General features: G+C 41.3%; 2 protein-coding genes, 1 long non-coding RNA gene and 1 pseudogene across 4 annotated transcripts; 1 reads left to right on the forward strand and 3 right to left on the reverse strand.

Annotated features, from left to right (window-relative positions):
• Positions 1 to 3,076: 3,076 nt before the first annotated feature.
• Positions 3,077 to 13,917, reverse strand: LOC311625142 (utrophin-like; the record flags this gene model as incomplete). The annotated part of the gene is made up of 6 exons (XM_084889075.1): positions 3,077 to 3,256; positions 4,889 to 5,027; positions 8,462 to 8,634; positions 10,112 to 10,303; positions 12,766 to 12,894; positions 13,906 to 13,917. The coding sequence occupies 6 exons, from the start codon at positions 13,915 to 13,917 to the stop codon at positions 3,077 to 3,079; spliced, it is 825 nt and encodes a 274-aa protein (XP_084745201.1).
• Positions 13,918 to 18,327: 4,410 nt separating this feature from the next.
• LOC311625143 (utrophin-like) lies at positions 18,328 to 35,209 on the reverse strand (the record flags this gene model as incomplete). The annotated part of the gene is made up of 8 exons (XM_084889076.1): positions 18,328 to 18,899; positions 20,153 to 20,288; positions 24,455 to 24,630; positions 26,260 to 26,398; positions 29,841 to 30,013; positions 31,491 to 31,682; positions 34,152 to 34,280; positions 35,204 to 35,209. 8 exons carry the CDS (start codon positions 35,207 to 35,209, stop codon positions 18,711 to 18,713), a joined length of 1,140 nt encoding a protein of 379 aa, XP_084745202.1. The 3' UTR covers positions 18,328 to 18,710.
• A 9,372-nt stretch (positions 35,210 to 44,581) lies between these two features.
• LOC311625125 lies at positions 44,582 to 64,704 on the reverse strand. The gene is made up of 3 exons (XR_014795444.1): positions 64,667 to 64,704; positions 63,295 to 63,507; positions 44,582 to 44,690 (listed from the first exon to the last, which is right to left on the reverse strand). It is a non-coding gene; the product is annotated as an uncharacterized lncRNA (long non-coding RNA).
• Positions 48,561 to 51,237, forward strand: LOC311624735 (CDK2-associated and cullin domain-containing protein 1-like; annotated as a pseudogene). Its single transcript has one exon. The product of its transcript is annotated as a CDK2-associated and cullin domain-containing protein 1-like (transcript).
• Positions 64,705 to 105,636: the final 40,932 nt, after the last annotated feature.

The following is a 105,636-nucleotide window of genomic DNA, read 5'->3' on the forward strand; positions in this document are numbered from 1 at the left end:
ACCAAAACAGGTAATTTACCCTCTGTATCAAAGAGTATTTCACTAAAATAACTACTTTGGAAACACCTAAAATACTATTATAGACTTGCATTTAAAAAAGAAAAAAAAAAAGCTGGCATTTAAATGTTTCATGTTTCATAATCATGACTAATTTAGTATTTTGAAAATATACCTATGAAGGAAAATAGCAAGTTATTTCAATACTGCTTATTTGAGTCACAAAATTTTCATCTGTAGACTAGCTAAATATAATCTACATTTTAAACGTTATCCTTATGAATAAAAACAAGCTTTAAATTCATGTTCTAACAGTAGACAACAATTGCTCATTAAGAAATAACACTGTGAGCTGTTGACCTGTGCAGTTATTTAACTACAGGCACTCAATACAAAACAGATTGAAACGTGCGCTTTTTCGATGACTATGATAACAGTACACATCTAAGCTCTTAAAGTGCCAACGTGGCTCTGAGTTAAGATAAATGACTAACTGAAGTGATGTTAAACCACGAATTTATAAAAACAAGCACTTTAGTTAAAATATCAGATGTTGGAGAAGAGGTACGTTATTCTTTTCTTTAAAAAAAAAAGATTAAAATAAGTAGTGGCTTCAATGTGTTAGTTCTGGAAGCTATAATTAGCACATCTCACAGAGATCCATTTGAAAAAAGCTTTAGAATTTCTGTATTGTTGCTAATATCTACTATGCCAGTGGGTACATCCTTTTCTTTAGAAGACCTGGCAAATAGATAATTTTCAAGCTGGAAAGATTCCCCATGTAAACTCATGGGCATGGCATAGAAGATCCTAAGAACCTCAGCTTCCAATCGTGGCCCTGGTCCCTGAACCTTCGTCTCCCTCTAACCTTGGCAGGTCTCTCCCCTGCCATACTGTTTCATGCCTCCCTCCCACCTTTGCCTGTTCTACTTATTTTCCCTAGAAGGCCCTCCCCAGGCGGAATGTATGGGAAATGGTATAAATACTTCAAAGCTCTGTTTCAGGATCTTTCCCCTGAGAGGCCTAAATGCCATGGCTCATCACCCCACCTGGCGACAACACTGCATCTTCATCAGAACATAGCATTTTTTCCTTAAAATCTTTTCTTCTTCCCCTAGTCAGTTTGGCTCAGTAGACAGAGCTTCAGCCTGAGGACTGAAGGGTCCTAGGTTCCATTCCAGTCAAGGGCACATGCCCAGGTTGCAGGCTCGAGCCCCAGTAGGGGGCATTGCAGGAAAGATGCTTTTCACAAACACTCTAATTTAATTCTTATGACACTCCTCTACGAAAATATCCCAGTTCTTATTTACAGAGAGAAAACTCAGCTAGAGGTCTGTGGCCTTCCCAAGTTTGTACAGAACTGCACTTGAGAGCATAAGTTAGCATCATCAATAACTTTGTGTGAGACCTTGGACCGCCCCTCTCTGAGCCTCAGTTTGTAAAGCTGTACGAATGGGCCTGCTGGTGGCCTAGAGCAGGCCTGAGGAACTCCCAGCCTCTGGGCACTGTAAGGCCCGAGAAATCATTTTGTCTGGCCCTGCCAAGGCATTAGGGGTGAGTTAATTAAACATTTGACCAAATATAGCAGGCTAATTTTTAAGTTGTTAATTTTGCATGGCCTGTAAATGATGGTATAAATATCCCAATGGCCCTTGGCAGAGGAAAGGCTCCTCAACCCTGTACTAGCAGAGAGTTCGATGGAGTTAAATGGGGCCTGTGTACAAGGTGCCAAACGCTGTCTCCGCTCTGTGGCAAACTCTCAACCAAGACACCCAAACTGCTATTGCTTCTTACCAAAACACACAAAATGATAGATGTTGTTATTCTATAAAAAACAACCAAAGGCCAAACAGTCATACTTGAATATTTTATGTTATAATATAGGCATACCTCACTTTATTGTGTTTCATTTTACTGTGTTTGACAGGAATTGCATTTTCTTACAAATTGAAGGTAAGTCCCTCAAGCCAGCAAAAAGATATGACTCATTGAAGGCTCAGATAATGGTCAGCATTTTTTAGCAATAAAGTATTTTTTAATTAAGGTACATAATGGATTGTTTAGACAAAATGCTATTGCACACTAAATAGGCTACAGTATAGTTTAAATGTAACTTTTATATGTAGTGGGAAACCCAAAAATATGTGTGGCTTGCTTTATTGTGATGATGGATTTATTATAGTGGTCTGGACCCGAACCCACAATATCTCCAAAGTATGCCTGTATTGGACTTAAGAAGATATTAGGTTGGCCGTTCACAAAATATTAGCATTGTTCTAAAATAATACATCATCTACAGAGTTAAGATTAGCAGGAAAAAGTACCTGGAAACTTTTAGCCTACAATTACCATTAACCCACCCCAAAAAGCTCATTCATAAGACAGAATGTATTAAGCAAATTAGAAATTATCCATTAGTTATTAACCATCTCAGGAAAATAACTTCAAAATAATTTTAAAGCAATATATAGCACATGTATAATGTTGAACTTTATAGTCACTGGAAAAGTGTTTACAACCAGAAGGTACCCTAATAAAATCTGGGACACTGTAACATAATTTAGCGTAAGAACAAACAACAATACATCATATGTATCCTGTTACCTGGAAGAGTTGAGGTATTTATTATTTGCCAAGCACTGACACATATATGAGCACAGCACACCCTGTGACTAAGAACGACCTAGCAAGAGGATTACTAATGAAGATCCCAAGGTCCAGTCAGGAAATGAGCAAGTGAGAAGCCTGACCCTGAACCCCGATCTTCAGACCAGAAGTCCAGAGTGTTCTTTCAACTACTTCCAGTTCCTGCCACATGGTCACCGTATCACAATCAACAGTCAGAAATAAAAAGAGCAAGGCAAGTTTCACGTGTATCCTACTGCACAAAAAGTGGGACTTCATGGACAGCCTGAACATTCAGTTAGGAGGAGGGTTCTAAAATGCATAACATGGACAGTGCAGGTCTTAACTGTCAGTAATATCAGGCAACACGAGAACTCTGGACTTCTCTGATTGTATCTTTAAAAGGCCCTGCCCTAAATGTCTATCCTTGTGCCCTTAGCTTAGTGAGGCTCAGTCACCTTGGATGCCGATCCTTCACCTCTGCGATGATCGCAGCCCAACGTTGATTTAGGCGGTCCAGCTTGTCTTTTAAGGCGCTCCCATCCGTGGGGCCGAGTCTCTGGACAACCCCGTCCCAGGAGGCGTTGAGGGCTGAAACACCGGGCTGGTGACTGCTGATGCTTTCCTCAAGTGCCTACAACAGAGGACAGCCCAAGATGAATTCTGACACTAAGTTAAGATTTCCTGATGCAAGGAATCCCCCAGGTTCCCAGGCATTAATTTACATGCTAGACTCTAGCAGCTAGAGGAACAAAGTCATGGGATACATTATGTTCATGAAAAAGGCACTTAAAAAGATTTTCATTAAATTTCAGTAAGCGCACTACACAAAATCCATTTTGAAATCTCACCCACGCTTGTGGATGTCATAGGGTGAAACAGGGTAATAAATAATATAGAGAAAATAGCAGCTGTTTACAACTGAAGCATAAGCATCAATCAGGTTTGATTAAATTAGATTGCTTAACTTTTCCCAAATATGTGCTTGAAAGCATATATCAAAAGGAAAAATAAATCCATATGCCCTTATGTCCTACCACAGATAGGTAAACTGCATTTTCTTGAGACATTGCTTCACTGGTCTCTAAATTTATAAGCAACAGATTTAAAGAGAATATTTTAAAGTTAAATTTAGTCACTCATCTATATTTCTAAAAATAACATGTATATGAGAAAAAATAAATGTATTTGTTAATGCCTCATGAATCTTCTCCATGAAATACATTTTTAAAATATAATAAAAGAGAAAATATTTTAACAATGGTAAATTGAAATTTTGTTTGCTTTTCGACCATTATGTTTAAAGCCCTATTTTATTAGCAGAACTGATTTTGCTACTGTTATATTTTCCAAGACTGAATTAGACTTACATGAGCAGCTGCCCTGACATAGCTCACGAATAATTTACTTTTATAATAATTATCAAAAATACGAAGTGGCAATAAGTGCTAAGTACAGAAAACAGGGGTGAGGTATGCTGATATCTTTCTGCCTTAGTCTTGGGTACAAAATTTTACGTGTGTCATTATAAATATATATATATATATATATATATATATATATATATATATATATATATATATATATTAACTTTTTAAATGTACTTTTATTGATTTCAGAGAGGGAGGGAAAAGGAGAGAGAGAAAGAAGTACCAATGATGAGAGAGAATCATGGGTTGGCTGCCTCCTGCATGCCCCACACTGGGGACCCAGCCTGCAATCCAGACATGTGCCTTGATTGGGAATCGAACCATGACCTCCTGGTTCATAGATCAACTGAACCACACTGGCTGGGCATAAATATAATTTTTTTAATATTTTTTTTTTCATATTAGCCACTAAAGAGTATTTTTAATTAAATTTCACGAAAATTTAATTAAAAATGTAAATAATGTTTCCTAAGCCTTTATGACTGAAAAATAGATTTGGAATAAAATTTGCAGGTTGTAATGCATCTAAAAATTCATATATTTAGCTCTAACTTTTGAAATATATCTTAAATGCCACATACTAAAAGAATATGGCCCAGCCAGTGTGGCTCAGTGGTTCAGCATCGATCTATGAACCAGGAGATCATAGTTCGATTCCTGAACAGGGCACAACCCCAGTGGAGGGCATGGAGGAGGCAGCTGATCAATGATTTTTCTCTCATCAATGATGTTTCTATCTCTCCCTCTCCTCTCCTCTCTGAAATAAAAGAAAAAAGAAGAAGAAAGGAATATGGCAGTTAGTAGCAGATCTGCATCCTGTGATGGAGAGCACTCACCTTCTGGTGGGCCCTGGCTTTCTCACCATCTGGAGCCAAGGCATCAGCCAGTAACTCCTCAGCTTCCGTTGTCCACAAACCAAAGTCATTTATATCACAATGGAACTTTATCCATTCTTCCATAGACCTGTCAACATAACTAGAGGACAAAAATGAACATAAAATAGGTTTCCAAACTTTCCAGGACTGCTTTGAAACATTTTTTTCTAAATAAATTCAAATCTAATTTAAACTGAAAGCTTCAAAAATCAGTGAATTCACAACTCACTGCTCTAAGATCAGTTTTCGTAATGGATTACAGTTAATGATTCCTTTTAGAGAAAGGTGTCGTACCAAGAAACTGGCTCAAGCACCATCCTACCCCCCTTTCTTTCACATACATGCCTGCACACATACTAGGCAGCTTATTACCTGGAAAGACAGCCTTCTTCAGTTTGGAAAATCAAGATGGATTAGCTACAGGCAGTTAACCCACCCAACTTTCAGCAATTAACATTTCTAATACCATGAAATGTCAAATATGATTACTCTATTCTTTTAGGGAAAAAATTATGGTGTTTTACTTCTCAGGTAGAACAAAACCCAAAATGCCAAAATACTTCAAAATTTCCTTTCCCTCCCTTATTCTCTGTGTGATGGACTGAATAGTGATCCCAAAACTCATGTGTTGAAGCCCTAACCCCTATAGTGACTATTTGGAGATAGGGCCTTCAGGGAGGTAATTTTTTTAAATGAGGTCTTAAGGGTGGGGCCGTAACCCCACACAACTGGTATCCTAATAAGTCAAGGAAGAGACACCAGAGATATCGTTCACTGTGTCCGAAAAAAGCAGAGAGAAAAAGACATGAAGGACACAGGGAGAAGGTGGCCAACCGCAAGCCAGTAAGAAAGGCCTCAATACAAACTAACCCTGCTGGAGCCTTGATCTTGGAGTTCCAGCCTCCAGAACTGGAAACAATAAATGTATGTTGAGTAAGCCGCCCAGCCTGTGGTGTCTTATTAAGGTAACTCTAGCAAACTAACACCCTCTGTGCAATGACTAATCCATAGTACAGTATGGAAGTGCCTGCAAAGCCCAGGTTAGGCAATGAGACAAAGGACTACTGAGTTGCCCATTTAATCCTCTCTCCTTTAGAAATAAGATAAAGTCAAAGCCCAGTGCTAGTCATATTTAGAATGTATAAAATAAGTATAAAAAAGGATAAGTTTTACTGCAGTCAGATCCTAAACACTTTCCTTCTGCCTTTTCATTTTGTTAAGTGGTGCTGGGAAAGGCTTGGAAGATACCCCTGAGATTTTAGTATTAATAAAATTTTTACTCTATATAATAAAAAGATATTACTATTTTAAAAAATAATAAAATAATCCCTGACAACTCTAACTCTAAAATAATGTTTATTTTTCCTTCTCCCATGAACATAATTTTGAAAATGTAGTTAATATTTGTTAAGTGCCCATAGCAAGCAACATTCTATTGGGCATGACAAAATTAAGAGCACTTCAAACAGAATACTATGAAAAAAACATTAAAACAATATTTATCGTCTTCGGTAAAAATGTGCAGTAACTAAATAACAGCCACAATTTCAGCTTTGGGGATGCTGCAATAATAAAGAAAAGATGTTGCTAGAAAGGCACTCCAAAGACACTGAGAATATAAACAGTAAACCAAATAAATCTAAGCAGTATATCCGTATATTAGAGAAAGAGAGAGAGAGAGAGAGACAGGAGAGAGAGAGAGAGAGAGAGAGAGAGAGAGAGAGAGAGAGAGAGAGAGAGAGAGAGAGAGAGAGAGAGAGAGAGAGAGAGAGAGAAAGAGAAATGTTCAACTAGGAGGCACTAAGTCATCACCTCCTTTCTGATCACGGTCAGTTCATATGGGAGGCAGTATGGAATTGTGAAGGTCTATGGACTTCCAGAGAGTCAAAGGACTCAAAATCCAAGCCTTAATCTAGAAACATACAAATTTGCTTTCTCAAATATTGCAACTGGCATTGATATCTTTCCCCAAAAACATTCACCACCTCAGTTCCTGGTTTCTGATGACGTTACCATTGCCTACCTGGGTCCCTAGGCTTGATACTGAACAGTCAGTATATAGAACCACCCACCTGGAGCCTTAATACAAAACATATTTAAAAATAAAATTCAGGTGGCTTAGCTATTAAATGATCATTTTAAATCAAAAAAAAATTGTTTTTAAAGGATACATAAATATTTAACTAATATCACACAAAAAGTAATTTGTAAGCATGAAACAAACCAATATCAGGAAGGAAAAAGACTCATAAAGTATAATTATGTAAAATTAAACCCATACATCAAAAAATACCGTTAACAAAATTAGACAGCATATGAAAAGCTGGGACTAAGCAATAAACAAGAAACATGAATAGGTAATATCCTTAATGTAGAAAAAAAAAACTCTTACAAATTAATCAGTAAATAGTAATACCATAATAGAAAACTGAGCAAAGATATGACCTAACAACTGACAGAAGAAATAACACTGGGGCCATTAAACATATGTAAGAATATTGAAATGTCGCTGACAAAGAATTGAAAATCCATTGAGATGCAATCTTCACTATACAATTGGCAGAGGTCTGAAAGAAACAACAAACAACCTTTCCTTGTTAACAAGTGTTCGGTTAACTTTCACATATACTGTTGGCAAGAGTATAATAACCAATCTCATAATGCAGTGCAGAGCCTTAAGATGTTATTACTTTTAACAATTTAATCTTTATCTAATAAACAAGTCTAATTAGATAGAAGTATGCATAAAGGTATACTTAAAACAATATTCTCTAAATGCATACAGATGAATTTAAAAATCCATACAAATAAATATACCAAAAGGCCACTGAAAGATATCTTTTCAAAGATTATATAATCACACATAGGTGATTATAGGCTAAAACAAAACAAAACAAAACAAAAAAGATGAAGACCATGATGCCTAATTTTTGTGTATATGTCTCTAAAGTTTTCCGATGTACTTTTCTGTGTTAACTTTCTCTTACATGGTACTTTATATTGGGCTATTATTTCACATCTTATTTGCCTTTCTACTATATACCCAGTTACTGCCAAAAATCTCCTCGTGTTTTTTTTTTTTTAATTCCACCTATTAATAGGCTTGGTCAAAATCTAGAAAGACGGAGGCTCAAAATCATTTTACTTAACAAGTTAATTTTAAAGAGTTTGTGGTTATATATGGATTCCAATTATCTGTTCCTGTCTCTCACATTAATCATCAACATGTTGGGAAAGTGAACATTAATGAAAACCCTTAAGTTATTTTAAAGAAAATGGAGACTATTTAGATATTTAAAATTAAAGGTGCTTCCTTTAATTATTAAGATATTATGTTGCAAATGATCACCTACCTATATGTAATCTCTTTCCTCTTTCTTTAAGGAACTACACTCAACACAATTTATTAAACAGAGCCTCTTCCAAGGATGTGAAACATACTCTCATTAATCTTAATGTACATGTGACCTTTGTCATGGCTCATGAGCTTATAGTTATTTTTTTAAATTAAAATTTAACTTAATTTACACATACCCTTTACGATCATTATACATCCTGTTGATTCCATTCCAGTTGGAATCCAAATGACAGAGTGTCTCTTGGATCTGAATAGCTTCAGGTCCAGAAGCTTGTGTAGTAACATCTGGTTGTTTCTCGTGAATGACTGTGATCTGCTCTCCGAGCTTGTCCAGTTGGACTTTGATATTCTACAAATATATTGCCAAACATTAACAAGATCCAGCAAAAAGGTAAAAAAGAATGAAATCACAGATGAAAAATGTATATGGTATAATACTTACTTAATAGATAATGAAATATAATAATATTTACTAATCAAAACTGGAAACTTAAAAAAAATAATAATAATAATACCCGGTATTGACCAAAGCGTAAAGAACACTACATGATATCCCAATGGTGAGAGAAAAAAAGATCCTAGCACATGTCCCATGTGGCATTTGTCCAGAAATAAAAAAATTCTATAACATTCTGTACAGGTAATGAAGTGCTTAAGCTAAAATCATTTATGTTTTCATATATTTAAAATGCTAGTTTAAATGACAGAAATGAGCTGTCAATCAAAGCCATCAACTCTATCAGCAATTTTATTGTGACCTCATATCCTAGATAATAAAAGGCTAATATGCAAATTGACCAAACAGTAGAATGACCAGTCGCTATGATGTGCACTGACCACCAAGGGGCAGACCCTCAATGCAGGAACTGCCCTCTGGTGGTCACTGTGCTCCCACAGGGGAAGTGCTGCTAAGCCAGAGCCCTGAGCCAGGCTCATGGCTGGAAGTGCAGCAGCAGTGGCGGGTGGCAGGAGCCTAAGGATGTCCGAGGGCTCCCACACTGTGAGGGGGCGCAGGCTGGCTGAGGTACCACCTCTAAGTGCACAATTTAATGCACTAGGCCTCTAGCATAAGTATAATCAGATTATATGAACAAGCCTTAATGATACTTAATAGTTTTGTGAATTAACTGAAAACTTCTAGATCCCTAATTAACTTACAATCAATATCCCATCCCAGACCCCAACCATTGGCCAATATCAAATCATGATAGGTGACAAGATTAATGCTGACATTTCATATCCAACTGGCAGTCCAGTTTATAAGAAGGCAATATGTTTTGTGCAGGTGTTTGATTCACATAGGGGAAATAATGAACAACATAAACTGAGGAACAAAAACAGACCCTGAGACAGGGAAGCATCGATCACACTGTCAAACCTCAGAGGGAAGGTAGGAGAGGGTTGGGGTAAGGGGAAGAGATCAACCAAAAGACTTGTGTGCATGCATGTAAGCCTAACCAGTGGTCACGGACAACAGGGTGGGTGGGGGCATAGTTGGGAAGGGGTTTGGGATGGAAATGGGGAATGAGGACAAATATGTGATACTTTAATCAATATAGAAATTTTTTAGAAGTTTTTAAATCAAAAAAAAGTCTCTGAGGATGGAAAAAGTAACTGCATACTAAAAATCCACATCTACTTTTAAAAATTAAATTTTTATAATATTTCTTTGGTAAATACAGGAAAGGTTTATTGTTCATACACATTATTAAATCTTTGGTCCAAGATTTAAAAGCTACAGATCATCTAGGTAGGCACAATGACAAATTCCTTGCATTATTTCTACATTAACTGCAGCGATTCAAAGGCCCTGCCTGGAGATTTACCTTCAGAACATTTTCCTGAACAGATAAGTCTGTATACAGGTGACTGGTTAGCTCGGGAGCATTAAGTGATAACTCAGCATCGTCCATAGAACGGAAAAGCTTGGTAATCTCAACCAAATACTCTTGAGAAATAAGTGAGGCTTTAATTCCAGAAGCTAGTTGGCCTCTTCTCCTCTGTTGAATGGGAATTTCCTGTAAAATCATTAAAAATAACAATGTATATCTCTTAAAATATCCCCACAATTAACCGGAAAAAAAGCACAAGATTATTTTGTGGAAAAGTACAATACTTGGAACCAAATTTTTTAAAACTGTATTTTGATTTTTTATATTTTTGCCCTGCTTTGCTATGCAAACCCTTATCAATCTCTATTCTAATTTTCGTCTGCAGCCTAATCTTAAACAGATATGTTTCGCTTTAGGACCAATGCCACCGAAACTCATTTAGCAAACAGGAAAGCATAACAGGTTCTTTCCTGAGTTACTGAGGACAGGAAAACATGCTGCAAATCATAAACTTCCATATGAAATGAAACATTTTAATATCATTATTATTTCACCATTTTTTAAATCTCACAATTATATTTAAGACCTCAGGGCCTCACTGTTAAAAAATGTAACTAAGTTAAATAAGTATTGATAACATAACAAGAAATTTAATTGGGTTTTGATTAAAATAACATACAGTAATTCAATATACAATCTTGACGCTGGAGAACAATATTATAGAACATGAATATCCTACATAAAACAATAAAAGGCCCTAAGACCCTAACTTCAGAGAAAACTAAGCTAAACTGAGTGGACTACTTATCTGCCCTAATAATTCTATTTTCTGTGTCCTCTAATCAGAACTTTCAAAATAACAAAGGTGATGGGCCACACACTTGTCCTTAAGGAGTTGAATTCTTTTACTTGTAGATGGCTACAATTTAATAAATGCTGGCTACTATTTGCAAATAACCACAGTTCATCTACTCGTGAATTGAGGTAGCTTCTTTCATAGTTTCACTGTCTCTACATTGAGCTTCTGAAAAATGATATTCCCCTGTAAGTTCAAAAGTATAGTAAAATGATCACAAATACATGTTCATTGAGTTAGTGACTCTGAAAATGGTTACAATTCCTAAATGAACCCAAAACTCAAGACCAAAATCATCGTGTTAATAACAAGATGTTTAATCTAGAGTTCTGCATTTATGTGTTACAAGAACAGACCTCGGGGGAACACCAGCACATTTATAATGTGGCTGGGATTATGGCCATTGAAAAGGGAGCTTTTCTAAAATATAATTCATAGTTTATCCACTTCCCAAATTTGGTTATTTGTAAACTAGACATTTTTTTTGACATGGTCAGGCCTCTCCATATAAACTAAAGATCCGAAGGAGGATGGTGAAGCCTGAAGAGGGGAAGACCATGACCCAGGTGACACAGCCACTGGATTGAGCCTGGTCTGAGCCATTCCCATGCATATATTGCCCAGTCAATAAATAAATATAACATTTCAAAAAGAACTTCCGCAGTGTAATGCCAAAATGATGCGCTGAGAAATGTGATCCAGTGGTATAGCGCCTCAAAATGAATCAAAATCAACAACCCAATCTTGCAGAAGTGAGGAAAACAGTCAGGAAATGTAGGGACTGCCCATTTTCACTGGTTTGAAAGTGATAACATTTTAGCTGGTTTTCTCTGGGCTCTTATAGAAACTCAGTTACTATTTAATAATGCAAGAAGGATCTAAAATGTAATCTAACACAGCTTTCTAATACTGCCAAGTTTTCAGTTCCACACTTTTTTTTTTTTTTTTTACTTCGCTGGTTTCAAGACTGAGATTCTCAGTGAGAGAAGACACTCAGCCTGTTGGATCCAGTCAGTAAATGGCGCACCATTCCTGGCCGATTCACTAAAATGTCCAAATGATAGCTGTTTCCTGAAAGGATTTTAAATCCTGCTATACCAATGTGACCTTCTTGTGACATAAGATTTATTAGAACCTGATGTTTGAACACGGCTCAGTAGCCTATTCAATTGAAATATCAATCTAAATTTAATTTATATTGGTATAAGCCAATAACTTGAGTTTAAACAGGGACTATTATTTTTTAAGTTTACTTTTGAAATGTCAATAGTCATTGAAAATATAAAGTGAATCTGGATTAAATATTAAAAATAAGTTTCAATACAATTTGTACTCATTGGAATATTAGCACATTTAAAAATTAATAAACATTATTGGAATCACTGAACACATTATTAATACTATAAAATTTAAACACAGTTTCTCCCAGAAGTTAAATTTTAAAATGCACAAGAGAGCCAAAACCGGTTTGGCTCAGAGGATAGAGCGTCGGCCTGCGGACTGAGGGGTCCCGGGTTCGATTCCGGTCAAGGGCATGTACCTTGGTTGCGGGCACATCCCCCGTGGGGGGTGTGCAAGAGGCAGCTGGCCGATGTTTCTCTCTCATCGACGTTTCTAACTCTCTATCCCTCTCAATTCCTCTCTGTGTAAAATCAATAAAATATATATTTAGATAAATAAATAAAATAAAATGCACAAGAGAGAGACACAGAGAGAGAGAGAGAGACAGAGAGAGAGAGAAGTGGCGGGGCGGGGCTGTCCTCGCCTGAGCATCCAGGTTGTTATAAAATACCTTCACAGAAGTCAGCTGCTCGTCCAGCACTTTGGGGCTGTCGGTCTGCTGCTTCTGATCAATTTGTCTGCCAGTTTTGATTACAGTTTCCAATTCAAGTTTGATTTCACATTCAGTTCTTTCGAGTTCCTTAGAAAGAAAACATGACAAATCGCACACATCACAGTGAAAACCCGGTAACTGGAATCATTTCAGAACAAGGCTTATCCAGACTGACAGCTATGGTTTAACTACGGAGATCAAAGGGCTTTCTCTTTGCCCAATTTGGATTCAAGGGATGAGTAAAATAGCATCAAGTTTGCAATAACTTTTTTAAATCAGAGAAGAAAATAAACAAATGGCATTTATATTTGTTTCAAAAAAAACACTCAGATACATATTTTAAGTTTATGAAAGTTTATGAACATTTTCCAAATGTAAAACGTGAAAATATCAGGACTAAAACCTGGAATGTCTATCATTTTTAAAATCATGACTTTAAAAATCCTAAATGCTATTATTAGAAAAAAAAATCTAACTCTGGCTATATTTCTGGCTATTGGAAATTGGAAATACAAAATAATATTTAACTCCAAGGTTATAAAACTGTTGTAAAGTCCAATTCCAATATCATTCACTAGGATTAAGGTTAAGCATGCATAACACTATATGTTCTGTTTATAGAATTTTAATTTCTCAAATATGTAACCTCCTGTATTTTACATTACATAATATATTAATATTAAAGAGTGAGGTTTTGAGTTGTAGTTTTCTTATTAACTAGTCTTATTAACTAGTTTCATAAACAGTACTGAATAAAATGAAGTTCATCTATAATTTCTGTTCATTGTCATATTTTAGGTCAATGAGATACAGTCAAATTCATTTCCATTATGTCCTAGCAATCAAATGCCTTCAACTTAAAATGTTAAGACATGAAAAAACTATCACAAGAATATATTCCATATTAACTTTCCAATAGTTGCTGAACTACAGTACCACTAAAACAGGGTTACAACTTAATTTTTTTTTCTTTTCATTCACAAAAGCAAACACAAGAAGATAAAGGGAGATCCAAAATGAGCATAAAAAGCTATATGAAATCCTCAAAATAATATCTTCAGCTTAATTTCTAAATAGCCTAGATATCCGGAAACTTACCTTAACCTCCATTTATACCAAAGAATATGAAAATTAAGATTATACTTCATACTTAGTATTAAGTTCAGTTGCAAGGTATAAAAGATGAAAGGTAAAAAAAAAATATGTGCACACACTAAAGTTAAAGAATTCTGAGATTAGTTGCAAGAAACAGGGCTATAGCCTTTCAAAGTAGAGGCGACACAATAAATAGAATATCGATTCATTTCTATGTAATTTTCTACAAGTAATTAATAGCTTATCTCTTGCCAAGCTAACGATAAGAAAAAAAAGTTATTCAGTGACAATGAAAGAGTGAGAACAGATCTGGAACTGGAGTTCAACAAAGAAACTGCAAGGGAAGTTCTATCATCAAAGCCCTGCCTTGCAAACTCATCTTCTACCCTAATTCATTTCATCAAATATATTTCTGTATCTTATGTACCAATGTTAAATATCAAGGTAGTGATTTTCAGTGTACAGCAAACCTTTGACAGATGTGCTACAGAACTTTGATGCATGGAAAATCTATTTTCATTAAAAATGTTGTACCTTGTGTCAGAAATAAGTGATGAACTGAGCTGGTCGTATAAGTTGGTACAAAGGCAATACAATCAGGTCTAAGAACTAAGAGGTATATCAAACAAGAACCAAGAGGTATATCAAACCAGCACCAAAGAGAGGTTCGTTGCTGGGAACTTGAAGAATTTTCCAGGATGGCAGAATTTTACTCAATAGCAACACAGCTGTGGGGAGCCCAATGATGTGTGGGTCCTTCCGTGATCATTATGAGAGATTAGTCTCAGTTAAAATATTTTAGACTTTAGTGATTTTATTTTTTGTCTTTTAAAGCTTTCAAACAGGCTACCAAACTGTAATATTTTAATTGGAGTGGCAATTACAAAATGTCCCACCCATTATACTAAGGAGACCCATAATGGAAAATGGTAAGTTCTCATAACATAAAGACCTTACCTTTGGGGGGAGGGGAGTGGGGGGGAGTCACTTGTCATACTGTATGATCTCACTGATATGTAGAGCCTACAAACACCAAACTCACAGAAACAGAGTGGAACTAAGGTTGCCAGGGGTTGAGGAGTGGGTAAAATTGGAAGATGTTGGTTACCAAGAGTACAAACTTCCAGGTGTAAGATGATAAGTTCCAGGGACCGAATGTACAGCGGGGCGACTATAGGTAACAACACTATTATACACCTGAAAGCTGCTAAACTTACCTAATGTTTTGTGTCAGTTATAGCTAGAGTTCAGCCTACAATGTTATGAAGTGTTCAAATGATGTTCATTTTTAAAATTACTTAAACTCTTAAAAACCATGTCATTGATTTCTTAAGAGCATTGATATTTGGGTAGAAGTTTTTCCTACTCTTCTTTTTCTCTCATAATACTGTCTGGTCTTGCTGAAGACTACTAAGGTAGGAATGACTACAGCATTTATGGGTTACTTTCATTAAATGAAACACTACACTGCTCTGCACAATGCTTTAAGCATTGAATGAGGTTTCTCTCAGACTGCAATGAATATTTGTTAATTTTTATTTAATTTAAAGAGCATGGAGGGTAATTAAGAGCAATTAATCAAGAGTATAAGCAATATGTTGTAAATAAAGAAATACATTTTTAAATCTCCCAACAACTCTTTCAGTTTTTATAGTCTCAGGACTATGCCATTCCAGTTCATTCTTAGAAAACTGCATACAATGTATTCCATACAACTTTCAATAAATAAGGAATAAATCTAAGTTTCAAATACTACAATTTCCATCATTCTTTCACCAGATGAAAAATTTCAGTTCATCTTGCAATGTGAAAAGTGTTACATATATCCCATATAATAAAACCCTAATATACAAATCAATCAAACAGCCGAACAATCGGTTACTATAATGCGCATTGACCACCAGGGGGCAGACTCTCAATGCAGGAGCTGCCCCCTGGTGGTCAGAGCACTTCCACAGAGGGAGCACCACAGAGCGGATACCTATAGCATCCGGCCAAGTGGAAAGAGAAGAGTACCATATAAATAAAGGTGATCTTGTTTCCTAAAGAGAAAGTGTTACCCTACGTGATAGCTCTGCTACCACTGCAGTCTTGCTTAAGACCCTACTCCACCAACATTACTATCAAGAATGCCATCCAGCCTAGCCGTGTGGCTCAGTGGTTGAGCATCATCCTATGAACCAGATCATGGTTCCTTTCCCAGCCAGGGCACATTCCCTGGTCTCAGGGGGCATGCAGGAGTCAGTCATCCAATCAATGATTCTCTCTCATTACTGATGCCTCTCTCTCCCTCCCTCTCCCATCGCCTCTGAAATAAAAAAAATAAAAATAAAATAAAATAAAAATAATTATAATTAAAAAAAAAGAACGCCATTCAGTCCTTAGCTGTCTTGGCCCTTTGTAACATTTAATGCTGTCACACACCCTCCCTTGAACTCTGAACAGTCTGTATTCCTGACTTTCCTCCCACTCTCTCTGACCTTCTAAGTGTCCTTTATAAGCTCATTCTCATCTGCCCATCCATCAAATGCTAACATTCTAAAGGGTAGGAGTTTTGGTTTCTACCATTGACTCAGGCTTCTCTCCCTGGGTCCTGGTTTCTAATGGTTACATCTACCACACAGAGTTTAAAGATGCCAAGGACTCTCAAAAATATACTTTCAGTCTGGCAATTAGATATTCAGACATGTCCAAATCTAAGTCATCATCTGTCTCCTGAAACCTCCTTTACAGAGTTAATAACTATTGGGTCGGCAGCTAAGTAATTGCGGGTTTCACACATATATGGCTTCAGTTGAATTTTTAGGTTTGCAGACGTAGTACAAATGTAAAACACATTTTGTTATTTGATAGTTGGCTATTCAGCTGTTAATCAGTAAAAAAAGTTTTTTGATCTGTTTTGTAGTTTTCGTTTGGCGTTCGTTGAAAAATGGAAAATCAAAAGGAACATTTTCGTCATATTTTGCTTTTTTATTTCCGCAAAGGGAAAAACGCATCGCAAGCTCATAAAAAGTTATGTGCTGTTTATGGTGACGAAGCCTTAAAAGAACGGCAGTGTCAAAATTGGTTTGCCAAATTTCGTTCTGGTGATTTTTCACTCAAAGATGAAAAACGCTCTGGTCGTCCAGTTGAAGTTGATGACGCCCTAATCAAAGCAATAATCAATTCGGACTGTCACAGTACAACACGTGAGATTGCAGAGAAGCTTCATGTATCACATACATGCATTGAAAATCACTTAAAACAACTTGGCTATGTTCAAAAACTCGATACATGGGTTCCTCACGAACTGAAAGAATCACAGTTAACGCAACGCATTAGCAGCTGCGATTTGCTAAAGAAACGTAATGAAAATGATCCATTTTTAAAACGACTGATAACTGGCGATGAAAAATGGGTTGTTTACAACAATATCAAGCGGAAAAGATCGTGGAGCAGGCCAGGTGAACCAACTCAAACAACATCAAAAGCTGATATTCATCAAAAGAAGGTTTTGTTATCAGTTTGGTGGGATTACAAAGGAATTGTCTTCTTTGAACTCTTACCACCCAACCGAACGATCAATTCTGATGTCTACATTGAACAACTAACGAAATTAAACAATGCAGTTGAAGAAAAGCGGCCCGAATTGACAAATCGAAAAGGTGTTGTATTCCATCATGACAATGCAAGGCCACACACATCTTTGGTCACTCGGCAAAAATTAATGGAGCTTGCGTGGGATGTTTTGCCACATCCACCACATAGTCCTGACCTTGCACCATCTGATTACTTTTTGTTTCGATCTTTACAAAACTCCTTGAATGGTAAAAATTTCAATAATGATGATGATGTCAAATCGTACCTGATTCAGTTTTTTGCTAATAAAAACCAGAAGTTTTTTGAACGTGGGATTATGATGCTGCCTGAAAGATGGCAAAAGGTCATTGATCAAAATGGGCAATACATTACAGAATAAAGTTATTTAGTTCCATGAAAAAATTGTCTTTGATTTTCTTTAAAAAATCCGCAATTACTTAGTTGCCGACCCTATAATTGATCTTTCCAGATCAGCTATCCTGATCTGATAGTGGGTTTTGCTAAGAGGAGTTACTTGACTTCCTGATATCCTAAGAACATCCATCCTAGGATCACTCCATCCATCTCTATAGTTCAGCTATAGTCAGCTTACAAAAGGTAACTTTCTCCTGCTTTACAACCTTTGACAGCTGCCCACTGCTCTCAAAGCGATGAACTGTTCTCAAGACACAGCTTAAATTCCTTGTGATGCATGGTGCGGCCTCCAGGATCTGATGTTTGCCAGCATCACTCATTTGTTACTTCATGCTGAGTCACTTCCAGGACCCAAGTGCATTGTGCTCATTCTCTGTCTCTTCCAGACCATTTCACTTGCTGCTGTTCTCTCTGCAGTGCCCTTTCCCCCACTGTTCATCTTTCCAATTCTTATTCATGCTTTACAAACTAGCTTGGAAATGATCTCCTCTGAAAAGCCATCCAGTTACCCCCTAAGGCCAGGTATATGCCCTACTTTTATATCTCTATGGATCCCTCTATGTTATAATTGCTTAGCTACTTGTCTCCCCACAATAAACTCTTTGGATTAGAAGGAGTGACATACTCTTTGCTGTATTAAAATGGTGACTGGCGTAAAGTGAAAGTTCGATTAAACCCTATTCAGGGAATGAATGACTGCATGGATGAATTAAATATCCCAGAATAGTATTTCCCAAAGTGCTTTTGTTGGAATTCTCTGCACAGTCAGCATTGGTTCTTCTTGGACATTCATAATTCGCCTACGTACAGTAAAATCAGTGACATTCTACCATAAAGAAATTCTTAATACACACCTTATTCCAAGTGGAATTCACAGTTCTTAAGCTTTCTGACATTTTTTCTCTTTCATGTAAACTCAGACTTTCATCTGAGAGCATTTCCAGTTCAGTTCTATTCAGCCATCTGAGTTTCTCAGCTTGCACGTCCATTTCCTGGTTTAAGTCCTAAAGGTGTCAGAAGAGAGGTATGATTAGAAGTGTGTCATACTAGAGAAAGTTCAAGAACTATATTAGAAACTAACATACTTTGGGTATTTTACAAATGTAAATTTTTAACTTCTTAAGTAGACAATAAACTTCTAAGAAGCCTGAACATATCTCAACAAATTGTAATTGACACGGGAACGACCAACCTCCTGCAATGTGCACTCGGGTGCTCCCTGTCTCATAATAGAGTCATATCCTCTCCTATCTACATTGATAATTTAACATTCTGTTCTTAGATGATGCAAATGATGTCCGTTCCAATGAAAGGCCAAAACAACATAAAAAGGGTTGGATGCATCTCTCTCTACCTCATCTCTACAGATCCTATTGTACTGTCCTGCCCTTTGCAATGGCCCACAAATATTCCAAGAAAATGAATGAAATTTGTAGTTAAAACAGGAACAAGTTTGTTGGCTATTTGATGTCACATTTTGAAAAGAAAACTTAGTAATTGTTTCCCACATAGTATTTTTTTGTTGTTACTAATCGTTTCCAAAATGCCTCAATCTTACTTCTTTAGACAAAATCTCTAGTAGGCATCCTTTTAGGCAAACTTTGATGCATGCCTTTGTGTTCATTCACATACTCACCCAATTTCTTCTTTTATAAAATAAAAATATGGACACAGTATGTTTATGTTCTGCAATAAGTCTTTCAATTCTTAACACAAAAAGATATAAAATTTATGGCTATTTGATTATATTTATTTATATATCCTTACGTATTTTATATGTAGCATAAATAAACAGTTATAAACAACCCTTGTAGGTTGTAGATAAACAGAAAAGATTGTATTAATACAACCATGACCCTGGGTCTCAAGTCACTTAAGAGTTTTCTTGTTTCTACAAAACTCAACTTTATAGCTAGTAATTAGCAATTATCTTCTAAATCCAAAAGCAAAAACTTTACTTCAAAGCAATAATTTATTCTACAATGATGATGTCTACTTAAAGTATCCTAAAAACCTTAGGTCTAATACTGAGACCACACGATTTCTCATTTCTATCAGGGAAGCCTTACCTCTGCAAGAACAAAAGACAGCTGCTCTTTAGAGGGAAAGTCCAAGGTATCCCTCTTTAAAGTTCACGACATACACCACAAAGCACAAAGTTTCTTACCTTTTTCTCCTTGTAATATTTTATCTTATTTTTAGTGTAACTGTGCGTGCATCAAAAAACAATTGGCAAATGTAGAGACAAACCACTTACCGTTAATTCTTTGAAATTTTCTTCCAGCTCGGTGGTGGATCTCTTTTGCACAGCATTCTCGGCCTTTGTTAACCAACAGGTAATCTCATCTGTTCTACTCTTATATTCCATTATTTGCTCATTTTTCCCATATATTCTAAAAGAAGATATTATTGAAAAATATTGGGACAAATTATCCAATTAAGCAGAAAAGCACACATTTGCCTTGCATATCCGTACTAAGTAAGCCGCAAATGAAATGACTCCTGATAATTATTTCAATACGTTTTAATGTGTCAATAATAATGTATACATTCTGCAATGCCAATTATTTGATAATGTAAGAATTCTTCCTTTATTAAATCCAAAAACATTGAAACTAAAGACTGTCATTTTCTCTCATCATGAATATTATATTGAAATTTAATAATAAGAATTTTTTAAGCTAGATCCCACTGTTCAACATAATAGACTTTTTAAGAACCATGAAAAGTGTTTTGATCTAAAAGTATAAGAAAAGGCACATAATTACTCCATAGAGAGAGAAAAACTTCATTACATGAGATATTATTAACATTAGGTGGCAACTATTATTCCACTTTATTCACAGGAAAGAAAGAAAGGATACTGAAAATGGAATTTTTTTACAAGTATTAGAAAATGGAAATCTAGTTGGTTCATTAAAATAAAACTGATATTTAAATATAGCCTACTCATAAAAAGAAATCTAGAAAATAAAGAAAAGTTTTAAAGGACATAAGGACACAAATAGTTATTATAAATATAAAAAAGAAACTGTCTTAATTAGATCATTTAAATGTTATAAGAATAACATTTATAAGTATATAATCCATGTGTCAGAAGATGAGAGTATGATTAGAACTCATATGACAAAGAAGATTATTTATTTTTAAGAAAGGGTTTGAAAGCTATTTAGAGCTTGGGGTGGTATCATTAATTTTATAGCTAATAATGTAAATTATTATGCAATTTTTTAATAAATTACATTGTATCACCATATTTTTATGGCTATAATTTTGTCTTTTCAACCACAAAAAAATATATATTCTAAATAAATATATATTTAGTAGAGAATCAGTAATATTTAAAAGAGGGTATTTTAATATTTAAAAAACTAATGAAAGTCACAAGTTTTTAAATTTAAGTATCCATTAGGAGGAAATACTGCTTCAAAATTAAAAACAAAAAAATCAAGAACAGTACTATTGTTAAGACTAAAAATACCAAAACAGGTAATTTACCCTCTGTATCAAAGAGTATTTCACTAAAATAACTACTTTGGAAACACCTAAAATACTATTATAGACTTGCATTTAAAAAAGAAAAAAAAAAAGCTGGCATTTAAATGTTTCATGTTTCATAATCATGACTAATTTAGTATTTTGAAAATATACCTATGAAGGAAAATAGCAAGTTATTTCAATACTGCTTATTTGAGTCACAAAATTTTCATCTGTAGACTAGCTAAATATAATCTACATTTTAAACGTTATCCTTATGAATAAAAACAAGCTTTAAATTCATGTTCTAACAGTAGACAACAATTGCTCATTAAGAAATAACACTGTGAGCTGTTGACCTGTGCAGTTATTTAACTACAGGCACTCAATACAAAACAGATTGAAACGTGCGCTTTTTCGATGACTATGATAACAGTACACATCTAAGCTCTTAAAGTGCCAACGTGGCTCTGAGTTAAGATAAATGACTAACTGAAGTGATGTTAAACCACGAATTTATAAAAACAAGCACTTTAGTTAAAATATCAGATGTTGGAGAAGAGGTACGTTATTCTTTTCTTTAAAAAAAAAAGATTAAAATAAGTAGTGGCTTCAATGTGTTAGTTCTGGAAGCTATAATTAGCACATCTCACAGAGATCCATTTGAAAAAAGCTTTAGAATTTCTGTATTGTTGCTAATATCTACTATGCCAGTGGGTACATCCTTTTCTTTAGAAGACCTGGCAAATAGATAATTTTCAAGCTGGAAAGATTCCCCATGTAAACTCATGGGCATGGCATAGAAGATCCTAAGAACCTCAGCTTCCAATCGTGGCCCTGGTCCCTGAACCTTCGTCTCCCTCTAACCTTGGCAGGTCTCTCCCCTGCCATACTGTTTCATGCCTCCCTCCCACCTTTGCCTGTTCTACTTATTTTCCCTAGAAGGCCCTCCCCAGGCGGAATGTATGGGAAATGGTATAAATACTTCAAAGCTCTGTTTCAGGATCTTTCCCCTGAGAGGCCTAAATGCCATGGCTCATCACCCCACCTGGCGACAACACTGCATCTTCATCAGAACATAGCATTTTTTCCTTAAAATCTTTTCTTCTTCCCCTAGTCAGTTTGGCTCAGTAGACAGAGCTTCAGCCTGAGGACTGAAGGGTCCTAGGTTCCATTCCAGTCAAGGGCACATGCCCAGGTTGCAGGCTCGAGCCCCAGTAGGGGGCATTGCAGGAAAGATGCTTTTCACAAACACTCTAATTTAATTCTTATGACACTCCTCTACGAAAATATCCCAGTTCTTATTTACAGAGAGAAAACTCAGCTAGAGGTCTGTGGCCTTCCCAAGTTTGTACAGAACTGCACTTGAGAGCATAAGTTAGCATCATCAATAACTTTGTGTGAGACCTTGGACCGCCCCTCTCTGAGCCTCAGTTTGTAAAGCTGTACGAATGGGCCTGCTGGTGGCCTAGAGCAGGCCTGAGGAACTCCCAGCCTCTGGGCACTGTAAGGCCCGAGAAATCATTTTGTCTGGCCCTGCCAAGGCATTAGGGGTGAGTTAATTAAACATTTGACCAAATATAGCAGGCTAATTTTTAAGTTGTTAATTTTGCATGGCCTGTAAATGATGGTATAAATATCCCAATGGCCCTTGGCAGAGGAAAGGCTCCTCAACCCTGTACTAGCAGAGAGTTCGATGGAGTTAAATGGGGCCTGTGTACAAGGTGCCAAACGCTGTCTCCGCTCTGTGGCAAACTCTCAACCAAGACACCCAAACTGCTATTGCTTCTTACCAAAACACACAAAATGATAGATGTTGTTATTCTATAAAAAACAACCAAAGGCCAAACAGTCATACTTGAATATTTTATGTTATAATATAGGCATACCTCACTTTATTGTGTTTCATTTTACTGTGTTTGACAGGAATTGCATTTTCTTACAAATTGAAGGTAAGTCCCTCAAGCCAGCAAAAAGATATGACTCATTGAAGGCTCAGATAATGGTCAGCATTTTTTAGCAACAAAGTATTTTTTAATTAAGGTACATAATGGATTGTTTAGACAAAATGCTATTGCACACTAAATAGGCTACAGTATAGTTTAAATGTAACTTTTATATGTAGTGGGAAACCCAAAAATATGTGTGGCTTGCTTTATTGTGATGATGGATTTATTATAGTGGTCTGGACCCGAACCCACAATATCTCCAAAGTATGCCTGTATTGGACTTAAGAAGATATTAGGTTGGCCGTTCACAAAATATTAGCATTGTTCTAAAATAATACATCATCTACAGAGTTAAGATTAGCAGGAAAAAGTACCTGGAAACTTTTAGCCTACAATTACCATTAACCCACCCCAAAAAGCTCATTCATAAGACAGAATGTATTAAGCAAATTAGAAATTATCCATTAGTTATTAACCATCTCAGGAAAATAACTTCAAAATAATTTTAAAGCAATATATAGCACATGTATAATGTTGAACTTTATAGTCACTGGAAAAGTGTTTACAACCAGAAGGTACCCTAATAAAATCTGGGACACTGTAACATAATTTAGCGTAAGAACAAACAACAATACATCATATGTATCCTGTTACCTGGAAGAGTTGAGGTATTTATTATTTGCCAAGCACTGACACATATATGAGCACAGCACACCCTGTGACTAAGAACGACCTAGCAAGAGGATTACTAATGAAGATCCCAAGGTCCAGTCAGGAAATGAGCAAGTGAGAAGCCTGACCCTGAACCCCGATCTTCAGACCAGAAGTCCAGAGTGTTCTTTCAACTACTTCCAGTTCCTGCCACATGGTCACCGTATCACAATCAACAGTCAGAAATAAAAAGAGCAAGGCAAGTTTCACGTGTATCCTACTGCACAAAAAGTGGGACTTCATGGACAGCCTGAACATTCAGTTAGGAGGAGGGTTCTAAAATGCATAACATGGACAGTGCAGGTCTTAACTGTCAGTAATATCAGGCAACACGAGAACTCTGGACTTCTCTGATTGTATCTTTAAAAGGCCCTGCCCTAAATGTCTATCCTTGTGCCCTTAGCTTAGTGAGGCTCAGTCACCTTGGATGCCGATCCTTCACCTCTGCGATGATCGCAGCCCAACGTTGATTTAGGCGGTCCAGCTTGTCTTTTAAGGCGCTCCCATCCGTGGGGCCGAGTCTCTGGACAACCCCGTCCCAGGAGGCATTGAGGGCTGAAACACCGGGCTGGTGACTGCTGATGCTTTCCTCAAGTGCCTACAACAGAGGACAGCCCAAGATGAATTCTGACACTAAGTTAAGATTTCCTGATGCAAGGAATCCCCCAGGTTCCCAGGCATTAATTTACATGCTAGACTCTAGCAGCTAGAGGAACAAAGTCATGGGATACATTATGTTCATGAAAAAGGCACTTAAAAAGATTTTCATTAAATTTCAGTAAGCGCACTACACAAAATCCATTTTGAAATCTCACCCACGCTTGTGGATGTCATAGGGTGAAACAGGGTAATAAATAATATAGAGAAAATAGCAGCTGTTTACAACTGAAGCATAAGCATCAATCAGGTTTGATTAAATTAGATTGCTTAACTTTTCCCAAATATGTGCTTGAAAGCATATATCAAAAGGAAAAATAAATCCATATGCCCTTATGTCCTACCACAGATAGGTAAACTGCATTTTCTTGAGACATTGCTTCACTGGTCTCTAAATTTATAAGCAACAGATTTAAAGAGAATATTTTAAAGTTAAATTTAGTCACTCATCTATATTTCTAAAAATAACATGTATATGAGAAAAAATAAATGTATTTGTTAATGCCTCATGAATCTTCTCCATGAAATACATTTTTAAAATATAATAAAAGAGAAAATATTTTAACAATGGTAAATTGAAATTTTGTTTGCTTTTCGACCATTATGTTTAAAGCCCTATTTTATTAGCAGAACTGATTTTGCTACTGTTATATTTTCCAAGACTGAATTAGACTTACATGAGCAGCTGCCCTGACATAGCTCACGAATAATTTACTTTTATAATAATTATCAAAAATACGAAGTGGCAATAAGTGCTAAGTACAGAAAACAGGGGTGAGGTATGCTGATATCTTTCTGCCTTAGTCTTGGGTACAAAATTTTACGTGTGTCATTATAAATATATATATATATATATATATATATATATATATATATATATATATATATATTTAACTTTTTAAATGTACTTTTATTGATTTCAGAGAGGGAGGGAAAAGGAGAGAGAGAAAGAAGTACCAATGATGAGAGAGAATCATGGGTTGGCTGCCTCCTGCATGCCCCACACTGGGGACCCAGCCTGCAATCCAGACATGTGCCTTGATTGGGAATCGAACCATGACCTCCTGGTTCATAGATCAACTGAACCACACTGGCTGGGCATAAATATAATTTTTTTAATATTTTTTTTTTCATATTAGCCACTAAAGAGTATTTTTAATTAAATTTCACGAAAATTTAATTAAAAATGTAAATAATGTTTCCTAAGCCTTTATGACTGAAAAATAGATTTGGAATAAAATTTGCAGGTTGTAATGCATCTAAAAATTCATATATTTAGCTCTAACTTTTGAAATATATCTTAAATGCCACATACTAAAAGAATATGGCCCAGCCAGTGTGGCTCAGTGGTTCAGCATCGATCTATGAACCAGGAGATCATAGTTCGATTCCTGAACAGGGCACAACCCCAGTGGAGGGCATGGAGGAGGCAGCTGATCAATGATTTTTCTCTCATCAATGATGTTTCTATCTCTCCCTCTCCTCTCCTCTCTGAAATAAAAGAAAAAAGAAGAAGAAAGGAATATGGCAGTTAGTAGCAGATCTGCATCCTGTGATGGAGAGCACTCACCTTCTGGTGGGCCCTGGCTTTCTCACCATCTGGAGCCAAGGCATCAGCCAGTAACTCCTCAGCTTCCGTTGTCCACAAACCAAAGTCATTTATATCACAATGGAACTTTATCCATTCTTCCATAGACCTGTCAACATAACTAGAGGACAAAAATGAACATAAAATAGGTTTCCAAACTTTCCAGGACTGCTTTGAAACATTTTTTTCTAAATAAATTCAAATCTAATTTAAACTGAAAGCTTCAAAAATCAGTGAATTCACAACTCACTGCTCTAAGATCAGTTTTCGTAATGGATTACAGTTAATGATTCCTTTTAGAGAAAGGTGTCGTACCAAGAAACTGGCTCAAGCACCATCCTACCCCCCTTTCTTTCACATACATGCCTGCACACATACGCACACATACTAGGCAGCTTATTACCTGGAAAGACAGCCTTCTTCAGTTTGGAAAATCAAGATGGATTAGCTACAGGCAGTTAACCCACCCAACTTTCAGCAATTAACATTTCTAATACCATGAAATGTCAAATATGATTACTCTATTCTTTTAGGGAAAAAATTATGGTGTTTTACTTCTCAGGTAGAACAAAACCCAAAATGCCAAAATACTTCAAAATTTCCTTTCCCTCCCTTATTCTCTGTGTGATGGACTGAATAGTGATCCCAAAACTCATGTGTTGAAGCCCTAACCCCTATACTGACTATTTGGAGATAGGGCCTTCAGGGAGGTAATTTTTTTAAATGAGGTCTTAAGGGTGGGGCCGTAACCCCACACAACTGGTATCCTAATAAGTCAAGGAAGAGACACCAGAGATATCGTTCACTGTGTCCGAAAAAAGCAGAGAGAAAAAGACATGAAGGACACAGGGAGAAGGTGGCCAACCGCAAGCCAGTAAGAAAGGCCTCAATACAAACTAACCCTGCTGGAGCCTTGATCTTGGAGTTCCAGCCTCCAGAACTGGAAACAATAAATGTATGTTGAGTAAGCCGCCCAGCCTGTGGTGTCTTATTAAGGTAACTCTAGCAAACTAACACCCTCTGTGCAATGACTAATCCATAGTACAGTATGGAAGTGCCTGCAAAGCCCAGGTTAGGCAATGAGACAAAGGACTACTGAGTTGCCCATTTAATCCTCTCTCCTTTAGAAATAAGATAAAGTCAAAGCCCAGTGCTAGTCATATTTAGAATGTATAAAATAAGTATAAAAAAGGATAAGTTTTACTGCAGTCAGATCCTAAACACTTTCCTTCTGCCTTTTCATTTTGTTAAGTGGTGCTGGGAAAGGCTTGGAAGATACCCCTGAGATTTTAGTATTAATAAAATTTTTACTCTATATAATAAAAAGATATTACTATTTTAAAAAATAATAAAATAATCCCTGACAACTCTAACTCTAAAATAATGTTTATTTTTCCTTCTCCCATGAACATAATTTTGAAAATGTAGTTAATATTTGTTAAGTGCCCATAGCAAGCAACATTCTATTGGGCATGACAAAATTAAGAGCACTTCAAACAGAATACTATGAAAAAAACATTAAAACAATATTTATCGTCTTCGGTAAAAATGTGCAGTAACTAAATAACAGCCACAATTTCAGCTTTGGGGATGCTGCAATAATAAAGAAAAGATGTTGCTAGAAAGGCACTCCAAAGACACTGAGAATATAAACAGTAAACCAAATAAATCTAAGCAGTATATCCGTATATTAGAGAAAGAGAGAGAGAGAGAGAGACAGGAGAGAGAGAGAGAGAGAGAGAGAGAGAGAGAGAGAGAGAGAGAGAGAGAGAGAGAGAGAGAGAGAGAGAGAGAGAGAGAGAGAAAGAGAAATGTTCAACTAGGAGGCACTAAGTCATCACCTCCTTTCTGATCACGGTCAGTTCATATGGGAGGCAGTATGGAATTGTGAAGGTCTATGGACTTCCAGAGAGTCAAAGGACTCAAAATCCAAGCCTTAATCTAGAAACATACAAATTTGCTTTCTCAAATATTGCAACTGGCATTGATATCTTTCCCCAAAAACATTCACCACCTCAGTTCCTGGTTTCTGATGACGTTACCATTGCCTACCTGGGTCCCTAGGCTTGATACTGAACAGTCAGTATATAGAACCACCCACCTGGAGCCTTAATACAAAACATATTTAAAAATAAAATTCAGGTGGCTTAGCTATTAAATGATCATTTTAAATCAAAAAAAAATTGTTTTTAAAGGATACATAAATATTTAACTAATATCACACAAAAAGTAATTTGTAAGCATGAAACAAACCAATATCAGGAAGGAAAAAGACTCATAAAGTATAATTATGTAAAATTAAACCCATACATCAAAAAATACCGTTAACAAAATTAGACAGCATATGAAAAGCTGGGACTAAGCAATAAACAAGAAACATGAATAGGTAATATCCTTAATGTAGAAAAAAAAAACTCTTACAAATTAATCAGTAAATAGTAATACCATAATAGAAAACTGAGCAAAGATATGACCTAACAACTGACAGAAGAAATAACACTGGGGCCATTAAACATATGTAAGAATATTGAAATGTCGCTGACAAAGAATTGAAAATCCATTGAGATGCAATCTTCACTATACAATTGGCAGAGGTCTGAAAGAAACAACAAACAACCTTTCCTTGTTAACAAGTGTTCGGTTAACTTTCACATATACTGTTGGCAAGAGTATAATAACCAATCTCATAATGCAGTGCAGAGCCTTAAGATGTTATTACTTTTAACAATTTAATCTTTATCTAATAAACAAGTCTAATTAGATAGAAGTATGCATAAAGGTATACTTAAAACAATATTCTCTAAATGCATACAGATGAATTTAAAAATCCATACAAATAAATATACCAAAAGGCCACTGAAAGATATCTTTTCAAAGATTATATAATCACACATAGGTGATTATAGGCTAAAACAAAACAAAACAAAACAAAAAAGATGAAGACCATGATGCCTAATTTTTGTGTATATGTCTCTAAAGTTTTCCGATGTACTTTTCTGTGTTAACTTTCTCTTACATGGTACTTTATATTGGGCTATTATTTCACATCTTATTTGCCTTTCTACTATATACCCAGTTACTGCCAAAAATCTCCTCGTGTTTTTTTTTTTTTAATTCCACCTATTAATAGGCTTGGTCAAAATCTAGAAAGACGGAGGCTCAAAATCATTTTACTTAACAAGTTAATTTTAAAGAGTTTGTGGTTATATATGGATTCCAATTATCTGTTCCTGTCTCTCACATTAATCATCAACATGTTGGGAAAGTGAACATTAATGAAAACCCTTAAGTTATTTTAAAGAAAATGGAGACTATTTAGATATTTAAAATTAAAGGTGCTTCCTTTAATTATTAAGATATTATGTTGCAAATGATCACCTACCTATATGTAATCTCTTTCCTCTTTCTTTAAGGAACTACACTCAACACAATTTATTAAACAGAGCCTCTTCCAAGGATGTGAAACATACTCTCATTAATCTTAATGTACATGTGACCTTTGTCATGGCTCATGAGCTTATAGTTATTTTTTTAAATTAAAATTTAACTTAATTTACACATACCCTTTACGATCATTATACATCCTGTTGATTCCATTCCAGTTGGAATCCAAATGACAGAGTGTCTCTTGGATCTGAATAGCTTCAGGTCCAGAAGCTTGTGTAGTAACATCTGGTTGTTTCTCGTGAATGACTGTGATCTGCTCTCCGAGCTTGTCCAGTTGGACTTTGATATTCTACAAATATATTGCCAAACATTAACAAGATCCAGCAAAAAGGTAAAAAAGAATGAAATCACAGATGAAAAATGTATATGGTATAATACTTACTTAATAGATAATGAAATATAATAATATTTACTAATCAAAACTGGAAACTTAAAAAAAATAATAATAATAATACCCGGTATTGACCAAAGCGTAAAGAACACTACATGATATCCCAATGGTGAGAGAAAAAAAGATCCTAGCACATGTCCCATGTGGCATTTGTCCAGAAATAAAAAAATTCTATAACATTCTGTACAGGTAATGAAGTGCTTAAGCTAAAATCATTTATGTTTTCATATATTTAAAATGCTAGTTTAAATGACAGAAATGAGCTGTCAATCAAAGCCATCAACTCTATCAGCAATTTTATTGTGACCTCATATCCTAGATAATAAAAGGCTAATATGCAAATTGACCAAACAGTAGAATGACCAGTCGCTATGATGTGCACTGACCACCAAGGGGCAGACCCTCAATGCAGGAACTGCCCTCTGGTGGTCACTGTGCTCCCACAGGGGAAGTGCTGCTAAGCCAGAGCCCTGAGCCAGGCTCATGGCTGGAAGTGCAGCAGCAGTGGCGGGTGGCAGGAGCCTAAGGATGTCCGAGGGCTCCCACACTGTGAGGGGGCGCAGGCTGGCTGAGGTACCACCTCTAAGTGCACAATTTAATGCACTAGGCCTCTAGCATAAGTATAATCAGATTATATGAACAAGCCTTAATGATACTTAATAGTTTTGTGAATTAACTGAAAACTTCTAGATCCCTAATTAACTTACAATCAATATCCCATCCCAGACCCCAACCATTGGCCAATATCAAATCATGATAGGTGACAAGATTAATGCTGACATTTCATATCCAACTGGCAGTCCAGTTTATAAGAAGGCAATATGTTTTGTGCAGGTGTTTGATTCACATAGGGGAAATAATGAACAACATAAACTGAGGAACAAAAACAGACCCTGAGACAGGGAAGCATCGATCACACTGTCAAACCTCAGAGGGAAGGTAGGAGAGGGTTGGGGTAAGGGGAAGAGATCAACCAAAAGACTTGTGTGCATGCATGTAAGCCTAACCAGTGGTCACGGACAACAGGGTGGGTGGGGGCATAGTTGGGAAGGGGTTTGGGATGGAAATGGGGAATGAGGACAAATATGTGATACTTTAATCAATATAGAAATTTTTTAGAAGTTTTTAAATCAAAAAAAAGTCTCTGAGGATGGAAAAAGTAACTGCATACTAAAAATCCACATCTACTTTTAAAAATTAAATTTTTATAATATTTCTTTGGTAAATACAGGAAAGGTTTATTGTTCATACACATTATTAAATCTTTGGTCCAAGATTTAAAAGCTACAGATCATCTAGGTAGGCACAATGACAAATTCCTTGCATTATTTCTACATTAACTGCAGCGATTCAAAGGCCCTGCCTGGAGATTTACCTTCAGAACATTTTCCTGAACAGATAAGTCTGTATACAGGTGACTGGTTAGCTCGGGAGCATTAAGTGATAACTCAGCATCGTCCATAGAACGGAAAAGCTTGGTAATCTCAACCAAATACTCTTGAGAAATAAGTGAGGCTTTAATTCCAGAAGCTAGTTGGCCTCTTCTCCTCTGTTGAATGGGAATTTCCTGTAAAATCATTAAAAATAACAATGTATATCTCTTAAAATATCCCCACAATTAACCGGAAAAAAAGCACAAGATTATTTTGTGGAAAAGTACAATACTTGGAACCAAATTTTTTAAAACTGTATTTTGATTTTTTATATTTTTGCCCTGCTTTGCTATGCAAACCCTTATCAATCTCTATTCTAATTTTCGTCTGCAGCCGAATCTTAAACAGATATGTTTCGCTTTAGGACCAATGCCACCGAAACTCATTTAGCAAACAGGAAAGCATAACAGGTTCTTTCCTGAGTTACTGAGGACAGGAAAACATGCTGCAAATCATAAACTTCCATATGAAATGAAACATTTTAATATCATTATTATTTCACCATTTTTTAAATCTCACAATTATATTTAAGACCTCAGGGCCTCACTGTTAAAAAATGTAACTAAGTTAAATAAGTATTGATAACATAACAAGAAATTTAATTGGGTTTTGATTAAAATAACATACAGTAATTCAATATACAATCTTGACGCTGGAGAACAATATTATAGAACATGAATATCCTACATAAAACAATAAAAGGCCCTAAGACCCTAACTTCAGAGAAAACTAAGCTAAACTGAGTGGACTACTTATCTGCCCTAATAATTCTATTTTCTGTGTCCTCTAATCAGAACTTTCAAAATAACAAAGGTGATGGGCCACACACTTGTCCTTAAGGAGTTGAATTCTTTTACTTGTAGATGGCTACAATTTAATAAATGCTGGCTACTATTTGCAAATAACCACAGTTCATCTACTCGTGAATTGAGGTAGCTTCTTTCATAGTTTCACTGTCTCTACATTGAGCTTCTGAAAAATGATATTCCCCTGTAAGTTCAAAAGTATAGTAAAATGATCACAAATACATGTTCATTGAGTTAGTGACTCTGAAAATGGTTACAATTCCTAAATGAACCCAAAACTCAAGACCAAAATCATCGTGTTAATAACAAGATGTTTAATCTAGAGTTCTGCATTTATGTGTTACAAGAACAGACCTCGGGGGAACACCAGCACATTTATAATGTGGCTGGGATTATGGCCATTGAAAAGGGAGCTTTTCTAAAATATAATTCATAGTTTATCCACTTCCCAAATTTGGTTATTTGTAAACTAGACATTTTTTTTGACATGGTCAGGCCTCTCCATATAAACTAAAGATCCGAAGGAGGATGGTGAAGCCTGAAGAGGGGAAGACCATGACCCAGGTGACACAGCCACTGGATTGAGCCTGGTCTGAGCCATTCCCATGCATATATTGCCCAGTCAATAAATAAATATAACATTTCAAAAAGAACTTCCGCAGTGTAATGCCAAAATGATGCGCTGAGAAATGTGATCCAGTGGTATAGCGCCTCAAAATGAATCAAAATCAACAACCCAATCTTGCAGAAGTGAGGAAAACAGTCAGGAAATGTAGGGACTGCCCATTTTCACTGGTTTGAAAGTGATAACATTTTAGCTGGTTTTCTCTGGGCTCTTATAGAAACTCAGTTACTATTTAATAATGCAAGAAGGATCTAAAATGTAATCTAACACAGCTTTCTAATACTGCCAAGTTTTCAGTTCCACACTTTTTTTTTTTTTTTTACTTCGCTGGTTTCAAGACTGAGATTCTCAGTGAGAGAAGACACTCAGCCTGTTGGATCCAGTCAGTAAATGGCGCACCATTCCTGGCCGATTCACTAAAATGTCCAAATGATAGCTGTTTCCTGAAAGGATTTTAAATCCTGCTATACCAATGTGACCTTCTTGTGACATAAGATTTATTAGAACCTGATGTTTGAACACGGCTCAGTAGCCTATTCAATTGAAATATCAATCTAAATTTAATTTATATTGGTATAAGCCAATAACTTGAGTTTAAACAGGGACTATTATTTTTTAAGTTTACTTTTGAAATGTCAATAGTCATTGAAAATATAAAGTGAATCTGGATTAAATATTAAAAATAAGTTTCAATACAATTTGTACTCATTGGAATATTAGCACATTTAAAAATTAATAAACATTATTGGAATCACTGAACACATTATTAATACTATAAAATTTAAACACAGTTTCTCCCAGAAGTTAAATTTTAAAATGCACAAGAGAGCCAAAACCGGTTTGGCTCAGAGGGGTCCCGGGTTCGATTCCGGTCAAGGGCATGTACCTTGGTTGCGGGCACATCCCCCGTGGGGGGTGTGCAAGAGGCAGCTGGCCGATGTTTCTCTCTCATCGACGTTTCTAACTCTCTATCCCTCTCAATTCCTCTCTGTGTAAAATCAATAAAATATATATTTAGATAAATAAATAAAATAAAATGCACAAGAGAGAGACACACACACACACAGACAGAGAGAGAGAGAGAGAGAGAGAGAGAGAGAGAGAGAGAGAGAGAGAGGGAAGTGGCGGGGCGGGGCTGTCCTCGCCTGAACATCCAGGTTGTTATAAAATACCTTCACAGAAGTCAGCTGCTCGTCCAGCACCTTGGGGTTGTCGGTCTGCTGCTTCTGATCAATTTGTCTGCCAGTTTTGATTACAGTTTCTACTTCAAGTTTGATTTCACATTCAGTTCTTTGGAGTTCCTTAGAAAGAAAACATGACAAATCGCACACATCACAGTGAAAACCCGGTAACTGGAATCATTTCAGAACAAGGCTTATCCAGACTGACAGCTATGGTTTAACTATGGAGATCAAAGGGCTTTCTCTTTGCCCAATATGGATTCAAGGGATGAGTAAAATAGCATCAAGTTTGCAATAACTTTTTTAAATCAGAGAAGAAAATAAACAAATGGCATTTATATTTGTTTCAAAAAAAACACTCAGATACATATTTTAAGTTTATGAAAGTTTATGAACATTTTCCAAACGTAAAACGTGAAAATATCAGGACTAAAAACTGGAATGTCTATCATTTTTAAAATCATGACTTTAAAAATCCTAAATGCTATTATTAGAAAAAAATCTAACTCTGGCTATATTTCTGGCTATTGGAAATTGGAAATACAAAATAATATTTAACTCCAAGGTTATAAAACTGTAGTAAAGTCCAATTCCAATATCATTCACTAGGACTTAAGGTTAAGCATGCATAACACTATATATTCTGTTTATAGAATTTTAATATCTCAAATAAGTAACCTCCTGTATTTTACATTAAATAATATATTAATATTAAAGAGTGAGGTTTTGAGTTGTAGTTTTCTTATTAACTAGTCTTAATTATCCATGATTATATTTACCACAAAATATTGATAGTTTTAGAACAAACAAGTAATGGTAGAGTTCAGTTTAAATATTATAGTCGCGCTGTTTACCATTTTAGGATATACTTCAACATGGTCATTTATTTGAGGTTGAGCTGAATTTAAATTGAAGTGCTCCTAAACTATTTTAATGACATAAAAGTCACACTAATATAGAAACAAATAAGAACTCAATTTTATTTTAAATAAAAAAAAAACTCAGAATCATCTGCATCTTAAACCCAATGCCCAGTCAATTACCAGCATATTCAAGTTCTACTTCCTCTACTGCCTTTCAGGTGATTCTAACTGTAGATGCCACTCTAAATAAAACATTTTAAAAATCTCCATTTCTGTCTGTGCACTAACCAGGAAAAACAAAAGAGATGTTCACAGTACACTGTTCTAGAATCTATAGAATCTGCCTATAGATCACCTGTGATATAAAAACCTTGATTTCAAATATTAAAAATGTAAAGTCGAAAGATGTTAAATGACTTTCCCATGAACCTTAACTGAGGGCAGATCTTGATCCCCTATATTTTGTTATCCCTGCTTCATTTTATTAATCTATTAGCCAAGAAATATTTTCCTTTATGATGCAGTGTTTGGGGGGAAAAATCAAGTTTTTTTCCAAGAAATGGAAATTGTCAGTACATTACAAAGTTTTAATCTCAGAAACACATCACTGAAAAAAAAAATAGCATACCTCAAGTGCTTGGCATTTTTCTTGAATTCTTTTGCACAGAAGTTGGTAATTCTCAAGCTCAACATTCAATTTAGAAGTCAATTCCTGGCCACTAGAGGGCACCTTTTTAGCTATTAACTTGATGTTGTTCGTCAATATATTTACTCGGACTTCCTTTTGCAGCACATCCTCTTTTGCTCTCTGTTCCAGGGAAGGATAGAAATGAAAATTGTCCCCCTTTCTCACTAACCAATGTCTTTCTTTTTCCTAAAATAGCTAAACCAAAATTAAAGCCTCTATGTGATTTCAACTACCTAATTTAGAACACTATTTAGGTAATCACTAGAGAGACTTATTTTGAAAAAATTATATAATAAAGTTAAATTAAATTAAATACTAGCTATAAATCCTCACTCATTATATGCCCCAATGAAAACAGTCCCACATAAACATTTTCATTTAATAATAGGCAGGCAACTTTAACACCTAAGTCATCCTTAACTTATGTTTACTGACATTAAATATTTTCAAAGTCTGGGCCCATGATAAAAATATCAGCATCTTAATGTAGTAGGCTACCTTTAAAATACCTTATATACTGAATAATTTTAAAGCAAAAAAAAAAAATCTACCCTAGCCCAGCTGGCATGGCTCAGTGGATTCAGTGCTGACCAATGAACCAGGAGATCAAGGTTCGATTCTCAGTCAAGTCACATGCCTGGGTTGTGGGCTCAATCCTCAGTGTGGGGCCTGCATGAGGTAGCCCACAAATGGTTCTCTCTCATCACTGATGTTTCTTTCTCTCTTTCCCTCTCCCTTCCTCTCTGAAATCAATATATATATGTGTATGTATATATATACATACATATATATACACATACATATATGTATATATATATACATACATACATATATTTAAAAGCTACACTAAAAATTATTCTTCTGTGAAAATATAAGAATAATAAAAGTCCTTTGTCATATATAGTAATGCATGGATTACATCTAATCCATTTAAAAATATATTTTTATTGATTTCAGAGAGGGAGAGAGGGAGAGAAATATCAATAATGACAGAGAATTGCCGAAACCGGTTTGGCTCAGTGGATAGAGCGTCAGCCTGTGGACTGAAAGGTCCCAGGTTGGATTCCGGTCAAGGGCATGTACCTTGGTTGCGGGCACATCCGCAGTGGGGGGCGTGCAGGAGGCAGCTGATCGATGTTTCTCTCTCATCGATGTTTCTAATTCTCTATCCCTCTCTCTTCCTCTCTGTAGAAAATCAATAAAAATATATTTGAAAAATAAATAAATAATGAGAGAGAATTATTGATTCACTGCCTCCTGCAAGCCCTCTACGGGGGAGCAAGCCTGCAATCCGGGTATGTGCTCTGACCTGGAACTGAACTGTGACCTCCTGGTTCACAGGTTGACACTCAGCCACTGAGTCACACAAACTGGGCAAAATCTAATACTTTTTAAAGAACATCTGCAGAGAGATTTTTGCTTTAGTTACACTTTTAGGCAAGTTAACTTTGGCTTAAAACATTCAATGTGTTGCTTAATCTAATTTTTTAAAATAGCCTTTAGTCACTATCTCTTTTGGTTTGGACACTGAAGGAGACTTGAAGTAAGGTTAGAAATTTGGGAATGATGCCCAGTTCTTTTCTCATATTTAAAAAAAAAAAAAAAGAGAGAGTGTTCAAGACTATTGCCATAGGAATATAAGTTCACGGGAAGTATATCCTGTGGCCCAACTGATATTAAATCCCTTGACAATGGATTACTGCAACTCTACCTGTTCTAACAAACCACTTATATACATGCGGCATATGCCCCATGTAGTAACTGGCAGAACACATCTGATGAAATAAGAATAAACCCCAAGCAAACTGGAAAGTCTTTCTTGGTCCTAATGAGAAAAAAAAATTATTCCTGAAAACTTTTGGAAATAGTTGTGATGATTGCACAACATTGTGAATGTGATTGATGTTACTGAATTTTTTTAATTCGGTCTCTGTGGTTCCCCAGGTTCTAAAATAAAGAAAGTCACAGGGCCTTACATGGATTCAACTCATGAGCCATGTTGAACTTCCTTCCTTATTAGAATCACAGCAGTTCCCCTTCCTTTTTTTTTTTTTTTTAATTTGAAATCCTCCTATGAAGGATTATGTACCATTGACCTTTGAACAACACAATGGATCAAAATTCATAAATAGCTTTTGACTCCCCCAAAACTAACTACCAATAACTTAAACAGCCTTATGAATAACATAAACAGTCAATTAACACATATTTTGTATGTTATATGTAAGTTAGAGAGGGGAAAAGTTACGAAGAAAACCATAAGAAAGAAAAAATACATTTACAGTATTTCTTTTTTAAAATCTGTGTATAAATGGACCCCTACAGTTCAAACCTGTGTTGTTCAAGAGTCAATTGCACAATCATGATTTACAGACAGATGGATGGTCTTTTGTATGATTGATTGACTTTAAAGGGAGAGATAAAGCCTGCTGATACTGACTATCCCAGCCTCACCCTCATCTCCTGTACAGCGTTTTCAAGTTCTTCTGGTGACTTGTATTCAAAATCCTCATGCAGGTGGCGTTCCACCTCCATAATCCATTCTTGCATTTCTTTTAATTCATTTTTCAGGTTTAATTCTTTTTCTTGATGTTTAGACAATTTATTTTTATGACTAGAGCCCTAGAAAGGAAAAGCCATTTGGCCAAATAAACAAGTGTTAATACAGTAAATGACAGGTTTCTAATAGCTAATGATACAGTGGTAACTTCCAACAGACTTTTACGGTTAAAATTCAGATAAAAGCTTTTATACACTTTCTGCTGATGCTGTGAAAATATAAGCAATAATGAAAACAATAATGATAACTGTGATTCTAGTTCACATTTTGGATATTAATCTAATCTGGACTTATCAATAATAATCAAAGCACAATATGCTAATGAGACCAGACATCCTTCCGGACAAAGCCAGGTTGTGAGAGAAACAACCTGCTTGCCATGGCTGGAGGGAAGCCTGGGTCCTGGGTGCCAGAGGGAAGCTGATGCCAGCAGCCAGGGGAAGAAAGACTTACTCTTGCACGAATTCCATGCATCAGGCCTCTAGTCTATTATAATTTTTAAAATGCATAACTTCCCAAATTAAGGAATCTAACCTAAAAGCACATGTTATAAGCAATAAAAGCACATGTCATAAGGAATTTTACTGTGGCACTGTTTATTGTAGAAAACAAATGCAACCAAAATATCCACTTTCTCCTTTTTAACAGGATTCGCTGTAACAATTTTAATTTTAAAAGCATAGAAGAGGAAGCTGTTACTAACGATGTTCATGAAGTACTGTTCTACGCATTTTTTATTTTGATAATTTACTATACTTTCATATTCCACAGAGATACAAAAATGTTATGAGAAAATAGGTGTTTTTCTCAACTTGGTTCAATAACTTAAAAATTTCAGAGAAACCTAAAGTATTTCCCAAGAGCTCCTCCCTCTAACTGCAAACTCATTCTTACTAGGGAGAGATGCCGGCCACAGAGACCATGCTCACTCGCTATCCACCCGCCCCCTCAAGTTCAACCTCACGGCAGCGTCACCTGCCAGGGCTGCTTGGCTGCGCAGCTGATAGTCACCAACGGCCAGGACAGGAATAGATGGCTCTCACGAGAGTAAGGGGCACAGCTTAGTGGCTTTCCTGTCCGCACTCTCCATCAGGATCACAGTCATAAACATAGAAAGGGGTCAAATAGGAGCTTTGATCTCAGGCCAGTCTGGTACGCTAAGATCCTGCTGCCAGCAATACACACAGCCCTGGCCCAAGCCAGGCTGATCAGCAGTTTAATCTGATCAGCTTCACACACACATACACACACACACACACACACACACACACACACACACCCCACAGTTCTTGGGCCCCCCTTCCAGAACATTCTGATTGCTAGTTTCTGGATACTAGTTAGTTATATAATTTTCATGGATCCATAGAGAAATGCAAAAACAAAAATAAATAAAGACACTAGCAAACTTTTCAGAAAGAGCAAAGCTCAAAATTGTAATTAACTCCCTGAAATTATCAATTTTCTATTTTCTGGCATGATAGTGTTCTTTCTTTCATGAGTTCCTGGCTAGGTAGACTAGATGACATAAACTGGTTTTTGCTTGTTGGTTGATTTCATATGCCTGTCCCTTCTTAGCAAAATAAAAATTTGGCAGCATTTATGCTTATCTCAAAGTTCTTCAACCTTTTTAGGACTCAGTGAAATGCAGTAGTCTGGAGAAATGCCTGCTGCTGAGGATTCTGAAAAATGTCCCATACATTCAGTTTCATGATTTAAACCAGTAATAACTCACAACTAATTCTGTACTGTCATATGTGTGGTATAATAGGTGGATAGGGAGATAGAGACAGACATAGAACTGAACGTATATGTCTGTATGTCTGTGTGTATGTATCCATCACCTTCCTGGCTCCTCACTGCCACTTATAAACCATTTTCCCTATTTCCTCCCCCCCCCCCCCCCAAAAAAAAAAAAAAACATTCAAGCATACAGCATCAGATTATACACATTTAGAGAAATCTAAATTTGGCTAAATTATTAGATAACTAATGACCTGTCGAATAAAATCTCAGGAAACTGAGGACCCCCCCCCCCCCAGAGCCGTGGGATGGCCCCAAGTCCCAAAGTCCCACCCTGAAGGGCCAGCATGAGCAGGATGGCCCTGAGTCCTGGAGTGCCGCCAGGCCCCGCCCCCCACTGTGCGAACAGCCATCTTGTGACTGCGTGATAATGTGAGGACCCCTAGGCTTTTATTAGTAAGACTAGTGTCCTGGTGCACAGATTCGTGCACATTGAAAGGGAATTAGAAGAAATATCTTAGTATCACTATTTGCCAAGTCCTCGGTGGAGGTATCTGGCTCCCTCTCCATCCTGTCAGAGTCTGTGAGGGCACCCATGGGGTTGCAGTGTCAAAGCCGGTGCCCCATGGGGCTTCGGAACACTCCTGAGTGCCGCTGGAGTCCCACAGCCCTGCAGGGCCAACGCCCAGTGGTTCTGGGGCTGGTGAGGGGATGAGAGCGGTGGCCTGGCTCTACGAAAACCAAACCGCCCTGGGTTCCCTCTGAGCCCAATCGGTTCCCAGTGGGGCTGCAGGACTTCCCCGAGTCCCGGACCCCAGCAGGGCCCGTGCCCCAGCGGACATGGGGCTGCTGAGGGGGTGAGGGTGGGGGCCTGGCTCTAGGAAACCCGCCTGGACCTCCCAGGGTTCCCTCCAGGCCTAAGCTGGTGCCCCGGGTCAGGGGGCCGGTGAGGGGATGAGAGTGATGGCCTGGCTCTAAGGAACCAAGCCGCCCTGGCCGCCCCGGGTTACCTCTTCTCGGTGGCGCCGAGAAAAGGGCCAGAATAGCCGGGACCGCTTGCGGAGGCAGCGGCAGCAGCGGCGGAAAGCGCTGCCAGGGCCGCCCTCTGGCCGGTCGCAGCACGGGGACTGCCGAAAACAACAAAACATGTCTCTTCGAGAGGGACAACTCCATCCACGACTGCTCCCGCAGGAGCGGGGAGGGGTCTGTGTGGGGGAGAGGTTGCCCGGCTACCAGGGTTCCACGCCCTGTGTCCGTCATCGGGCGCGAGTCACTGCTCCATTGTGGGGTGCAGCTCAGGGTGGGGCACCGGGCAGTGACCCGGGGGGGTTTGTGACATGTCCCTACCGCAGGTCAAGGCTGGGGGGGTGGACGTGGCGTGTGGGTGGCTCCCTGCCCCAGGTGTATCCCAACACGGGAGCTGAATCTCATTTCCCCCGGGGGGAGGGGGAGGTGGTGATGGAAGTGGAGGTGGAGGTGGAGTAGGGGGTGCCCTTTGCCCTGATGGTTAGCCCTGGGGCCCGCAGCCCCGTGGGGTGACTCCCTGATGCGCCTCCCGTCCACCCCCCTCCGGCGCCCTCGCGCTCAGCGGCCAGCCCGGCCCCGCTCACCTGCGCGCCCACGGTGCACGCGCCCATCCCTGGCAGCCAGAGGGCCGCCCAGGCTTTTAGCAGGAAGATACTATTAACTGCCTTTTAAGTGTGGTCATGGTGTGGCGGTTTATGTAATAGTGTCCCCACTGAGGGGTGAAGTGTGAGGATATTTTCAAATCCTTGTCCAAAGTACATTTTTAACCAAAAACAAAAGAAATATATGTATGTACGTATGCATGTGTGCATTTGGAGAGATCAGGGGAGAAAATGAGAAAGCAAGCATGGCAAAACACTAGCCATGGGCAAATTCAGACATGGCGATGAGGCTGCTCCCTGTACCATTATTTCAACTTTCCTTTCAGTTTAAACATATGCAAAATAAGCAATTTGGGGGGAGGGAGGAAAAACCATAAAAAAATATTAAGGATGCAATATGAAATTTTTATATAAACACTAACCAAAGAAACACTGTATTAAGAGATCTACTACCCACAGGACTGTCTGTGAAATATTCCTGTATTTCACATTCCCTTTCCTCACTCTGCTGCTGCTTCACTAACAAAAGAGAAGCAGTCAGTATAGTCCCGTTCCCTTCCATTACCAGGGAGAAGCACTGCATCAGCGATTCTTTCGCGTAGAGTAGAGGTGTCGAACTCAATCAGAGAAGGGGCCAAAATCTAAAATCCAGCCTAAATCGCGGGCCAAATGGTTTACTGAACAGTCATAAACTGACAATGTCATAAACTGACAGCGGAGTGCAGTGATGACAGCGCGGTGCGGGCCACATTGCAAGGCCTGGCGGGCTGGATTTGGCCTGCGGGCCTAGTGTTTGACACATGTGGCTTAGAGAGTAAATTTCGTTCCTTCTCACACATAATCACAGATTTCACTTCAGAAATGATATTCCCTCAATCTCTTCTGCACCATTATTTCTCCTCCTAGGCGAGGTCTTTCTTTCCAGCATGCAAATATCCTGTAGTATCTCTTACTTTTACAAATTACAAAAGCATCCCATTGGATGCCCATGCCCCTCGCCCAACCCGTTTCTCTGCGTCTTTAAAAGCCTCCATTTGACAAGTCTAGAGCTCGCTTTTCAGTTCCCATGGGCCTCAGCAATCCGCAGCACCAGGCTCTGTGGGAAGCTTTCTCCAGCGCCTCCAGGACCTCACTCTCAGGGCATTTCTCCTCTGGCCGACCTTCCCTTCTCAGCATCCTTGGCCTCTGCCCCTTCCTCTTTCCACAGGTAAGTGCCAAGGAACTCCACCTGCATGTCTAACATGGATCTGGACTTGAACCTTCCAGATGGAAATCATCATGACACCTGCTCCAACAAAAGCTTCTGCTCCTTGAGTCTTCACCATTCCAGTAAATGGCGCCACCATTCACACAAAGTGAACGTTTTTGCAAATCCCTAGCCTGTCCTTGTCTGTTCACTTTTTCGTATATCACACTTCCAGGCCATTACCGGACTCTCATCTCTACTTACAAACCACAGTCCACACCTAACATTTCTCATGGCCTCCACCACCATCTCCCCAATCCAGGAACCATGCTCTCCTAAGGCTGCAATGGCATCTTGCCTGTCCAGATGAATCCAGAGAGATCTGTCACATGTCACTTCCCTGTTCAAAACTCTACAAGTTGCCTTCTGTGTGACGTTATCCTTGAAACAGAACCCCCCGCCTTTGTCTCCAAGGCCATAAACAGCCCATCCTTCCCACCTCACAGCTCACCCTCTCCAGCACACTACCTCGCCGGCTCACTCAATCCCAGCTGCAGTGCCTTTCTTGTTCTTTGCTAAGTACTACAAGCTCATTCCCCCTGAGGAGACAAACTGGACAATCAGTATGCTCTCTGGTTTTCAGACTGTATGGGCCATAACAATCACTGTTGTCAATGGCATCTACCTCTTGAAAAACACGGACAGTAAAGCTGAAAAACTTACCTCCTTGCTATATTTCTCCAGTTGGGTTTGGTAGTCAACCAGTTTGGTCTGCACCCAGGTTTTGATTCCAGAAACTGGACAACTTTGAAGGTGTGTCTCTACTTCCTTCATGTTTTTCAGCGATGATACAACTGTATCTATGTCTTTAACAAAAGCCCGAACATACAAATTAAGACATTGTTGAGTTCATTTCCATAGAAGTGTATGCCATAATTATAGTTTGCTTTTATCCCTGCAAATAGTGTAAGAACAGAATGGTTGGGACTCAAAAGTTCAACTGCTTCAGAAATATTGTGCCCAAGAAATTCATTTCACCTGGGTGCTTCATATAGATATCTGCCAAATTAGATTGGAAATACTTGATTCTCAGCAGGATATAGCACTTTTTAAAAATATATATATATATTATTAATCTTTTACAGAAAGGAAGGGAGAGAGACAGAGAGTCAGAAAAATCAATGAGAGAAAAACATCACTCAGCTGCCTCCTGCACACCCCCCACAGGGGATGTGCCCACAACCAAGGTATATGCCCTTTACCAGAATCAAACTCGAACTCGGGACCCTTGAGTCTGCTGGTCGACGCTCTATCCACTGGACCAAATCAGTTTCGACAGGGTATAGCACTTTTAATGAATTTAGAGAAGCCTAATGATTTCACCAAATTTAAGCTGTATGCAGTATTACTGGGAAATTTCAACTATTAAGTATGTTTTTCTTAATGCTTCACCATGTGGCATAATAAGAGCAATATGCAATTGGTGATTATGACACTAAGATTGTCATCATGGCATAAAACGACAGCTCTTGTTCTCTCTATCCAAAGTTCTATAATCATGGCCAAAAATAAAATATAAATAATGAGTAGCTTTTTATTAACTCTAAAGCAAAGAAAGCTTTATAATGAAAGATATTTTATCTCCGTGTGCTGGCATGTCCTATTCTAACCATGTTAATAATAGCTGCAAACAATAAAGGAAAAGAACATGTTATTTATAAGGGCAGGTCCCCTAGGTCAGCAGGACTCACCGAGCATTGGTCAAGCTGCCTTTGTAGCCCTTCGTCATCTCCTGGGACAGCCTGCTCTTCCATTAAGAAGTCTTTCCAACCCTCCATCCACTTCTCAATGACTTTCAAATCAGTCTATGGAACACAATAACAAAGGGGATATTACTCAGTGACATCCAACCTACTGCATCTCAAAATCTACTGCTACTGGGGAAAAAAGACAATTGTTCAAAACTTTGATAGCATCATTTTCATTTACTTATTTCTTTTTTTTAATATTCCAATTTTATAAATAATGATTTTTCTTCATGAATAACTTGATCCCCCATGATTTGACAGTTTCCTGACCATTCTAAAAATTTCAAAACATCCTCCAATGAACCAAGCTATTTTGCCTCAATGTCAGCAGTATCTAGGATTAAAACCTCAAATTACCGGGGGGGGGGGGGGGCAGGAGGGCCAGGAGTGCTTTTCTCTGTATAAACAGTGAAATATCTTTTGTTCTTACACAATTTAGAACACATTTTCTTCTACGGTTAGCTACTCAAAGCAGAAATAAATAAAGAGGGAATGAAACAGGTTGTTCTTAGTTCTGCTGGGAGCTATTATCTGAGAGCCCAGGACTGTCCGCTGCCCGGCTCCATGCTTTCATCCACAACATACCAACACCCACAATAGCCGATGCTGTGTATGGTGCTGGGAGGTCCAAAACAGATAGAAAGGAAATGTTTTGCGGAGGGAAAGAGACTCTAGAGACAGCAACATTGGGAGTGGCCCTTAAAGAATGCAAGTCCGCAGGTTCAACTTGATCTCTACCACTGGAGAGAAGTAATGGTCATTTCCTTCCAAGGCGTCCCACAACACCACCCATCAGTCTGACTTCTTCATTTCCTTTGTATGAAGCTGGCTCTGTTTCCGTGCACCTTCTCTGATCCTTTGTTTCTCGTCCAAACCTGGGATAAATATAAGTTTTCTATCCTGTTCAAAAAATACAGATATAGAGACAGTAAAGCAACAGGCAGACTGTCAAATTACAGTGGGGAGGGGAGGGAGATCTGGGGGAGATAATAGATCAACCGAAGGACTTGTGTACATGCATATAAGTACAACCAATGGACATAAAACTCTGGGGAGGGAGGGTATGTATGGGAGGGAAGGAGGGAGGGCAAAAAAATCAATAAAATATATTTAAAAAAAAATACTTCCAGATTTGAAGGCAACCACCATTGCTCCCCTTAGTCTCCCATTGGTTAAACATCCCAATTCCTTCCAGGGTGGCTCTAGGACATGATATCCAAGTATTGCACTCCCCACTTAGATCAACATGTTCTGGAAACTACATCAACTTTTCAATGTCCTTACAGTAGGTATGCCACACAGAGCTGAGTATTCTTACAATGTAGGGTTGAATGACAACAAAGGGAGTAACTGATATTTGACCGCAGATAATTACATTCATGAAATGCCATCTAAAATTCTTTAAGTTTTATTTTTCCTAGAGTTGTTTTGTTTCTTTTGTCATTTATTTGATTGTTTGTAACTATATTCTTCACACGAGTATGGTTAACTCAAACTCCAAAATTCCCATAACTTCCACAAAATTACATTTCCTGTAGCTAGTATTGCTTACAATTAGGAGTTGATATTTACAAACAATAAACTTTGCCTTGTTAGCTCACAAAATTATTTGAATTTTTAGTCTCTCTACTTTATTTTTTAAAAGGTATTTTTATTGATTTCAAAGATGAAAGGAGAGGGAGAGAGAGAAGCTAACCTTCCCAGGTCTCTCTTATTTGTAATCTGAGAGTGAAATATTCCTTTTCTGTTGATTTTTTTTTTTTTTTTTTTTTTTTGGCGGGGGGAGATAGTTGGGTTTTCTCAGGTAAAAAATAAAGACAATGGCAGTGACTATCTGAGCGTTCCCCTGTGAGGACACCATGTCATTCATTATTCAACAAATTTCCAGATTACTTTTCAAAACGTAGGAGTCAACCTAATACTAGCATCCAATTAACTTTCCATCTCCCTCCCATAAGGTTAAAAGAGATTTTCTCAAATACTGTACTGAAATCTAGGCTTGTCAAAATGATGGTTTGTAGCATTATTTGAACTAAATGAGCTAACATGAAATGTGGCTCTGAGTCTGTGATTCAAATAATCTAACATCCGTTTTCAAAAAAAAAAAAAAATTTAAAGAAAATCAGTCCTTAAAGGAAATGAGTCTGGACAAGGCTTACTAGTGGTGTCCATGTTGATTCCTGGCAACCACACAGCCTTTGCCAAGCACATATAAGACCTCTGGTTGGTCATTTATCTGTAGCCAAGAACCAATATCCATCTTACTTCCGGTCTTTAACTTCTAAAAAATGCTCCCCTTTAATTAGGACTTTCATCTATCTCCATTTTTCTGGTAATTTCTCACAAAATACATGATGTGACCTTGAGACCATGGGTAAAAATCCCAGATGACTTGGGATGCAGATTTAGGCTTCTGAAGGTTCCGTGTGGTTTTTCCACCTAACTCAGAATTCAGGCTCTAATGCACTCTCAGTAATGACTATTCCACACTTTCTAGTTTGCAGGGTCATTCTCTGATGAAGATGGAAAGCAACACATGCCGATATGCTGAGGCCTTTCTGGCCTATTAATATTATTCCACCTGCACAACCACCTCCTCCATTTTCCATTCATGGCTTTGAAAGCCCTTTTCATCCCACTGTGCACCTTCCACAGTTCCCTTTCCCTCTGTTCTTTCGCCAGCCTGCCCCTGTTCCATAGGCCCGTGCTACTCTTACTCTTTGCTATTACTTGCTTTGGTGATGTAACTCTTCTTTTATTGGCTCCAGCATCTGAAGATCTTACCACAGAAGACATGGTCAGGACAAGTAGCGGTGGGATGTGCATGAAGACAAAAGTGCAAGAAGAGAGAGTCCAGCCAGCATGACTCAGTGGTTGAGAATCAACCTATGAACCAGGAGGTCAGGGTTGGCTTCCGGGTCAGGACATATGCCTGGGTTGTAGGCTCGATCCCCAGTGTGGGGTGTGCAGGAGGCAGCCAATGATATTTCCAACTCTCTCTCCCTTTCCCTTTCTCTCTGAAATACATTTTTAAAAATCTAAAAAATAAGAAGAGAGAAAAGTATGAAACTCTTATAGAGTTCATGAAGAATTTGACCTGCCCACTTAAATAGCTGCCACTTCTGGCACTGTCAGTCTCCATTCCGAACTTTTTAAGAGTTAGCAGCAGCTCTACTGCCATATAACTGACAACTCAATAAATCAAGTTTTGAATAAGGAAACTGACAGTCTCCTGAGCCAAGGCTTTTTGACATTTGCACGGAAGCATCATGCTGCAAGGAAGTTTTAGTCACCGCCAGCCTTGACTAGAGCAAGTGGCCTCCACGATACCCGTTGTTGGCATGAGGGAAGTTTTATGGCATCAATCCCCACCCTTCCTCCCTCTCTCTCACACACAGACCATGTGAAGACACCCATGGGTGTTCACACACGCCTGTCCTTGCTTACCCTTCACGATGAGGGAAAAGAAAGAGGGAAGCAACAGACACCAGCCATGCAGGCCAACTGATCACAGACAGGCATCTGAAAAGCTGTTTTCACAACCAAGAGCCCCACAAGCCCCCCCACCATCCTCAGTCCTAGGAGACAGCGTGCCTCCAGGAAGAGGAAGACTAAGGTCTAAACACCAACTTTCTCATTTCTCTTCTTTGAGCCTCAGAAGCCTCTGGGGAAAATAACAAATACCTTGCCTGAAAATTTCCTGGAAAACATAATGTTTGCACAGGTACAGAGCTGGGATGCAGTAAACAGTAGTTATTATTACTAAGATCTACAAAACTAAGTGCTTTAGGACCAAGATTAGCCCCATAAGAGTTACCACGTCCAAACTCTGGTGTGGATTCCCAGTGGACACTCCACAGGAATCAGCAAGGGTGAGCACATGTTTCCTTAAGGGTGTTTAATGGTTTTAACTTGCTGCCGACATGAATGCTTGTTCTGTCATATAACTGTTGGAAAGTAACTGTTCCCCCATCTCCCAGAGTCACCCCGGCAGAGAGCAAGCGACCTGGCGCCCCGCCGCCCGCCCCGCCCCCGGCGCTGTGGCTGGAGGAGGCCGCGCTGCCCCCTGGCCCGGGGCCGCTACGGGCGGCGGTGCCTGTAAGACGGCGGTGCTGGGCGGCCGGCAGGAGGGAGGAGACCATGGCGGAGGAGGAGGGGGCAGCTACGAGGCGATGATGGACGCCCGGAACCACAAGTGGGAGCCGCGGTGGACGGCTTCCGCAGCCCCCGCCGCCCCTCTCCGACGCCAGCCCCGCCCGCGAGCCGCCGGGGGCCGCCGCCGCCGCCGGGGGCCAATGGGGTGGTCATGATGGTAAAGAGCTGCGACGCCGCCGCGCCGCGGCCAAGGCGGTCCCCGCCCCCAGCCCCGGCTCCACCATCAGCATCAACAGGTCCACCTCCAAGTTCCTCATGAATGTTATAACTATTGGAGATGATAAGAGCACATACTGGCCAAAACTGGATGGTGCCATAGATCAGCTTTTAACCCAGAGTCCTGGTGACTATATCCCCATATCCTATGAACAGATATACAGTTGTGTGTATAAATGTGTATGCCAGCAGCACTCAGAACAGATGTATAGTGATCTGATTAAAAAGATACCTAATCACTTAGAGAAGTCTCAAAGGAGCTGCAGGCCAGCCCTCCAGATCTCTATATTGAAAGATTTAATATAGCTCTTGGACAGTATATGGGAGCATTGCAGAGCATTGTGCCTCTTTTCATATATATGAATAAGTTTTACATCGAAACAAAACTTAACAGACACTTAAAAGATGACCTTATAAAGCTGTTTACGGAACATGTTGCAGAAAAGCACATTTACAGCCTGATGCCTTTACTTTTAGAAGCCCAGTCAACACCATTTCAGGTCACACCTTCAACTATGGCAAACATTGTGAAAGGCCTGTACACTCTCCGACCAGAATGGGTTCAGATGGCTCCAACTCTATTTTCTAAATTTATTCCAAATATCCTCCCTCCGGCGGTGGAATCTGAACTTTCTGAATATGCTGCTCAAGATCAGAAACTTCAAAGAGAACTCATGCAGAATGGTTTTATGAGAGGTGACCAGTCCCGGAAGAGAGCTGGGGATGAGCTGACTTATAACAGCCCTCAGCCTGTGCGAGTTCCAGAGGCTACAGATAGTGACTGCGTTGAAGGCACTTTCCTTCCTGCCACAAGGACACACCGGAGCTGCAGAGACTTTTCCCAGCACAGCGGGTCCTGCTCTCAGGCGCTCTCCCAAGGCTGCTCTCAGAAGAGGACTTCGGACTTCTTTGACTTGTAATTTTAAAAAACAAAACAAAATTTTAACAAAAAAAACTGTCAGTTGCTGCTAGACTCGGGGATGATTTTGAAATGGGACAATCTTTTAATGAAACCTATTAATCCATGAGGAACAGGCATCTTGAAAGTGACCGTTGCTAAGTGAAATCTGGCAGCCCAAGTCAGCAGCTTCCTCCAAAAATATAAGAGCAGAAGAATTTTTCTAGCACTGTTTTATTCATTTGTGGACTTGGCGCTCGGCATAGTCATGTCACACAGCAAGATACGTTTAGCTTTAAAATCGAGCAGATCATTACAATACAGTATTTTTCACCCCTAACCAAAACAAACTCCTTTAAAAGAGTTGGTCTTTGTTTAGCTTTAGAAAGTCTTGTGAAAGGAAAATGCTAATTCTGCTTTTGCTATCCCTTCTCACCCATTAGTTCACAACTTCTTTCTACTCTGTGCCTTGAGCTTTGTGCACTTTGCAACTCCATGACCATGTTGTCAAACTCATAGATGCTTCCGGAAAAAGCTTATGGTATCCTGGGTTAACCCTCCAAAATGTCAGGAGTGGCTTCATAGCAGGATGCTGAGTGAGTGGGAAAACGAAACGTCGCCTATTGGTCAGATTGCCCCCGCGTCACCATGGCAAACTCATGTTAACGTCAGGGGCCAACTCTTACCCAACATTTCCATTCCCTCTGCCACTTAACATGACTTCACCAGCTGCTGTCGTATTGGCATCGCGCTAGTCCAGGCGTGGCCAGCACTTCGGCAATAAAGCTCCCCTTTCAATGTGGAGAATCATCCAACAGAAAAAGCTGGCTCCCGCGATGCTCTAGGAAGTGGATATGGTTATTAAATCACAATGTAATCAGTGGTGTGGGATTCCTGATCCATTCATTTTAAATGGGTAGGATAAATACTTTTTCTTTTTTTAAAGTTTGTAGTCTGCATCTTGTGAACAATGTGTCTAAGTCTGAAAAGAAGTAGCGCTGCTGTGTTTGAGGCCCCTTCCGGCTGTGGCCAAGCTGTGTTTTGTTTTTCTACACCCACAGTGTTATTTAGTTATTTAGACTTTGAAGCATATTCTAGGAGTTCTTGAAAGGCAAAGAAAAATAGAAAGATTTGGCCAACGGGAAAAAACTTTCTTCTCAATTCTGTTTGACTCTAAATGGAGTGCTATGCTTGAGTCTATGAGGCTATGTCAGACTAACAGTCACCTCTTCAGAGAACTTGAAGCAGAAAAAGAAGACGTTAGAGATACTGTCACACTTCTGAATTGCAGGATTTTTTTTAGAGTTGCCTCTGCCAATTCAGTTTGTCCTTTCTTTAGGGCACATGTGTCAAACACTAGGCCCGCGGGCCAAATCCAGCCCGCCAGGCCTTGCAATGTGGCCCGCACCGCGCTGTCATCACTGCACTCCGCTGTCAGTTTATGACATTGTCAGTTTATGACTGTTCAGTAAACCATTCGGCCCGCGATTTAGGCTGGATTTTAGATTTTGGCCCCTTCTCTGATTGAGTTCGACACCCCTACTTTAGGGAGTGGGAGAGAGAGAAGTGTGATCCTAGGAACATGTAAGTCATCTAATGGAAGTCCTCAGTGTGAAGTCATTACTCAGAGAAGTAAAAGGAAAGGTGGTCAGCTTTTATTTTTCTAAGCACTTGTCAACCAGAGTTGATAGATTTTGTGGAGGACGTGAGTTAGACTAATTCTGTGAGTGTTTTGGATTGTGTTGCTGAACACTGAATTGCTGTAAGAATATACACGGGTACTACCTGTGCCCTGAGTAGTTTGATTTGCTGCACCAGTAACATTCTAGTACCAAGGAAAAATTCCATTTTACCACGAAGGCCAACTTTTATTTCTCAAAGGACTGCTTGCTGCAGGCTTATCAATAACGCCTGCAACTAAAGTCTCTCCTGAGTGGTTTTAATAATAACTTCTTCGGAAATAAAATTGGATTTTTAAGAAAAATGTTGATAGGTTCTCCAGTAATTTAATAATATACCCAAATGCTTTTCTGGGAGAGACTATTGTTTGGCCAACAACAACAGAACTTTCCCTATAAACGCATTTTATTATGATGTGAATTGGCATTAAAACGTTTGGATGTTTTTGTATTAAGTAAATTGAGGAATATTTTATAATATTGTCTTCTTTTTATTATGGTATATGTGTAAACAAAAAATGGGCAGAGTAGAGTCTGTGAAAGTTAGTTTTTCTAAAGTTTTGGGCAGTGACTGAGCCAACTCTGGGTAAGGGTTGGTCCTGCAAAGCCGGAGGGAAGGCCCTGTAGGAGGCATCTCCACGTTCTCCTGGCCCATGTGACCTGTCGTTTCTCATTTTCACCCCCGAGGTACATTGCAGTATGAAGAACCCATTTCTTTATTTCAAGCCAAAGTTGGCCTTGTTTAATTGGAGCTCTTTGCTAAATTCTTAGTTTGCACCACGAGAAGAAATAAGATTTGTCCTCCATGTTTGTTGTGACGAAGCATTGTTTGCCAGAAAGTATTTTCTCATGTTTACCTATTCTTGCCGGGATCGTATACAGTTTCCCCACCCAGTTGACTTGTGTGGGGCCCAAGTCAGAAAAGTGTACATGCAGGTCGATTATCAACAAGTTGATTTGGCTAAATTGACAAGTGTGTGTGTGCAGCCTACAACTAAACCCTTCCAAAAGCAAGCCAGTCCAATCCCATTGGAGTCCTGGCATGAAAAAGTATAAATAGAAGATAATGGTTTTGAGAGACGGTACTTTACAGTTGGCTCAAATCTTCAGTAACAGGGTCCTCTGATGCCCTCTGTTGTCACGGCCGTACCCTAGTCTAGCAACTACTTTGTTTTTTGTGGGGCAGAAAGCAAACCCTGACACACATAGTTCTTATGTAGAATCTGTGAGAAGAAGTACCAACCTGGATGCAGGAGTTGTGTGTTATTACATTTTTCCTAACCCTTTTACAAGTTTGAGGCAGCTTCCTCCATTTCTTTGGGGCACAGGATGGAAACCTATTTGTGAGTGAGAGAGATTGCAGGAGAAAGGATGCCTGAGACTGTGACCACTGCACTGCAGCCCCAGCAGTGCAGCCCCCTCAAGCTGCCGGTCCCCTGTTCCATGCTTCCCACCGGGTTGCAGATTTGCACACATAAAGAATTCCTCAGGAAGAGTTGGCACATACATCACCTTGCAGTATTCTGTGCTGACTGCATAGGGATTCGAGCGCCCTTCACACAAAGAGAACTCGGAGTAGCGGTCCGTGCACACGCGCTAGCAGAAGTACGGTGATCCAGCGGACACAATGGTTTCTGCAGGTCTGAAGTGAGCAGGAGCACTTGTATCCTAGTCTTGCATAAATCTGTTTACTCTCCCAGGGTAACCTTCCAGGTTGGTCATCATCTTATGGAGGCTGGCTGTAATTTCTTCTGTATTTACTCTGTTTTATCACAATTATTTTCATGATTATCATGCTAGAATTACTGCCCTTAAGCCAAAAGTCAATCTACCTAATAAAAGAGTACCATGCTAATTGACTGTAGCTTTGCAACACCCACTAGCCAATCAGGGGTGAATATGCAAATTAAACCAACAAAGACGGCTTGTTAATTTGCAGGTGCCGAGGGGGGGGCGGAAGGCTTGTGTTGTTGCCATGGTGATGACACAGGCATTCTGCACCACCACAGCAGCTCTGGGCCTCTGGGCAGCGTGGGAAGGTGGAAGGCGGCTCCTGCCATAGAGAGGGCAGTGCCGGTGGCCAGGAGAAGGAAGGCCCATTCTTGCATGAATCTTTGTGCATCGGGCCTTTAGAAGTTTAATAAGCAGCTATTGTTAAAATAACTGAACATTGTTTTAGGGATATACACTAATCTGAGATACTAAAAAACTTTACAACTAAAAAACCAACACAAGATAACCCACGTTAGCTATCCAGTCACTGTTTGGATGTTTTCAGTTGATTTTTTTTATGGTGTCTCATTGAGCTTCAGAGTATTATGTTTACTCCAAGTCTAGGCCTCTTGAGATTGAAGATCAGAATGTGAATTCTGTGACTGACACCTGTAAGAGATCAGACCTTTTTGGTTGTGTTACTGTTTTCAGTGTGATTGCATAAGATGAAGTTTATGTTTATCAGAAGTTAAAATAGAGGTCACAGTAGTTGATGGAGAAATGGGTTTCTTATTATTTTTATTACTTTGTTGAAATTTGCCTCAAAGTAGGTTTACCGTTGTTTGTATGGAAAATACTACAAATAATTAATAAATACTACAATAATTAATTACAAATAAATTCTTTCGCATACTCACAACTGTAAACCTCCTTTTGCCCCACCCTGAATGTGAAAGAACCCCTATTGTTTTCCAAGGAGAATAATTTTTCATCTGCCCCTGCTGTTTACGAACTAAGTCATTGCCATGTTCATGTTCCCTCCTCCACTGGCCAAGCCCCTGTTTTGAACCTCTTTCCACAGCCGAGCGGCACAAGTGCATACACCGTTTCTGCTTCTGTTGATGTGGCTGTGGGAGAATTACAGGAAATGCTTACCAGAGGCACATTAAGCCCCTGTAACCCTGGTTGGGAATTATCTTCATTTCTGGTTGGACTGGATTGTTTAGGAAAACGTTAACAGCTTACAATTCTGGAAAATTTATAGTGTGGCTCTGGGACAGATTCTGTGGTTTGAAAAAAATAAATATTTTGTATTGATTCCCTCATGTCATTTTAATTTCGTAGCTGTGAACTAAATGCACTAAGGCTGTGGCTATTCTCCTGGAAGGGCACGTTTTGCTGAACAGATGGCAGTGTAATTGCTGTCATTAGTCCTGTTTGTCACTGTTACAGCCATGCAGTCCAGGGGAGATCATTCACATGTGAAGTGGTGGGGAGATACGGCTGGAAACGGAATGCTAATGATGAATGGTAGGTCAGGGCGGACAGGAGATTTTGCAGCCCACCAGCATGGCCAGAGCAAGGGTGAAGCATTGACGTCTAGTCCCCGGTGGCGCTTGTTTGTTGGAAAGCATGGTAGAGCTTAGAACAAGACGTCCTGCCCATCAGCTCTTAGAGATCCAAGCAAAGCGAACTGGTGGGTGAAACTCCCATTGACCGGGTTTCAAAGCCACTGACTTGGGTTCTGACCTTTAGCTCTTGGTTGCTTTGAATCAGTCCTCCTGTGTGAGGGTGTAGACTGTCACTCTAAAGCATTGTGGTTAATGAAATCTTGTACAGGTGTCCTCAGCCTTGTTCTACTGGTACCTGGCTCACTGGAACTTTGTTATAGTAGAGAACTTCATGATTTTGCTCACAGCACATTCATCATGCCTCCTAAGTGATAACCACACTTAGCACACGTCTGTTCTGCCATGATCATTAGCCTGCAGTGGGTGTCCACCTTGACCTCTCTACCAGTGATGAAAAACAATGTATGTGTATGTAACTATATACATATATATATATATATATATATATATATATATATATATATATACACAGATGTGCATATATATGTAGCTTTTCTTTTTTAGACACTGGATACATTGTGGACTTTTAATCAAAACTTCTGATTGATTTTTTTTTTTTGCATTGATTATACCATGCTTTTTACAAAAAAAAAAAAAAAAAAAAAATGAAGAAGAAAAGAAAAGTAACTGTTCAAAAATAACAGTTTGAAGAACTGAATCCAGTGCAGCAGAAGGAAGCCAGATAAATAAGGAAAGGCCCAACGTTAAAAATGTCTGGAGCAGCGTCCCATAACTGCCCCTGCCAGCCACACCAGGGAGAGGGTCACTAAGACCAGCTGCTAACACCAGAGAGGAAGCTCTGCTCCGCCCTCCAGTAGCTCCTCTTTCCTTGGAAGAAAAACATTGTCTCACTTCACTTGTAATAACGTCCCCTGAGATTTAAAAAATATCAAACACCGGCTGGTTTGGCTCAGTTGGTTGGGCGTCATCCTGTTCACTGAAACGTGGCTAGTTCAGTTCTGAGCCAGGGAGCGTGGCTGGATTTCAGGCTTCATCCCAGGTGGGGTTGAGCAGGAGGCAGCCTATCATAGATGTTCTGCTCTCACATCGATGTTTCTCTCTCCCTCTCTCTCCCTCTCTCTCTAAAAGTCAATAAAAACATTTTTTTAGAAATACCAAAAGTCAGCTCACCTTTCATTCAATCATTCAGTAAAGAAGTGACCTAGACAGTGAAAGCACTCACATGCAGTTTCTGTCATTAAACATCACTGCACTGATGCACTGTGAGCTTCTAATGCACCAGGAGAATTGGATGTTTCTCCACCTCCATCCACTTGAAGAATACAAACATATTGCCCCAACCGGTTTGGCTCAGTGGATAGAGCATCAGCCTTCGGACTGAAAGGCCCCAGGATGAATTCCGGTCAAGAGCACATACCTTGGTTTTGGGAATATCCCCAGTGGGGGGTGTGGAGGAGGCAGCTGATCAATGTTTCTCTCTCATCAATGTTTCTAACTCTCTATCCCTCTCCTTTCCTCGCTGTAAAAATTCAATAAAATATATATATTTTTTAAAATATGAACATATTCATTGAACCAATGAATATATGAATATATATCTTAAATTAGGCAATTTCTAATTTCTATCTTCTTTGGGGACCTCAGTCCTTTGAAAACGTATTAGTGCATTTCTAAAATAAATGTCTATCATTATTGCATATGCAAAAAACTGTAAACTGCATTATTTACAATAGGCAAGATATGGAAGCAACCCAAAGTGCCTATCAATAAATCAGTGGATAAACAACTTGTGGTGCATATGCATAATGTAATACTACTCAGTCATAAAAAAATAACAATGAAATCTTACCTTTTGTGACAGCAGGGGTATTATGCTATGTGAAAAAGACAGAGAAAGACAAATACCTATGATTTCACTTATATATGGAATCTAAAGAAAAAAATAAACAAAATAGAACCAGACTCATAGATACAGAGAATAGACTGATTGTTGACAGAGGGGAGGGGGCTGGCAGATGAAAGGGATGAAGGGATTAAGAAATACAAATTGGAAGTCACACAGACTAGTCATAGGGATGCAAATTACATAGAGAATATGTTGTAATAGTCAAATAATATTGTAATAACTATGTATGGTGCCAGGTGGGTACTTAAAAAATCAGGGGGACTACTGTGTAAAGTATATAATTGTCTAACCACTGCTGTACACCTGGATCTAATACAGAATAATATGGAATATAAACAGTAATTGAAAATTTTTTAAACTCTATAATAAGACATAGAAACTGTAAGCACTATCTAGAATAGCCATTTCCCCACTCCTATTTACACTTACAAATTCTCAGATATAGAATGATTAATATGGTAGTTTTGAAAAGCAAAGCATCAAAGAATTTAGGCCAAAATTCTACATTGAGCATTACTGCTCAAAAGCAGGGATCCGTAAGCATGTGGATGGTAGCGCCTGCTGTGGGTCAGGGGAAAGGAATGTGAGGTCACTGGACCAATCCCTTTCCCCTGGCATGGCCTCGCCCAGCCCAGCCCCGGATCCAAGCGCTGAGGAACTCTGAAGCTTGGCAGCTCTGGATGGAAGACAGTGAGATTCCAAGGTTCACAGCCACCGCCCTGAGATTTTGTTTACAGCGAAATTCTTGGCATTTTCCTTTGCTCCTCCCCCATCTTCTGTAGTCTCCACAGCTTGTAAGCAGTCAATTTCTAAGCCAAGACATAGGCCCCCCCCCCCAAAAAAAAAAAAAAAAGTGAAACCAGAATTAAAACAGTAATTTAAGGTAAGAAGACTTGTATTTTATTTGCTTTTATAATATTCATTAACCTCTAAAACATAAATGAATCATTTTGTGCGGAAGACTAGCCATGACATTGCTACATTTCTTATCTGAAACTAACAAAGCTCCTAAATCTAAGGTTTAGAATGCATCAGAGAATGAAGTAAAATGTATTCAAAATGAGGGGGGAAACCTTCTGAAATAATTATTTCATTTATATATTATCTAGAGAGAGTTAAATCAACCATACTGCGCATTGCCCTGCTGAAGTACATAATTCACATTGTGTTTTACCCTAAAATGCTCCCAAAGCGATGACAGAGCTTCTGCATGTCTCAGAGCGCCAGCACGGCCCCTCCACCCTCTGGGTCAGAGCACAGCATGGAGTCTGTTTACTGTGTGCCTGTGCCTGTTCAGCCACTGAGGAAATTGGGCGACTACACAGGTGTCCTGCCATTTAGGCAACCAGGCATTTAGGTTTTACAGATCCAACCTCACTAGAGAGGAACAATGGCTAAGGTGTCTGAAGGCGCCTTCAAAGAAGTTACATTCACACCTGCTTCCCGGCAGGAGGGCAGACAAGGTTGCTATCTATCTTCAAAAAAGGCATGCCTTGTGGGAGGACAGGTCTAGCCGTAATAAAGGCTGTAATAAAGGCTGGCCTGAGATGGTATTCTGAAGGTGTCAACAACAGAGAATCAGTGGAGAAGAGAAAACAGCTGTGGGGGCTGTGGTACACAAGACAAGATTGCTTGTAGAGCCCTAACCTGTTTGGCTCAGTGGATAGGGCGTCAGCCTGCGGACTGAAAGGTCCCAGGTTCAATTCCGGTCAAGGGCATGTACCTTGGTTGCAGACCCATCCCCAGTGGGAAGTGTGCAGGAGGCAGCTGATCAATGTTTCTCTCTCATCAATGTTTCTAACTTTCTATCCCTCTTCCTTCCTCTCCATAAAAAATCAATAAAATATATATATTTTTTAAAAGATTGCTTGTAGAAGCAGCTTACTATTAAAGGACGATATGAGCTGAGGAGGATGTCAATTCCCAGCAGTAAGGGGCATTTCCGGAGAAAGGCCGCTGTCCAGTGCGGTCTTTGGAACCACCACACTGTCCCTGACCCAGCTCAGCTCACAGAGAGAATGCAGGCAGCACCTGGGGGCAAGGGAGAGGCAGGCTCCACGCGACATTCGGGAACAGCTTTGTGCTGCCAGGGAAAGACAGCCAGATCCTTCCCGGAAGTGCAACTCGGGCCCCAGTGTGAACAGAATTCAAGAGGAAAGAGAGTGGAAGCAGCAGTCAGATTGGAAGAGTAATAAGACTGTCAGGGCAGGCGGTGACTTGAGAGTCTGCACACAGCTGGAAGGGGTTGGAGGTGGCCCAAAGAGGCAGGAGGGGCGGGGAAGTGAAGGCCGAGTTTTGTGTGGGCCTTAAGGATGCTTTCATGATCCTACAGCTACACCACAGTGCAGGAGATCTTTAAAGGCGGAAAGGAAATAACAAGAAGCATTTTTCAGCCCCTGAATCAAACATATTGCTGGGTATGAGCAGCCTCGGGATTTTATAATATTTAATTGCCATAACTCATAAGGAAATCTTGTCAGAAAAAAATCAGTAAAAAAAAAATACCTTTTGCATGTATTTTTTAAATGTTTCGCTACCGAGTAGGAGCAGGAGGTCTTTCCATGAGGTCATTTTAATGCACCAATTAACATTTTAACTCTTAATTACAGGAACTGAGGTCACTACTTTGGCATAGAATAGTTGAAGAAGAAAAATTTAAAAATGTATTTGAGTGTAACACTATACCGTAGAATAGCCATTTTCAACCGGTATGCCTCAAGAATGTTTAAAATGAGCACTACCTGACTATTAAGTACAGGAAACTGACCTCTTTTCCCTTAGATTGCCAAATTAAAAAATGACAACAGCACACAATAATAGCCATTCAGTGTGAATGAATCAAAATTATACCTTTTTTTTTCTTGGTCCGATCAGCCAAAAATAGAATATATTGTTTGATGTGCAACAGAATTTTAGTCATTAGTTTGTATGCCATGAGATGAAAAAGGTTGAAAATTGCTGACTTAGAGTGTGTAGGCCCATTCTCTATCTGTGCAAAAGGAACCAGCCGAGTAGACAAAGGAAATGTAGGCACATAAGGAAAACACTATTTGCAAAAAAAAAAAAAAAAAAAAAACAAATCAGAAAACTAAAATTTACATATAAACAGATAATATGAACTCTTTGCATGTATTATCGGATGGCAGGAAAAAAGTAAGCAATAGTTGTAAGAATGCTGTCAACATTTCAACAAAAGGCTTTTCAAGGAGAGGCTTTATTATTTTAAGTAACAAAAATTCATACTCTAAGCTTTTCAATATCAGTTGTTACAATGAATATGGAAAAAGAACAATTCGAATTAGTAATACTCATCAACTTTCCTTTTGTACTTTGAATACATTAACCTCCATCAAGAATCAATGCTAATGTTAGCTGCCTCCAGGAAAGGAAATGGTATTGGGCCAGAAAGGGAACTCTAAGTGCTAACTCTAAATACTTCTCTGTTATTCAGTTTCTTCAATGAGTGTTATTCATGTATTACTTACATAACTTAAAATGCATTTTCATAATAAACAAGTCATCCACTGCGTTCCTAGGAAACCTTACCATAAATTGGAACTGAATCAAAAACCTACTGTGCTTCACTGCTCAAAGACAAATAGAACTAAAATGCCTAAAATATTACAAATCAGGTCATTAAAAGGGGGAAATGAAGGCTAACCTCAAGATGAATATTTGTTGTAATTATCTTTGGGGCAGTGGAAATTAAAAGTTTCCCTGAGTGAATTCCCTAAGTAGTTAAGTAACAACAATTCATTCAAAGCAAATAAAGGACTATAAGTGTTCTTTAGAATTTAAAAATTAATATTTCAATAAGAAAGTTGTATAATTAGGTAATACAGACACTGTCAACAATCTTATAGTTGGGACACAAAAAGTAAGCTAAAAATAACTGGACATTACAAATCTGCCATATAAAAATAAAAATCTGATTACCAAGAGGCATGTGTTTGGTGTGGGATATTTTCCACGGGAATAAATTTGGCATGAACTCCAACTGGTCACTTGAAGTGCCTAAATTTACTACATTAGTAACCACACACTAAAGCCGAAAGCTGGATTACTATAACCACAGGACTCTCTTCTGTGTTTTGAAGAACATGCATTATCTTTAAATTCCACATTAAAATGTTGGCACACATCTAGCTAACCCTATAATGTAGTTCTTTTAATTTTATCTTTATTGTTGAAAATATTACATATGTCCCCCTTTTTTTCTCATTGATCCCCTCCACCCCGCTCAGCCCCTGCTCCCCACCTCCCCCCCCCCCCAGGCCTTCACCACACTATTGTCTGTGTCCCTGGTTTATGCATATATGCATGGAAAATTCTTTCTTTAATCTCTCCCTACTTTCCCTCCCCACACCCTGAACTTCCCTCTCCCTGTAATACACTCTTAAAAGTCAAAAGGAGATTAACCTCTGGATTATTCTTCACCTATGAATCTCACGAACTACATCTCACATTAAAATTTGAAAACAAAGCAATGCTCTTTTGAAAAGATGGGAAAGACTTAATCCAGCATTGTCCACCCTGGCACCACTGTCCTAGGCACTATAGGATGTTCACCTGCAGCCCAGGTCCCTACCACTAGAGCCAACAGCACCCTCCCTTCCCCCATGTTCCAGCAAACAAACTGTCCGGAAGCAATAACAAAAGTCCTCTAGGGGGCAAAATCACCCCTGGCTAAGAACCACTGATAATCCAATGCTTGGATACCACCCAAAAATTTTAGAATTGTGAATAAGAGTAATTTTGGTTTTTAAAGCTGGAAAGAATTATAACTGAAGACAGACGAGGGGAAGTTGATCCACTCACTATGTGAAATGAGTCAAAAATACTAAGCTACACATAACACACTCTTGTTCAAAATGAATGATTTAATTCAGCCATTTCAACCTTCTTCATCTCATGGGAGACATAAATTAATTACTAAACTTTGGTGGGACACCAAAAAATATACACTAGACAGCTATTGCTGTGTTGGCTATTATCTTTTTTTTTTTTCTTTTTTTTTTTCTTGACAATCTAAGGGAAAAGAGGCCAGCGCCCCTGAGTGGTCAGGTAGTGCATGTTTTAAGAATTCTTGCAGCACACCAGTTGGCAATGATAGGTTTGTTCTAATGACATCTCAGTATAGAACTACAACTTATACTAGAGAAAACCACTTCCTTCCACCACCACCACCACCACCACCACCACCACCACCACCACCACCACACACACACACACACACACACACACACACACACACACACCTTGCCATCTTTACTCTCCTCCTTGTCATTTACTGGCCACCTTTACTCTCCTCCTCATCATTCACTGGACCTGCCCATTGGTTCTTGGGCCAAAGAGCTTCCCTCCAAGTTCAATGGTCACCACAGTTGTCTCATCATTCTGGATCCTTTCACAACCATCTGTACAACCTTCCCCACTCTCTTCTACTACAGTACATGTACTCTGATTTTAATTTTTAAAACATCATTCTCAATCATTTTTTCTTCATTTTTAATCTTCTCACTTTTCTTAACAACACTTTAATATAAATTCTCTTGGGATCTAAATCCAAATATATAAATATACATAATCTCTTACATATGTTCTCTTGGGGCATACACACACACACACACACACACACACACACACACATATAATTTCCATAGCTAAACCCCCTACTGATCTCTTTTCAGGCACTGGAAGTATTTATGGAGTACCTTCTCTGAGTCAGGCTCTGTTCTAGAAGTACATTGTGGGATACTTAATTGCAAAAAAAAAACATCCACTGAAGACCCAGGTAAGGAGGCCTCAAGAGGAGACAGAGCCTGTGGAGGTGAGTGTGATGGGATCACTCTTCATGCAGATATTTTCCATTGCAAACCCAGGCGTTTTGGAAACTCTCCTTCTCCACCTTCCTCACAGGCAAAGTGTTAATATTCTGACATTGACTTTTATCACTTTCTCCTATGTCCTCACATGTATCCTTTCCTCTGGGGTTTTAACTTTGCTTCTTCATCTGTAGACATTTTCATACATAGCAAAGGATCCCATTTCTGAATTTTTGTGCACTTCAAACTACCTGCTTTTCTAATCTGATACTCTCTGTTGAGGGTCTTGTTCAGATTTTTCAACTCCAAATATCTAAAACCTTAAAAAACAAAAAACAAAAAACAGCCTCAAAGACTCAGGTATCTGCTGTTACCCAAGAAACTTCAAGCACTCTGAGTTACCCCTACAATCTAGTCACCAGTCTGTCTATCATGCAAGCTCCTCATCCCTGAAACTTTATTTTGACCATTTTTAAGTATTTTCTCTTATCTTTGTGTTCTTTAGCACAGTAAACATACAGCTTTGGTAGGCAAGTTATAAATCCCAACTTAAGTACATAATAAACATGGCACTAGAAAGAATCCGAAATATTCAAATAATAGATATTTGAATCTTACATGGTAACTATTATTTTACCGTGGAATAAACATAAACTCCTAATAGCCTCTAGATTTACCTCAAAAGCTCTCAGTTTGGGGATAATTTCTTCAAGCAAATGCAGATCTTTGGAAACCTTGACCTTCGCTTTGTTCCACTTTCCTTGAACATCATTACATTCTTGATTATACATTTTTCCTACATCTGGAGAAACGTTTTTCTCCAAAGCTTTTGTTTCTTCTGCAAGTTTAAATAATGTAGCTTTTTTATCCTCAAGGATTTCTTCAAGAGCCTGGAAGAAAAATTTTAAAGATTAACAATATGCACAATGATTTGCCTGTACAGATGTAATAATATGATCTATAAACAGTTAAAAGTCACCTTTAAAAAGCATTGAATAATTTTTTTTAATTAAAAAAAAAAACAAAACTCAAAACTGTGGTCCAACCGACGTGGCTCAGTGGTAGAGCACTGACCTCTGAACCAGGAGGTCACAGTTAGATTCCCAGTGAGGGCACATGCCTGATTACTGGTTCGATCCCTAGTAGGGGGCATGCAAGAGGCAGGTGGTTGATGATTCTCTCTCATCATTGATGTTTCTAACTCTCTACGCCTCTCCATTCCTCTCTAAAATCAATAAAAATATATTTTTCAAAAACTGTAAAAAAAATCATAAAAAAGCACAAATCAGAAAAGTTAAAGCTTTCCCTTCATGAGTTGTATGTGGGTGAGTGTACATGTAGTGTAGTGTAGTGTAGTGTAGTGCATTCTCTCCACTAAAAATCTCTGTAATAACTCACCCAGTGAGGGACCAGGGTATAGGGCTCACTCTGTGGCTACTTTATCTGATGAAATGGTTCAGAGCAATGTATCCTAAATGACCAGAGAAGCATTGTTCCTCAGCATAGAAAAAGTACAACACTTCAACTTAATTGATATTGTTCATTTTGTAAAATATATGTATTTTAGTAGATTATAAATAGGTTGAGAATTTTAAGCTAATTACAATAGAAGAAAATATAGTTTGATTCTATTAAAATATTTAATATCATTATCTTTTCTTTTAGCTAAGGTGCCACATTATAGTAGCTTTGAATTGTAAGGAATTTTTGACCAATTATGACCAAAAGCGACCAATGTTTTTTAAATAGTTGAAAAATGATTTGGCTCAGTGGATAGAGTGTGTACGCCTGCAGACTTTGATTCTGGTCAAGGACATGTACCTTGGTTGTAGGCACATCCCCAGTAGGGGGTGTGCAGGAGGCAGCTGATCAATGTTACTCTCTCATTGATGTTTCTAACTCTCTATCCCTCTCCCTTCCTCTCTGTAAAAAATCAATAAAATATGTTTTTTAAAAGAAAAAAATAACTAAATAGTTGGAAAATATTTTTCAAAATATGTGACATATTAGAAGTGACTATAGATTTCTAAGATCTAAAATATATATTACCTTTTTTTCCTGCAGCGCCTTCTCCACCTCTGCAGGTTCTGCAGGTTCATTCATATTATCCAATGATGCCTGGGCCTTACTTACTCTAAATCACTTAGCCTATCTTTCAGAGTTTTCAACGTTTCCAAATACGCATGTCCAGGTTGACTCTTCATTTATGTTCATTTAAAAATACTTCATTTGAGAAAACAATGCTAGAAGCCTACTATTACTGTGTATAATATTAATCTTCTGTATATAATAAGGAAATTCTAGTACATAAGAAGTTAAACACTGTAATTAAAATTTAAAAGGGTCTCTGTTAGCTACTGGCATTCCACTGGCATCTCTGAGAGTCAGATAGTAACATCATTCCTACAGATGTTGAAGTTTGAAATATTAACTAACCCACTATCATTTTTCTTTATTTTGTCATGATGAAATATGTCTCTCTGAAGACTGTACTATAATGTTTCTTTGTCTCACATAATCTCTTTTTCCTCAGTAGCTATACAAAGAACAAAAGAAAACAAAGATCCCTTCAGCCAGTCTTCCTCTAAGCACAACGTGCAGACTGACTACCATTGCAGAGTGGTGAAACATTATATGGGACACCACAGCCAGGCTGCTGCAGGCACCCCGAGAAACAGTGTCTGCAAAAGCCAACTGCACCCGCAAATGTAAAACCACAGACAAGCAACACTTGTGTGGAAAGGAGTAAACTTATTTGAAGCACAAAGTGGTCAAACCAGCTAGCAGCAAAAGTAAACCTAGCAACATTACTCAGAACCGGCAAAAGGTGAAAACACCCAAATCCCCATCAACAAATGAATGGGTGAGCAAAATGTAGTGCATACACACAATGGAATATTACTCAGCCTTAAAAAAGGAAGGGAATTCTGACACATGCTACGGCATAGATGAATTAGAGAATCTTACACTAAGCAGAATAAGCCAGTCACAAGAAAACAAAGACTACACGATTCCACTTATATGAGGAATCTAGAGCAAAAATTATAAATTAACTACAGTAAAAACAATGAAAAAAAGTCAAACACTTGCAGGCTAATTAGCATACTATTAAACAATGATTGGGTTACCAAAGAGATCAAAGAAGAAATAAAAAACACCCTGGTACCAAATGACAATGAAAACACAGCAATCCAAAATCTCTAGGACATAGTGAAAGCAGTCGTGAGATGGAAGTTCATAGCTCTTTAGACCTACATTAAAAAAAGTGGTAATAGGTAAGTAAAGTTCGTTGAGCAACTCTGGCCAGAGAAACTCGGGGAGGGCTTGTGGAATCTCTGGTGTACACGTGGTGGTTTGAAACACGGGTGACCACATGGACTTGCATCTGGAGCCTGGACAGGAGTTGGTGCAAGAGGAAAAGGACAGAGTCCACACCTCCCAAATTGGAATCTTTTCTCCAACACTTTGAAGAGAAAGAAAACTACATAACCAGACATGCAGAAAAGAGAGAAGGTGAGACAAAGAAATAGCCTGCATGTGAAAGAAAACCAGACATTACCAGAAAAGGAAGTAAATGAAATGGAGGCAAGCAACCTGTCAGAGAAAGAATTCAGAGAAATGGTGGTAAGGTGAAAGACAAATTCAACAATATGTATAAGAACCAAGAGGAAATGAAGAAGAACCAAGAAGAGATGAAGAAAAACCAAGAAGAAATGTAAAATGACTTGCTGCTATAAAGAACTCAATAGAAAGCATCAACAGTAGACTAGAAGAAGCAGAGGACTGCATCAGTTAACTAGAAGACAAGGTAGGAAAAAATACTCAAGCAGAGCAGCTTCTAGAAAAAAAAATTAAAAAGCAAGAGGAGAGCCTGAGAGAACTTTGGGACAACATGAAACAAACAAAACAATCCACATAATAAGGATGCCAGAAGGAGAGGAAGCTGAGTAAGGAAAAGAAAACCTGTTTGAAGAAATAATGACAGAAAACTTTCCTGATATAGGGAAGAAAAAGTTCACACAAATCCAAAAAGCTCACAGAATCCCCAACAAAATGAACCACAAAAGACCAAAGCCAAGGCACATTATAATTAAACTGAGAAACACCAATAACAAAGTAAGAATATTAAAAGTGGCCAGAGAGAGACAGAAAATTACCTACAAAGACTCCCCCATCAGACTAGCAATACAGAGTAGCTGACTAGATAAAAATAAATAAATAAATAAAATGACACATATATCTGCTGTCTACAGGAAACCTACCTCAGAAAAAAAGACACACAGAGACTGATGGTGAAGGGATGGAAAAAAGGTTTTCAGGTGACTAAAAATAGAAAAGAAAAAAAAAAAAAGCTGGGGTAGCAATACATATATCTCATAAATTAGATCTCTAAGTGAAAGACATAAAAAGAGGTAAGGAAGGCCATTTTATAATACTAAAGGGAACAAACCAACAAGAAGAAATAACTGTGGTAAACATATATGCACCCAATACAGGAGAAACCAAATATATATACAAAGAAACTTCTGGAAGATATCAAGGGAGAGATTGACAGCAATACAATCATAGTAGGGGACTTTAATACTCCATTATCACCATTAGACAAATCATCTAAACAAAAATTCAGCAAAGAAACATCAATCCTAAATGACTCACTACATCAGATGGAATTAATTGACATCTTCAAAACATTTCACCCAAAAGCCACAGAATATACATTCTTCTCAAATCAGAAATGAAAGAGCAGAAATAACAACAGACCCCACATAAATACAAAGGGTCATTAAAAAATACTATGAACAACTCTATTCCAACAAACTGGACAACCTGGAGGAAATGGACACATTCCTAGAAAAATACAATCTTCCAAAACTCAACCAGAAAGATTCTAAAAATCTCAATAGGCTGATAACTATGGATGAAATTGAAGCAGTCATCAAGAAGTTCCAAGAAAACAAAAGCCCAGGGCCAGAAGTCTTCACAGAATTATACCAAACATTCAAGGAAGAACTAAAACCTATCCTCCTCAGAATATTCAAAAAAATTCAAGAGGAAGGAACACTTTTAAGCTCATTCTATGAAGCTAGCATCACCCTAATACCCAAACCAAATAAAGACAACATAATGAAAGAAAATTACAGGGCAATATCACTAATGAACATAGATGCCAAAATCCTCAACAAAATTCTAGCAAATTGGACCCAGTAGTACATCAGAAAGATCATACACGATGACCAAGTAGGATTTATCCCAGGGATGCAAGAATGGGACAATATTTGCAAATCAATAAATGTGATTCATCACATAAACAAATTGAGAGATAAAAATCATATAGTCATATAAATTGATGCAGAAAAAGCATTTGACAACATCCAACACCCCTTCTTGAGAAAAACTCTCAGCAAGGTGGGAAGAGAAGGATCATACCTCATCATAATATGACAAACCCACAGGCAACATCATACTCAATGGTCAAAAACTAAAACCATTTCCCTTAAGAACAGGAGCAAGACAGTGATGCCCAACCTCTTCATTCCTGTTTAACAAAGTATTGGAAGTACTAGCCATTGCAATCAGATAAGAAGAAGAAATAAAAGGCATCCAAATTGGAAAAGAAGTAAAACTGTCCTTATTTGCAGATGGCATGATATTGTACGTAGAAAACCCTAAAGACTCCATCAAAAACTATTAGACTTAATAAATTAATTCAGCAATATAGCAGGATACAAAATTAATGCCAAGAAATCTATGGCATTTCTTTTTTTTTAATATGTTTTATTGATTTTTTACGGAGAGGAAGAGAGAGGGACAGAGTTAGAAACATCGATGAGAGAGAATCATCTATCAGCTGCCTCTTGCAGCCTTGATATCCTACTGGGGATGTGCCCGAAACCAAGGTACATGCCCTTGACCAGAATTGAACCTGGGACCTTTCAGTCCACAGGCTGACACTCTATCCACTGAGCCATACTGGTTTCAGCTTATATGGCATTTATTTACACCAATAGTGAACTTACAGAAAGAGAGACTAAAAAAAGCAATCTAATTTACCATCACACACACACAAAAAAAATTAAGATACCTAGGAATAAACTTAACTAAGGAGGTAAAAGATCTATATGCAAAAATTATAGGACACTGAAAAAAGAGATAGAGATTGACATAAACAGATGGAAGAACATACCATGTTCATGGATTGGTAGAATCAACATCATCAAAATGTCCATACTACCCAAAGCAATCTACAGATTCAATGCAATTCTCATTAAAATACGAACAGCATATTTTTCAGAGCTACAATGAACTTTCCAAAAATTCATTTGGAATTTAGAAAAAGACCCCGATTAGCTGTAGCAATCCTAAGAAAGGAGCACAAAGAAGGTGGGATCTCAATACCAGATATCAAGCTGTATTACAAAGCCACTGTTCTTAAAATAGCCTGGTACTAGCAAAAAAAAACAGACATATAGATCAAAATAGGGAACCCAGATATTGACCCAAACCACAATGCGCAATTAATATTTGATAAAGGAGGTATGAACATACAATGCAGTCAAGACAGTCTCTTCAATAAATGGCATTGGGAAAATTCGACAGATACATGCAAAAATAAATAAATAAATAAATCTAGAGCACCAACTATGGTGTCATACACAAAAATAAACTCAAAATGGATAAAGGACTTAAACATAAGATGGGAAACCATAAAAATATTAGAGGAATCCACAGGCAGTAAAATCTCAGACATATGCTAAAGGAACTTCTTCACAGATATTGCTCCAAGAGCAATGGAAACTAAAGAAAAAATAAGCAAATGGGACTACATAAAAATAAAAAGCTTTTGCACAGCAAAAGAAACCATCAACAAAACAACAAGAAAACCCACTGTATTGGAGAACATATTTGCCAATGTCATCACTGATAAGGGTTTAATCTCCAACATTTACGGGGAACTCATACAACTTAATAAAAGGAAGATAAACAATCCAATCAAAAAATGGGCAAAAGACCTAAATAGACACTTTTTGAAGGAGGATAGAAGGAAGGCCAAGAGACATATGAAATCATACTCAGAGTCACTAATTATCCAAGAGATGCAATCAAAATAACAATGTGGTATCACCTCACACATGTCAGAATGGCTATCATCAACAAATCAACAAACAACAAGTACTGGAGAGGATGTGGAGAAAAGGAACCCTCATGCACTGCTGGTGGGAATGCAGACTGGTGCAGCCACTATGGAGAACAGTATGGAGTTTCCTCAAAACACTAAAAGTGTAACTCCCAGTGATCTCACTTCTAGTAATATATTCCAAGAAACTAGAAACAGAAATCAGATATATGCACCCCTATGTTCATAGCAGCACAATTTACCATAGCTAAGATTTGGAAACAGCCTAAGTGCCCATGAGCAAGTGAGTGGATTAAAAAAGTGTGGTACAGCTACACAATGGAATACTACGCTGAGATAAAAAAGGAGTTCTTACCATTTGTGGCAGCATGGCTGGAACTGGAGAGCATTATGCTAAGTGAAATAAGCCTGTCAGAGAAAGACAAATACCACATGATCTCACTCATTTGTGGAACATAATGAACAACATAAATTGATGAACAGGGACAGATCCAGAGGCAGAGAAGCATTGATCAGACTGCTAAACCTCAGAGGGAAAATAGGGGAGGGTGGGGGTAAAACCAAAGGACTTGTATGCATGAATATAAGCCTAACCAATGGACACAAACACTAGGGCATTGAGAGCATGAGTGAGGGAGGGTTGGGGGGGGAGGGGTTAGTGCTGAGATGAGGACACATACGTAATACCTTAATTAATAATGAGATTTTTAAAAAGAAAGTGAGAATGTGTTTAAAATCCTACCTAATAAAAGAGTAATTGCAAATTAACCATCACTCCGCTACACCTACAAGCCATGCCCACCAGCCACACCCACCAACCTATCAGAGCAAGTATGTAAATAAACCCAACCAAGATGGCTATAGCCACAGAGAGCAGGAGGGTGGCTTGGGTTTCCCAGGCAATGGAGAAAGCCAAGCTTTCCACCTGTCCTTGTTGGCCTAAGCCTCCATTCAAGGCTACAAAGTTTCAATTATAGAAGGTAAACAAATCCAAATAGAAATGGTGGCAGCCACAGAGCTGAAAAGAATGGGAGGCTAGGGTTGCTCTGGGCAATAAAGAAGCAAAGCTTTCCACACACCCTGCCAAGCCCAGGCCTCCACTTCAGGCTACAAAGTTTCAATCATAGATGATACATAAATTCCAACAGACATGGCTGCTGGCCACAGAGCAAGCAGAAGGCTTGGCTCACTCCAGGTACAAAGTTTCAATTGTAGAAGGTAAATAAATTCCAGATATCAGGGCCTCTACTTGGGTCACCAGGGGACGTGGCTGGCCTGCAAACTACCACAGGCTCCTCACCCAGGCCGCTCCACGCCCCAAGGGAATGCCCACCGTCATCCAGAATACCCTTCAGGGCAAACCAGCTGGTCCCCACTCGTGCACCAGGCCTTTATCCTATCTAATAAATGAGCAATATGCAGATTGACCATCACTCCAACACACAATAGCTGCCCCCATGTGGTCAAATATCCTGTCCCTATGTGGACACAAGATGGCCACCACAAGAGGGTCAGCAGGAGAGGGCAGTTGGGAGGGACCAGGCCTGCAAGGGACGGCAGTTGGGGGCAATCAAGCCTTCATGGAAGGGCAGTTAGAGGTGACCAGGCCAGCAGAGGAGGGAAGTTGGGGGCAAACAGGCTGGCAGGGGAGCAGTTAGACATCAATCAGGCTGTCAGGGGAGTGGTTAGGGAGTGATCAGGCTGGCATGCAGAAGCGGTTAGGGGCAATTAGGAAGGCAGGCAGGTGAACAGTTGGGAGCCAACAGTCCTAGATTGTGAGAGGAATGACCATTTAAATGGACAGCCGAACATCCCTACAGGGGTCCCAGGTTGGAGAGGGTGCAGGCTGGGCTGAGGGACACCCCCCATCGCCATGCACAAATTTTGTGCACCGGGACTCTAGTATTTTATAAACAATTAAATTCTAATAAAACCTTCTGAAAATTACTGGGACTACCCATGACCCCTCTATATATGAAAATAAGCCTAAGGATATACTCTTTAAAAATATAATTATAAGCTTAATAAAAAGCAGAAATTAAAAAATTTTTAAATCTCTTCTACTAATAGTTACAGGATAAACTAAAGATTGTTGTTAAAATACTAAATCTGACAATAATGACATTCATCATAAATGAAAAATCACTTGAAATATATGGCTAATCTATTATAAAGTACCTATCTTGTACAAATCCCTCCCAGAACACCTCCCTAGTAATTCCCCCTGGTAGAATTGTATATGGATCTTGTGGGGAGACTGTTTAGAGTGCACCAGCTGGTCAAGGCTTCCCTAAGCCTTGGAACCCTTATCAGCCTCTGAACTTGGGAATCCTAATCAGGCCAAGAAACCATGAATGGGTGCAAGGACACAAGGTACGCTGTTCCTTTTAGTAGCCAATATGATAGATGTAACTATTGGCATGAAGCCTTCTTGGTCTAAATGGTATAAAAGTAGGTTACTGACCAGCTAGTTGGCTGGAGTTGGCTGAGGTCAATCCCGGAGGTCCCCTCTCCCTTTGCTTACATTAACACCCTCATGTGAGAAAAAGTCTGAGGGAAAGAGCAGCTGGGCAAGAGAGACAGGAGAAGCTGCCGAGCCGGAGAGCTCAGATACCACTACGATGTGAGGCGGTGAGTCTAGGAGGCAGCACGTGGCTGTTAGGATAATATCTGTGGGGACAGAGACTGGTGCTGCTTTATGGGAAAGATAGATGCATTTACCAGATGGTGTCTGTATGGACTTCGCTGTGAGGACAATTCTTGTCTAATAGCTTGATGACCTCTGGCTTCAGCAACAAGATTCATCCTTATCACTACCAACCTCTCATGGCTTCTCTGTCTAAGATCTGGCATCCTAGGAGGTCCATCCCCAGGCAGAGTGGCTCAGACCCAACACCTGTTACTAGTGAGCAGAGGATATAGGAGAAACTTGGACTAAGTTCCCAACAGTTAATACACAGGGCATAGTTCAAATGGGAAGCAGCCCTGGCATAGTTGCATAGGAGAATTTAAAAGATCACATAGACTCACAGCCACTCAGAGCTGTAAGGTGCTCTTGTTGTGTGCTCCCACAGATCTACACTGAGTGCCCAGATTATTATGATCTCTAATGCAAAATAATCTGGCCACTCAATGTATCTACACTAATAAAGAGTAAGATGCAAATTGACTGTACCTGTGTGACACCCACCAGCCAACCAGGAGTGAGTATGCAAATTAACCCAACAAATATGGTGGGTTAATATGCATATGCAGGCACAAAGTGGCCACTGGGCAGTGTGGTAAGGAGGAAAAGCAGATCCAGGTCAGAGCAAAAAGGTGACTCTGGCCAGAGCGAAGGTGGTGCTGGCAGCCAGGGGAAGGAAGGCCCATTCTTGCACAAATTTTTGTCCTTTGTCCATATGGCCTCTACATACACAAACACACACAGTATACACACACACACACACACACACACACACACACTATCGGGCCTCTAGTGTGTATATACCCTGTGTCCCCGAAAATAAGACTGTCTTAAATTAATTTTTGCTCCCAAAGATGCGCTAGGTCTTATTTTTAGGGGATGTCTTATTTTTCCATGAAGAAGAATACGGTACACATTTATTGTTAAATGAAAATAAAGGAAATTTATTACCTGTATATGGTACGGTAGTACTCAACACAAACCAGGCAAACTGTGAATCCTACAGTATCAAGAATTACTCATTTATTCAATGACAATCATGTCATCATCTTCTGGAACATCATCATAACAATCCAATTCCTGAATTTTCTGCTGAATTTCTTGTGACTCCATTTCTTTCAGAATCAGTGGACCAAATCTCTCATGTTTAGCAATAGCATTCTGAGACAGAGCCTAGGGGGGGGCCTTATCTTAGGTGGGATGCCTTATATTTCACTCAGAAGGACACCTGTAAGTAGGTCTTATTTTTGGAGGATGTCTTATTTTCAGGGAAACATATATATATATATATATATATATATATATATATATATATATATATATATATGAATTTGTGCATGGGTGGGGTTTGGCCAGCCTGGACAGGGGGAGGGGACATGGGCTGTTGGCTGGCCTGTCTGCTAGTCGAACTCCTGGTCGAGGGGACAATTTGCATATTAGCCTTTTATTATATAGGATATACACTGAGTGGCCATATTATTATGTGTTCAGAGATCATAATAATCTGGCCACTCAGTGTAATTTAGATAAGTGTTTTAGATCAGTATTGTCTAAATATAGGAATGGATGAAATTAACTGCCAAGATGAAAAATTAGAACTTCTGGATAATAGTAGATAGTTGATCCCCTCAGATCCTTCCTTGTCTGATACTAGACATTTTCTGTTCCTCATCAATACTAGTGGTTTAATATTATTGCTTTTGCTTCTGGTATTGAATAATAGGCCGTAACAGGATATGGTGTTTATAGGATATTCATCTTGTTCCCTTATTCTCCATTTTGTGTTACCTGTGAGAACCGCTGTTTAAAATCTTTCCACTGAATGCAGGTGTCATTGTGCCTTTAAGATCCTGGAAATACCAACCCTCTGATGAGCTCACTGGATTCCACTGAATCGTTAATGTGGCTTAATTTAGCTTCTGTAATATGCTTAGCTAAGCACAGGTTCCCACTTTGTTCTAACCAGGATGTAGTCTTTGCTTTTTTATTTTTAAAATATATTTTATCTGAGGTTCTTCCTCCTCCCAACTGGTGGGCGGAGTTATGACATTACTGGCATCTGTCCCAGAGACATCCCCAAGACACTGAACCACCAATCAGCACGTGCCAAAGTGTCCTGGAGCCCACCCCTTTCTGTTCCGCCCTGGGTCCAACCCTAGCCTGTTCCTCTCCTTAAAAAGACCCCCAGACCAGCTATGTGCTTCAATTCTGATTTCTCTACCTTCGTAATGAGTCCCGCTCATTACTGGGGAATAAACTTTACTTTAAAATGTCTTGGTGGTCAGTTTCCTGCGCCTCAGACCTTACATTTTATTGATCTTTTTTACAGAGAGGAAGAGAGAAGGGTAGAGAGTTAGAAACATCCATGAGAGAGAACCATTGGATCAGCTGCCTCCTGCACATCCCCTAATGGGGAATGTGCCCACAACCAAGGTGCATGCCCTTTACTGGAATCAAACCTGGGACCCTTTCGTCTGCAGGCTGATGCTCTATCCACTGAGCGAAACCGGCTAAGGCTAGCTTTTACTTTTATAAGCTAACCTCTGAGCTCACTCAGGGCCACGAGGTTTTGGAGAGACATTAGTCCTCTTGCGGTCACCAGCTCTTGAAATAAAGGCTCCTAATTTGTCTTTGATTAGGCGTCTTCTGTCTAGCTCACTGGATTCCAATATAACAGTATGTAAATGTTAAATGTTATACTAGATGCAGAAAAACAAAACTTAAGACAAGCAGCAAAAAGACTTGGGTCATGGTGGCTCAAAAATTAAAAATGATCCAAATACTTTTAAACAAGAACATATAGGATCTGACTGCCTCCCATTTACCTGCCTTTTATTTTGAATAATAATAATTTGTCCCTAAGTGCTATCTAAGGTTATGGGCTCCCAGGCCTGGAACAGGCCCCACCCACAGTGATCCACCCTGTTCCGCAAGTTGTACTGACACTGCTGACACTGAGACATCCTGGGAATGAGCCTTCCTAACCTCATGGGACTCCATCATCCAACCAAAAGGTTGGTCATCAATGAATCCTTTGGATGATTTATGGCCAAAGGGAGGATGGGGGGATGAAACCCAACAAGCTCAGGGGAGGTCTGCGAGGCCTTCTTGCAAACTCAGACACCTAAAGGAACCACAAAGGACGGTCTGGAATTAAACTTTAACTAAAAGCAGTTTATAGTGGGTAGCCATGTCCTAGGCCAGTATCTTCCCTCACAAAGGTCAATCTTTACCTTAACTGAGCCTATTGTCTTTTTGCATCTAAGATAATGTACCTGTGAAATGTTAGGGTAACTTGTAACTTCCCTTTTTCCGGACCCCTCAGGCCACAACCAAATGCACCAGGGCTCTAGGACTGAGACCATAAATTCCTTCATTGTCACTGTTATTGAGTCAATTGTGGACTGTTAGCTATCCTGTCCCCACCTAAGTGAAAAACTATGTGTCTATCATTTTACTTTTTATCCAACACCAGAGGTCCCCCCTACTTTGCTTTCTCTGCCTCCCTAATCTATCACCCACGGAATTCATGTTACCACTTCCCTCTCCGCCTGTGATTGTAATGTGTACAAACATATGAAACACTGCCATTCTCTGGAGCATTATTCCCATCTGTTGAGATTCTGCTTCCTGGCAATTGTCAACAGTTTGGCTCAAATAAACTTACAAAAATTCTTTACAAGTTTGAATGTTTTTTATGTTAACACCCTCAAGTGAGGATTAACAAAAAAACCAACAATCAAAGAGCAGGATTGCTTTCTGTCCGCTCTGGGGGACAGCGGTCCTCAGTCAGGGTGTCAGGGAGGCTCCTGGAAGCTGGGAGAATCCCTGCTCATCTAGTCCAGAGTCCAGAAGCCGCCTTCCTGCCGCAGCTGCTGCCCTTCCTCCGTCTTTGCAGCCAGCGGGCAAGTAGGCCTTCAGTCTCTCTCTGGATCAGAGGCTCCCATGGCCTCTCACAGGAGCTCTGGAGGTGCCACTGGGCCCACCTGGATAGGCCGGGAGGGCTCTCCATCTCCAGGCCGGTCACCTCATCACACTTGCAAAGTCCCATTTGCCACATAAGGTGACCGATTCACAGGCTCCAGGGGTTAGGTTGTGAACATCTTGGGGGAGGGGAGAACACCTAATTCAGCCAACCACACCCAGGGAACTGTCCATTCTTGGACATGCTGGTATGCTTGGTCAACTATCAGGTGACAAGTCCCCAACACACAAGAGCCAGCTGATAAATGGGAACCCATATGGCATCAAATCCCTATAACCTATTGGCTCAGATGCCGTCCTGTGCCTGGAGGGTTTCAGAGGGTCCCGGTGTAGGACAGGAAGGTGGGGTGAGCCTGTAGCACACCCTGGGGCTCCCAGGCCTGGAACAGGGCCTTGGCAGGAGGGCTGCAGACCAGCTCAGAGCCTAGGCCTCTCAGGCTGTGGCCACAACCCCACAGGGGTTCTTGTCCAGGTGGTGTAATGGTGTGAGTTCAAAGGACACACCTGGGCTCCTATCTTACCTAATAAAAGAGAATTGACCATTACTCCGCTACACCCACAGCCAATCAGAGTGACTATGCAAATTAACCCAACAAAGATGGAGGTTAATTTGCATACGCAGGCACAGAGTGGAATGAAGCCTGCTATAAGGGCAAAGGGGGGGAGGGGTGCAGGGAGGGAGATATTAGATTGGTGCTCCAGACAGAAGCGAGGATATGCCAGCTCCAGGTGGCTGGAAGTGAAGCCAGGAGCCTATTCTTGCACAAATATCATGCAATAGACCTCTAGTATCTTATAATAAAAAATTAAAAATGTGATCACTTAAGTCATCACAAATAAGTCTTAGATTGTGGAAGCTGGAACATGAAGTTTCCATTAATTTTGAAAGATGAAGCAAAATAAATTAAAGACATTAGGCAGTGCACCAAAACCTTTCATCACAGAGGCCCAACCTCCATGGGCACCTGGAGCCTCAGGTGACAGATTGGGAAGCTGGAAAGTGAGGCTGCAATCTCTGTAGCAGCCACCAGAGGGCAGTGCAACCGCTTTCCAGACAATTGTGATTCAGAGCAAAACTCCTGATGTTTAAAAATGCTTTAAGTGTCTAAAATGTTTTTTTTAAAAGTTTAAAAATGTTTGAGTTAACTTTCTTGAAACTTAAAGTATGATATTAAGGACACATTCCCACTGCCCTGTGGTGTATGTACCCCAGAGATAAGGATTTGAACTTCAGTTACTGACTCAGAGTGACTTGCTAAGATACCATTTGTGTGGGTGATGTAAGCCCCCTAATAACCACATGCAGCCCCTCGCCCTGTCTGAGATTAACATGTGTGCATTGGCGTCATTCATTGATAGCCACCTGAGCTGCTGCAGGTACGAAACAGGCTTTAACAATAGGTCCTGGCCAGCTAACAGCGCTCGCCTGTCAATACAACCACAAAAGCATGTCCTTTTGTCAGTCCTCCAGCAAGCCACACTGATCCATGCTCCTCTCCCTGCCAGACGACAGAAGAACGGCTGGTACCTCTTGATGGAGACGGGACCAAGCTCTCGGGTGAGGAACGCCGGCCCCCTGCATCCAGACCAGCCCAGCCCAAGTGCCGAACCCCAGAGGACAGCACCACCAGGACCTGGTTTGGAGCAGGAGGGGAAGGAGCTGATGCCCAGGAGCTGAGCATGTGTCCATGGGAAGTGGGCTGAAGAGGGGCTGTGCCCTGGGGAAGTCCATCGAATAGGATTGGCACTGTGTCCACTGTGGAATGACTGAAAGTGCTGACTTTGAGGGATGGTGGGAGAGAGTGGCAAGTCCACTTGAACCACAAGATACATGGGAGCCCATATGGCATCAGGTGCCTATAACCTACTCTCTCAGATGCCCTTCTGTGTCTGGAGAGTTTCAGAGGGTTCCGGTGTAGGGCAGGAAGGTGGGATGGGCCTATAGCGCACCCCGGGGCTGGCACAGGGCCTTGGCAGGAGGGCTGTAAGCTGGGTCAGAGCCCAGGCCTCTCAGGCTATGGCCACACCCCCTCATGAGTCCTTGTCCACGTGCTATAATGGTGTGGGGTCAAAGGACACACACACAAATAGACAAGATGTATCTTACTAGAGGCCGGATGCATTAAAATTCATGCATTGGAACGGGGGTGGGGGTGGGGGTGCCTCAGTCTGGCCTGCCTTCTCTCACAGCCCAGGAAGCCTCAGGGATGGGAGGCAACCTGGTGATCAAGTATAGGTGACGCCTCCATCACACCTTTGCTTCTGCCACTGCCAGCAGCACCTGCCTCGGCCAGCCCTGTTTACCTCGGGCCTTCCCCGGGAAGCTGGGCAGCTGACATCCGAGGCCCGCCATTGCCTTTACTCAGTCACCCACTGCCCTCCTTTGCCATCCTGCCCACCCCCCCAACTATCTTCCCCTACAGGCCTAGTCACCCCCAACTGCCCTCCTCTGCAGGCCTGGTCCCTCTCAACTGCCCTCCCCTGCTGGCCTGATCATCCACAACTGTCCTCCTTTACTGGCCATCTTGTGGCAACCATCTTGTGTCCACAAGGGGGTGGCCATCTTTGACCACATGAGGGTGACCATCTTGTGTATTGGAGTGATGGTCAATTTGCATATTATCTGTCTTTTATATAGGATAATAACAAAATTAAAAATGTGATCACTTAAGTGATCACAAATATGTCTAGATTGTGGAAGCTGAAACATGAAGCTTCCATTAATTTTGAGAGATGAAGCAAAATAAATTTAAGAGGTGCAGGCAGTGCATCAAAACCTTTCATCACAGAGGCCCAACCTCCATGGGCACCTAGAGCCTCAGGTGACAGACCAAGAAGCTGGAAAGTGAGACTGCAATCTCTGTAGCAGCCACCAGAGGGCAATGTGATCACTTTCTAGGACTGACAATTGTGAGTCAGAGCAAAATTCCTGCCTAGGAGCAAAATAATTGCAGTTTATATTTTAATTGTTGACATCACCTTTATTTCCCTCTTCTGTTCTGCTATTTGGCTAATTCCCTGCCTTGGATGCTCTTTCCAGTGAGCCAGGCAGCCTTTAAGGACACCCAAATGCCAAGGAGATCCATTTCAGCTGAGTCTACAGGAACCACATAGGATTGTCATTTTTTTTCTTTTTTAAGTATATTTTTATTGTTGACAGTATTACAGATATCTCCAATTTCCCTTCCCTTCCCCCCCTCTTCCCAGCCCTTATGCCTCCCCACAGGTCTTCACCACCCCATTGCCCATGTCCATGGGCTACACAATCCTATATAATAAGAGAGTAATATGCAAATTAACCATCACTCTGCAACAAAATGGCAGTGCCCATAGCCACAAGATGGCGGCGCCCAGTCCTCTTAGGCTGGCCAGAGTCCCCCAGTTCCAGGGAGGGCTGCTGCTAAGAGCCGGAGGCATAAGCGGCCTGGCGGAATGCTGCCCAGAGGCTCTCCCGACCCTTTATGAAAAACAAAAACAAATCCATTCCCCTTGGAATGATCCCTCACATACACACCTGCAGCCTCAGGTCTTTGCCTTGGAAGCGCCCATACCCCCACAGAGCGATCCCCTCCCAGCCGCAGCCAGTGCCTCCCTCCTTTCCTCCCCCCACCCACCCCTCACAGCCCCCCCCCCTTACACCCCCACTCCCCAGAACGATCCGCTCTCAGCCACAGCCTAGGGGAGTCTGCCTTAGAACTTCCCTTGCCCCCAGCTGAGTGATTGGAGATGGGGGAGCCATCTGGGCTCTCCCATCGGGTAGAAATTTCTGACCAGGTTAGGAAGGTAAATGGGTTTTGTTTAAAATCTTTAGAAACCAAAATGGAAATGTCTGAGGTAGGGTTTCACATCGGAAGTAACTTACAACTAATTTCTGAAGGGAAACGGGGACATTGCAGTTACACAGTTACATTGCTGGAGAGTACCCCTGGTCCGGAGGTTGGCTCTGCAAGGGTGATGCTGGGTGCTCCCCACCCTGGCTCCTCAGCACCTCGGGCAGGGTTTGAGCCCACCCAGGAACGCCTTTTCCCCTACAGTTTTCACCAAGGCAGGAGGTTTTGTAGACATGAATAAGAAGAGCCCACACACAAGTCCTGAAGATGCTGGGGCTGGCAGAAGTGAAAAACAAACCAGGGAAAGAGCAAAACCAAAAACACCACCGATCCCAACAGAAATCATCTTTTTCTTCAGAAGACCGTGTGTTTCCCTCTTTTTTGTCTTCTGGAAGCAAGACAGATTCAAGTACTGACGATTCTACCTATGGAAAAGTTAAGAGAAAGAGAGGATAGAAAAGGAATAAAAGGAAAGAAGAAAGAAAGGACAAAAGATGAAACATCAAGAAAAAGAAAGAAGGAAAAAAGGAGGATACAACCTCATGATATCACCTTTCCAAGGTCTCATAAAACTCCTGTTGAAGAAGTTTATTTTATGACACTTTTAGTTTGGGTTTACATTTTTACTGCTTTGTCAAGACTACGGCAGGTACACTGTCCAATATGTTTTTTAAAAATCAGAAAGCAGGTCTAATTAAGCAGGTTTATTCTATATCTATTGATTTTTTACAGGGAAGAAGGGAAAAGGATAGAGTGCTAGAAACTTCTATGAGAGAGAAACATCGACCAGCTGCCTCCTGCACACTCCCTACTGGGGATGTGCCCCCAACTAAGGTACATGCCCTAGACCGTAATCGAACCTGGGTCCCTTGAGTCTGCAGACCAATGCTCCATCCACTGAGCCAAGCCAGTTTGGGCTGCCCAATATGTTAAAAACAAACAAACAAACAACAACAACAGCAAAAAACAAACCTTATTTAATAAAGAGGGACTATGCAGGGAAGTGCATTTGGGGGTGACTGGGCTGTGAGGGGAGGACAGTTGGGGACAATTGGGCCAGCAGGGGAGCAGTTAGGCATCAATAAGGCTGGCAGAGGAGTGGTTAGGGGGTGATCAGGCTGGCAGGCAGAAGCAGTTAGGGGCAATCAGGCAGGCAGGCAGGTGAGCAGTTGGGAGCCATCAGTCCTGGATTGTGAAAGGGTTGTTCTAGGGATCTGGCCTAAACAGGCAGTTGGACCCCAAGGGGTCCCAGATTGGAGAGGGTTCAGGCTAGGCTGAGGGACAGCCCTCCCCAATGCATGAATTTTGTGCACCAGGTCTCTAGTCTATATATAAAAAAGCCTAAGTGTCCATCCGACCATCTGACTTGCACCTATTATAGGCACTGAACACAAGGGGGCACACGCTCAAAGCAGAAGCTTCCATGATGCACACTGGCCAGCACTGCAGACCTGGCTCTGACAAACCAACACTTTGCTTCCTTCAAGTGTAACACGGGCCTGGCCACCACCCCAGAACAAAACCCCACCAAATCGCAGCCAACACTGCCAAGACCCCATGGCCCAAATGCAGCCCACAGCCCAGCCCAGCCTGGAAACGGTTGCTGTGGGTGCTGGGTAATGATGCCACATAGCAATGCCCTCTCCCTAGCAACTAGCCTCCTTGCAGTTTCTTTCGCCCGGGAACACGGCTTGCCTTACATTTCTTCAGCCCAGGAACGTGGCTTGTGCAAACTCTTTAACCAAATGTTTGTGAAGCATTTTCAGTTTCTTCATCTCATTTGATCTTCACAAAGGTCCTGAAGTGGCTACATAGGAGACTCAGTGGAATTCTATTTTCTTTACATTAGCTGGAAAATGGATATTTAGAAATCTTAGAAACTTGGCCCAATTGCAAAGAAGTAAGAAATGGTAGACCTTGAAAATGATCTCAGGTTTTCTCACTGTGCAGGATAGTCAAACACTGCTGCAGTTAAATATTTTACCTTTGTTTTTCCTGCATGATCTACAATAATAATCTGTTTCATGTTGATATGTATTGCAGTGTTGCTAACAAATACCTGAAAGAGAAGTTGGGGTGCTTCACTGGGCTGGAAAAAGTTTAGCTAAATCAGAAAGCAGGTCTAATTAAGCAGGTTTATTCTATATCTATAAAGGGCTAAGTTGGCTCATGTATGTGTGATACATATAAAACTCTCACAGGCGCCAATCGCATGTGTGTGTTTCAATCTGTTGTTTATTGTGAGTTTGGTTGACTCTATTATATAGAAAGGGTGAATAGAGATATTAAAAATATTTTTCCTAATCAATTCCCTTTCAGTGTGCACGAATCTGTGCACCGGGCCTCTGGTAAGTATATAACTTCTTGTTCCCCCAAAACCACATCAAGGTATGTCAGTCTGTTCCATGCCTCCTGCTTCAGGTCTTATTTTGTTGGTCAATTCATTTTGTTCATTAAACTCCACAAATAAGTGAGTCCATGTAATATTTCTGTTTTTAGTATTCATTTCTCTGGTGATTAGTGACTTTGAGCATTTTTTCATGTGTCTCTTGGCCATTTTATGTCCTCTTTGGAGAAATGTCTACTCAGGTCTTCTGCCCATTTTTAAAAATAATTCTTTACTGTTGGAAGTATTTTTCCTCCCCATTATACTCCACCAGCCTGTCCCCACCCCCCTGATGTAGCCAATCAGGGTACAGTGCAGTAACATGTCAGGGATGAACAGGAGTCTAACACTGAGCTACACATTTCACAGCTCTTTAAACATGAATTCTTAGTGTTTCAACATTCCCCTACCAATTTCTCAGACCTTCACCACCCTATTGTCTGTGCCCACGGGTTATGCATATATGCATTCAAGATCTTTGGTTGATTACCTTCCACACAACCACCATACCCCGCCTCCCCTCTGAGAGTCCTCACTCTGTTCCATGTTTCCATGTCTCTGGACACACTTTATTCTTCAGTTTATTTTGTTACTTAGATTCTACATATGAGTGAGATCATGTGATACTTGTCTTTCCCTGACTGACTTATTTCACTCAGCATGATACTCTCCAGATCCTTCCATATTGTCTCAAAGGGTAAGAAATCCTTCTTTTTAACTGCTGTATAGTATTCCATAGTATAAATTTATCCACTCGTCTACTGATGGGCACTTAGGTTGTTTCAAGATCTTAGCTATTGTAAATTGTGCTGCTATGAACATGGGGATGCATACATTCTTTCTGATTGGTGTTTTGGGTTTCTTAGGATATGTTCCTAGAAGTGGGGCCACTGGGTCAAATACAAGTTCTATATTTAATTTTTTGAGGAAACTCCATACTGTTTTCCACAATGGCTTCACCAGTCTGCATTCCCACTCCTGTTGTGCCACCCTCCTCAGGTTAGACATTCCAGCCAGATTGCTAAACCAGGACCTTAAGCCAATCAGGGTACAGTGCAGTAACATGTCAGAGATGAACACAGGAGTCTAACACTGAGCTACACATTTCACAGCTCTGTAACATGAATTCTTAGTGTTTCAACACTCCCTTACCGATTTCCCAGCTCTATAAATGTGAATTATAAGTATTTCAACCACTTTCCTACATCTATCCCAGCTGTTTCAGCAAGAATTATGTTTTCAGACACTTTCCTACATATTTCACAGAAATTTTAATACTAATCACAAGTATTCCCTATCCCTAACACTGAGAGCTAACCCTATCAGTAATCCTTATCTCTAGCCTAACTCCTAACTCTAACTCTCTACCTTCTATCCTTAACCCTAACCCTAACCTTATCCCTAATACTAACCCTAACCCTCACTCCTAACGCTAATTCTAACCCTAACACTATCTTACACATTTCACAGCTCTTTAAACGTGAATTCTCAGTGTTTCAACACTTCCCAACAGATTTCCCATCTCTATCAATGTGCATTTTAAGTGCTTCAAACACTTTCCTAAACATTACCCAGCTCTCTCAATGTGAATTCTAAATGTTTTAAACACTTTTATACACATTTCCTAGCTCTTTATTGTTTTTAGAAGGGAAATTTATTTAATTTTTCCAAGAAAAAATTATTTTAAATATAAAAATGTTACATGCAATAAACATTAACATTTCAAGAAAAATAATGCTATCCAATAAAAGAGCAATGTGCAAATCGACCATCACTCCAACACACAAGATGGCTGCCCCCATGTGGACACAAGATGGCTGCTACAAGATGGCCAGCAGGGGAGGGCAGTTGGGAGGAACCAAGACTGCAAGGGAGGGCAGTTGGGGACAATCAAGCATGCAGGGGAGGGCAATTAGGGGTGACCAGGCCAGCAGAGGAGGCAAGTTGGGGGCGACTGGGCCTGCATGGGAGGGCAGTTGGGGGGTGGTGGAACCCAGGCCTATAGGGAGAGCAGTTGAGGGGACCAGGCCTGCAAGGGAGGGCAATTAGGGGCAAACAGGCTGACAGGGGAGCAGTTAGGCATCAATCAGGCTGGGAAGTGAATGGTTTGGGGGTGATCAGGAAGGCAGGCAGGTGAGCAGTTGGGAGCCAGAAGTCCTGGATTGTGATCCTATTGGGATTGGACCTAAATGGGCAATCAGACATCCCTCGAGGGGTCCCAGGTTGGAGATGGTACAGGCTAGGCTGAGGGACATGCATGAATTTCATGCACCGGACTTTTAGTCTTAAATATAATAATGTTACAAGCAATAAACACCAATTATTCAAGAAAAAGTATCTTAAATATAGTAATATTATAGGCAATAAACATTAATATTTTTAAAACTGTATTTTATCAAAACTAACATATCATACTATGTTAGTTTTGATAGTATTATCAAAACTAACATAGTATGATATCATAAAAGTTGTAGGAAATATTTAAAATCTGCAAATACCAGGCTTACTTCTATTAGATTCTAAAATATTTTCCCTTCACTGGTTCTATTTTTGTTCATCAGTTTATGTTGTTTATTATATTCCACAAATGAGTGAAATCATGTGATATTTATCTTTCTCTGACTGGCTTACTTTGCTTCATTTTGTAGCTCTTGAAATGTAAATTCTAAGTTTACAACAACTTTCTTACATATACCCCAGCAGTTTCAGCATGAATTACAAGTGTTTTCAAACACTTTCTTAGATATATCCCACCCCTTCCAACCTGATTTCTAAGTGTTTTAGACAATATCCTACACATTTTACAGCTCTTTAAATGTGGTCTCAGTGTTTTAAGACTTCCCTACACATTTCCAATTCTATAAATGTTAACTCTTTTTCAAACACTTCCCTAAACATTTTCCAGCTCTATCAATGTGAATTCTACATCTTTCAAACACTATTCTACACATTTTCCTAATCCTAACACTAAGTGCTAATACTAACAATAAACCCTATCTCTAGCCTGAACCTAACTCCTAACCCTAACCCTAACCCTAATATTAACTCCTAACCCTAGCAATATCCTACACACTTCACAGCTATTTTAACATGAATTCTCTGTGTTTCAACACTTTCCTGCATATTTTCCAGGTCTATAAACATGAATTATAAGTGTTTTAAACACTTTTGTACACTTCCAAGCTCATTAAACCAAGTGTTTCAACAACTTTCTTACATATATCACAGCTCTTTCAGCATGAATTATAAGTGTTTTCAACACCTTCCTAGATATTTCCATGGGCTTTCAGTGTGAATTCTAAGTTTTTAAAACACTATCCTCTGTATTTCATAGCTTTTTAAACGTGAATTCTAAGTGTTTTAAAGATTTCCTAAACATTTTCCTGTTTTTTTAGCATGAATTCTAGATCTGTCTGACACTATCCTATACATTTCATAATCCTAACACTACTAGTAAATGCTAACCATAACAGTAAGCCCTATCTAGCCTGAACCCTAACCCCTAACCCTGACCTTAACTCATAACCCCAATCCTAACTCCCAACTTAACCTAATCCTACATGTTTCACAGGCCTTTAAACTTGAATTCTCAGTGTTTCTAACACCTTCCTAAACATTTTGAGCTCTATCAATGTGAGTTCTGTGTTTTAAACATTTTCCTATACATCACACAGCTCCTTAAAAGTGAAATCTCAGTATTTCAAGTTTCCTACAGATTTCCCAGCTTTATACATGTGAATAATAAACATTTCAACCACATTCCTACATATTTCCCAAAACTATCAACATGAATTCTGTTTTTTAAAACACTATCGTACACATTTCCTCAACCCTAAAACCAATAGCTAACCCTAACAGTAAGTCCTAACTCTAGCCTAACCCATAACCCTGAAACCTTAACTCTCACCCTAACCCTTAACTCATAATGCTAATTCTAACTCTAAACGTAACAGTATCCTACACATTTCACAGCCTTTTGTTTATTTTTTTAAAATATATTTTATTGATTTTTTTACAGAGAGGAAGGGAGAAGGATAGAAAGTTAGAAACATCGATGAGAGAGAAACATTGATCAGCTGCCTCCTGCACATCCCTCACTGAGGATGTGCCTACAACCAAGTTCCATGCCCTTGACCAGAATTGAACCTGGGACCCTTCAGTCCACAGACCAATGCTATATCCACTGAGCCAAATGGGTTAGGGCATCACAGCCCTTTAAATGTGACCCTGTGTTTCAACATTTCCCTAAGATATCCCAGCTCTATAAATGGGAATTCCTAGTGTTCCATCATTTTCCCATATATTTCCCAGTGCTTTCAATGTAAATTCTAAGTTTTTAAAACACTAGCCTACACATTTCACAGCTTTTTAATGTTTATTGATAGTGTTTCAATACTTCCCTACAGATTGCACAGCTCTATAAGCTTGAATTCTAAGTGCTTTGAACAATATCTTACGTATATCCCAACTCTTTCAGCATGAATAAGGGTTTTCCAAAATTTTCTTACATATTTCCAAGCACTTTCAATAAGAATTCTAAGTATTTTTAAAACGATCCTATACATTCCACAGCTCTTTAAAAATGAATTATGTGTTTCAACACTTTCCTGCATATTTCCCTAAAGTATGCCCTAACCCTAAACCTAACCATAACTGTAATCCTAACACCTAACCCTAACCCTAAACTTAATCTAACCCTAATCCTAACACTAGCCCTAACCCTAACCTGAACCCCAAATTTAACCTAACCCTAGCCCTAACCCTGACTCTTACCCTAAATCACCAGGTAATTAAACTGTGCATCCAAGGACACAGATGCTAACCCTAAACCTAACTCTAATCCTAAAACTAAACCTAATCCTTACCCTAACATTAACCCTAAAAGTAACCCTAACCAAAACCCTAAACCCAGCCTTACCCTAACACTAGTTCTAGCCCTAAAACTACCCCTACCAATAATCCTAGCTCTAGCCCTAAATCTAATCATAACAATAATCTTGCCCTACTCCTAAACTTAAACCTAAAACTAGCCAAACCCTGGCACTAACCCTAACCCTAAACCTAACCCTAACCCTATACTATTCCTAACTCTGCCCCTAAACCTAATCTAAGTATAGCACTAATCTTAAACCTAAATGTAATCTTAGCCTTAACCATAACGCTCCAGCTCTAACAATAAATCTAACCCAACTCTGAAACCTAACCTTAACACAAACCCTGGCCCTAACCCTAACCCTAATCCTAGATCTAGACTTAACCCTAATCCTTACCTTAACCATAAACCTAACCCCAGCCTTAACCATAACACTAACCCTAATCCTCGCCCTAACACTAACCTTAACCCTAACCTTGGATCTAACCATAACACTAACACTAAACCCAGTTCAAACCAAAAACTCAATCCAATCAAAAAATGCAATGCTAACCCTAGACCTAGCCCTCACAGTAACATTAAACTAACACTAAACCTACTCTAAATCTAGCCCTAACCCTACCCCTTACACTAGCTCTCCAGGTAATTTCAGTGTGCATCCAATGACCCAGACACAAACCCTAACACTAAACTTAGCCCTAGCACTAGTCTTAACACTAATCCTAGCCCTAACCATAATCCTAACCCTAGCCATAAGCATAAGACTAAACTTAACCCTAACTCTAGTTTTATCCCTAATCTTAGCCCTAACCCTAGCCATAAGCATAACACTAAACCTAACCCTAAACCCAGCTGTAACCCTAATACTAACCCTATACTAAAATGTAACTCTAACCTGAGACCTATCTTTAACACTAACCTAACCCTAAACCTAAAACTAGTCATAGCCTCAACCCTAATCCTAATCCTAACCATAGACATAGAACTAATCTTAACCCTAAACCTATCCCTAACACTAGCCATAACATTAAACCTGAACTAATCCTAACCCTAAACCTAGCCTGAACCCTAACTCTTACACTAACTCTTCAGGTGATTCCATTGTGCGCACAAATACCCACATGGTAACATTAAGGCTAACCCTACCCTTGCTCTAGCCCTAATCTTAAACCTAACCCTAAAAATAACACTAGTTCTAATCCTAATTGTAACCCTAACTCTAACCTAAACCTAATCTGAACTATAAACCTAACCCTAATCCTAGCCTTAGTACTAGCACCAGCACTAACCCATACACGAACTATTCAGGTGATTCCATTGTGCACACACGGAACCCTAACCGTAATCCTACCACTAATAGATACACTAACACTAGCCTAAACCAAACCTTGCACTAAACTGAAACCTAACCCTAATCCTACCCCAACCCCTAGCCCTACCCCTAAATCTTATCATTACACTCCAGGCGATTCCCATGTGAATCCCAGTACCCAGACAATAAAACCTAACACTAACTCTAGCTTTGGTCCCAATTCTACCCCTAAACCTAACTCCAATCCAAACCCTAGCCCAAATCTTAATCTAACTCTAATACTAACCCCAACTCTAACCATAGCCCTACCCCTAACCATAACACTAACTCTATCCCTACCCCTAGCTCTAACTCTAACCTGAAACCTAACACTAGCCCTAGCTTCTCTATAACAGTAATCTTAAACCTAACACTAGCTCTGGCCCTGCTCATTACACTAAACTTAACCCTAACTCTAACCCTAATCTTAGCCCTTGGCCTACCCCTAAACCTAACCCTAACTCTCCAGGTGATTCCAATCCAAAAAACCTAACTCTAGCCCTAATTCTACCCCATCTTAAATCTCCAGATGTTTACACTGTACACTGTACACCCAAAGAATCAGTCACTAACCATAACCCTAACCAAAGCCCTAGTCCTAACCATAACACTAACCCTAAACCTAAACATAACCCTAACCTTTACTGTAATCCTAGTCCTGGACCTAACCATACCAATAACACTGACCCTAAACCTAACCATAACATTAGCTGTAATCCTAACCATAATACAAGCTATAGCCTTAAACCTAAACCTGACCTTGACCCTAACTATATCCATTGTCCTAATCATAACTCTAACCCTAACACAAGAATTAGCCCTAAAACTAACACTAACCCAAAAACAAGGCTAGCCCTAATTTTAACCCTACCCTTATAAACTAACCATAGCCCTAATGCTAGGGCTAGAGGAATTCCTAGACCAAACTATAAAACTAACCCTAAATCTAATCCTAGCCTCGGCCCGAATCTTAACCCTAAACCTAATTCTAACTTGAGTCCTAACCCTTAACCCTAAACTTAGCCTTATTCCTAACCCTAACCATACCCCTAGCACTAAACTTAACCCTAACACTAACTCTAACCCTAGCTCTATACCTAACACTAACCCTAACCATGAACACAATCCTAACCCTAGTACTAGCCCTAACCATAACCCTAACAAAAACCTCCAGGTGATTTCAATCAAGGACCCAGACTCTAACCCTAAAACTAATACTAGCCCTACCCCTAACTCTAGCCCCCCGTGTAGCCCTAGCCTAACCCTAGCCCTAACCCTTACCCTAATGCTCCAGGTGATTCCAATGTGCAGCCAAGGACCCAGACACTAAAACTAACCCTAGACTTAGCCTTAGCCTTAACCCTATCCCTAACCCTAATCATAACTTCAGTCTTAGCCCTAATTTTAACCCTAACTCTAACCCAGGCTCTAATCTTAATCATAATCCTAATCCTAATCCTAACCCTTCCAATAGCCCTAACTATAACCTAAACCATAACCCTAACCCTAACACAACCTTAATCCTAATGCTAACTCTCCAGGTGATTACAATGTGCAGCCAAGGACCCTCATGCTATCCCTAAACCCAACCCTAACCTGTATCTAAAACTAAAGGCCCATTCATTAACCCTAACTCTAAAACAAGCCCTAGCCCTAACCTTACCCTAATCCTAACCCTAAGCTGAGCCCTAGTCCTAACCTAAACTTAACCATAGCCCTACCCCTAAACCTAACGCTAGCCTTAAACTTAAACTCAAACTTAGTCCTAGCCTTAACAATAACACTAACCCTAACCCTAAAACTAAATAAACGTAACCTGAGCACTAGCCCTAATCATAGCACTAACCCTAAAGCTAATCCAAGCAATAACCCTTAAACTAGCCATAGCCAAAACCAAATCCCTAATTATAGCAATAACCCTAACACTATCCACAGTGCAGGCAGCATCTTAACCTTAACCCTAACATTAACACTGTCCCGAATGCTAATCCTAACCCTAGCAATAACACAAATGCTAACCCTGACTCCAACTATCTCCCTAAACCCAAATGAATTCTAAAATTTAACCCTAGACCTAGCCGTAGCATTAGCCCTAACACTACTGCTAACCTAAACTAACTTTAATCATAGCATAATCCTAACCCTAATCTTCTGGAGATTCCAATGTGCATCCAATGAATCAAATACGAACCATGACACTAACCCTAGGGTTAACAGTAACCCTAACCCTAGGCCTAAACCAAACCTAACCCTATCCTTAAACATAACCCTAAATCTAATCCTAGCCCTAGCCCTAGCTCTAACCCAAATCCTAGCCCTAACCCAAATCCTAACACTAATATTAATACTACAATAAAACTAGCCCTGGCCTCACCCTAACCCTAATCCTAACCCTAACCCTAACCCTAACCCAAAACTTAACTCTAAACCTAACCCTAATCCTAACCATAACCCTCTCCCTAACCCTACCCATAACCGTAAACCTAACTCTAGTCCTAGCCCTAACTGTAACCTTAACCCTAACCCTAACCTAACATTAACACTAGCCTTAACCCTAATCCTAACACTAGCCCTAGTCCTAATCTTAACCCTAACCCTATCCCTAACACCAGCCCTTACTCTAACCCTAATCTAATCATAGCCAAAACCCTAACCCTAACCTGAACACAACCCTAACGCTAATTCTAGCTCTAGCCCTAACCTAAATCCTAACTCTAGCCCTACACATAACTATAACCCTATCCCTAAAATAACACTAAACTTAACCTTAATCTAGTACTAATATTAACCATAACCCTATCCCTAACCATAATTTTAAACCAAGCCTTAACTATAACTATAACATTAATCCTAACCCTATGTGAAGCCTTAGCTCTAAATCTAAACCTAGTGCTGGCCTTCACCACAACCCTAATCCTAACCTAGCCCAAAACCAAACCTGACCCTTACCCCCAGTCTATCTCTAAATCTAACACAACCTTAAGCCTAATCCTAACCCTAGTCATAGCCATAGCCATAGCCCTAAAGCTAACCATAACTATCAAGGTGATTCCAATGTACATTCAAAGACCCAGATGCTAACACCAAATCTAACACTAACTCTAGCCCTAACACTAACTCTAACTCTAATCCTAATCCAAGCCCTAGTCCGAATCTTAACACTAACCCTAACCATAAATGTAGCCCTAGTCCTTACTCTACCCTAAACTTAAACCTAAACCTAGCCCTGGCCCTAATCATAATTCTAACTATAATCCTAACCCTAAACCTAGTCTTAGCCCTAACTAGAATAACTCTAAGCCTAACCCTAGTAGTAGACCTAGCTCTAAACCATTATCCTAAGCAAAATAAGCCAGTCAGAGAAAGATAAATATTACATGATCTTACTCATTTATGGAATATAATGAACAGCATAAACTGATGAACCAAAACATATCCAGAGACAGAGAAGCATCAGTCAGACTGTCAAACCTCAGAGGAAAAGTAGGGGAGGGTGGGGGTAAGAGGGAGAGATCAACCAAAGGACTTGTATGCATGCATATAAGCCTAACCAATGGACACAGACAACAGGGGGATGAGGGCATGAGTGGGGGGAGGAGGGGAATAGCGCGGCATTTGGGGGATAAGAACACATATGTAATACCTCAATCAATAAAGAAAAAATACATTAAAAAAAGAAGGAAGAAAAAAAATCAATGAAAAAAATATCCTCAGGTGAGGAGGAAGGTCAGGTAGGATGGAACGGGTCAATGGGGTCGGGGAGGGGGTCGTTAGGGAAGATGGGGGACATCTATGATACTTTCAACAATAAAGATAAATTTAAAAAAATAAGCCTAACTCTAAACCTACCCTAGCTCTAGTCTAACTATAACATTAACCCTAACCTTAATCCTAGCCCTAAAACTTACCCTAACCCTGGTGCCAACCATAACCATAACCATAACCATAACCATAACCATAACCATAACCATAACTTCAACCAAAACTAACCCTAGTAATCCTAATCCTAAAACTAACCCTAACTCACCAGTGATTGATTCAATGTGCAACCAAGAATCCAGACACTAAACCTAACCCTACTCTAACACTAAGCCTAGCACTAGCACTAACCCTGACCCTATCCCTAACACTAACCTTAACCCTAACCCTAAACTTAACCTTATCCTCAGATCTAGCCCTAGCCCTAATCCTTACCTGAAATATTCAGGTTATTACAATGTGCATCAAAGGACCTAGACAATAAACCTAACCCTACCCCTAGCCTTAGCCCCATACATACCTCAAACCGTAACCTTAATCCTAGCCCTAATTTTTGTAAAAGAATTTTTGTGAGTTTATTTGAGGCAAACTGTCCACCTATGCCTGGAGGCAGCTGGGAGTCTTCAGCTAAAGAATGTGTTCATTTGCATTTGAATGACTCGCTAGCCAAGGGAAATTGGGAGAAGATAATTGTGGTAACTAAATGCCTAGAGTATAGCAACTTGTTTTTGAGAAAATAAAATGTGTTTTCTCTTAAATAATTAAGAATTTAAGATATATTACTTGTTTGATTTGATTTTTAAAAAGTAAGGCTGAGTGCTCTGATGGCTAGCAAACCGCCCCAAGGGATCACTGGGATTCCTTTTTTCCCAGGGGTGCTTGCTCTCTGTCAGAGGGGAATAGGCCCACCTAATTAATTTGAAAGTATGAAGTTGTAACAATTGTGAAAAACAGGGACCAAATTAACTACTGTTTGTCTCAATTAGCCATTTAAGTTTGATGTGAGTAAGCAGGAGCGGGCTGCACCCTGCAAGTGGCAAAGGTCTCCACCGCTTCTTTGGGGTGCTTTTAGGAGTGCCTGCCCAAAGTGAAGGCCGCAGCCACCCCTCCCACCCCCCACACCTCCCCCTCGGGGCTCCAGCGAGAAGAGGAAGTTTCAGCCTCTTTTCAGGGACTTTGCAGCAGGTGATTTATTTTCCAACTGGATTTGAAATTTGTGATTTTGTTTGACAAAGCAAAGTTTTATTATTAGAATGTTAAATGGCAGGCTGAACTGTATTACATAGGATTATCTCAAGGATTGATTTGTCCTCTGTTAACAAAAAAAAATTTGAAACCTGTAAAGAATTTTTTTGTGAGTTTATTTGAGCCTTACTGTCCACAAATGCCGGGAAGCAGAACCTCAAAGGATTGAGATAATGCTGCAAAGAATGGTGGGTTACATTTCTCTATTTATACACTGAAATCAAAGGAGGGACATAGGTGGGTTACATGAAATTCATTGGTGATGGAGTAAAGAGGCAGGGAGAAAGCAAAGAGGTGGGAAACTCCTGGATTGGATAAAAAGTAAAATGATGGACATGTATTCAGGTGAGTGCAGAGCAGAAACAATTAACATGATAATGTGACAGTCGGCCCTGTCTGCCCAAGAGATAAGGACTCTGGAGACAGACCAGGCCAGGGGGAAAAAGTTTAAAGGAGTAAGGTCGGTCATAACTCAGTGCCCGGAGTTCCTTTGGGTAGGACATGCAGGCCTCCCTCCAGATCAGGCTGGTAAATTGGGGTCATAAAAAACCGCAGCATCCTGCACTCCCGTTGGGAGTCAGAACATACATTCTGTTTGAAGCAAAACAGGCCAGGTTGTGTAAATCACCTAAGGAACAGCTAAAGACGGCCAGTTCTTTGTCCTGAGGGGCCAATCAGAGAGTGAGAGATCAACAGTGGGATGGGATGGGAAAAAGAGGTATAAGAGGAGGGACTGCCCCTCCATCGGAGCTCTTGCCTGGGTGTTTGCCAGCTGCTGCGTCAGCCAAGGTTTGAGCCCAGATTCGAATCTGTAATAAACTCTTGCATGCTTGATCAAATTGGCTCCGGTGGTTCATCTCTTGGGGACTCCCTTCATAACAGATAACTGATAAGGAAGGAATTTGAGGCATCAAATTTGGTTGTGCCCTAGGGGCTCTGGGAAAAGGGAAATTACAAGTTACTCAGACATCTCACAGATGGGTTACCGTATTTTCCGACATAAGACCTTTTATGAAATGGAAAAAAGAAGTCAACCGAAAATCGGGGGCAAAAGACCAAAATTGCACAAAAATTACCTGCAGATATTGACGGCAAAGTAAGTCTTTTCTTTGAAGTGGGAGGTAGTCTTATACAGCAAATATAGGCCTAAACTTATGTTTTATCTGTAAAATTAGGGGGTCGTCTTATACGCCGGAAAATACATATCTTAGAGGCAGGAAGGCAGATTGGCTCAGCAAAGTAGAACAAAATTGATCTTTGTCTGGGAAAATATCTGGGACATAACTACTGTTAACGAAAAAAAAAAAAAAAAAATTGAAATTTGTAAAGAATTTTTATGAGTTTATTTGAGCCAAAACTGTCGACATATGCCAGGAAGCAGAACCTCAACGGATTAAGATAATGCTCTGAAGAATGGCGGGTTACATTTCTCTATTTATACACCGAAATCAAAGGAGGGACATAGGTGGGTGACATGAAATTCATTGGTGATGGAGTAAGGAGGCGGGAGAAAGCAAGCGGTGGGAAACTCCTGGGATTGGATAAAAAGTAAAATGATGGAGCTGTACTCAGGTGAGAGCAGGAACAAATAACATGACAAAGAAGGAATTTGAAGCATCTGTCCTGGCACACACCACATTTGGTTGTTCCCAGAGGCTCCAGAAAAAGAGAAGTTACAAGTTACCAAGACATCTCACAGATATGTTTTGTTTTCTTTAATTTAATTTAATTTTTTATTTATTTTAAATTTTATTTAAATCAATCTTTATTGTTCATATTATTACAAAGGTTCCTCATTTCTTCCCCCCTCCACCAGGTTCCCACTCCACCCTCCGCCCCTTCCCCACTCCCCATTGTCCTCATCCATAGGTGCACACTTTATGTTCAGTCTCTTCCCGCATCCACCACTTTCCCTTTCCCCAAGAACTGTCAGTCCACTCTCCTCCCATATCTCCAACACTACTACAATCAACAGCTAATATTGTTTATCAGGTTTTTCAATCTCCTGTTGTTGTTGTTGTTGTTGTTGTTTAATTAATAAACTTTTACACTTCTAAGAATAAATTTTTAAATCTAATAATTTTAAACCTTGTTTTTTTTTTTTGCCCTGGGAATTGAGAAGCAAACTTGTTTACATGTAAACTTGTCCTTAGGCTATCAAAAGGTGTAGCCATTCAAATGTAAATGAACACATTGTTTAAAGATAGCTGCTGGATGGAATTGGATTATCTGTTCTGGGTGGTAGGGCTTGTCATTCCCTTTCTCCATTAAAATTAAGGTGATAGCTTTAAAACCTCTTTTTGGCAAGAGAACTTAAACTTTCAGAACTTTAAATTTTTCAGATAGTAAATCAGTTACTCAGCATTTTCTCAAATCAATAATACCTCCACATGCCCAAGGATACACTTCACACAAAAGACATTTCCAAATAGATCAACCAACCCAACCTCATCCAGACTGCACACAAGGCACTCACAGATCAACACCACAGCGCTATAATAACTCAACACATCCAGATCTAAGCCTTCATCACTTGATTCAGCAGACCCTCAAGTTCCCCCAAAAGTTTCCAGCCATGTCTGAGAGGCAGCCCTGGGGCATGGACAGGCGAGGAGCGAGCTGTTCCGGGCCTGGCTGCTCCGGGCCTGGCCGCTGTTGCTGTGGTCTGCTCCACAACCTGCTGCTCCTAGTCTGGCCACTGCCACTCCAGCCTGGCTGCTGCTGCTCTGGGCCTGGCTGCTCCCGACCCAGCTACTCTGGGCCTGGCTGCTCCGGGCGCGGCCTCTCTGGGCCTGGGTGCTCTGGGCCTGGCCACCCTGGGCTTGGCCGCCTCTGCCCCAGGCCTGGCTGCCACTGTTCCAGGTCTGGCTGCTCTGAGCCTGGCTGCTGCTGCTCTGGTTCTGGCTGCTGCTGCTCTGGGGTCTGGCTGCTGCTGCTCCGGGCCCAGCTGCCACTGCCTTGGCCTTGGCCACTCTGGCCGCCTCTCCAACATTCTGTCCTTTTTTAAAAAAAAAAACAAAAAAAAAACACATTTATGTTGCAATGTTGGCTGCTGAGGTGAGTTCTGTCTTACTCTTGGATTTTTTAAGATCTTTGTATCCTTTCTCAAATAATTTTACTATCTTTTGCTCTCACTTGATTTCTTCACATTGAAAACTTCTTTGGTTTCTTCCTCTTCGTCCTGGAAGCTCAGCAGGCTGGCCTGTGGCATCCCTTTGTTCTCTGTGGCCTCCTCTGCGGCTTCAGCCTGTTGCCCCAGTCGGTGCCGCCCAGGAAGCAGCCCCCGGCCTCAGCTGTGTGGCCCGCAATCAGCGGTTGAGGGCCCAGCGGCACCTCAGCCCCCGGGGCCCCATCGTCTGGCTTCTTGCCTGCACCCAGCTGCCGGTTTCCAGCAGCGGCTCCTGCTCCTCATCGAGTTCCTCCCAGTCTGGAGCTTTTTTCTCCTTCCCACTCAGGGAGTCTAGCATCAGAGTCAACAGACTGTCCTCTGCGCTCAATGTGTGCGACTCCAGGGGCTCTGCCCCTCTCCGTTCCTCTGGGACTCCGCCTCACAGCCCTGTCTCCCTCTATTTGAGCCTGGGTCCCCTGGGTTTGGCCTACAACTGGGGTTCAGAGCAGTTGGAACTGGGGCCGGCTGGAGCTCTTGTTTCCTTCCCTCCAGGGCATTCTAGCATCAGAGTCAACATTCCATCCTTTGTGCGCAATGTGTGTGACTCTGGGGCCTCCGCATTTCGCCACTCCCCTGGAATTCCACCTCACAATCCCGTCTCCCTCTGCTTCAGCATGGGTCCCCAGGGATTGGCCTAGAACTGGGGCTCAGCACTGTGGGTTCTGGGGTTCAGCCCAGTCTGGGGCTTTTATTTCCTTCCTGCTAGGGAATGCCATGCAGGCACCCAGCCTTCTCCTCCTCTCTGGCTCCGTCCTCTCTGGGTGTGTGCGCTCACATGCACAGCATGTCTCCATACCTTAGGCTTTTTCAGCTCCTCTGATTTTCCTTCTGGTTTTCTCTTTCCTTCTTGTAGAATTTTCAGTCAGTCAACTACCTGTAGCTCTGGGCAATGTCCATTTTATATTTTAGTTGTATTCCATTGAAATTGTTGTGTGCGGCTGCGGTTAGGTGTTTACCTGTGCAGCAATCTTGGATCCTCCATATCACAGATATGTTATCTTAGAGGCAAAAAGTAAACGGGCTCAGTAAAAAGATCAAAGTTGAGAGAGAATCCAAGATGGCTGCTAGGGTAGACACCTAACCGCAGCAGCACACAACAATTTCAATGGAATACAACTAAAATATAGAGTGAACATCGCCCAGAGCTACAGGTAGTCGACTGACTGAAAATTCTACAACAAGAAGGAAAGAGAAAACCAGAAGGAAAATCAGAGGAGCTGAAAAAAAGCCTAAGGTACGGAGACATGCTGCGCTCGCACGCACGCGCACGGAGAGGTCGCAGCCGGAGAGGAGAAGTGGGCTGGGTGCTGCCCGGCGTTCCCTAGCAGGAAGGAAATAAAACCCCCAGCCTGGGCTGAACCCCCAAACCGACATGCCTGAGCCCCAAGTTATGGGCCAGACCCTGGGGACCCAGGCTCCGGCAGGGGGAGACAGGGCTGTGAGGCGGAATCCCAGGAGAGCAGCGAAAAGCAGGGCCCCCGGAGTCGCGCGCACATTGCACGCAGAGGACTGAATGTTGACTCTGATGCTGGATTACCCTAGCAGGAAGGAACAGGGCCTCCGGCGGCGCTGAGCCTCAGTCCGGACTGCTCTGAACCCCAGTTCTGGGCCAATCCCTGGGGACCCAGGCTCAAGTAGAGGGAGACGGGGTTGTGAGGTGGAGTCCTGGGAGAGCTGCGAAAGGCCGAGCCCCTGGAGTCAGGCACATTGCTTGCAAGGGAAGGAATGTTGGCTCTGATGCGGGATTGCCCTGGAGGGAAGGAAACGGGAGCCCCAGCTGTGTTGGGCCCCAGTTTCGACTGCTCTGAACCCCAGTCCTAGACCAGACCCTGGGGACCCAGGCTCGAGCAGGGGGAGACGGGGCTGTGAGGCGGAATCCCAGGGGAGTGGTGAAAAGCGGAGACCCAGAGTCGCGCGCACTGCGCGCAGAGGACAGTCTGTTGACTCTGATCTTAGACTCCCCTAGCGGGAAGGAGAAAGAAGGCTCCAGACTGGAGGAACGCGACGGGGAGCAGGAGCCCCTGCCGGACACCGGCCATCCGGGCGCCGGCAGGGAGCCGGGCGACGGGGCCCCCTGGGTGGGGGGGTGCCCCTGAGCCTTCGACCTCTGAGCACAGGCAACGGAGCCAAGGCCTTGGGCTGCTTCCTGGGTGGCACCGACCCCGGCAACAGGCTGGAGCAGCGCGGGAGCCCGCGGAGAACAAAGGGGTGCCACAGGCCAACCTGCTGAGCTCCCAGGACAAGGAGGAAGAAACCAAAGAAGTTCTCAATGTGAAGAAATCAAGTGAGAACAAAAGATAGTAAAATTACTTAAGAAAGAATACAAAGATCTTGAAAAATCAAAGACTAAGTCAGAACTCAACTCACCAGCCAACATTGCAACATATATGCGTTTAAAAAAAAAAAAAAGGACAGAATGTTGGAACAGCGGCAGCCAGGCCTAGAGTGCCCAGGCACAAGGCAGTGGCAACCGGGCCCGGAGCAGCAACGGACAGGCCCCAGAGCAGCAGCAGCCAGAAAAAGAGCAACAACAGCCAGCACTGGAGCGGCCAGGCCTGGAGCAGCGGCTGCCAGGCTGGGAGCGGCCAGGATCGGAGCAGCTGGGTCTGGTGCGGCCAGGCCTGAAGCAGCCGTTGCCAGGCTGGGAGCAGCCGGGCCCAGAGCAGCCTGGTCGGGTGCGGCCAGGCCCAGAGCAGCAGCAGCCAAGTCCAGAGCAACTAGGTCGGGAGTGGCAGTGACCAGACTCTGAGCAGCTGGTTGTGGAACGAACCAGAGCAACAGAGGCCAGGCCCGGAGCAGCCAGGCCCGGAACAGCTCACTCCTGGCCTGCCCCTGCCCCACGGCTGCCTCTCAGACATGGCTGGAAACTTATGTGGGAACTTGACTATCTGCTGAATCAAGTGATGAAGGCTTAGATCTGGATGTGTTGAGTTAGTATAGGGCTGGGGTGTTGATCTGTGAGTGCCTTGGGTGGGGCCTGGATGAGGCTGGTTGACCTATTTGGAAATGTCTTTTGTGTGAAATGTATCATTGGGCATGTGGAGGTATTATTGATATGAGAAAATGCTAAGTAACTGATTTACTATCTGAAAAGGGATTTACTATTGGGGAAAGGGGGGGAGGAAGAGACTGAACATAAACTGCACCTATGGATGAGGACAATGGGGGATGGGGAGGGGGTGGAAGGTGGGGTGGGAACCTGGTGGAGGGGGGAAGAAATGAGGAACCTTTGTAATAATATGAACAATAAAGATTGATTTAAAAAAAGAAATCAAAGTTGATCTTTCTCTGGGAAAATATCTGGGACAAGACTACCTACTATAACCTGTTAGATATTTAATTTTCAAACCATTGTTTGTGGTTATCTTAGGTCTCTGGGTTTGCAAGATTGCCATGCAGGCCTTCCCTGAGCATGTCAGGGTGCATGTGGCTTTTTCTTTCACATTCCTCTTCTGGTCATTAATCAATCCAAAGGATGCATTGATGACCAACCTTTTGGTTGGTTAATGGAGTCCCAAGTGGTTAGGAAGGCTCATTCATAGGATGTCTCAATGTCAGCATATCTTGTTAAAGGGTGGACCACAGGGGATGTGAGAAAGACCATAAACTTAGATGGCATTTGAGGTCGAATTATTTATTTTTAAAAAGGTAAGTAAAAAGGAGGCACTGAGATCCTATTTGTCCTTATTAAAAGTATTCTGGATCATTTCTGATTTTTGAACCACCATGATCTGAGTCATTTTGCTATTTGTCTTATGTTTTTACCTTTCTGCATCTGAAAAGGAACTGGAAGTGTTCCAGGGGTAGGGCCCTGGGGCCCTGTGAATGTGGACCAGGATCCCAAGTGGCCACAAAAGCCCGACATTCCAGAATTCACTTTCCTGAGCTCCAGACTGGAAACCAGCTAGAGGTTCCCTTGTCCTCAGGGCCGGGCGTTCCCAGAGAATGGGGCAGAAAGCCAACCCTAGGGGCAAGGAAACCAGAAAAGAAAGTACTTCTGCAGGGGCATGGGTAGTGCCCCCAGAGTGGAAAGTGATTTTCTCTGACTTGACACAGCTCTCTCCCGATGTCAAAGGCCACAGACAGAGCTGTGGGCATCCGAGGGCACTGTCTTGTAAGCTGCCCCTTGGTGGGAGCTACGGGGGTTGAGGGGCGGGGCCAGGTGAGCAGCTGGAGGCCGTCCCGAGAACTAGGGGGCGGGGCCAGGTGAAGAGCCTGAAGTGGTGATGTAAGCAGGGGAAGGGCTGGAGGCAGGGACTCGGGTGATCCTCAGGCCTGCCTCTTGGCAGCAAGGCCCTAGGGAGGGGTTGGGGGTTTGGCGGGGAGGCCAGGTGGACCAGCCCTTTGGGGCTAGGGGAAACTACTGGAAGTGTTCCACTGCGGAGGGCCCTGGAGCCTTGTGAATGTGGACCAGGGGCACAAGTGGACCCAAAAGCCCCACCTTCCTTAGCTCCAGACTGGAAGCCAGTGAGAGGTTCCCTTGTCTTCAGGGCGGGGCTTTCCGAGAATGGGGCAGAAAGCCGGCCCTCGGGGCCGGGCAATCAGACCAGAAAGTACTACTGGGGTGCCGAGGCAGTGCCCCCAGAGTGGAAAGTGATCTTCTCCGACTTGCCACAGCTCAATCCCGATGTCAAAGGCCACAGACAGGGCTGTGGGCATATCAGGACACTCCGTTGTGAGCTGCCCCTTGGTGGGAGGTACGGAATTGGGAATCCCGTGATGCTCTGGAGGACCAAGACTGTCCTGAAGAGGTGCTGGATGCTGTGTCCACGACTGCGGACCTGGGAGTCACCCTGTGAGGAGGGGGCCATGTGCGGTTGGGGGATTTAGGCACCTGACAGGGCTCTCAGAGGTGGGGGCTATTCTGTGTCTGAGGAGCAGGGCACCCTGGCATGTGCTGCTCGCTCATTGGTTCAATGAACAAAGAGGGCGGGCTTCCGCAACTAGGAGGCCGGCCCAGGCCCACACCTGAACCCGGTCAAGTCAATAAGGGGGCAGGGCCAGGTGAACAGCCGGAAGTGGTGATGTAAGCAGGGGAAAGGCTGGAGGCAGGGACACGGTTGATCCTCAGGCCTGCCTCTTGGCAGCAAGGCCCTAGGGAGGGGTTGGGGGTTTGGCGGGGAGGCCAGGTGGATGAGCCCTTTGGGGTTAGGGGAAACTACTGGAAGTGTTCCACTGTGGAGGGCCCTGGAGCCTTGTGAATGTGGACCAGGATCACAAGTGGACCCAAAAGCCCCACCTTCCTTAGTTCCAGACTGGAAGCCAGTGAGAGGTTCCCTTGCCCTCAGGGCGGGGCTTTCCCCGAGAATGGGGCAGATAACCGGCCCTCTGGGCCGGGCACTCAGACCAGAAAGTACTTCTGCCAGAGCCGGGGCAGTGCCCCAAGAGTGGAAAGTGATTTTCTCCAACTTGCCACAGCTCTCTCCCGATGTCAAAAGCCACAAACAGGGCTGTGGGCGTCCCAGGGCACTCTGTTGTGAGCTGCCCCTTGATGGGAGCCTCGGGGGTTGGGCCTCCCTTGAGGCTCCGGAGGTCCAAGACTGTCCTGAAGAGGTGGGCTGGTTGGTGTACCCACGCCTGGGGACCTGGGAGTCACCCTGTGAGCAGAGGGCCATGTGCGTTTGGGGGATTTAGGCACCTGACAGGTCTCTCAGAGGTGGGGGCTATTCTGTGTCTGAGGAGCAGGGCACCCTGGCATGTGCTGCTCCCTCATTGGTTCAATGAAAAAGAGGGCGGGGCTTCTGGAACAGGGAGGCGGGCCCAGGCCCACACCTGAACCCTGTCAAGTCAATGAGGGGGCCTGGCCTGGTGAACAGCCGGAAGTGGTGAGGTAAGCAGGGGAAAAGCTGGAGGCAGGGACCCGGGGGATCCTCAGGCCTGCCTCTTGGCAGCGAGGCCCTAGGAAGGGGTTGGGGGTTTGGCGGGGAGGCCAGGTGGACGAGCCCTTTGGGGCTAGGGGAAACGACTGGAAGTGTTCCACTGCGGAGGGCCCTGGAGCCTTGTGAATGTGCACCAGGATCACAAGTGGACCCAAAAGCCCCACCTTCCTTAGCTCCGGACTGGAAGCCAGCGAGAGGTTCCCTTGTCCTCAGGGCGGGGCTTTCCCCGAGAATGGGGAAGATAACCGGCCCAAGGGGCCGGGCAATCAGACCGGAAAGTACTTCTGCCAGAGCCGGGGCAGTGCCCCAAGAGTGGAAAGTGATTTTCTCCAACTTGCCACAGCTCTCTCCCGATGTCAAAGGCCACAGACAGGGCTGTGGGCGTCCCAGGGCACTCTGTTGTGAGCTGCCCCTTGGTGGGAGGTACGGAATTGGGACTCCCGTGATGCTCTGGAGGCCCAAGACTGTCCTGAAGAAGTGCTGGATGCTGTGTCCACGACTGCGGACCTGGGAATCACCCTGTGAGGAGGGGGCCATGTGCGGTTGGTGGATTTAGGCACCTGACAGGGCTCTCAGAGGTGGGGGCTATTCTGTGTCTGAGGAGCAGGACACCCTGGCATGTGCTGCTCCCTCATTGGTTCAATGAAAAAGAGGGCGTGGCTTCTGGAACAGGGAGGCGGGCCCAGGCCCACACCTGAACCCTGTCAAGTCAATGAGGGCACAGGGCCCGGTGAACAGCCGGAAGTGGTGAGGTAAGCAGGGGAAAGGCTGGAAGCAGGGACACGGGTGATCCTCAGGCCTGCCTCTTGGCAGCAAGGCCCTAGGGAGGGGTTGGGGGTTTGGCGGGGAGGCCAGGTGGACGAGCCCTTTGGGGCTAGGGGAAACTACTGGAAGTGTTCCACAGCTGAGGGCCCTGGAGCCTTGTGAATGTGGACCAGGGGCACAAGTGGACCCAAAAGCTCCACCTTCCTTAGCTCCGGACTGGAAGCCAGCGAGAGGTTGCCTTGTCTTCTGGGCGGGGCGTTCGGAGAATGGGGCAGAAAGCCGGCCCTCGGGGCCGGGCAATCAGACCAGAAAGTACTTCTGGGGTGCCGAGGCAGTGCCCCAAGAGTGGAAAGTGATCTTCTCCGACTTGCCACAGCTCAATCCCGATGTCAAAGGCCACAGACAGGGCTGTGGGCGTCCCAGGGCACTCTGTTGTGAGCTGCCCCTTGGTGGGAGCCACGGGGGTTGGGCCTCCCTTGAGGCTCCGGAGGCCAAGACTGTCCTGAAGAGGTGGGCTGGTTGGTGTACCCACGCCTGGGGACCTGGGAGTCTCCCTGTGAGCAGAGGGCCATGTGCGTTTGGGGGATTTAGGCACCTGACAGGTCTCTCAGAGGTGGGGGCTATTCTGTGTCTGAGGAGCAGGGCACCCTGGCATGTGCTGCTCGCTCATTGGTTCAATGAACAAAGAGGGCGGGCTTCCGCAACTAGGAGGCCGGCCCAGGCCCACACCTGAACCCGGTCAAGTCAATGAGGGGGCAGGGCCAGGTGAACAGCCGGAAGTGGTGATGTAAGCAGGGGAAAGGCTGGAGGCAGGGACACGGTTGATCCTCAGGCCTGCCTCTTGGCAGCAAGGCCCTAGGGAGGGGTTGGGGGTTTGGCGGGGAGGCCAGGTGGATGAGCCCTTTGGGGTTAGGGGAAACTACTGGAAGTGTTCCACTGTGGAGGGCCCTGGAGCCTTGTGAATGTGGACCAGGATCACAAGTGGACCCAAAAGCCCCACCTTCCTTAGTTCCAGACTGGAAGCCAGTGAGAGGTTCCCTTGCCCTCAGGGCGGGGCTTTCCCCGAGAATGGGGCAGATAACCGGCCCTCGGGGCCGGGCACTCAGACCAGAAAGTACTTCTGCCAGAGCCGGGGCAGTGCCCCAAGAGTGGAAAGTGATTTTCTCCAACTTCCACAGCTCTCTCCCGATGTCAAAAGCCACAAACAGGGCTGTGGGCGTCCCAGGGCACTCTGTTGTGAGCTGCCCCTTGGTGGGAGCCTCGGGGGTTGGGCCTCCCTTGAGGCTCCGGAGGTCCAAGACTGTCCTGAAGAGGTGGGCTGGTTGGTGTACCCACGCCTGGGGACCTGGGAGTCACCCTGTGAGCAGAGGGCCATGTGCGTTTGGGGGATTTAGGCACCTGACAGGTCTCTCAGAGGTGGGGGCTATTCTGTGTCTGAGGAGCAGGGCACCCTGGCATGTGCTGCTCCCTCATTGGTTCAATGAAAAAGAGGGCGGGGCTTCTGGAACAGGGAGGCGGGCCCAGGCCCACACCTGAACCCTGTCAAGTCAATGAGGGGGCCTGGCCTGGTGAACAGCCGGAAGTGGTGAGGTAAGCAGGGGAAAAGCTGGAGGCAGGGACCCGGGGGATCCTCAGGCCTGCCTCTTGGCAGCGAGGCCCTAGGAAGGGGTTGGGGGTTTGGCGCGGAGGCCAGGTGGACGAGCCCTTTGGGGCTAGGGGAAACGACTGGAAGTGTTCCACTGCGGAGGGCCCTGGAGCCTTGTGAATGTGCACCAGGATCACAAGTGGACCCAAAAGCCCCACCTTCCTTAGCTCCAGCCTGGAAGCCAGCGAGAGGTTCCCTTGTCCTCAGGGCGGGGCTTTCCCCGAGAATGGGGCAGATAACCGGCCCAAGGGGCCGGGCAATCAGACCGGAAAGTACTTCTGCCAGAGCCGGGGCAGTGCCCCAAGAGTGGAA

This window comes from Pipistrellus hanaki (genome assembly GCF_964339955.1).
Source record: "Pipistrellus hanaki genome assembly, chromosome: 6".
NCBI classification, from domain to species: Eukaryota; Metazoa; Chordata; class Mammalia; order Chiroptera; family Vespertilionidae; genus Pipistrellus; species Pipistrellus hanaki.